We start from the raw sequence: 121,896 nt of genomic DNA, 5'->3' as shown, positions 1-121,896 counted from the left end.
ACTAACAGGAAAAGCAATATCTGGTCTAGAAATTGCTAAGTAATTCAGCTTATCCACCAGCCTTCTATACCTCTCAGGATCATCAAGAACATCTCCCTCTTCAGCAGTCAGCTTTACATTGTTATCTATAGGAGAGTCAATAGGCTTGGACCCAAGCATGCCTGTCTCAGTCAGCAAATCCAAAACATACTTCCTCTATGACAGAAACACTCCCTTTTGAGACTGAGCTCTACTTCAATTCCCAAAAAATACTTTAACTTCCCCAAATCCTTCGTCTGGAACTTCTGTTGAAGATAAGCCTTCAAATCCACAATACCTACTGAATCATCACCAGTGATAATAATATCATCAATATATATAATAAGAAAAATCCTCCCTGCACTTAAGTGTCTATATAAGGAGTGGTCACCACCACACCTAGACAGACTAAACTCAAGGACCACCTCAGTAAAATGACCAAACCACGCACAAGGGGACTGTTTTAGCCCATACAAAGACTTTCTTAATCGACAAACCTTATCAAACTCCCCTTGAGCAACAAACCCGAGAGGTTGCTTCATATATACCTCCTCTTGCAACATACCACGCAAAAAGGCATTCTTGACATCTAGCTGAAACAAAGACCAATGATGGGAGGCAGCAAGAGATGTCAAAATACGAACGAAAGCAAGCTTACCAACAGGAGAGAAAGCGTCTAAATAATCAACACTATACACCTGAGCATAACCCTTTACCTCAAGTCTCGCTTTCAAACGAGCAAGAGAACCCTCAGGATTAACTTTCACTGCATACACCCATCTACAACCAATAGCCGTCTTACCCTGTGGCCGCGGAACTAGTTCCCAAGTCTGATTCACATCTAAATCCGATAATTCTTCCTCCGTAACTGTCCTCCAGCCAGGACTAGATAATGCCTCTGCCACAGACTTGGGAAGGGGATGAGACTCAACAGTAGATAAAAAGGAACGATATGGGGAAGACAACCTAGAGTAAGAAACATAGTCAGAAATAGAATGTTGGGTACAAATACGAGTACCTTTTCGTTGAGCAATCGGAATATCAAGATCAGAAAACATAGGGACAGCTAGAGAAGAACTATCATCAGGATCTGCAGTGGAAGGAGTCATGGCAGTGTCCGTGAGCACAAGGGGGGGGGGCAGCAGCTACCTTCGGGTGTCGACTGTAAACATTGATAATAGGAGGACAACGAACAAGAGCAGTTGGAGTAGAACCCTGAGGCAAAGAAGACTGAAAAACATAGATAGGAAAACCATCTCCCAACTCAGAACCATTTACTGGTTTTGTATGATAAGGAGTGGACCCAAAAAATGACGCATCATCCGTAACAAAATATTTACGCAAAACAGGTAAATAGCAGCGATATCCCATTTGGATTCGAGAATAGCCAAGAAAAATACATTTTATGTATTTTGGATCCTGCTTGGATAAACCTGGCCGATGGTTACGAATAAAACATATGCACCCAAAAATACGAGGAGGCAACGAAAACAATGTCTTTGTAGGAAATAGCAAGGAATGAGGAATCCCCCCTTTCAAGATGGAGGAGGGCATGCGATTGATAAGATAATTGGCAGTCATAACAGCATCAGCCTAAAAGGTTTTAGGGACTTGCATCTCAAATAACATAGAATGGGTAACTTCCAACAAATGGTGATTTTTCCTTTCTGCCACACCATTTTGTTGAGGTGTGTTAAAACAGGAGGATTGATGAATCATACCATGTTGAACCATAAATGCAGAAAAGGGGGCAGAAAAATATGCTTACTACGCAAAACTTTCACACACACCCAAATTGAGTGCGAATTTCAGAGACAAAAGCACAAAAAATAGAAAACAACTCAAAACGATTCTTCATTAAATATGACCAAGTGACCCTTGAATGGTCATCAACAAAAGTAACAAGATATTTGATCCCAACTTACAAGTAATAGGACACGGACCCCATACACCAGAATGAACCAAAGAAAACAGCAAAGCTGAACGCTTATGGATTTTAGGGGGATAACTCACACGGTGAAGTTTCCCAAACTGACACAACTCACATTTAAGACTAGAAATAGAAACAAAACGAGGATCCAATCTTTTAAGACTCTCCAATGAGGGATGACCAAGCCGACAATGAATCTGATGAGGGGAAGCAGTACCGGAGCAAGCAACTGAACCAGGACCGTCAAGTAAGTACAGCCCCCTGTCTCCCGTCCTTTATCAATTGTCCGCTTCGTAGTAAGATCCTGAAAGACACAAGATTTAGGGTAAAATGTCACAGAACAGTTTAAAGCTTTAGTTAATTTGCTAACAGACATAAAATTAAACGGAAAGTTGGGAAGATAAAGAACAGAAGGCAAGGATAGAGACGAACTAGGAACAACAGTACCAGTGCCTTTAACCTTGGCTAAAGATCCATCAACTAAAGTAACACTGAAAGACGAAGGAGACAAAGAAGAAAAGATACTTGACACACCAAACATGTGATCAGATGCCCCTAAATCAATAATCCAGGGACGAGATGTACCTGAGAGACAAGCAGTGGCATTACCTATCTGAACCAAAGTAGCAGTGGAAGAAGTGGGCTGTGATACCTGGAACTGATTGTACCGGGCAAACTCCTCATCTGTCATGACAACTACCTTACCCTCAAATGGTTGAGACTAAGGGACTGATTCCATAGTAGTAACTGAGTTAGTAAACTGCTGCTGCTGGGCTGGTTTCCTATGGAGCTTCCAACAAAATTTCTGAATATGTCCAAACTGACCACAATAATGACAGGTCTAACCTTATTGGTTTTGACCCCTTCCTGTGCCACGGCCACGCCTCCTCCATGACCAATACTACCAGCCCCTATTTGTGAGACCAGGGCTGAACTCTCAATAACAGGGGCAGTATCATGAGAGCTATCTCTAGATATCCAAAGCACACGAAGAAAAGTATCAGTGAGGGATGGAACAGTCTCACCCCCAAGAATTTGTGATCTAATCGAATCATATTCCTATCTAAGGCCTCCCAAAAAACCCATAACTGCCAATTGCTCCCTTTGGGTCTACATCTATTTCACATCAGAGGAGATAGGAAGGAGAGAATTCAACTCCTCATACATTCTCTTAAAATCAGCAAAGTACTGTGTAATAGATCTCCCCTTCCTCTCTATCCGATAGAAGACTTAAAGAGCTCATAAATGTGAGATAGGTTATTCCGACCAAAGTATAAGACTCCTAGATACTCCCAATGTTCCTTCACAGTGTCGATGTGAGTAACCAAATCAACTATGTGGTTCTCCATCAAATTCAACATCTGGCCAAGAATTCGAGCATCAATAGTCTCCCAAGTTGTATCATCAGCAGGTTTATTTCTTGTCAGATGTGCCTGTTGATCACGACCCGTCAACACAAGGTGCACAATTTTTCTCCACTGTTGAAAATTTGAGACCCCTTCCAGTTTCTTTTCCGTGATTCGACTGGAAGACGAGGAAACAACTTCTGTAACGATATTCTTCTTATTTTCATCACCTATAGTTCCCCTTCTTAAAATTTCCACTAAAACACTCCAAAAAACTTCACAGATATTTAATCAAACACCTAATAGGCAACTTGTTGCTACTCAACATGATTCAAGAAAACAAGACTCACCAATCGAATCACCACACAAAGATCACACCAGTACCCCAAACTTCAAAAAACAGCAAGCAAATCTACCATAAAAGCAAAGTAACACCTTACCGCAAGCAACACTGCATGCAGAACTGCAGAACCAACAAGCATCATTCAATCAAACTCCACAGAAAAAGGTTAGTCAATCGAACTTCGCAGAAGAATAGCATCCCAGTGTCGCCATTAAATCCTTCAAGACATCACCAAACATAGCCTTCCAAAGTCTGCTTTGTTAATATGTAAAAGCAGATTTACTCCATAATAGCAATCCCCAAAACTGCAACCAACAAACCAGCAAAGAGAAGGGGTGAAAACACCCCTGTTCTTAGAATCGCAAACCTCTAGTTGGGAGAACCAGAAATTGCAGAAACGAGAAAGGAAAAAGGAGAAGAAAAGAAGAGAAAAGGAGAAGTTTACACGGCTGTGTACCCGTCCTAATAGACCTGCTTTGATACCATGGTAACAATGAAGGTAAGGAAGAGAAGAGAAGAAAAGAAGAAGAGAATGGAACAGCAGCCGCAATCTTCTGTTGTCACTATAATGAATGAGATACAAAGTATATACTAGGGATAGGGGCAAATAAGGAAAGAACCAAAAAGTAAATAGGGGCTCTTGGGATTAGCGCCTGCACTAATCCCGGCGCTAATCCCGAGACCCACTAATCGGACCCACACGATACTTCTAACACATAGAAATTTTCCGCATTAGATAAAGAGTAATGGTGGAACATGATTTGTGAAGCCAAGCCCATATAGCTGGAAAAAGGCTTAATGAGTTCAAAGGATTTTTTTTTTTTTGGAGGGGGAAGTTTACTGTATTTAGCTGCATTTAGTACACAATGCAGCAGATGTATTTCATATTCTTGTGCCAAAAAAAATAAAGTTATTTTAATGGCATAAAGGAATCACAACAGCAGTGGAGATGGAGAAGGCAACTCAAATAGAAAATGGGAAATCTATGCATTTCAATAACTGGTACTCAGTGTAGAATGAATCACAAAAGCTATGCCAAATGGGTCAATCCAAACCGTTGAAGGGTCAAATGTCAACTTTCAGGCCCTAACTCAATTGGATGTTCCACCATGTATCATAATTTCTCAAAGAGTTCCTTTTAACCACCTTTCTTTCCTTGTTCTGTACTTGACAAATGGCAGAATTCATTTGGACCCAAATTCAACACATGAGCAGGGTCGGGTGGACCGTATTTCCCAGATGAATTTGGGGCCTAACTAACCGTGCACATAGCAAAAATCATGCCTTTTGTATGATGGAAGGCAACACAGCCGAGCTGCATCCAACTTCCCTATATTAATTTATCGTGAAAACTGTTTAGTGTATATAAATAAATTAAGCTGAAAAATCTCTCAAAATTCTTAGCATCTACTATGTACTGTTTCTTAATTTTCACCCAAAAAACAAAAAAACTATAAAAAATTCTTTTAGGGGAAGATACTAACTGCTAATGGGTGAGCCTTGGCTCAACAGTTAAGTTGCGCTATTGCAACTTGTTGGTTGCGGGTTCAACACTTGGAAACAGCCTCTCCTGCAAGGCAGAGGGGTAAGACCTATAGTTGCGAGAGCCTCGTCCACTGGGATGCTCTTTGTACTAACTGCTAATTGGTGTTTTAAATTACAAGATAATTTAATTTTATGCTTAAAAATAGATTTTTGTTTGGGACTTTTGTGTTGAGGCAAAGGATGCCATGAGTACAATCTTTGCATATTATTGGTTTTCATGTTTTGGTGATTACATTCTATTTGTTTATGAAAAGGCTATAATGCTCTTCCTAGTGCTTTAATGAGTATACAGGTTTCAGGCATTGAGAAGTGAGTCCTTCAGCCCAAGCATCAAACTGGAAAATTTCAAGATGCTCAAGAAACTGTGTCATGGATTGGTAGAAGCTCAAATTGGAAGATCAAGTCAAACCATTCATGAGGATTCAAGCAACTCAAGCCAGAAATGGAAGATTTATTTTAGATTGCTTGAATGTATCCTAGCCGTTTTATTTCATTTTGTAATAACTAGATGATTCTAGGATGTAATGATCCAAAGTGCTCAAGTTCAGCTAATCACCTATGGCCTTAATTTGGAAAACCTAAGATAGGTGGCTCATAGTGTAGACTAACTAAGTCAAACTGGACCTAAATGGTTAACATCTATCATGATCATAGGGAGACCTAAATGGATCTTATTTTGGTTCACTTGGCAAGGTATAAAAACCTACAGAAAAATATATGTCAAAGTGAAGTGCTTAAAAAAGGTGAAAAGGCCATTTACTGCACTAGTGACCAACCAACTCTGAATTGAGTGGATGATCGGTGTGCTTAAGAGCGGACGACCGGTACATGATCCATTGGTTATCGAGAGCACCTTATGCAGACGGACGCAAGGTCGATTGACCAGCAGATCGTCCAGACAATGTCTGAAAGGTGTTCTTCACAGTCTACATGGTGGCGGCCGACCAGCTCTAGAAAGCGGTCGACCAGAGCTCAAAAAATAGATCCGTCTGACACAATAATGGCTAGTTTTTTTACTGTTGGAATACTATCTATAAATAGTGGAAAGGCTTGAGTTTCAATGGAAAAACTTTGGGCAAATACATGGAAACTGTCTGGCCAACATTGTGAAATATTTCACTACCCATGTGCTAGAACTTGAAAATCTAATGAGCTATTAAGCAAAGAGAGTGAGATTCAAAGAGCTTCAAACTTGCAAATCTGAACAGACATTGAGCATATGCGATTGAGAAAAGGGGAGCAAACACATCTGCTTAAACTTTCATATGCACCTGCAAAGAGGTAACTTGTGTTTTGAGCTTTGAGCCATTATAAATCACTTTTTAGTGATTATGTTGGTGAAGGATATGATGCCCTGATCCTTGGTTGAGGGTTTCTCCTACCTTGCAAGGAGATTGCTTAGTGGATTTCTAAGCCGACGAGGACTTTGGGAGTGGTCGTAGGACAGTATTGAGGCCGTACCGATCCATTATAATCTTGTTTGTGTTGTCTCTGTTTTATTCTTTATCTCCATTGTCTATTTTATTGCGATTTACTAATAACGTTTGGAGATTTGAGATAGAAAACAACAAAGGGTTTCAAAAGAAATTTTGAAGTTGGGATTTTATTCTGCACTTCCTAATTCACCCCACCCCCTATTGGGTTGCCCATACGGTCCTAAGTTTTGGATAGATAAAATAAGGATCGCCAACTTTTAAGCCATCACATGTCAAACATTGGGTGGTGGGTCCATCTTATCAAGAACACCTCACCATCTTATTGGTCAAATTCCAACAAAAATGAGTATACTATATAGGTTAGAAGTGAAGGTTGTGGAAAATTACGAAGTAGCCACCAACCTCCAATATTACATATTAGAGGTTGATTGCATTAAAAAACCTGGTAGAACTTTTATGCCATAATTTGACACCCTATAACATACACTTATCACACTGAAACTTGATAAATGGGATAGGAAAAGTATATTACCTACCATGCTGAAATCCAAGACAAATTTGCTCCAATGTTTCAGCAGATTGAACTAAAAGAACAGAAAGAGAAAGGTTCTACCATGTTCAATACTAACCATCTAAACTTCCCAAAGGAGGAACGCCATGCCCACCAGCACCCATACGAAGAACAATTGTAACAGCAGGATTAATGAATGCATGTTGACTCCTCTTTATCTGTGTACATAACAATCCAAGATGTTAACAAATTAAGGCAGATGTAACTGGTCTCACTAAAACCAAATCATAACAAGGGTCCAAGACAAAATACAAGGGTGGGAGTAACAGCATTACCTCATCTATATCTTCAAAGGGAATAATTACCTACCACATGGAAGTATAAACACTCTTAGAACATACAATTTGTACAAACGATTCAACAGGACCAAACCAGAACTCAACAAAGAAGCATTAGGTTATATACTTGAAATCAACCTAGAAGATAAACAAAACATAAAGTTAAGGAGATGGTTGAAGCAAGGTTCGCTCTGGTTAGAAATTAACCCTTCAAAACTGAATGATAAAGCAAAAGAATCCACAGGTACATGTCATCAGAGAGATGAATTGTTAGTTCAATCAGCCTATAAGACAATAAGTATATGGTTATAACAAAATAAGCACCTTCTGGATACCAAATGGAAGGTTTTAATGATAGATTTGCTTAGCACATACTAGCGGTAGTGCAGTATTCCCATAGTAACCCATATAGAATCCAGGCCTTCCTTCTCTGCAGGAATTGATGCAATTACTTGGTCCTGTAGGGGCATATTGTTATGTTTTAGAGTAGAAGAAGAAGAGAGAAAAGCTCCAAGAGAGCAAACACGATTTTGGGTTGTTGAGTTATGTCTCAAACTAGAGACAAACTAGTTTATATTGAAAAGAATAGATAATTACACAGAGGTCCCTGACCTTATACAAATAACATAAAGAACATATATGAGATGTGGTTATATACAAATATACCCCTGACTGCTATTCTTAACACTCCCCCTCAAGCTGGGTGGTATATGTCATACATACCCAGCTTGTCCAACAAACAACCCAAGTGATAAGAGCTAAGTCCTTTGGTGAAGATGTCAGCCACTTGTTCATTTGTCTTCACAAAAGGAGTGCAGATAGTCTTTGATTCTATCTTCTCCTTGATAAAATGTCTATCAACCTCAACATGCTTTGTCCTGTCATGTTGAACTGGGTTGTGGCCAAAACTTATGGCTGCCTTGTTATCACAATATAAGCTCATAGATTTAACAGTCTCAAATCCCAATTCTTGAACAAGTTTCATCAACCACAAGATTTCACACACTCCGTGAGCCATGGCTCTAAACTCTGCCTCTGCACTCGACCTAGCAACCACATGTTGCTTCTTACTCCTCCAGGTGACCAAATTTCGACCAACAAAGGTGCAGTGTCCAGAGGTAGATCTTCTATCAGAAATAGATCCAGCCCAGTTAGCATCAGTGTATGCTTCAATCCTCAAGTGACCATTTCTAGAGAAGAGAAGACCTTTTCCAGGGCATTACTTCAAATATCTGAGGATCTTGTAAACTGCATCAAGATGTCCCATCTTGGGTGTATGCATAAACTGACTTACCACTCCAATAGCATAGGCTATGTCAGGTCGGGTAAGGGAAAGATAGATTAGCTTGTCTACTAATCTCCGATATTTTTCAGCATCCACAAGAGGTCCACCACAATCTTCCCCTAGTTTGTGATTCTGATCAATAAGGGAGGAGATTGGTTTGCACCCTAAGTAGCTTGTCTCTGTAAGCAGATCAAGGACAAACTTCCTTTGGAAAACATTGATCCCTTGCTTAGATCTTGAAACTTCAATCCCCAGAAAATTTTTCAATGGACTGAGATCTTTGATCTCAAACTGTCAAGCCAAGTAGAGTTTAAGCTTTGAGATTTCAGCCTCATTGTTTCCTGTGACCATAATGTCATCAACATATACAATGAGAGCTGTAATAGTGTTGTCCCTCCTTTGTACAAACAAGGTGTGATCGGCTTGACTTTGAGTGTATCCATTCTATAAGATAGCTTGTCTAAACCTCTCAAACCACGCCTTAGGAGACTGTTTGAGTCCATAAAGAGCCTTCCTAAGACGACACACTTTTCCATTGCCATCAGGATGCTTGAACCCAGGAGGAGAGTGCATATAGACCTCTTCTTCTAAGTACCCATGTAAGAATGCATTCCTTACATCAAGCTGGTACAATGACCAATCAAGATTTGCAGCAACTGAGAGAAGTACACGAATGGAATTATGTTTGGCCACTGGAGCAAAGGTCTCCTGATAATCAATGCCATACACCTGTGTATAACCCTTGGCAATAGGTCTTGCCTTATACCTCTCCACAGTACAATCAGATTTGACTGTGAATACCCATGTGCATCCAACAGGAATTATCCCCTTTGGGAGTTCAACAAGATCCCAAGTGTGATTCTTCTCAAGAGCCACCATCTTTGTATTCATTGCTTCTCTCTATTTTGGATCAGCCATAGCCTCTGTTACATTCTTAGGAATAGATATGGAGGAGATAGCCACAGTGAAGGCAACACCTGTAGGTGAGATAGAATCATAGGAAACAAACTTGCCAATAGGATTAGTACATGCCCATGTTCCCTTACGAAGAGCAATGGGAAGATCTAAGTCTGAGGATGGGGAAGTAGAGGAAGGTATACCTGTCTCAATGGATGGAGACGAAGGAGGATTTTGGTAGGTCTCCCTTATGGGAAGCCATGAAGAAGGATTTTGGCTGATCTTCTTTGTATACACCAGCAGCTCCCCCTGTTCTCCAATCACCTGTGCACTAGGAGACTCCCCCTCGACAACAGTATCCACAGAACTTGTCTTTCCCTTTTCAGAGGAATAGGAACAAGAGAGGAGGAAGGAAATGGAACAAACTCAGGAACCTCTTCAACCTCACCACCAAGGGATGAACACTTCCCCTGAAGAGGTGACTGAAAATACGGTATTGTTTTAAAAAAATGGACATCTTTTGAGAGAAGTCACCGACGGGTAGGAGGATGATAACATTTGTATCCTTTGGAGGTAGAGGAATACCCAAGAAAGAGGCACTTCAGGGCCTTAGGATCTAATTTAGTGCGGGCAGATTTGCTAATATGTACATAGCAAATCCAACCAAACACCCTTGGTAGAAGAGAGAAAGAAGAAGACAGTGAGGGTAAGACATCAAGAGGAACCTTGAAGTTCAAGACACTAGAGGGCATATGATTAATAAGAAATACAGCAGTGAGTAAGGCATCAGACCAAAAAGTTTTTGGAACATGCATTGTAAACCAAAGAGACCGAGCCACTTCCAAAAGGTGGTGGTTTTTTCTTTCAGCAACCCCGTTTTGTTATGGGGTATCAACACAGGCCACCTGATGGATAATGCCATGCTTAGAAAAAAAAGGTTTCCAAACCACCATACATATACTCCCCACCTTTATCAGAATGGACAATTTGAATACGAGTTTGAAATTGGGTGTATACCAACTCATAAAAAATTTTAAAAGCGGCATAGACATCACTCTTTTGTTTCAATAGGTAAACCCAAGTAACTCGAGAGAAGTCATCAATGAAAGAGACAAAGTAGCGGAAGCCACGCAAAGAAGTAACGGGGAAAGGTCCCCAAACATCAATGTGAACAATGTGAAAAGGTGAAATAGATCTATTACCAGTAGATGGATAAACTGTCTTACAACTTTTTACAAAAAGACAAGGTTCACAATGAAAAACATGATTGCCAGGAAAAGAGGTAAATAAATGTGGCAACAGTTTCCTCATAACAGAAAAGGAAGGGTGTCCCAAACGACGATGCCAAAGCAAAATATCCTCCCATGTACGTCGCCATCTTGCCCACACACATAAGATTGAGCTTTCGCAACAGGGGAGACACAAGTGTCCAAAACATATAAGCCATCTGCCTCACGTCCACTGCCAATCACCCTCTTCATCAACAAATCCTGAAAGAGACAATGGGTAGGAAAGAAAGTGATAAAGCAGTTCAAAGATTTAGTCAATTGGCTAACTGAAAGGAGATTAGTAGCAAAGTTTGGAACATGAAAGATAGACTTCAAAGGTATAAATGGAGTAACCTAGACATCTCCCTTACCAGAAATGGAAGAAAGGGAACCATCAGCAATTTTTACCTTATCTTTCCTAGAACAAACACGATAGGAATCATAAAGCTAAGACCTACCAGTCATATGATCAATGGCACCTGAGTCAATGACCCAGGGAGTGGTGCCAGAGGAGGTAGAGACCTGTAGAGCAGCAGAAGTAGTGGTAGTAGTAAAGGAGGAACCATCCATATGAGCTACAATTCTTCGAAATGCAGCTATGTCCTCCTTGCAAAGAGAGGATGGATCAGACTCATGAACTCCAACATGGGCTCTCGGCCCATTCTTCTTCTGTCCTTTCTGTCCCCCAGATGAAACACAGGATGGCTTCCCGTGAAGATCCCAACAAAAATCCTTCTTGTGCCCAGGCTTGCCACAATAGTCACAGGAGAATCTGCCCTTACCAGCTCCCTTAGTGGAGGGAGTACGGTCCTGAGGAATGGAAGAAACAAGAGCAGAGTGGTCTCCATAGCACCCCCTACGGATCTCCTCACTTTGTAGATAACCACACATCTCCTCCAGTGAGGGAAGACTAGGTCGGCCAAGGATCTGCACCCTTAAAGGTTCAAAGGTTAAGACCTCCAAGAAGGGACAAGACCCTCTCCTTCTCAAACTATTATCGTGATTTGTAGGTCTTGGTATTAGCGCCAATAGCTAATACCGAGAGGGCAGATAGGTCTTTTTATTTGGTTTATTTTATTTGTATGTTTCCTGTTTTAACCTTAAGTTAATATATATTGAAGTTTAGAGGGAGATTACACATATCGTGTAATTCCCAAGTTGCATATTTCCTCTCCTCTTCTCCCTCTCGATCTCTCTTCTTCTTCTTCTCTTTATTTTATTATTCACATGGTATCAGAGCATCATTAGGCACTGCGACAGCCTTCGTGAGTCTCTTTGTCTCCTTCCTACAGCCTACAATTGAAGATTGACAAGTACTTGAAGATTTGAAGGGCTCTCGGCTTCTCTTATTTTCTGTTTGAAGGGGTGCAACACCCTATGCTGTATTTTGGGACTGTTTGAAGACTAGTTCATGGCATAAATTAAGAACTAGGTCTCTTTTTCTATTTGTGGATGTGTTTGAAGGAATTGGATGGAGTGAAGATTGTGTTGAAGACTCAAGCATCAAATCAGCGACACTTACAGGGTTTTAGATCGATTTTTTTTTTTTAGGAGAAAAAAATCAATTTTTTCAGTAGGGCTTTGAGATCGTGTGTATTGCCTGGATTTTTGGGAGAATTTTTCAAAAGAAAAATTCTGGTTATCTTCTCTGTGGAATTGATCTTTGTCAAGGTCCCTACCAAAGTCGACTTTTATCAGGGATTTTTTGGAGAATCGATTTCTGCCCCTTTTTCAGCACTCTTTGGGTTTCTCTCTTCACTTCATCAATCCAACAATACATAATGGGTGATGCACCCAAATCTGGTGATGGTTCGAAGTTTGTAACAACTACAGAAATTTTTTCTTCCTCCTCCAATCGTATTACTGAGAAGAAATTGGAGGGGATTACAAACTTTCTCCAATGGAAGAAGATTGTTAAGTTAGTGTTGACTGGACGTGATCAGTAGCATCACCTCTTCGAACCTAAGCCCGAGGATGATCCCTCGTGGGACACAGTTGATGCTCGAATCTTGGGACAGATGTTGAATTCTATGGATAACCGAATCGTGGATTTGGTAACACACATTGATACAGTGAAAGAGTTGTGGGAGTATCTCAATGTTTTGTATTCTGGACAAAACAACCTCTCCCGTATTTATGACTTGTCCCAAGAGTTCTACAAGGCTGATAGAAAGGGGCGTACTTTAACCCAATATTTTGTTGATTTTAAGAGGATGTATGAGGAGCTTAATTCCTTACTTCCTATCACTTCTAATGTGGAACAGATGCAAAGTCAGCGGGAGCAACTTGCTGTAATGGGGTTTTTAGGAGGACTTGGGAAGGAGTTTGACTCCATTCATTCCCAAATTCTTGGTGGTGACAAGATAGCCACTTTATCTGAAACTTTTTCTAGAGTTCTTCGTGTCTCTCATGAGAGCACTACTGATGTTGACACTTCGGCTTTGGCTTCCTTTCCATCAAACCGTGGGCCAAACAGTGGGGCTGGTAGTGGTGGTAATGTTAATTCTGGTGGTGGCCGTGGCCGTGGTAGTGGGGCTGGTTCTGGTAAATCACCTAATTCGGGTACTTAAAGTAATTCTAATGGTTCTGGTGGTTTGGTGAGAACTTGTCATCATTGTGGTCGTCCAGGACATATCCAACGTTTCTGTTGGAAAGTTCATGGCAAACCAAATCAACAACAGTTTGCCAACTCTGCTACGACTGAGTCTCATGTACCTCCACAGCCTAAAGGTAAGACTGTGAAGATGTCTGATGATGAATATGCCCATTTTACACAGTTCCAGATTTCTCAGTCAGCCCAGCCTCCAACTACCACCTTTGTTCAAACAGGTAATGCCACTGCATGCCTTTCGACTGCCTCTTCTCGTCCCTGGATCATTGATTCAAGGGCCTCCGAACATATGACTGGCGTTTCAGGTATACTTTCTTCTTTTCAGAAATCTTCTTCGAGTGTCACTTTAGCTAATGGTTCCTTGGCTAAGGTGACTGGTACTGGTACTGCTCATGTTACACCTTCTCTATCTTTGTCTTCCGTTCTTTATGTGCATGATTTTCCTTTTAACTTTTTATCTGTTAGTCGGTTTATCAAAACTCATAATTGTTCTGTAAACTGTTCTTCAGATTCTTGTGTATTTCAGGATCTTTCGTCGAAGAGGATGATTGGTAGAGGTCGTGAATCGGGGGGACTTTATATACTTGAGGATACTTCATCTATGGCGTGTACCGGTGTGGCATCACCCCACCAGATTCATTGTCGTTTGGGTCATCCTTCGTTGGAGAGTATGAAGCTTCTTGATAGTCGCTTTCGGTCACTTTTTAGTTTAAATTGTGAGTCGTGTCAGTTTGGGAAACTCCATCGTGTGAGTTATCCTCTTAGAGTCAATAAACGGTCTAGCCAACCTTTTGCTTTAGTTCATCCAGATGTCTGGGGTCCGTGTCTTGTCATTTCTACTTTGGGTTTTCATTACTTTGTAACTTTTATTGATGATTATTCCAGGGTTACCAGGATCTACTTAATGAAAAATCGTTCTGAGTTATTTTCTGTCTTTTGTGCTTTTATGAATGAGGTAAATAATCAATTTTCGCATCCTTTGCGTGTTCTTCGTAGTGATAACGCTAAGGAATATTTTTCTGCCCCTTTTGCTGAATTTATGACTCAACGTGGTATTATTCATCAATCCTCTTGTGCTTACATCCCTCAACAAAATGGTGTAGCTGAGAGGAAGAATAGACATTTGATGGAGGTTACTCGTTCTCTTTTATTTGAAATGAAAGTATCTAAATCCTTTTGGGCTGATGCTGTTTTAACTTCATGTTAGCTCATTAATCGCATGCCTTCCTCTGTTTTACGTGGTGGTATTCCCTTTTCTTTATTATTTCCTTCTGTGCCATTGTTTGGTTTGCTACCACGTGTGTTTGGTAGTGTTTGTTTTATTCGTGATTGTCGTCCTGGTGTTTCCAAGTTGGATCCAAAGGCTCTCAAGTGTCTATTTATTGCCTATTCTCGTACCCAAAAGGGTTATCATTGTTATTCTTTTGAGTTGCAGAAATACTTTGTTACAGCTGATGTCTCTTTCTTTGAGTCTACACCATATGATAGTTCGTCTTTCTCTTTTTTTTTTTTTTTTTTTGGTGACTGTCATTTTGTTCGAGAGAAACTACAAAGAGGATTGATTTCTCCTAATCATGCCCATACAGGAGAACAACTTGCAGATATGTTCACAAAATCTTTGGGGCGTACAAGAGTGGATTATATTTGTAACAAGCTGGGCATGATTAACATCTATGCTCCAGCTTAAGGGGGAGTGTTATCGTGATTTGTAGGTCTTGGTATTAGCGCCAATAGCTAATACCGAGAGGGCAGATAGGTCTTTTTATTTGGTTTATTTTATTTGTATGTTTCCTGTTTTACCCTTAAGTTAAGATATATTGAAGTTTAGAGGGAGATTACACATATCATGTAATCCCTAAGTTGCATATTTCCTCTCTTCTTCTCCCTCTCGATCTCTCTTCTTCTTCTCTTTATTTTATTATTCACACAAATAACTGATGCACTTTGGACTCATCATCAGGACACAACTAGAGAACTCTCTAGTGATCATACTCCTCCCAAAGTCCCACAACAAGACTATAGTATTCAGAGATACTTTTATCACCCTGTCGCAAGCTAACAATCTGTTAGAGGAGTTGATAAACCTTTGTAGAGTCTCCCACCCTATCAAAAATACGAGCAACACTATCCCAAATGTCTTTGGCAGTCTCCTTGCTCATAAACCTTCTTCCAATCTCTGGCTTGATCGAAAAAATAAGCCAAGTCAACACAATGGAGTTTTCGGTTTCCCATTTGGAGTACTCTGGATCAGTAGAGAGGGAAGTCTTAATGCTCCCAGATATGTACCCCAACTACCCTTGACTCCAAAGAATCAGCTTCATAGATCGTGACCAATCCAAGTAATTTTGATTGTCAAGCTTGATAATGGGAAGTTGAACATTGGGGGTATCATATGACAGCATAGTTCGAAAACTCATTTCATTTCGTTTCGGTGTTTCGGGCTGACCGAAATTTCGGATATTTCAGTTGAAATTTTGCATTTTTCTGTTATGTTTCAGTAGGTCATTTTGGTGGGTTTTAGGCCAAGTTAAGGCCTGAAACTTTATGGAAACCCTATTTTAGGCTATATAAACACATTTAAAGGTTCGAATTACAAAAATATTCACCCAAAATGGTGTTTTGGATTTGTACCATTGATTGGCAATATACGGTTGAATCCTAATGTATAACTTAATTTATTACACTTACACATTGTTTAAGACTTTAAGTACTAGAGGACATAATAAATTAATGATTAATAAGCAATTTAAACAAGTAAATTGACTTGGAAGTTGGAAACATAAAGTGAATGACTCATAAGTCATAATATTAAGTACAATAAGTAAATAAAAAGTTAAGATGAAATCAATATGACAATATCCCCAATAGTCCAATACAAGTCAAGTAGTTATCTAGTGACTCAAATGTTTACAGATCTTCTAATAATAATTATTCCGACGTCTAGGATCGACCCCACTCATAGTCCGATGGAGCCGACGTGCATTGTTCTTCAACTGTAGGACAAATGAATGCCACGTCATAGTATGGGAGAAGAAACGAGTGTAGTCATCCACAGTGGCCATGTAAATTGCATCATCAACATGCTGAAGGTAACCTATCCTAGGATATGGGTCACCAAACTATGAAGAAGTACTACCCATTGATCCACTATGATATGTCGCCTTTGGGAGCATGTACAGATACGGCTGGTGGGTTGGGTAGGAAAAGACGTCATCTACAAAAGATGATGTACTACGTTCCTGTGAGTGGGCGTCGTACTCAAAACTGGGAATAGATGGAAAAGATATTTAATTGATCACCATACAATGTACATAACCCTTATTTTTTTTTACTTTCTTGTTGTAAGAAAATCAAAATCTTGAAGCAGAAAAATAAAAAAATAATATATATATAGAAAAATAATTTCGACACTGTGAGGTTGTAGATCGGCCTCCAATGTCTAACATATATTAATTTCATCACAAACAAACAAGTATTGATCATGATTCTTTCAAAAAAAACAATTTTGGAGAAATTGGTTTTATCTGAAATAGTGGAAAAGCTTCACAAATGTGCTAATGGTGTGTACTCCAACGTAGATGCGGCGAAGATTCGAAGGCCAGTGCAAGAATCAGCAAGGAGAAGTGAAAGGATGAAGAACAAGGAGAAAAAAACCCAAAAAACCACAGCTTGTTAAGTCTCTGTCGAAATTTTGACCGAGACTAACGAGTTTTGGTATTTATAAAGCTACTTTTGAAAAAGGAATCTTTATATCTCGCGAGATTTAGATTTGGACTCGAGATATCGCGAGATGGTCGAAATTTCGACCGAGGTTTTGCATTTGTTTGATTCGAGCTGCTGTTTCGTTTCGGTCAGGTCTAGATACAAGAAATATTCGAGATCTCGACTGAGATTTCGCAAGATTTAGTACTATGGACTCATAACAAAGATGGAGGCAAGGCTTGTTGAGGCAAGGCTGTTTCAACATTTTTTTCACCCATCTTGACCTTAAATCAAACACTTGGAAGACACAAACAATAGCACCTCAAGAAAAACAACTTCTCAAAAAACAGCAGTCAAAAATAGGAATAAATAGTGACAAAAAACTTGAAAAAAGCTTGTAGAACCTCACACGATCATCAAACAGCAGCGGAGTAAAAAGAAGAAACCTTCCTTACCCAAAAACGATACTGAGTAGCCCAAAAAATCCCCCAAAAAAAGCTCTATTGAAGAGCTTTTTTCAATCAAGTACCCTGGCTGGCGGAAAAAACAGGCACAACAGCCTGGCCGAAATGTAGTTCGGGACCTTTGATGCTTCCAAGAGACTTGAGAGGATACAATAGGGAGAAAGAGGACATCCAAACGAAACTAGAGCACTTGGTTTCTCTCCATTTAGATTCCAAACAAGGGAGAAACAGATCTTTGAAGATACCCTAGGGTTTTCTTCAAACAGCAACAAGAACCAAGAGAAGAAACTAACTCTTAGTCTTCCAAACAACCTGCTATCACCTTCAAACTCCCTTTTTTTTTTTCTTTTTTTTTTTTTTTAACCCGTACTTCTCTGGGACCCGGGCCAACCCCTAAACTTTATTAAGACAAGAAAGAATAAAGAATACTGGGGGGGACATCCCGCCTTACCCCAGCCCAAAGCAAACCAGCTCACAAGAAACAAACCAAGCCCTAAGCTCTGAGGACCGGCAGGCCCTCTCTATCCTCCCTCACTATACATCGAAAGGCACCAAGCGGCAAGTTATCCGGCTGAAAGGTTAGGGAGCACTGCGAAGCACAAGCCTGCTTGGCCAGCCAGTCAGCAGCCCTGTTGCTCTCCCTGTATGCAAAGGCCACAGTCGCCCTAGTCGCTTCAATCAGATGTAGGATCTCATCGAACCAGTACCATCCCTGCCACAGGTTACACCTCTTATGATTTATCTGTCTAACTATGGTCTCCAAGTCCGAGTGAACAATCACATCCATGTACCTCAGATCATGGCATAAGCGAAGGCTGTCCCTCAAAGCTCTCAGCTCTGCAATAGCATTAGTGCACCTCCCATAGCTACTGGAAAAAGCTGCCAGGACTGCTCCCTCATTATTCCAGATGACCCCCCCTCCCCCTCCATCCCCTGGATTGCCCCGACAGGCTCCATCAACATTTAGCTTGACCGCGACAGAAGGGGGACACCAAAAGACCGAGAAAGGGCGAGTGGCCTTGGCCGGAGCAACCACTAGCTCAAACCACTGTTGAACATATAAACAACAATTGAACATATAAGAGATGTGGTTATATAAAAATATACCCCTAACTACTATTCTTAACACACATAGGGAATATTTCTGTAATTTGAAATTTATTTTTATTACGCTTGTTAGCAAGGGTCGTAGGAGAGTTCAACTAGCTTTGAATTTATTTTCTGTTTCAGATTTCTATAGTCTGAATCAATTTCCTAGTCTAGATTGAATTGTTAGCAGAGATATATATATTGTTAGCTTTGAATTCATTTACTTAAAGTATTATTCATATATAAGCAAATACCCCCCTATTTGAATCCAATAAAAATAGTTAAAAAATCAAATTCCAAAAGGAAAAAAAATCAACCCCCCAGTTCAAGAACAAAAATTGGATTTTCGGTGGTTGGTGCAATTTTCAACTTTCTAATGCTGGGGTTTTTCTCAAATCTAAAAATTCCATAAATCTTATTATGGTAGAACATTGCTAAAAACCAAAAGTGCGGTAAAATATTCATTTGTTTTGATGTCCAAAAAAATATTTTCATACAGATAGATTTTGACAGCATTCGCGCACACCAAATTAAGTTTGACCGGTGCATAACTCCTTCAATATAAATCAGATTTAAGCAATCATGGACTTGCTGGAAAGCTTTCAAAACAAAGGTTTTATCCATATTTTCCTTTTGGAATTTGAATTTTTTAACTATTTTTATTGGATTCAAATAGGGGGTATTTGATTATTTATGAATAATATCTTAAGTAAATGATATTAGACATAAATAAGAGTGTTTGTCCGGTGTCTGTCCTAGTTTATGGCATAAGTAACCGTCTGTCTTGCTTTCCCACTAAGTGAAACTCCCATTTGAACTTTGTTTTTGCACATTCTGATAGTATCATTGTGTTTAAATGGCCTAAAATAGGCTGAATACCAATTTTCAGACCCAAACTAGGTCTAAAACCCACCGAGTTGAGGCTTCGAGTCAGAAAAAAAAATGCACCAACTCCGAGATCTCGCCTCGAATCTGTTTTTCCAAGGGTCGAGTTGGTATTGAGTTCTGAGTTTTAGTACCTTGATAGCAGATGGAAGCAAAGCTTGAGTCCAGATTTTAGGAGCATTCAACAACCATAGTAGCTCATTTCCAAAGTGGATTTTCATATTCCCAGGGTGACACTGAGAGTGGAGTAAATCAGTGTCTTCAAAAAGTTTTGCTACACACAGATAATTCCACACAACATTGACGTAGCAGTCTTCATGCAAAACCTGATTGGCCGGGGCAGTGCCGAGTTTACCAATCCCACACACAAGCGTATGCACATCTACCTCGCTACCACACAGTGGCCAGGTCTACCAGACAATGCACACCCACTCTAAAAAGCACACACACTCCAATACCCAATATAATAATGCAATCCACATATAGAACACCAGATATACGTGGTTCAGCCAAGATGCCAACGTCCACGGAGCAATGCCCTAGAGGGGCTTCATATATTGTTCAATACGCTACTCAAGTTTCAGTCGCTACAACGACTTAGGAACTACAATCACTGCTTTAGTTTGTGCACCCAAACAAACGAGGACAACCCCAAACCCTAGACAAGCCCAACTTTCCAGGTTTACAATATAAAATTCAAAAATCAAATCCCCACCCAATGTTCTATGGTTTCTCAACATTAAACAACCCTAGAAAAACAAAAAAGGAAATTTGCAATTGCAGATTACCTCAGCCTGTGTAATCCCACTGATGACTGCTTGTTTGAGGCGCACTTGAAGATACAAACACGTAGGATCAATATTGCCAACAAGGCAATCAATTAGAGTGTACAAGAGTATGCCTCAGAATTTTCTAGACCCTTGGTCCATGATGTATGGTCTATTGGACAGTTGAAACCAGTGTTGCAAGGGAAGTGGTGCAAGATGTATAGGACCTTGTTAACAAAACAGGAATTTCGTGAATGGCTTGAATGATCAATGAGATCAGTTAAGCTCTTTATTTATAATAATAATAATAAAAGATATTACAAAGGGAAACACGGTTCACGACACTATCACAGCCCAAATTACAATCCTACCCTTGTTCAAAAGTACATAAATAAAGCATAAATAAAAAACCACAAATACCCTTATAATATCGGGTAACACATCTCAACACTCCCCCTCAAGTTGGGGTATAAATATCACACATGCCCAACTTGACTAGACTAGGATAAAACAGCTTCCCACTCAACCCTTTGGTGAAGACATCAGCCAGTTAATCTCCAGACTTCACAAAAGGAATACAAATCTACACACTCTCTAACTTCTCCTTGATGAAGTGTCTGTCAATCTCCACATGTTTGGTACGGTCATGCTGCACTGGATTGTGGGCAATGCTAATTGCTGCTTTGTTGTCACAGTACAACATCATTGGAAGATGAACAGAACCACGGATATCAAGGAGTAAACTCTGAAGCCACAGTAACTCACATATGCCCTAGGACATAGCACGGAATTCAGCTTTAGCACTAGATCTTGCCACAACATTTTGCTTTTTACTCCGCCATGTGACTAGATTTCCTCCAACAAAAGTACAATAGCCGGAGGTAGATTTCCTGTCAGGGTTACCACCCCAGTCAACATCTGTGTAAGCCTCAATGCGAAGATGGTCATGAGGAGACAAAAGGATCCCCTTTCCTGGAGCTGACTTCAAGTAGTGGAGAATACGAAGAACAGCAGCCATGTGAGTGGAATAAGGATCATGCATGAACTGGCTCACAAGACTCACAACAATGGCAATATCTGGTCTGGTGTGGGAGAGATAAATCAGCTTGCCCACCAATCGTTGATATCTGCCCTTATCAACAGGTTCACCATCCTTCTCTTGCAAACGGGTAGTAGCTTCCAAGGGAGTGTCATAAGGATGACAACCAAGCAAACCAGTCTCTAATAGTAAATCTAGAACATACTTTCTCTGGGAGAGAAAGATGCCTTTTGGAGAACGGGCAACTTCAATCCCAAGAAAATATCTTGGCTGTCCTAGATCTTTTATGTCAAATTCCCATCCCAAGAAAGCCTTCAGGTGAGAAACTTCATCTGTATCATTACCAGTCAAAACTATGTCATCAACATAAACTATGAGAAGAGTGACCTTTTCTCCCTTTCGCTTGATGAACAGAGTGTGATCAGCATGACTCTGTTTGTATCCACAGGAGACCATGGCTTTATGAAACCTACCCAACCATGCCCGTGGAGATTGCTTCAACCCATAGAGTGCCCTTTTGAGCCTACAAACTTTCCCATGGGTCTTGTTAGAGGAAAAACCCGGAGGAACATCCATATAAACCTCCTCTTCCAACTCCCCATGAAGAAATGCATTTTTTACATCCAACTGCTGTAGGTCCCAGCCAAAGTTGACAGCACAAGACAGTAAGACCTGGACAGTGTTCAACTTCGCAACAGGGGCAAATGTCTCCTGGTAATCAATCCCATATGTCTGAGTAAAGCCTCTAGCCACAAGCCTGGCTTTATATCTATCCACTGTTCCATCTGGCTTCTGCTTGACAACAAATACCGGTTTGCACCCAACTGGTTTCTTACCCGAAGGAATAACAACTAGCTCCCATGTCTCATTTTTAAGTAAGGCCGTCATTTCTTCCATCATGGCTACTTTCCACTTTGGATCTGCAATCGCCTCCTGCCATTTCTGAGGAATAGAAACAGAGGAAAGAGAAGAAACAAATGCACGATAGTAAGGAGATAAAGCATCATAGGAAACAACATTGGAGATGGGGTGTTGGGTGCATGACCTAACGCCTTTACGAACAGCGATAGGTAAGTCAAGGGAAGGATCCTTACCAGAGATGATGTAGTAGGTCCGGATCTCGGATCAAGTGCAGCGATTGTGGAGGTGGTATGGTGGTGGTGGTAGTCTCAACTTGTCCTGTGCGCTCCCGGGTATATACCTTATCAACAGGGATTTAACCGACTGGTCTACGCTCCCCCTGAATAGGAGCCACTATAGGAGCTAAAGTTACAGAGGGCTCCCACTGAACAGAAGCAGGAAGAACAGCAGATACATCCTCAAAACCCTGATCCTACTCCCCCTGAAGAGGTGTCTGGGAATAATATGACAAGGACTCATGGAAGACAATATCCATAGAGACAAAAGTACGACGAGAAGGTGAATGGTAACACTTGTATCCTTTCTGGGTCGCAGAATAGCCCAGAAAAATACACCGAATGCTCCGTGGATCAAATTTCCCATGAGGATGATGATTGCGGACATAGCAAACACAACCAAAAACTTTGGGGGGAACCACAAAGGAGGAGGAACCTTGGAGGAGTTCAACAGGGGAACGACCATCAAGGACACAGGTAGGCACACAGTTGATGAGATAAGTAACGGTAAGAATGGCATCACCCCAATAGTGAGAAGGAACCTGCCGTGCAAACATAATGGCCCAGGCTACCTCAAGGAGATGTCTATTTTTCCTTTCAGCAACCCCATTCTGGGCAGGTGTGTCAACACAACTAGTCTGATGGACAATACCATGTGCAGCCAAATAAAGTTGGAACTGACCCTCCATGTACTCTCTACCATTATCACTGCGTAAAATGCGCAAGGTGGCATTGAATTGGGTCTGAACCATACGATGAAATAACTGAAAACAACGGAAGACCTCACTTTTATGGCTCATCATATACACCCAAGTGGCACGAGTATAACAATCAATAAACGAGACAAACCATCGAAGACCAGAAAGGGGAGTACAACGGGCAAGGCCCCATACATCAGAATTAACTAAAGCAAAAGGAAACTCACTTTTATTTAATGAAGAATAAGCGAACGAGTCTGTTTCGCCAAAACACAAGCCTCACATAAAAACTCATTCCTATTACAATGCTTAATCAAGCTCGAAACAAAATAGACAAAGTACTAAGGGATGGATGACCAAGTCGGCATGCAGAGAGATGAAGGTCGGGGACGAGGTGGATCAAATGATGAGTTGTGGAGGAAGCCGGATGCAAAGTAGAAGGCTGACCCGGGTCAAGTAAGTAGAGACCACCCTGCATCTTACCACCCCCAATCGTGCGCCCCGTCTCCAGATCCTGTATGACACAATGAGAAGGGAAAAAAGTCCGTTTCCAGTTCAGATCTCTAGTTAGACTACTAATAAAGAGAAGATTGGTAGAAAATGACAGAACATTCAAAACAGATTTTAATGAAAGGGTAGGTGAGCAGCATATGGAACCCTTCCCATTAATAGGAGAAAGAGAACCATTAGCTACTCGAACACTGTCTTTGCCAGAAGATGTAGAATAAAGATGAAATACATGGGAGGAGCCAGTCATGTGGTTAGTGGCACCGGAATCTATAATCCAAGGACTGGATACAGCGGATGCACACAGACTACTGACTGGAGTACCTAAGGCAAAATTAGAACTAGGAGGGGCAGCAGGTGTAGATGCCGTAGTAGAGGCAGCGGAAGAGGCCTGTAGCATGGGACAGAAAGCTAGGAGCTCATCCTGAGTAAGCCCAATGTCAGATGAAGGGGCAGCAACAGCAGTAGTAGGAGAATCAGCCATATGAGCCTTGGGCTTAAGCTTCCAACGGGCTTTCTTTTCCTCAAAATCAGCAGGCTTCCCATGGAGCTTCCAGCATTAAGCCTTAGTATGATAGAGGCTGTTGCAGTGTTCACACTTGACAGGACCTTTAGGGACAGCAGTACCACCATCAGTAATGGTAAGAGAAGGAGTACTGGAAGCAACTTGCAAGGCGGAGCGATCAACAGTAGAGGAATGCAGCATAGCAGCCTGACGAGATTCCTCATTATGGACCAAGGCAAAGGCCTACTCTAGGGATGGAAAAGGGGACTGCCCAAGTACTTGCACCCGAATAGAATCAAACTCCATATTTAGTCCAGCCAAAAAATCATAGACACGTATTTTGTCAACGTGTTTGCGATAGGCAGCCAGGTCGATGCAGTGAGAGGGCTGATAGTCGGAGTAATGATCCAATTGCTGCCACATGTTCTTGAGGGCAGCATAGTATTTGGAGACAGAGAGCTCCTGTTGGGTAGTGGCATTAGCCTTCTTTCTAATCTCATAGACCTGTGCATCATTCCCCGTGCGACCATAAGTCTCTTTGGCACCATTCCAGATAGTATGGGCAGTGTTCAGTAGAAGAAAATTGTCTGAGATATCCCCTTGCATAGAATGGATCAAGTAGGACATCACCATCGCATCATTCGATAACCACTTGTTGAGCTGAGAATCCTCTTCCACTGGTTTAGTTGTTGTCCCAAGAAGATGGCCAGTGAGGCCACGGCCAGCCATCAAAATAGGTAGACCGAGACCACTTCGTAGTTAGAGCCATCAAGTTTGATTGGGGCAGCAAGGGGAAGAAAATCAGTCCGGGGCTGGCCATCAATGCCAGAAGAGGCCGAAGAAGAATCTGAACCAGTCATTGCAGCAGGTAACCAATCTTCAATGAAGCAGCAAACAGCCAAAAAATATCCAAAAAAATTCTGGAATTGACCCCCAATAGAAAAGGGCTGTATTGGAGCAAAAAATCTCAGATATGTAGGCTGGGAATGATGTCGAATGAAGGCAGCAAGGGTGACAATTAGATGCAGCAGGAACCAGCAGCCCAACCCCAAGATCGATTAATGTCAGGGTTTTGAAAAAAACCCTTAGAAGAGAGATCGATAAGGGGCTGGGGTCTTCAACCAATCTGATGAAGTGAATAGGGGCTGAGAACAATATCAAATAAAGATCCCAGAATAGAAGATGCAGCCGAAACAGATGTAGAGGCCTGATCTCCAAAAAAAATAGGAATCTTCAAATCGCAGACAGTACTTCAGCTCCACTCGATCAAAAAAAGAGGCATAAAAAAGGAGGTATATTGGGGCAGCAGCTAAATCATTACGATCACCTCAGTAGTGCTGCCCTAATGGGAGAAGAAGAACCAAAAGAAAGGAAGAAAGAAGAAGGGAAGAAGCTCGATGGAGGGAAGGAGAAAAAAATCAAAGGGAGGGAGGTGGGTTTTGAAAACCTAGATCAGAGTGTATTTGGCTCTGATGCCATGTTAACAAAACAGGAATTTCGTGAATGGCTTGAATGATCAATGAGATCAGTCAAGCTCTCTATTTATAATAATAATAATAAAAATGGTTACAAAGGGAAACACTGTTCACGACACTATTCATATTACAATCCAAATTACAATATCGGGTAACACATCTCAACAGACCTGAATGAAGCTATTTGATTAGCCACACCAGCACAAATCAGGTAGACCAATTCCTCTACAAAGGCCAAACAACTGGGAGGATTTATGTGGTAGAGTCTTCAAGGTCTGATATGGGCTAAGGCACAGGAAAAGAAACGGGTTGACCTGAAATCAACACACACAAACTGTCACATTGAATGAGTTTGTAATGCCCAAGATGGTGACCAGGTCATTGGATCACAGGTTGACCCGGCCCATCAAAGGAGGTCGCTAACCATCGATCTAAACACAAGCAGCCAGAATGAATCCAACTGGTGACAGATAGCATATGCTAGCACATATATAATAGTGTATAACTTCTCTCTAGAAAAGTAGGATCTTACATTATCTACATACAGTTACTTTTTAACGTGCAAACTTTTGCCTTCTGAAAAGCTAAGTTTATATTGTTGAAATTTTGCAGCTTTCAAGTTTTGTAACTTATCTTCATCAATTGCTTCGAGAAGACAGCACATCCAAACAATGACTATAATAAACAATCACTAAAAGGAAAAATAAAATAAAATAAAAGAGAACAAGAACCTAACCTTCATTTGCTTAGAAAATACATTAGAATGGAAGCAAATGTGCCAAGTAGAGACATACATTCGGCCATGGTACAAGAATGACCTCTCTAGTGCACATGAAAAACTACGTTCAACGACCTGAAATAACAAGTTTAATCATTAGGCCTCATATTGCAGTGGCTGGAAATATTCTTACACAGATTGTAAGGGTGGGAAGACCATTTACAAATTCCAACAGGTAGTTTAAAATAAATAAATAAATGAAGTGTTGTATCACTTGCCTCATCAGGAGGGAGATCAAATATAGTTTGCAGAGGGCCAGGTTTCTGATGAACCACTGTGGGGCCTTGCTTATCTAATGTGATTCTTCTCTGAGCATTATCTCCAGCATAACCATTAAAAACCCTATCCATAAATTTGAAGGTTATAAACAAGCAATAACTAGGAAAGACCGAAAGAGTGGTAATCAACGAACAAAAACATTTGAATATACTTTTTGCTGGTACAGCATAAGTCCTAGTAATTAATCAGGACAAGCTTATCATATGAGCTTCTTTTTTTTTTTTTTGTTTTTTTTTGCTAACAAGGGTATCCAGGCCTTCACCTGACTATTCCCCCAGGTCCATGCGAGCCCCACAGTCACAGGACCGGGTCATTCAATGAAAGCCAAATTAAATCCAAGGTGAGTGGCCCCAAGCAGCTAAGAGGAGTCGAACACAGGTCGCCTGTCAATTTAGACCAGCGCCCATGCCAACTCCCTTACTCCTTGGGGTTAGCTTACCATATGAGCTTGACATCAAGGAGAATAGCATAAAAATTTGAAAATAGAAAAGATTTTGCCAGAGTGCATGCCACAAGATGAAGCCCAAAATGAGAAAAAATGATACACACAAACAACATAAAATGGGAGTAGAAGAGTAGAATGTGTAACATACTTTCTGCCAGTGGCATCACCAAGCTATTAATTCCATTTTACCTTACCATTATATTTCTTGAGACTAAGATTAGGAAAACAATTAGAAGTATCCAACCCAAATAACAATGCATTCTTAAGAGTAATGATTAGGAAAACAATTGGCAGTACCTGAAGGAGCAAGGTTTTGAGAATCAGGTTGGGACCAGAACAGTCTCATGTGATTTATACCCATATCCTAATTGGAAAGTCCAATCCACGGACGATCAATCCAATTGTTCCAATGGATGGGATGATCAATTGCTGATCAATCTTGGATCTGTCTTAGCAAATCCCTGAATCTTCTTGATGAGGATATCACTCAAGGATTTATGCAGCCACATGTCACTTCATTATGGATAAATGACCAGCATTATGTGTAGTTCTTTTAATTATTTTGTTGTATTTTTATTTGGGGACAGAATTGTTGTGTACTAATGTTGCAAGGGAGTTATTGCTGGAGAAGTAGTTATTAGGGAGTAATTATTGCTTGAAAAGTAGTTATTAGGGTTTTTTTTTTTTTTTTTTTGGGGGGGGGGGGGTTAAAAATACTGTATTTGGAGATGGAAGATAAGCAAGCAAGGAAGGAATGAATGCATGAGTGATCTAATGCAATTCAAAATGGTGTGAAGCCAAGATGGAGCAACTCCAAGATGGTGCGAAGCCAAGATGGAGTGACTCCAAGATGATGATCTTTTTTCTTCTCTACCTACTCCTCCTTCTTCTTCTTCTTCCTCTTCTTCTTCTTCTTCTTCTATCCACTCCACTTTTTCAAATTCTATACCTACAGCAGACTATTCCTATTTAATTATCATGTTTCTCCCAACCCCATTTTCATTTCTCAAGTCCCTTCCATTATTTCTTTCAACTACAGCAACCTGTAAACCCCAATAAATCACACTTGTTTGGCTAAAATAGGACTGATTCTGATGAAAGATGTGGTTTCCCAAACTTGTCCTACATAACTTCTAGAACAACCTCATTGTTGATGTAAAATTGAATTGTGGAGACAGTTAAAAACCTCGGCGAAATTTCGCCGAGATTTTGGAAATTTTGGTGATTTTGATGGAACTGAAACAAAATCATAGTCAAAATAGAGAATTCACACAATTTCGGTAAATCGCAGAAATTTCGGCCCTATTACATATTGTTTCGGTGAAATGGTACAAACCACTTGCTCTAAAAGCAATATTTTGTTTGTTTCTGGTCAAAATTCCGACCAGAAGCTCCATGTTTCGGTCATTTCGCCTGGGAGAAGGAGAAAAACCTCGTTTTCTTGGATTTTTCCCACATCAATGATTGAAAACTGCTAGAATACGCTGCTGCGGATTGCCACATTACTCCAAAGACATCGGTTGCTGCTCACTGGGAAGATTTGGCACATTCAACAAATCCCGGTAAACTTTTTCCCAAAAATTTTTTTTTGCAAAAAATATGATAAATAGCGGTTGGTTGGTGATGAAGTTTTTAAATATCAGACAGAAGCCGATCTACAACCTCACGATGTCAGTATTTTTTTGTCTATATATAATTTTGTTTTTTGGTTAAAACATTAGATTTTATTAGAAGAAAAATGGGAAAAATTAGTGTTAATATAAACTAGATGGGACTCAATTATATATATATATATATATATATATATATTGATATATATATATATCAATGGCCTTATATATATATATATATGTTTTATGAAAAATACTTTTACTTTCTTCAGCAAATAATTATTTTTTATTTTCAAAATTATGAAAAATAGTTGAAAATTCCAAAAAAATAAGGAAAAATATTCTCGTTTGGTTTGCAAAATAAAGGAAAATTATGAAAGTACTTTCAGCGTGTTTTGTAGTGTATGAGGCTTATTATGTTGTACCATATTTGCTTTTCTTGTACTAGTCCATTATTTTATTGAACAAAATTAAGATAATTATTTTTAATTAAGAGAAAAATATAGGGGTTAGAGGAAAAATAATAAGTAGACATAGTTGTTTCAATGGTCTCAGTTTGATGTTTTTCGTCTAATAATGGATTTTTTTCTTTATGCAACAGTAAGGTGGTGAGATCAAGGTTCAAGATCTCGTCTCGTCTCGCCATTTCGGGCAAGTCAGTGGGTTTTTGGCCATATTAAGGCCTGATACTTCATGTACACCCTTATTTAAGCTAAATAAACACATTTAAACCTTCATATTGCAAAAAAGTGAACTCAAAGTGGTATTTTGGGTTTGCACCCTTGATTGACAGTATACTATTGGACCCTGATGTATAAATAGTTAAATACACATTGTATAAGTACTAAAAGATATAATAACAAATTTAAACAAAGTAATGAAACAAAAATAAAGTAAAATGTAGCATTTAGTTTAAACTTTAAACTCATAAAGTCATAAGTGCATCAGTTCATAAGTCATAACTCATAAAGTCCATAAAAGAAACTCCATAAAAGTCATTAGTTCAATACTCAATACTCAATACACAAAGTCACAACTCACAACTCACAAGACTCACAATTGTCATAAAACAAACCCTAGTAATAATTGCTATGCCTTCCTGGATCGACCCCACTCATGCTCCGCTGGAGTCGACGTCCATTGCTCTCTGTCTGAAGGACATATGTGGACCACGGTATAGTTTCAGAGAAGAAACGAGTGTAGTCATCCACAATTGCCATGTAAAATCCCGAAATATCCCAAAATTTTGCCGAAATTTGTACTTTTATCATTTCGTATGGCCATTTCGTCTCGGTAGTGTCAAGATTTCCGAAATATGCCGATATATCGGCGATATTTCGTGAAATCTTGAACCATGGGTGAGATAATGGCTGCAGGGGAGGCAATAGAAGAAGAGACAAGGAAGGTGATAGGAGACGAGGCAGGGGGAGGCAATAAGGAAAGTGACAGGGGAGACATAGCATGGAAGCATGGATTGTTGATTGATGATGACAAAAAAAAACACAATGTAACTATTATCACAACAAGATTATGGGAGGTAGAAGACCGAAACAACATTTGGTTGGGAACATAGTTGTCAAGGCGTCGCCTAGGCGGGAGGCATAGGCGGGAGCCTTGGATGCCTTGGTAGCCTAGTCGGTATCGCCTTGATTTTGGACCCTCTCTAATGCCTTGGGTCACCTAGACACCGTGACAACTATGGTTGGGAATGGGAAAGATGTGGCTACATGCTGCATTGTATCTATAGAGATTTCTAAGGCTATAGCTGCACACATGAGGGGAGGGAATCGGCGGAAGGTAGAAAAGGAGAAGGAGAGGATAGTATTTGAGGAGGTAGTTCATGCGACCTAGGCAGGGCGGGGGGATGATGATAGTGATTATGACAGTGATGACCTTGTGTATGTGCTTGATAATGTGCAGACAGAGGCAGAGGATAGAGATTTTCGGTGAGCCCAGCCGAGGAGCAGAGCCACCTTTCATGAGGAGCAGGATAGACATAGAGCCTTTATGGGAGGAGCTGGTTCATCTAGAGTAGTTGGTAGTTGGTACTGGTAGTAGATCTGCACAGCAACAAGGGAGGAGGCAGCCTGTATTTCCCTTCAAGAGATCACAGACTACTAGGACAGCTCCACCTCCAGTGGTCCCACCATGACAGGACCCTGTACGAGAGAAGGATCCCGACATCTACATGAAAAAAGGCAGCAAGCAACATAAACTGAAGGGGATGTAGGGTAATGTGAGGGGGATGGTTGGGCAGGCTATGTCTAAGCGGTTGTTAAACCATGGGTTTGCTGAATATGAATAGGGAAGAAAGATCTCTATAACAATCTGAACACTAAGGAAGGGGAAAAGGCTATACATAAGATAGTTAGAATGAGGGAAAGGATGAGTAGAGACTTTGACCATCTTAGACGTATTAAAAGTGAAGATGGCTGAGTCCTAGTAAGGGATGAGGACATCGAGGAGAGATGGAAAGGTTGATTCTTCATCCTACTTAATGAAACCATTCCGAGTCATAGTGGACCGGAAGAAGGCATTACGCATCAAGCCGCCTGTCGAAGGTATATACGGAAAATTAGGGTTTCTGAAGTAAAAAGAGGCAATAAGAAAAATGAAAATAGCCAAGGCTCCAGGCATAGTACTAAAACTCGCGAAATTTCGGTCGAGATATCGAATATTTCGAGTATCTTGACCTGTCCGAAACGAAATGCAAGTCCGAAATGAAAAAATGCAATATTTCGAATATTTCGGAAATTTCGATGAAATTTCGACGAAATTTCGGAAATTTCGGTCATCTCGTTTCGGAAATTTCGGAAATCTCGGACATTTTTGGCATTTTACACCCACAGAAAAATACCATATTTCGACCGAGATTTCGACGAAATTTCGGTATCTCGGAAATTTCGGTCAGACCGAAACACCGAAACGAAACGAGATTTAGTACCATGGCTCCAGGTCCAAATGGGGTCCCAATAGAAGTGTGGAAGAGCTTAGGAATGTATGGCTTATCCTGGCTAACGAAGTTGTTTAATAAGATTATGTGCACTACGAAAATGCCAGATGAATGGAGGAGAAGCATTGTGGTCCCAATTTACAAAAATAAGGCGATATCCAGAGTTGCAATAACTATCGAGGCATAAAACTAACGAGTTATGGTATGAAATTATGGGAGAGGTTATTGTATCACACCTGAGAAAAGAGATCACTTTCTCGGGGAACCAATTTGATTTTTGCCAGGAAGATCTACAATAGAATCTATCCAACTACTTAGGAGACTCATGGAAAGATTTAAAGAGAGTAATAAGGATCTCCATATGGTCTTTATTAACCTAGAAAAAGCTTATGACAGAGTAGCTAAAGATTTAATCTGGCATGTCTTAGGGATGAGAAGTGTTTCAAGTAAATCTGTGGACATAATTAAAGATATGTATGATAGTGTGGTGACTAGCGTAAAAATCATGGGGGTCAAGGGAGTGAATTCCCAATTACAATTGGGTAATTGGGTTACATCAAGGATCAGCTTTAAGGCCTTATTCCTTTGCATTTATCATGGATGAGTAACCAGAGACATCCAAAATGAGGTTCCTTAGTGCATGCTTTTTGCGGTTAATATTGTTTTGATGGATGAGACAAAAGTAGGAATTAACACCAAGCTGGAGTTATGGAGATCAACCTCGGAATCAAAAGGTTTTAAGATAAGTAGAACGAAGACAGAGTATATGGTAAGTGTAAACAGCGTTGAACATGAATGCTTGAGTGATCTAAACCGATCACCCAGGCCCTTTATTTATAATAAATTGAATTACAACCAATCAAAGTAAGAATAGGAATAACTCCTCAGTCCTAATCCTACTAGGAATTCCTAATATAACTAGGAATACCAAAATAGAACTCGGCTGAGGAAAAAACAATAAAAAAGAGAAAAATAAAAGAAAGACAAACATAATATGACTAGGACTAGTTACCCCAATCGAGTAAGTAGCCTAGTTCAACACTCCCCCTCAAGTTGGAGCATAAATATCAACCATGCCCAACTTGACCAGAATAGGATGAAAAACCTTTCCACTAAAACTTTTAGTGAACACATCAGCAAGCTGGCCAGCAGATTGCACAACAGAAACACACACCAGCCCTCCTTCCAACTTTTCTTTAATAAAATGCCTGTCAACCTCCACATGCTTGGTACGATCATGCTGAACAGGGTTGTGAGCAATGCTAATAGCAGTCTTGTTGTCACAATATAACACCAGCAGATTGTACCAATATCTTGCAATAAACCTTTGAGCCATAACATCTCACAAATACCTTGTGCCATCGCACGAAACTCTGCTTCAGCACTAGACCTTGCCACGACGTTCTGCTTTTTACTATGCCACATAACAAGATTACCACCAACAAATGAACAATAGCCAGAAATGGACTTTCTGTCAGAGGAACCAGCCCAATCTGCATCAGTATATGCTTCGACACGAAGATGACCGTTCGGAGACAAAAGAATACCTTTACCCGGTGCTGATTTTAAATACCGAAGGATCCAGATAACAGCATCCATGTGAGAGGAATGTGGATCATGCATGAACTGACTAACCATACTCACAGATACTGCTATGTCAGGTCTTGTATGAGACAAATAAATGAGCTTACCAACCAATCTTTGATAACGACCTTTGTCGACAGGAGTTCCCTCCTTTTCTTTAAGTCTGGTAGTACCATCCATAGGTGTATCAGAAGGATGACACCCTAGCATCCCAGTCTCGGTCAATAAATCTAGGATGTACTTTCTTTGAGAAAGAAAGATGCCTTTAGAAGACCGAGCAACTTCTATCCCTAGAAAGTACTTTAGGTTTCCCAGATGTTTTATTTCAAATTCTCGCCCAAGATAAGTTTTCAACTGGGTGATTTCATGATTGTCATTCCCGGTCACCACAATATCATCCACATAAACTATTAGGAGAGGTACCTTTTCACCATTTTTCTTAATAAACAAGGTATGATCAGCGTTGCTCTGCTTATAACTTATAGAGACCATTGCCGTATGAAATCGTCCAAACCAAGCACGGGGGGACTGTTTCAGCCCATATAAAGCACGCTTCAATTTACAAACTTTCCCTCTGGTCTTATCACAAGAGAAACCAAGTGGAATGTCCATGTACACCTCCTCGTCAAGTTCTCCATGGAGGAAGGCATTCTTCACATCTAATTGTTGTAACTCCCAGCCAAGATTCACTGCACAAGAAAGTAGCACCCTGACGGTGTTTAGTTTCGCAACTGGTGCAAAAGTCTCCTGATAATCGATCCCATAAGTCTGAGTAAATCCCTTTGCAACCAAACGTGCTTTGTATCGATCCACAGTGCCATCTACCTTCTGTTTCACCACAAACACCCACTTACATCCAACTGGTTTCTTTCTGGCAGGAAGAACCACAAGTTCCCATGTATCATTCTTTTTTAAGGCTTGCATTTCTTCCATCATTGCTGCTTTCCACTTTCCATCTATAAAAGCTTCCTGCCAATTTTGGGGAATACGAATAGAAGAAAGAGAGGAGACAAATGTACGAAATGATGGGGAAAGGGAGTCATAAGAGACTACATGAGAAATGGGGTGCTGGGTACAAGCCCGAATACCTTTACGATGAGCAATAGGTAAATCAGGAGACGAAGGAGAAGATATGTTACCTGGAGATTGATCTGCTTGTATTTGGAATGGCCCCTGTGATAGGTTTTGAGATTAGAGTCGTTAATTTTCTTCTGAAATTCCCTAATGGTTTGTTGGACTAGAGTCATCTCCCCCTGAAGGGAATTGTCACCAATAGGATTTTCAACATCTTCTAAGTTCTCCCCCTGGGGAAAATCCGGTGGGGAACCATCAGAGGGAAGAGGGGAGGAAACAACAGTCGGTTGAGGGGTGGGAGAAACAGGTGGTTGGACCCGAGTCTGGGTCTGTATGGGAAGGTCAACCATCACATCTTCATTGAAAGTCTCCCCTTGAAGAGGTGTAGATTGATAATAGGAGAGAGTTTCCTAAAAGACAACATCCATACTGGTGAAGGTACGACGTGCAGGAGGATGGTAATACTTATATCCCTTTTGGGAAGGAGAGTATCCCAAGAAAATACAACGGACCCCATGGGGTTCGAGCTTGGCAGGAGAGCGGGTATCCCTAACATAATAGACACAACCAAAAACCTTAGGGGGGATGACAAAGGAGGAAGAACCCTACAGTAGAGAGGCAGGGGTGGCAGAGTCAAGGACTCGGGTAGGGAGCCTATTGATGAGATAGGCAGCAGTCAGGACAGCATCTCCCCAATATTGAGAAGGGACAGAATGGGCAAACATAATAGTCCGAGTCACCTCAAGGAGGTGACAATTTTTCCTTTCAACCACACCATTTTAAGCTGGGGTATCGATACAACTGCTTTGGTGGAGTATACCATGGGCAGCAAGGTAGTGTTGGAACTGACCATCCATGTATTCCTTACCATTGTCACTTCTCAATATCTTGAGAGTGGCATTATATTGGGTTTGAATCATCTTATGAAAATTCTGAAAACAAAAAAAAACTTCACTTTTGTTGTGCATTAAATAGACCCACGTACTCCTAGAATAACAATCAATAAAAGAAACAAACCGATGGCCTTTGAGAGATGGCTTTTGGCTAGGTCCCCAAACATCAAAATGAATAAAATTAAAAGGAGAAGAACTTCTTTTATTATAAATGGAATAAGTTGAACGATGTTGTTTAGCCAAAACACAAGCTTCACAAAAAAAATCGTCCTAATGACATTCTTTAGCTAATGCTGGAAATAAAAGATATAATGTTCCCAAAGGGGGGTGACCTAGTCTGTTGTGCCAATGTTAAAGTTCAGAAGAAACCAACGCGCTTTGATGTATGGGAGAAGCCAAAGGTGGTGGTGAAATAGGACTCCCATTATCAAGCAGGTACAATCCACTATGCATCTTACCACATCCAATCGTCGCCCCCGTTGCCAGATCCTGAAACACACAGTGTGAAGCAAAAAAAGTTACTTTACAATTTAAATCATAGGTAAGACTACTGATGGAAAGAAGATTAGTGGTAAATTTGGGAATATGTAAAACAGATGATAACTGTAAGGAAGGAGTGCAACTGATAGAGCACATTCTAGAGATAGAAGAGAGAGAGCCATCAGCCACCCGCACTTTATCTTTACCAGATGTAGGAGAGTAACGAGTAAAGATACTGGAGGATCCAGTCATATGGTCAGTGGCACCGGAGTCTATGATCCAGGGAGAGGAGACTACCGATGTACAGTGACCAACAAAAGAAATACCTGAGTGGGCTAAATGTGAACCTAGAGGAGCGGAAGAACTTGCAGGTGTTGATGTAGTAGAAGCAGCGGAAGCCTGTAACATACGACGGAAAGCCTGAAGTTCATCCTTGGATAGTCCAGTGTTAGTAGGAGGGGCAGGAGTGACAGCCTTAGTATGATTAGCTTTGTTTTTCGATTTGCGAGCAGCACGTTTAGCCTCAAAGTCGGCTGGTTTGCCATGTATCTTCCAACAGGTGGCCTTGGTGTGCCACAACCTGCCACAATGCTCACATTTAACTGCTGGCTTCTCAGATTTAGAAGTATCGGCAACCGAAGGGGTAGAACCAGCCCCAGTATGAAAGGCTGATCGATCTGGAAGTGTAGTATTAAGCATAGCAGTTCTTCGAAGATCTTCACTATTAACCAAGGCATAGGACTGTTCCAATGTAGGGAAAGGATCTTTGCCTAGAATCTGAACCCTAATTGGGTCGTATTCCACATTAAGTCCAGCCAAGAAGTCATAAACCCTAATTTTGTCAATATGCTTTCTGTAGGCAGCAATGTCAGTGGCATTAGTGGGCTGATAATCAGAGTAATGATCAAGTTCTTGCCAACACTTGCGGAGTTCAGCATAGTATTGAGGGAAGGATAAATCATTCTGCTTGGTGTCATGGATTTTCTTCCTTAATTCATAGACCTGAGCATCATTCCCTACTGGTGAATAGGTGTCTCTGGCAGCCTTCCATATCTGGGCAGCAGTGTCGAGAAGGTAGCCTGGTGCAATTGAAGAATGCATAGAATGAATAAGATATGACATGACCATGGAGTCAGTAGATAACCATTTAGTCTTGGCAGCTCCTTCTCCAGTAGGGATAGGAGTAGTGCCTATAAGGTGTCCTGTGTAGCGACGGCCAGCAACTGTAAGGGAAGTAGATCTGGATCACATTAAATAATTTGTCCCATCTAGTTTGGTGGGAGAAGCAAAAGGAAGATACTCTGGTCGAGAAGATCCATCAGAGTCAGCTGAAGTGATGTCAGACATCATGTACGGGTTTGTAAATTCCCACAAATTTAGTGGTCAAAAATGGCTCAAACTAGGATCAAATTCCCTACAGGTGGTGGGGAATAAGCCTTCAAAAAATCAGAAACTTCTGATGATGGAATAAGAAACCCTAATAGGGCTGGTTACAAGATCAAGTAGAACCCTGGGTTTTGAAACTGTATGAGTTTCAGCCGTCAGAACAGGCTGAAACAAGGATCGAGTATCTCCCATGTAGTGGAGAAGGTACCCTCCAAAAATTGGCCCCTTTGGATGAGCCAATAAAAAGCCCTAAATTTAAGAAAATTTAGGAATATCTGAATGCAAAGTAATTGCAGGTTTGAATCTGATTTGGATTGGATTCAAATCTGCAATCTGAAATAAGTAAGGTGTAGATCAGCAAGTGCAGGGATCAATCTCCAAATAGAAAACAGAAATCCAGCTTTAATAAGGCAACAGCTCGATCTCCAAGGCTTGGAGGAAACCTGCGGCAGATTCAGATCACACCAGTATTTGTATAATCTTGAGTGAGGTGTCATTGAGGGCAGCCGCTAATTCTTCATTGAATCACCTCAAAGATGCTGACCTGAATGAAATAGAGAGTCCGAGAGAGTTGGAGAAGAAGGAAACCAGTAGCCGAGAGAGTTTGAGAAGAAAACCAGAAAAAAATCGAGGGGGGAGCTGTTCTTCAGATCAGAGGTGGCTCTGATACCATGTAAACAGCCTTGAACATGAATGCTTGAGTGATCTAAACCGATCACCCAGGCCCTTTATTTATAATAAAATGAATTACAACCAATCAAAGTAAGAATAGGAATAACTCCTCAGTCCTAATCCTACTAGGAATTCCTAATATAACTAGGAATACCAAAATAGAACTCGGCTGAAGAAAAAACAATAAAAAAGAGAAAAATAAAAGAAAGACAAACATAATATGACTAGGACTAGTTATCCCAATCGGGTAAGTTGCATAGTTAAACAGTAAGTAACTTTAGTAACTCCAGGACGGAGCATGAGGGGGTGAAAGTTGATGAGAGGAAGATTCCACATTTCAATATATTAGCTGCAAGTCAAACAATCCATCTATTTATGATTGATGGTACAAAGCCTTTTTTCAAAGCTCGAAGGCGGATAAAGAGAGGTCTCCATCCAATTCAGGAGAATATTACCCCCTCACTTCTTAGGAGCTCCATTGGGAAGCTGTCATTCAGATACTCAGATACTTGAAGGCAGCCCCAGGTAAAGGAGTCCTTTTCTCGCCTCATTCTCACCTTCGAATCGAGGCCTTTACCAATTCAGATTGGGCCAGTTCTCCTGATGACAGACGATCTACATCTGGTTATTGTTCATTGGTTGGAGGCAACTTGGTCACATGGCACAGCAAGAAGCAGGCTGTGGTTGCCCGATCAAGTGCTGAAGCCGAATTTCGTGCCATGTCTCACGGCATCTGCGAGCTGATGTGGATTAAAGGCCTATAGCAGGATTTGGCTATTGCTGTACCTTCGCCTTTGAAGTTATATTGCGACAACAAGTCATCCATTAGCATTGCCCATAATCCTATTCAGCATGGCCGCACAAAGCACATGGAGATCGACAAGCACTTTATCAAAGAGAAGTTAGAAGAAGGGCTGAGTTGTACTCCCTTTGTAAAATCTGAACAATTAGCTGATGTGTTTACAAAGGGGTTAAGTAGTAAACTTTTTAGTCCTTTAGTGTGCAAGTTGGGATGCATGATATCTATGCTCCAACTTGAGGGAGAGTGTTGAAAGGGTAGAATTGTCCTTAAGGGTATTTCTGTCCTGTAACCTATCTAGAATGTTCCACTCCACATTATAAATAAAGATCGACTGTGTCTAATATGACACAAGTCCTATTTTCACAACTAAAACAGTAACACCTGGCAGGAGGCATTAGCAAAATTGAGGTGGAAAGAAGCAATCAATGAAGAGATGAGTGCCCTAAAAAAGAATGACACCTGGGATTTAGTTCTTCTTCCTCCAGGAAAGAAACCTGTTGGCTACAAATAGGTCTTTGCTATAAAACAAAAGGCTGATAGATATGTGGAAAGATACAAGGTACGGTTAGTAGCTAGAGGTTTTACTCAAACCTATGGGATTGATTACCAGGAAACGTTTGCCCCAATTGCCAAGATGAACACTGTCAAGGTAATCATTTCCTGTGTTGTTAACCAAGCATGACATCTTCAACAACTTGATGTAAAGAATGCATTTTTTTCACAGGGAGCTAGAAGAAGAAGTCTACATGGATATTCCTCCTGGCTTTCTGCCAGGGAAACTCAGGGCAAGGTTTTCCGCCTCAAGAAAGCTTTATATGGCTTAAATCAGTCCCCAATGGCTTGGTTTGGTCGTTTCCATGGAGCCATGGTGTCGATAAGCTATAAACAAAGTAATGATGATCACACTTTGTTTATTAAGAAGAGAGGTCAGCATATCACAGTGGTGATAGTGTATGTTTATGACATTGTGATATCTGAATGTGATTCTAAAGAGAGAGGTAAATTGAAAACCTATTTGGGAACAGAGTTTGAGATCAACCATCTGGGAAGACTAAGAAATTTTCTTGGGATTGAGGTAGCTCATTCAGCTCAAGGTATCTTCCTCTCTCAACGGAAGTATACTCTTGATCTCTTATCTGAAACAGGAATGCTTGGATGTAAGCCTGCAGATACTCCTATGGAGCCTAATATTCATTTAAAAAGTAAGGATGGAGAACCAGTGGACAACGGCAGCTATCAAAGGTTGGTTGGTCAGTTAATATACTTGTCTCATACTCGGCCTGATATAGCATTTGCGGTCAGTATGATTAGCCAAAATATGCATGATCCTCATTCTACTCATCTTGAGGCAACATATAGAATTTTGAGATATTTGAAGTCTGCTCCCGGACTAGGTGTCCTTTTCTCTCCTCAGGTCACTTGCAAGTTGAGGCCTTCACTGATGCAAATTGGGCAGGATGTCGATGGCAGGAGATCTACTTCAGGATATTGCACTTTTGTTGGTGGGAACTTAGTAACTTGGAGGAGCAAGAAGCAATCTATTGTTGCTCGGTCCAGTGCAGAAGCTAAGTTTAGAGCTATGGCCCATGGTATTTGTGAGATCCTTTGGTTGCAAGGGCTTCTAAGTGACTTAGGTGTGCCAATGGAATTGCATGTGGTTTGTACTGTGATAATAAATCCACAATCAGCATTGCTCACAACTAGGACCAACATGATTGTACTAAACATGTTGACTTCGATCGTTACTTCATTAAGATGAAGCTGGAGCAAGGAGTAATATGTTTCCCATTTGTACAATCGTGTGATCAGTTAGCCGATATCTTTATTAAGGGAATTAATAGTAAAAGTCTTGTATCCATTGAAAGCAAGTTGGGCATGGTTGATATTTATGCAGTAACTTGAGGGGAAGTGTTGTAAGTTGGGGTACAAGGGTATTCTGGTATTTTTGTCTTTATTATTCCCTTAGGGGTATTCTTGTATTTGTTCCTATTCTGGAAAATTCTTTCATCTATTATAAATAAAGTGGGCTGTGGACATAGTTTACACAAGCCATTATTCCATTCTCAACACTAATTCCCCCCACCTCCTAGGGCCCTCTAGAAGATTTTTTATCAGGCCCTTATGATGCAATTTTCATCAATGCATAAAGAGAAAAGCAAGATCTTCATGAGGAAGGAGAAGGCTATTACCTAGAAGACTTTCCAGGAATTTTACTTGTTCTAACATTAAGGCAAACCTGAAATATATAAAAGAAATCTATCATTAATATTACCAGCAAAAGAAAAAAAAAATATGGTAGATGTCACAAACTAAATTACCTGCCCTGAAGGGCTATCCAAGATATACCAGACTGCTCTGGTATGTGCTTCACCTTCAATGGGAAGTGTCACAGATCCAAGAACAGTGCTTTTCCAAATTATATCCCAATCATATATTGTGACATTAATCTACAGGAATAAAAATATCAATGAACAAAAACCTAAACCAGAATTAACAGATTTTATGACAATCTAAACCTATAAATATTAGACACATTTTGTTACAACCGCTTATCCCAAAAAATTGAACTGTTAAGTAAGGGCCACAACAATGTATTTCAACATACAGCAACATATATATCTTATGTAACCAGAGACATCCAAGATGAGGTTCCTTGGTGCATGCTTTTTGCGGTATATATGTTTTGATTTCAGCCATGTATCTAGCTCAATCTCATGCTTGATCATGCATGCAACCCATAGATGATAAGCTAGGAGCATGGATCTCTGCATGCATGCTATGTTGAGCATGTTATGGCTTAGGATCATTGTTGTAATAGGTATTTATAACGGTTATTATATGAATTATGGAATTTGAGGGGCTGCATGTTCGATCTCAGCCTGGCATGCCTGTTGGTGTTTGAACCCAACCCATCAACCAATTAGTAAACCCTGTTTAGGAATCCATAAAACCATTGTATTAGCTTAATTATATGTGATGCTACCCCCTGAAATCATCCCAAATCGAAGATGGGAAGAAACCAGCAGCCAAAACCAGGTTTTGAACAAAGAAACCCGTGTTCAACAGGGACTGGATGATGCATTGGACATTTGACCCAAACGTCTAGTGAAACGTCCAGTGCTGCTGTTCAAGGTCTGAATTGATTCCAGCCTATTGGATCATCACCTAAAGGCCAAAAACAGTATGGGGGCATAAAAATCACCTTAAAACCCTACCCCACCATCCTTGCTGATATCCATACCTTGGGTGCATCAGTGGACCCAAAAAGGGGTCAAAAACCAACACTGTAACCTAAGCCAAACCTGGGAAAAGAACCTTGCTACTATTTCCCATGATTGTTGAACAATGAACAAGCAAACCTAGACCGATCCTGGAACCCTAACACCCTCTTTAAACAATGTTTGACATGTTCTAATGGTCCGGTTAACATAGGTTATAACCCCGAACACGAGTCCAATGTCAGACACCGACTAGGACGGAGCCGACTGAAGAACAAGCAGGATTTGCACAAGGTGAGTGGAATTACACCATGGGTGTAGGTGTAACATGACTGATGAGTCATGACAACAATAACAACAATATTTACTGTCTTTATTTATTAGAATTGCTTTATATTCCTATTTAATTCTGTTTCATATCTGATGGATATTGGAATTGAATGCTAATGTTATACATATGAAATGCTAGTTTAGATGCCATAGTCGGCTTGGAAATGAAGGGTACGGGGTGTCGTAGTATGGGATGCGGGAGCCCTGTACACTTCATACTATGCCATATAGAATGCATGTGGCTAGGATATCATCTCCCGTGCTACGAACCCTTGCCAACAGGGGTTAAGGTGTTGGATACCACAATTGTGTGAGGTCAATACCACGAAGGGGCATTGGTCATTCAGCAGACTCATCGGGTCATTAAGACTGGTGATGTTGGTTGTTCCATCAGTTAATAGGGCTGGTGGTAGCACAATGGTAACCTAGAGGGCTGGTTAGGCTGACCTTGGGAAGGGATGCTGGAGCCGACTGGTTTTCTCCGACAACTCAATGGATGTATCGTGGGAAGGGGTTAAAGGCCCGCACGCACCAGGATACATGTATCGGGGATTGTAGTGGCACTATACCTGCCTTAGTTTTGTCTGTTAGGTGGCTTAATAATAACAATGAATATCATTCATATAGGCTTATGGTTGTGCTTGCATGTGCACGCATGGTTTATATTTCATTCACGGGCTCGGTGGAGCTCACACTCTTGTATATTCTCTTTTAGGTGATTTTGCAGGTACTGTATTGCCAATGGACGATGAAGCTGTTGATGGAACTGTAGATTTTCCTCATGTTGTTGATCTACGGAAATTTTGTTATTATTTGAGTTTTTCCCTCTTTCAAGAAGTGTAATTACCATGATAATGTACTTTTTGAACATAAATGGATATGTATATGGTATAACATAGGTATTTGGGATTTTATTATAAATGATATAAATCATCTATGGATAATTCGATCTTCCGTTGCACTCTGATATTCATTTATTATCTTTTTGCCCTCATTGTGTGGTTTGTGACATGTAAGTACTGCTTCTGGATCCTTGGGGATTGGCGGATGTCGTAGGATATTCGGGTCACTTGCCTAAATCCTCCCGGGGGAGGTTTGGGGAGTGACACATAATCCCCATTCGATTAAGCGAGACTTTCGATTCAGTGGAAGAAAACCAGCAGAGCCAGAAGAAACCCTCTTCTTGTAATCGAGAGACAACGGGAAGACAAAAAGGGCACGGTGAACATAGTTTAAAATCTCACGTTATCTCACCATTTTGGGCTGGTCGCGATATCCGAAATTTCGCCGAAATATGGTATTTTTTCTGCCATATTTCACAAGACTCACAACTGTCATGAAACAAATCCTAATAATAATTGATATGCCTTCTTGGATCGACCCCACTCATGCTCCACTAGAGTCGACATCCATTGCTCTCTATCTGAAGGACATACGTGGACCACAGTATAGTTTCGGAGAAGAAACGAGTGGTCATCCACAATTACCATGTAAATGGAATCATTAACATACTGAAGGTAACCTATCCTAAGATATTGGTGACCAATCTGTGACTGTGAAGAAGAATTATGACTACCCACTGATCTAGTATGATGTGATGCCGACACTGGCAGCATGTATGGCTGATGAGTTGGGTAGCTAGGGTATGAAAAGATGTTGTCCACAAAAGATGATCCAGTACGTCCCCGGGGTTGGTACTGGAACTGGGAGTCATAGTCCCCAACAAACTGCCCATATTCATATGCATATCCACCTTGAGGTTGTGATGCACTATAATCCGATGATGATGGAGTGGTATGTGCGTCAAAAGATGGGGCACGCCAATGCCCACTCGATCCTCCCTCCCTATCACCCATACTCTATCCGTTAAAAGAGCTAGATAACTCATCAATATCCATATAATCAGCAACCTGTGTCTGCCGACCCCTACGCTTCCTGGTGTATGATAAGGGGGTACATGAGGGCGCAGGTGCGGGTGCGGGTGCGGTCTCATGTGTACAGTGGTCCATATCTTGTGTGGCATGATCAAATTGTGTTTCTCCGGTGAATCGGACTGGCTCTACAGGCGCCGTCTGCTCGTCTACCACATAATGCTCTCGCATTCCATCAAATGCTTCACCACCACCACCACCAGCATCATCATCATCACTGCAATCATCATTACCATCACCATCAGTTCCAGTCTGAGTCTGACTCCTACCAGTACCACCTGAGGACCTGGACCAGTGATCATCCTCATCAGCATTGCCACCTGTGGGCTGGAATGGTATGGGTGATGCTTCCCGTGTGTGTATCTAACCCTCGTCAGCCATATAGTCATCCACATCAGCACCCATCTCAAAAGCTATCACGAGAGAGTATTATGTGGTAGACAAGTAGACGACGCTAGAATGGTATGGGTGACGCTTCCCGTGCGCGTTTTCGGTGATAATCTATCGAAAAAGATGAAGAACAAGTTTGAAGATGCTTAGAATCCAAATTGGAAGAGTGGAAAACAAGAAAAAAACCCCCAAAAAGAGCCTCTACCTAGCTCTCGGTCGATATTTCAACCGTTAGCAGCGAAATATGGCTTTTATAGGGGGCCTTTAATGAGTCACGTGGGGGGGGGGGCTTGTAACATTTCGGCGATATTTTGATATATCGCCAAAATATGCCGAAATGCCCTGAAATTTCGACGAAATCTTATAATTTTTCATTTCACCTAGTCCTTTCGTCTCAGACATGTCGAAATTTCCAAAATTAACCAATTCATCGCCGAAATTTCGTGAAATCTTGAACCATGATGGTGAAGCAGTATATAGTCTTCTTCCTCCAGCAGTTGTACAGCGGAAATACTTCGACATGCAGGTAGAAATCAAGTAGAACCCCTTCTACTAGCGACATCAAATCAGAGAAACCCTTAAGGCAGCAACAACGATCAGCAGAACAAACTAGCACACGATATCCAAATAAATAAATAAACAAGGATGACACGAGAAGGAAATCCTAGTTCTTCTTTTCTTTCTATGAACTAGGGTTTCTCCATAAATAGGAGAACCTTGAAACGACTATCAAATCGGCAATCTTGGAGAGAAATCAGTCAATGGTTGCCTACTTCTGATAACATGTAGAAAACCTAGGACCTATAGCCAGTAACTTTAGAGAGGAGAAAAGAGAGAAGAGAAGATGGAAGAAGACTGTGCAATAGATTACCTTTACCACTCCAGCCAATGTTCCTTTATATAATAGCCTTCGGCAGATTACATACTTAAAATAGAACTTTAGTCTAACTAGGAAAGGAACTAAACGAGTAAACTAAATAACTATGTCACGTTTGACACACCCCAACTGACTCATATCTCAACAAAAATCATTCTGTTTTAAGGTTAAAATTCTGATTTTTTTCCGACGTTGAAAAAACTATTCTGTTTTAGAGGTTTGGGACTATACTTGGGACCCAAATTACAGGACCCAATGTAGGTCAGATTAGGATGAGGTTTTGGGGCTTTGTTGGCCTACCAATGGGTGAAACTCGATTCTGATTTGGGCTCATTCTGAGGTTGCTCGCTGTTACGATTGAGAAACTTCCCTATTTTTATTTTTGGTCTTCTATGTCAGATTCGAGTTCTTCCTCAATCACCTTAATTCTGTCCAAAGTTTGGGGGTATATGAGTACCACCTAGTGTAATTTTCGACCAAGGTTTCAGCCTATTTTGATTTGTTGACCTTATGTTGACTCTTGAGGGAGTAGGGTACTGCAATTATAAGGAACACCTTATAATTGCAGATAGTGAACTTTCGGAAACTTAAAACTCAGAGGGTGGGGATTGTTAGAGTTTATGTATTAGGGGTACTTTAGTCCATGTCTTTGTTATAAGTCACTAGATTTGTAATTTTAACTTTTATTTCTTTTTATCTTTTACCTCCCCAAGGAGGTCTTTGTAATTCCCTAAAGTGTTTTTTAGTAATATAAAGTAGATAGGTGTTAGGTGTTAGGAGAATTCTCTCCTAACACACACGATTCTCTCATCCTCTCTTCTTCTCTTCTTCTCTTCTTCTTCTCCTTCTTGCTGTAAAGCTCTCCTCCATTACTAGAATCTATTCACCTTTAAATCCTAACTTGGTATCAGAGCTAGGTTTGAGAGTCGACTAGGGTTCTAGCTGCCTTGTATCCTTCTTTGGAACCCTAGAAAATGTAGAGGGTTCCAATAGGAGGTTATACCATGTAAAGAAATACACAAAAGTAATCTAATGAAGTTCTCTCATCATCAAGAAGGTCATACACAAGAAGTTTGAGAAGTTTGAAGGAAGACATTGGGCAGTTTGCAGCTCAAATCAAAGAAAGACAGCCCAGATTACTGTTCCGTAACCCGAGAACTGAAAATGCTCTTCTTCTTCCTCGTCAAAGCTTTGTTGGAGGTGGTACTTGGCCCATTCAAGTTGTCTTAGGGTCCCCTTTCAAACTCCCAACAGCTTGGTTGCAGAGGAAGACATCCCAAGGTCTGCAACTCCTTTTTTTTTTTTTTTTTGGCTCCTGCTACAGTAATTCTGCCAGCTCTGTTTCTGCTTCTTATTTGACTTCTTTTTTGGAAACCAATGCATTGAGATGGTTATTAGTTGATAAGATTGGAAGGTCTACATCTTGTTACACATGTTGGGTATTATGCACTGAGGTTCTTTTGAAGTGTTTTGGCTGTTATGTGGTGTATGGCTGTTGTAAATGAAGTTGGGCAGCACATGAGGTGTTTGATTTAATTTTTATGAAGGATTTATCCTCCTTTTTTTACTGTTGTGACTACTTGGGCAGTGTATTGCCCCTTGTTTGCTGGATATCTTGCCTGTGTTTGGGTAGAGTTTACTCCCCATTTGTGCACAACACCTTTCTGATTTGGTGGGCAGTGTATTGCCCTTTGTTTGCTGGATATCTTGTCTGTGTTTGGGTAGAGTTTACTCCACACTTGTGCAAGACAACATTCTGATTTGTTTGGTTTTTTGGTACCATGCCTACTATTTCTGGGGCTGATTCTGAGGCCAGTGGACCACTTCCGGCTAGTGGTATCCCCACTATGGCTTCCTATGATAATCCCAACACCCAAATATCGGTTGTGAAGTTGGACACAACCAACTACTTGGACTGGTCTCGTTCTGTGAAGATGTCTCTGAGAAGTAGAGGAAAGTTGGGGTATATTACTGGCTCTATTAAGGAGCCCGCTACTATTGATCCAGGATACCTGAAATGGGAGACTGAGAACTCCACCGTTATGACTTGGCTGGTCTTCTCCATGAAACCTGAAATAAGTAAGAGATTTATGGACAAGGAGACTACAAAGGATATGTGGGATAGTATTACCAGGACCTTTGATCGAGTTGGTGACTATGCAAAGATCTACCAAATTCACCAAAAGGTTATCAATATGAAGCAGGGTGAGAGGAGCATCTCTAATTACTACAACACTGTTATTAGCCTGTGGCAGGAATATGATCACTACAGGTACCTTCGGCTGTCCAATTCTGAAGATGAAGTTAAGGTCTACAAGAACCAGGAAGTTAAAAGGATCTTCTCTCTACTTGGTGGACTCAATCCCGAGTATGAGCCCATTCGTCTACAGATCCTAGGGAGGTCTCCCCTTCCATCCTTGGATGAAGTATGTAGTTACTTACAAAGTGAGGAAACCAGGAGAGCAACCATGAAAACTGCACCATCAATGGAGAAATCTGCTCTTGTTTCTAGTTCCCACAGAGACTGGAAAACTGGAGGGAAAGGCTAAGGGCCAATTCGTGGAGATCACCGTGAGAGATTTAAATGTGATCATTGTGAAAAACTGGGACACACCAAGGACAGATGTTGGGACCTTCATGGGCAGCCCCCAGGTATGCGTGGTGGTTCATCTGGTGCTCGGGGTGGCAAGCGAGGGGGAGCTAGGGCTCACTCTGTGACATCTGAGACTGAGACATCTAGATCCCAGTCTGCTCTTGATTCTCTTTCACAGGATGATATTGTAGCCCTCTGCCGGCTGATGTCCCACATTGGTCATTCCTCTACTAGTTCTACCCCTGGAGGGTCCACTGCTTTTGTCTCAGCTCTGCAGGTCTCATCTACCGCTCCTACTGCTCCCACTTGGATCATTGACTCCGGAGCCTCTGACCACATGACTGGTATGTCACAGTATTATGATTCCTATTTCATTTGCTCTGGTCGAGACAAGGTAAGGGTTGCTGGTGGTTCCCTTTCTTCTGTCTCTGGTAAGGGTAATGTGAGGGTTACTCCCTCTCTTTCTCTTGAGTCTGTTCTTCATGTCCCTGATTTGGCTACTTACCTATTATCAGCAAGTCACCTAACCAAATCCCTAAATTGTTGTGTCACTTTCTTTCCTTCCTATTGTCTTTTTCAGGATTTGGAGACAAAGAGGGTTATTGGCAGTGGGACTGAGAAAGGAGGACTCTACCTTCTTGAACCACGGTTACCTGATTCATCTACTGCTGCAGCTTATGTTTGTGGTCGGAGTGACCGTAGTACTTTGGAGTCTGTAATGCTTTGGCATCAACGTTTGGGTCATCCATCTTTTGTTGTTATGAGGGGATAATTACCCCATTTGTTTACTTCTTTTCCTTCTTCTTATGTTTTTCAGTGTGAATCATGTATTTTTGCTAAACATTGTCGAACATCTTATCCTTATCATGGTAATAGATCAACAGTTCCTTTTTCTCTTGTTCATTCTGATGTTTGGGGACCTTCTCCCACTACTTCTTTATCTGGTTTTCGTTACTTTGTTTCATTTGTGGATGACTATTCTAGATCCACTTGGACTGTTTTGTTGAAACAAAATAGTGACGTTTGTGATGTCTTCAAGAGTTTTTATAACTTTATCAGTACTCAGTTTGGTACTCGAATTCAAATTGTTAGGTCTGATAAGGGGGGTGAGTACATTTATGGGGGGCTCCAACAGTTCTTTACTGATAATGGCATTATCCACCAACTGGCATGTGTTGACACCCCTCAACAAAATGGGGTAGCTGAGAGGAAAAACCGCCACTTGTTGGAAATCACCAGGAGTCTTCTATTTGGTATGCATGTGCCTAAGACTTTTTGGCCTGATGCACTTCTTACTGCTGCCTTCCTTATTAACCGGATGCCATCTCCACTCCTTGGCTCCAAATCTCCAATGGCACTCCTTTCTCCTCAATCCTCAGTCTTCTCCTTACCTCCAAAAGTCTTTGGTTGTGTTTGTTATGTTCATGTCAACAAATCAGCCCGCACAAAGCTTGACCCCAAAGCTCTCAAGTGCATCTTCTTGGGCTACTCTGATTCAACCAAAGGGTATAAGTGTTACCATCCTCCTTCCCGAAGGCGACTTCTCTCCAAAGATGTCACCTTCTTTGAGTCTATTCCTTACTTTTCTTCTCCTCAGGGGGAGAGTACTAGAAGTGAACAGGATGCTGATGTCATTCCTTTTCTATCTCCCTTACCTACCTCCATTTCCCCATTCCTATTTGATATTGGAAAATATAAAGAAGTAGAAGTTGTTGATGTTGATGGTGTTGTTGATATTGATGCTAGCAGTGGTGGTGATGCTAGCAGAAAAAAAAGAATACAAGGGAATAAGATTCAAAGATGTTGTATTCACAAGAGGTGAATGCTTGTTGAAGGGAAAAGGAAAGCAACCCTGGTATACATTGCAGGGAAAACAACACTGCCAAAACCCCTCTTTGGATCCACATCCTTAGTCTCATCCTCCTCAGTCAGGTAATACTTCTCCTTCTGAATTAGATCTTCCCATTGCTATGAGAAAGGGGAAGAGAGCCTGTACTAACCCCATAGCCCAGTTTGTTTCCTATGACTCTGTTTCTCCTACAAGTATTGCCTTTTCCACTGCCCTTGAGTCTTCTTCCATTCCCAAAAATGTCACAGAAGCCTTATCTGATCCAAAATGGATGCAAGCAATGTCTGAGGAAATGGTGGCCCTGGAGAAGAATAATACTTGGACACTGGTTGATCTTCCCAGGGGGAGAATTCCAGTTGGATGCAGATGGGTTTATACCATCAAGTATAGATCAGATGGTACAGTGGAAAGATATAAAGCTCGACTGGTTACAAAGGGGTACAATCAAGTGTGTGGTATTGACTACCAAGAGACCTTTGCCCCTGTAGCCAACCATAACTCAATCCGGGTTCTTCTGTCAGTAGCAGCCAATAAAGATTGGCCAATGTTCCAATTAGATGTGAAGAATGCATTTCTTCACGGACATTTAGCAGAAGAAGTATACATACAGCCCCCTCCTGGTTTTAAGTGTCCCTCAGCTGAAGGGAAAGTGTGTCTCTTGAAGAAAGCTCTCTATGGCCACAAGCAGTCTCCTAAGGCCTGGTTTGAGAGATTTAGACAAGCCATCCTAAAGAATGGATATTACCAGAGTCAAGCTGACCACACTTTGTTTATCAGGAGAGGAAATGGTACAGTCACAGCCCTCATTGTTTATGTTGATGACATTGTAGTAACTGGGAATGATGTTGCTAAGATAAACAGATTGAAGTCTTATCTGGCTAAACAGTTTGAGATCAAAGACCTGGGACTCTTGAAATATTTCTTGGGTATTGAGGTATCTAGATCAAGGAAAGGAATCAACATATGCCAGAGGAAATTTGTATTGGACCTTCTGAAAGAGACAGGAATGTTGGGGTGTAAACCAGCAACCTCTCCAATTGATCCGAATCACAAGCTTGGTGATGAATGTGGTTCTCCTCTCATAGATGCAGGCAAGTATCAAAGATTAGTTGGGAAACTAATCTATCTCTCCTTAACTCGACCAGACATCACTTATGCAGTAGGAGTGGTGAGTCAGTTTATGCATTCTCCCAGGAGTGGACATCTGGATGCAGTGTATCGCATCATTAGGTACTTGAAATCCTGCCCAAGAAAGGGTCTTCTATTTGCCAGACATGACCATTTGCAGATCGAAGGTTACACAGATGCTGATTGGGCTGGTTCAGTCTCTGACAGGAGATCTACTTCTGGATACTGCACTTCTGTGGGTGGTAATCTAGTTACCTGGAGGAGCAAGAAACAACCAGTTGTAGCTAGATCTAGTGCGGAGGCAGAGTTTAGAGCCATGGCTCATGGAGTGTGTGAACTTATATGGCTAAAGAGACTACTTCAAGACTTGAGTTTTGACACAGAATGACCAATGAGACTCTATTGTGACAACAAGGCTGCTATAAGTATTGCCCACAATCCGGTTCAACATGATCGAACCAAACATATTGAGGTTGATCGACATTTCATCAAAGAGAAGCTGGATTCTGGTTGCATTTGTACTCCTTTTGTGAAGACAGGTGATCAAGTAGCAGATATCTTCACCAAGGGTCTCATCCCTGGCCTATTTAGTACCTTATTGTGCAAGCTAGGAATGTATGACATTTATTCTCCAGCTTGAGGGGGAGTGTTAGAGTTTATGTATTAGGGGTACTTTAGTCCATGTCTTTGTTATAAGTCACTAGAGTTGTAATTTTAACTTTTATATTTTTTTATCTTTTACCTCCCCAAAGAGGTCTTTGTAATTCCCTAAAGTGTTTTTTAGTAATGTAAAGTAAATAGGTGTTAGGTGTTAGGAGAATTCTCTCCTAACACACGATTCCCTCATCCTCTCTTCTTCTCTTCTTCTGTTCTCTTCTCTTCTTCTTCTCCTTCTTGCTGTAAAGCTCTCCTCCATTACTAGAATCTATTCACCTTTAAATCCTAACTGGGATAACACATTTGCAGACTAAGGTAAGTGGATTATAGTGAGTGTACACCACGTGTGTGGATGTGTATAGTATGTATGACTTTGTGTTTCATATGGAATGTTTGTCAATGATGATATATATGCTGAATTATAGTAATTTAATTGTATTTGTTGTTGTATGAAGATTTAGTAATGATAAAGTGTGTCTTGTGCTCGTGTAAGTAAATCCTATTGATGATGAAATCTATGTGTGATGACAGTGTGAATGTAGTTTTGGGATCTTATCTGTGGATTTATAGCTGTGTTTTCACTTGGTGCAATTTTAAAGGTGTAATTGTTAACGAGAATGTTTTAAAAGAGTGGGTGTTAAAGAATGGTAAGTGATGTAAGAGTTTGAGGGTGAATAGACTACTCCGTGCCGGTGGAGAGTCATAGCCACCAGAGAGGTATTCCATGGAGCCGCGGAAATCATACCCACAGTATACAAATGAGTTGTTAGTGGTGTATAATTAGTCATAGAGTGGGTGACAACTGTAAGTGAACGTAAGTAATTGTAAGGGGGCCGTGTTGCTCTCTTATTATGGGCGGTGGCAGCATGTTTCCCTCAGTGCCGGCTAAAGTGATAAAAAGGGGGGATGTCAAATGACAGAGTTCTTTAAGTGTGGAGTTTTCAAGCAAGTGTTTTATCGAAGTTTTGAGAAATTTATAAGGTGTTTGAATTAATAGTTGTGAATGTTTGGCTGTTCTGTTTTGTTATGTTGTGCTCTTACTATTTTCTATCTTACCGGGCTGTTGAGCTCATCCCATTAAATTTTGTCATTACAGAAGAACAAAGTGGAGGTACTGGTTGCAGCGGAGTTCGAGGGCGACTCAAGTTTTCTTTTAATTTATTTTATTTCAGTAGATGGATGTTGTAGGGAGCTACTTCATGTAAACTCTGATAGAGTGATTTGAACTTTAAGTTAAGGACATACCTTAGATTGCCACCAGTAGGTACTTTTTAGGATTGAAGAGTCTGTGAGGGCTGTACCTTTACCTGTTTCCGGGTCTAGGTCGTTACATTAATCCCCTCCCCCTAAAAAAAATGCTGGAATACATCAGTGGTTAATACTTTCTTATTTCTCACCCTAGAGCTTTGCACTTGGATGAACAAGGGCTTCAAGATGGCCTTAGAAGGCCAAACCCATCTATTGTCTTTCCTCACCTATTCAACCTCAACCTCACAAAACAACAGTAATATTAAGCAACCATGGAGTGGAGTTGGATACCTCCCCTTCTACCTCCCAACCCTAAATTCTGCAACCATTCCTCTTTCAATCTGCTTCTCAGACAAGCTACTGAAGAAATCCACCACACTGAACAGGAGTCGTGACAATAGCTCATTGTCTTCCTCCTTTCTCTGCTTCAAAATATCCATGGGGTTTAAGGTTATATCACCAAAGCTGAGTAATTAACCGAGCCAACAGCCAAATCCTTCAAAATCCTTATTTTCCAAAACAGAATCTAAAAATTAGGAACCCATATTCAGTTAAGGAATAACAATGACCCCCAAGCACATTACCAAAAAAGAACTAAATATAAAATGTAACTACAGAAGGATAAGAGGGCTATACTCTAGAATTTTCAGTTTTCAACACCGATCTTTTTCTGCTGATATATCTGTGGATTGAACGTGGGATTGTATCGATAACTGAATATTTTTTTATTTGTGCTATGAATTGTACACTCAAACAAAAAGGGGCCAGGATATATCTAGGCCTGTGACAGCTGAAATACAATAAAAGATCCCAAACCTGTATCACTGGTCATGCTTCAACAAAAAACAGGCAGGAAAATACCTTGAAAGTGAGTTCAAACCTACAGAAAATAACAGAAAAAATAGCACCCTGAAATTTCATGAGCTCTGAACTCATTTTTTAACTAATTCCACTGTTCTGGGCTGAAATCTGACCGATGATAAGGGTGTGGGGTCCTCTATCACATGGACCACGACCAACCCTCCTCCATCCAAATCTGATAAGTGTAAAAAAACATGACTTCATGGCAAAAACCAAAAAACACTAATAGGTCATTAAATTTAGATTTTCTAAAAAAATAATCTATAAAATCAAGAAGACATTAAGAAAACCACCAATTAAAGTTAGAACTGAATAAGTTAATAAGAAATAAGCATTTTCATATTGTAGAGAAATTATGTTTCAACAATAGTATGTAAGAACTTAAGGTCTCAATGTTATTCCACACAATAAATGTTTACCATTTCCCAAATGGGTCCTGTTCATGCCAGCATAGGTAATGAGAACTAATAAATACCTGTACAGGAAGCTCGTCAACATAAAAGTTAAACTCTTCTCCCCACATTGGATTTCTTGACCCAGGAACCATGGAACTGCATCAGCAGCAAAACCAAATAAATAAATACCAATTACAAAAGGCACCAATCAGAAAAATATATTACAAAATGAGTAACCAAAATATCTTAGTAACAGTTGATGCAATCAAAAAATGAATTGTTGTGCTTTTTTACTTTTTATTTTTTGGTGGGGAAGAAGTTGTGAAATGCAAGCAAATGCAATAGGGATGCATCATATAGGATTACACATTGAAGGAATATGATAAAAATAGCTTGATGGAATTTTATAATTGGGAAAGAGTAGATAGATTAATAAAGCCTATTGTGCTAAAACCTTCCAACTTCCCTTCCATTTTAAATTTGATTGTCTCCTCCAAAATAATAGAAGCTGGACTGACGTCATAGGTGGTAATGATAATGTGAAGACTATCTGAAGTTCAAAGCACTCGATTGGATATCGTTCAAAAGTTGGTAGTACCAATGACATGTTGCGGAGGCAAAAGGGCTGGTGCCTCCTACATGCACACAGAGAGTGGGCACCAGTGAAGCTCTTTTTTTAACCCTTGATCGTCCTTTTGCGCTTACTGTTTCATTTCTTGTGGTATTTCATTTGGACCTAGGGTATTAGTTTGGCATCTCCTTCAGTGCTATTTTTTTTTTATTTTTTGTCACTGTGGAAACTCTTTAGGAGCATCGTATCTTGGCTAAGCATATCAATAGGAGAGCCTTTTGAGGTTAGTGCATGGGACAAGTTTATTTGATTTCTTTAATAGGATTGCAATGAGTAAGTAGTAGAGGGCGGACCTTGTGCAACAGTAAGGCTGCTTCATTGCAACTTACTGGTTGAGGGTTCAAGTCGGGAAACAGCCTCTCTATGAAGCAGGGGTCGCACATTATGACTCTCCCCAGACCCCGCAGTGGTTGGAGCCTCATGCACTGGGTACGTCCTTTGTTTTACAATGAGTACCTAGTACAGAGACTGGCACATGCTTGTTGAGAGCTTCCTTCAGGAAGAAGCAGGTGAGTTAGTAGGCCTGTTTTCCAGCTCAATAGGGAAGGATGATTCAAAAAGGGTAAAGCTCTTCACTCTGAGTCATGGGCTTCCATATTCTCTAGAAAGGAGTTTATGAAGGGTTCCAGTGGAGGGTGATTAGCATTGATTATTTACTATATGCCGTAGGGTGCAGATGGGTCATAGAAAGTTCTCACCTTATCAGGAGTATCCAGGCCATATTATATTTTTCACACAAGTCCAACCCCAAAAGCTTAAGCTATTAGGCAGAGAGGTCTAACAGGTATAAGAAGCCATTGAAGCTCGCAGACTTAACCAATATGCGATAATTATCAACACTCCCCCTTGTGTGAAGACGCAGTGAGAATGTACCATACACATGGAAATTCTCAACACTCCTCATGTGTAGGTGGAATGAGACAGCATTGTACATGCCAAGGGAAGACAACCGAGGGAGGAATAAAGGATCAATCTAATATCATGTTAGTCCAACCTAAAAGCTTAACCTATTAGGTGGAGAAGGCCAACAGGTATAAGAAGACCCTGAAGGTCAGAATTAAACAATGTGAGTTAATTCTCAACACTCCCCCTCATGTATAAACGGAGTGAGACTGTGCCATACACGTGGAAATTCTCAACAATCTTCAAATTTTGCTTCTTTGCAATGGACTCCTTGGTCATTGAAGAAGTTGGCTGGTGGCTTAACCAATTTTCTGATTAGTATAAGATTATATACCTATAAACTCCTAAACGTGCATAAATCACTAAAACTACAACCTGTCAGTATCTGCATCCACTCTCACCTCCTTAAAAACCCCAGGCACATGTTGGGAATTATCCCTTCACTTTAACGATAAAACCTTCTCACAAGTTTAACCTTATGGGCACCATTTCCAACCTCAGACATTCAGTATACGCATAGAACATCAACTAATGCAAGCCAGAGGTCAAAAATACCAGGACAGTTATCTACCATCGGTCTTTTAGCAAAGATATAGGCTGATAATCCCAGGTTGACACTGAGAGGAGGGTGAATCAGTGCCACCAAATTTTCTCCCCAAAATTCTAACCCTGACTAATCACCTCAGTGCTTTGCATTCCCTACTGTCACACTCGGACTGGCTGGGGCAATTCCAAGTTTACCAGTATCACACACAGTCATATGCATGTCCACCCCGCTACCATAAAGTGGCCAGGTCTACCAGACAATGCATACCCATCCTACACACATCCACAACACTCCAACATCCACAATTACTAGCACATCCACACAATACACAATATATGTAATTCGGCAAGTTGCCTACATCCACGGAGCAATACTCAACCCAGGGTCTCATATATTGCTCAATACTCAACTCTAATTTGACTGCTATAACAGTTCAGGTGCTACAACACCTGCTTCAATCCAAGCTACAACTCAGACAAGCGCTACAACCCCAATCCTGTCAAGCCCCAACTTGATAGTTTACAATATATGAAATTGAATATGAGTCTCAACCCCTTACAGCTCAAGACCTTAAGGTATACTTCAAATAACAACCTAGGTCATACAAAATGGACTTCAAAAATAAATGACTACCTATGCGGACTAATCACAATGGAAGACACTGTAATGTGGTCCCAAAAGTCGCACACTAGAATCTTCAATTGACCCCCGTAGTAGAGAGACTTGAATCTTTAAGTAGGCATGCACATGAGACCCTCTCTACCTTTCTCTTTCTTCCTTTGCTTGCAAAAGCTCCTATTGTCTTCAATGAAGCTTACCCACCATTCTCTCCTCTTCAATGGTCTTTAAATTTTAAAAAATTTAGAATTAGAGCAAGGCTTGGATGATTAATGATCACCCCAAGCTCTTTATTTATATCTTTGAGAATAGAGGACAGAAGTACAAATAAGCAATGTGGGACTAAAGCCCACATAATAGAAACATAAAAAACACAAGAAAAGGGTCTAAAATACCTCTACGGTTCTAACACTCCCCCTCAAGTTGGAGCAAATATGTCAATCATGCCCAACTTGACTAGATTAGGATGGAACAATTTTCCAGACAATCCCTTGGTGAAAATATCAGCAACCTGATCAGTAGACTTCACAAAGGGAACACAAATCAATCCGTCTTCCAACTTTTCCTTGATAAAATGTTTGTCCACTTCAACATGCTTGGTGCGATCATGTTGTACTCGATTGTGAGCAATGCTGATTGCTCATTGTTATCACAGCATCACAAGACAACCATAAGATTATATTCGCTATATCGCAGTATCTCGGCTCAAGACAATCCGAAATATCCGGGATATCGGAAGATGAAAATGCATTTTTCTACCAATATTTTGACGGTCCATCTCGGGGTTTTTGGGCCATATCTAGGCCTCGAAGCCTTTGGACAGCCATTTAAGTAAATAAAACACATTTAAACCATAAATTGTAAAATGTGAAATTCAATTGCTGTTTGGGGCTTGCACCCTTGATTGACATACGGTCGCCGATCCTAATGTATAAATAGTTAAATACACATAGATTAGGCAATAATATTTAATAATAGTATTTAACTTCATCACATATCAAGTTAAAGCCAATACACATTGATGAGTGCCATGATTCTCATAAACTCCATAATATTCAATAACTCGCTTAAAGCCTTAAAGGCAATACACTAAGTGTCAAAGTTAGTAAGTCACAAGACTCGCAATCGCAAGTCACAACTCACAAGTTCATAGATCAATGAAATCACAACTTAAGTTACAAATTACAAGTGCTAAACGCTAATAGTAGTTCTTGGCCTCCTCGGATCAATCCCACTCATGCCTCACTGGAGTCGACGTCCATTGCTCTCTTTGAAGGACATATGTGGACCACGGTATAGAATCGGAGAAGAAACGAGTGTAGTCATCCACAAGTGTCACGTAAATGGAATCATCAACATATCGTAGGTAACCTATCCTAGGATATAAACTAGGGTTACCAATCGATCCAAATCCGTGAAGAAGATGATCCACCGTGATATGATGTTGGCGTCGCGCAAGAGGCGATGGCATTGCTGCATGTATGGTCGGTGAGGTTGGTAGTTAGGTCCGCTAGGGTATGCAAAGATGTTATTTACAAAAGATGATCCAAGATGTCCTCGGGAGGGGTGTAGTCATAGTCCCTACCCCACTAACGCCCATATGATGATGATCCATATCTATATCCATCGTAAGGTGTGATGCACCATAATCCGATGCCAATGGAGTGGTATGTGCGAAAATTAAAATAATTATTTAAGAGCAGAAAATAAATCCGACACCGTGAAGCCGTAGATCGGCCATTGGTGTCTAACATATATTTAATTCATTACCATCTAAGTCATATTATCCCTAATTATTTCCTATTTTAATTGTAGGAAAATGAATTTTTAAAACCAGAAAAAAAAAAAAAATACATATGGAAAAAAAATTTGATAATGTGAGGCTCGGTGTCTAACATATATTAATATCATCACCATCCAACAAAATTTGTACATAGTCTTTTCAAAAAAATAGTTTTAGAGGAATAGAATTTACCTTAAATAGTGGAAAAAAGCTTGGATGATGAGCTTAGATGACCCTCCGATGAGTTTACCGCGAAAATCCGACAACAATGTGGCTTGAACAATGGCTAGTCTTGGATGAGCTGAAGAGTGGACGATAGGCAAAGACTAAATTCCTTAGCAAATAGGTTCACCCTCCTTTTAAAGCCTTACTGGGACTTAGATACCTATTTCGTCGATATCTCACGAGATAGCTCCATAGAAGTATCACGAATATCGCGATTCTACGTGACATCCTAACAAAGCCAAATATGAGATTTTGAACCATAAACACATAAAAGATACAGGACATACTTACAACCTTTGGGACAAAGTAACTCAAAATGCCTTTAGAAGACCCTACACAGGCCACCTCAATCCCTAGACAAGTTGCCCCTACGAAAGAACATACCCTAGATCTTTAATCAATCAAACTCCCGTAGCCCTTTTTTTTGGGGGGGAAGGGGGGGGGGCAGAAGAAAGCCTTCTACTACTCAAGTAGTTAAGATCTCATCACCATTGGCCGCTAATAACCACAATGTCATCCACATAGACTATAAGAACAGCTGATGGGTTTTCCAGCCCTCTTTATAAAGAGAGTGTGATCAGCATTACTCTATTTATAGCCCACGAAATCACGGCCTTGTGAAACCGACCAAACCAAGCTCTAGGTGATTGCTTCAGCCCATAAAGTGCTCGCTTCAACTTGCACACTTTACCTTGATTATTGTCACAAGAAAACCCTAGTGGAATATCCATGTACACCTCCTCACCAAGTTCTCCATTTAGGAAGGCATTCTTCACATCCAGCTGTTGTAGATCCCATCCAAGATTGACTGCACAAGATAGCAAAACCCGAACTGTATTCAATTTTGCAACAGGAGCAAAGGTCTCCTGGTAGTCAATCCCATATGTCTGAGTGAAGCCTTTTGCAACTAGACGTGCCTTATACTGATCCACAGTGCCATCAACCTTCTGTTTGACCACAAACACCCATTTCCATCCCACTGGTTTTTTCCCTGGAGGAAGATCTACAAGATCCCAAGTATTATTTTTTTTCAAGGCTTTCATTTCTTCCAACATAGCTGCCTTCCACTTTCCATTTGCATAAGCTTCCTGCCAATTTTTAGGAACAGAAACAGAAGAAAGAGAAGACACAAATGCACGAAAAGATGGAGAAAGAGAACTACAAGAAACAAAGAGAGAAATGGGATGCAAGGTGCAAGTCCTAGTACCTTTACGAAGAGCAATAGGTAGTTCGAAAGGAGAAGTCTCACCAGGAGGAGGAGGAGGACAAGGATCTGGATCCTGAGCCGGCAATTGGATAGGTATGGGAGCCATAGTGGATTGATGCTGCCCTCTTTTGGAGCATCTCTTTTGGTAGGTGATAACATTCGAGTCGTCAATTCTCTTCTGAAATTCACTGATGGTCTTCTAGATTGGAGTCAACTCCCCCTGACTAGGAACATGACCATCATTATTGTGGAAGAAGGGACAGCAGCCAAAGTAGCCTCCAAGGTAGGCTGGACAGCAACCAAAGGAGAAGGGGCAGCAGCCAATGTAGGCTCCAAAGCATACGGAGCCTCAAGGGGAGGAAGCACAGACACATCTTCACTAGAACCAGAATTCTCCCCCTGAAGATATGGAGATGGATAATAGGAAAGACGTTCGTGAAAAACAACATCCATACTGACCAGAGTACTACAGGAAGGGGGATGGTAACACTTATAACCTTTCTGGGTTGGAGAGTAACCCAAGAAAACACACCGCAACCCATAAGGGTCAAGTTTACCATGAGATTTCGTGTCTTTGGCATAGCACACACAACCAAACACCTTGGGAGGAACCACAAAGGTGGAGTTCCCATGTAAAAGTTCAGCCGGACTGCAGGAGTCAAGAACACAAGAAGGCAGCCGATTAATGAGGTAGGTTGTAGTGAGAATAGCATCCCCCCAATATTGGGAGGGGACATGGCGCACAAACATCAACGCCTTGGTCACTTCTAACAAATGTCGATTCTTCCTTTCAGCTACACCATTTTGGGCTGGGGTATCGACACAACTAGTCTGGTGAATAATCCCATTATCAGCCAAATACTTCTGAAATTGGTGTTCCTTATACTCGATGCCATTATCACTTCTCAAAACCTTGAGATTAGCCTGGAACTGAGTTTGGACCATTCTGTGGAAATGCTGAAAACAAGAAAAAACTTGACTCTTAGTGTGCATAAGATAAACCCATGTATGCCTAGAATGACAATTAATAAAAGAAACAAACCAACGATGGCCAGAAAGGGAAGTTTTATGACTAGGGCCCCAAACATCAGAATGCACCAATTGAAAAAGTGAAAACTCCTTTTATTTGAAACCGAATAAGTAGAACGTGTCTGTTTGGCCAAAACACAAGCCTCACAAAAAAAAATCAGTCTTATCACATGATTTGACCAAAGTAGGAAATAAAGATGCTAATATTCCTAATGGAGGGTGACCTAATCTAGAGTGGCACTGGTAAATTTCAGAAGAGACTAAGGAGTTCTGATGTGGAGATGGTAACGGGGGTGGAGTGAGACGACCATCATCAAGCCGGTACAAGCCACGATGCACTTTACCCAATCCAATCGTCTTCCCAGAGGCCAGACCCTGAAACACACAATGGGAAGGAAAAAAAATCACTTTACAGTTAAGATCACGAGTAAGACTACTAATAGAAAGAAGGTCAGTAGTAAAATTAGGAATATGCAAAACCGAAGACAAAGTAAGGAGGAAGTACAGTTGATGATTCCTTTTCCAGATATGGAGGAAAGGGAACCATCAGCTACATTGACCTTGTCTTTCCCAAAAGTTGGAGAATACCAATTGAACAAGCTAGAGGAACCAGTCATGTGATCCGTAGCCCCAGAATTTATGATCCAAGGATGGGAAGCTACAAAAGCACAATGACCACCAAATGGAATACTTGACCGGATAAAGTGTGAACTTGAAGGAGCAGAAGAGGTGGCAGGAGCTGATGTAGTAGAGGCAACAGCAGCGGAAGACCTTAGCAGTCGTAGGAAAGCCTGTAGATCATCCTGGGATAGGCTACTCAGTAGCCTAGGGCCGTAGGGGCAGATTCAGAGTGGTTTGCCTTATTTTTTGTCTTTTTCTTGGCAGCCCGTTTAGCCTCAATGTCAACTGGCTTCCCGTGAAGTTTCCAGCACTTCTCTTTGGTGTGGTAAGGCTTGTGACAATGCTCACAAGTAACAATCAACAGTCCATGTAGTAGAATCACCAAGAGAAACATGTCCGACAGGGGCAGGGGTAGCCTAGGCAGCAGACTGGAGGGCTGATCTGTCAGTAATAGGAGGGTGGAGCATAGCAGCCCGACGGTTCTCTTCAGAGGAGACCAAAGCATAGGATTGTTCAAGTGTGGGAAAAGGGGAATGACCCAATACCTGAACACGAATCAGGTCATACTCCATGTTCAAACCAGCCAAAAAATCATAGACCCTGGTTTTGTCCAGATGCTTCTTATGTGCAGTAATATCAGTAGCTATAGTGGGATGGTAAACAAAAAAATGGTCTAGCTGCTGCCAGAGACTGCGCAAAGTAGCATAGTATTTGGAGACAGATAACTCCCCCTGAGTAGTATTATTGGCCTTCTTCCGGAGTTCATACACCTGTGCATCATTACCGAGCTGTCCATATGTCTCCTTGCAAGCACACCAAATATGGGCTGTATCAAGGAGAAGAAAACCATTGGCAAGGTCTGAGTGCATTGAGCCAATCAAATAGGACATAAGTACACCATTGTTGGAGATCCACCTGGTCAGAGAAGGGCCAGCGTCAGCTGGCATGACAGTAGTGCCATCAATATGGCCAGTAAGCCCATGGCCAGCAATGGCAAAGTAGGCAGAGCGAGACCATATCAGGTAATTGCTCCCATCCAGTTTGATAGGATTAGGGAGAAGATCACGGGTGTTATTCCTACTGTACCCATTATTAGTAGAAGTACCAGTAGAAACTTCAGATTCAGCCATAAGTGCAGTAGAAAAACCAAATTGCAGAGAAGGGCTGTGGTAACAAGAAACACAAGAAATCCTCCAAATTAAAGGCTGAAAATTGGAGAAGAATCCCCTTTCAATGTCACAAGGTGTCTCCAAAAATCAGCAGCAGCAGACAAGTGTAGCCCCTAGATCAAGTTTTTCAGGGTTTTGAAAAAAACCCTGTTAGGCTGAAATCGATATAGGGAAGAATAGGCCCAAAAACTGAATTGTTGAGGCTCAAATTTGGGGCAGATATGTCTTATAAGTGGAGAACCAGCCTTCAAAAAATCAGCACCAACAAAGGCTCAAAACCCTGAGATCAATTTTTTCAGGGTTTCGAAAAAAAAACCCCGATTTTGTAGAGATCGATGTAGGGAGAGAAACCTGCAAAAAAAGCACTGGATTGAGCTGAAACTTGGCTCGAGTGTGGGTCTAGAAGAGACAAAGCACCCCTCCAAATATCAGCCCCAACAGAGGACAGCAGCCCCTAGATCGATATTTGTCCGCTTTTGGAGAAATCGATCTAAGGGGTCTTCAAGGCAGATCTGAGATAAAAAAAAAACCTTCAACAAGGAACCTGCTGCAGTTCTTGATCTTCAATAAGGGAGATTGGTTCCTTACAGTTGAGGTGGAACCAATCAAATATGGGAAGCTTCAAATATCGCAGCCAAGGTGTTGTTGATATCGAAAAACTTATTTAACCATGGAATGAGGTGAGAAAGGGCAGCAGCTGGATCTATGGATCACCTCATCAGTGCTGCCCTATTGAAGAATAGGAAACAAAAGAAGAAAAGAGAGAAGAAAAGAGAAAGAAGGAGCTGAAAATAGAAGGCCGAGGACCCTAATTCAAAACCTGCTTTGATACCATGTTAACAGATTTAGAATTAGAGTAAGGCTTGGATGATTAATGATCACCCCAAGCTCTTTATTTATATCTATGAGAATAGAGGACAGAAGTACAAATAAGCAATGTGGGACTAAAGCCCACATAATAGAAACATAAAAAACACCAGAAAAGGGTCTAAAATACCCCTACGGTTCTAACATTAAACAATCCAAAGAAGGTGGTTGAAGGAGATCAATTCAATCTAATGTACCCAACAAACCTCTTTTTTGTTTTTCTTGAAAAACTAGGGCTTGGGGGCTTCACAAACTTGTTTATTCTTGGGGTTGAATGGTGAATTCTACAACTTGAATCACCCAATTTGGAGTTTAAATGGCCATGATATGGCCAGTCAAAGTCAGCCCTTAGATTTGACCAGGGGAGGGCTGAGATACCCTCAAAAGGGAATCTTTAACTGGTCAGGGGCGACTTCATGACAACACGTGACGGCACGGCCTGGCTGGTGGAAGGAAAGTAGTTTGATCAGCTAATCAAAGGGAGGGTGGAAACTCAGCCGTAGGATCGCAGCGGAGTGCTTCACACAACTCACAACTCTCGCATGCAATCAGATTACGCCAAACGGAATCAATCGGCTGGCGTTTGTAGGCGCAAGAAGAACAAGAGCAAGTACCTGCTTTTGACATATCAACCACCTATTGGTCGATACAGGCATAAACGAATCAAGCTGTTGGAATGGCCATAGATGGCGGTGAGCACCTCAATCATTGGATAGGCACCCTTGCCGTCAGCCCTAGCGGAAGAGATCAGGGCATGGTAAATGGAATCTCAAGTGAGTGTACCGTGCAACCACACTATAGAGAGTAGAGGACCTCTTCAGTGTAGCGTCGCAAACCGAGGAACCTTGAGTCTCGGCCAATGGAACTCTATGCGAATGGATCTTCTCCGCCGTACCTTGTGCATAGTTGTCAAGGCGTCGCCAAGGTGTCCAGGCGGATTTCTAGGTGCCTAGGCGGCTGCCACCTTATTGTAGGGCGCCTTGCACTGGTTTAATTGGTATCGAACCAGGTTCTGACACTTATTTATGCCAAATATCATTTAAGTAAATGAAATAACATTTATTTAAGATATTGTTCATAGACAAGCGAATACCCCCTATTTGAATCCAATAAAAATAGTTTAAAAAATCAAATTCCAAAAGGATAAAAAGTCAACCCCCCAGTTTAGGAACAAAAACTCGATTTTTGGTGGTATGTGAAATTTTTAACTTTCGAATTCTGGGGTTTTTCTCAAATCTAAAAATTCCATAAATCGTAATATGGTAAAACATTTCTAAAAGCCAAAAGCGTGGTAAAATATTCATTTGTTTTGATATTTTAAAAAATATATATTTCATTCAGAGCGATTTTGACAGTATTCATGCACATCAAATAAGGTTTGACCGGAACACAACTCCTTCAATACAAATCAGATTTAAGCAATCTTGGATTTGTTGGAAAGTTGGTTTTGTGCTCTACCTAATACAAAAAGTCTCATGTAAAAATAAAATCATTTGATCAATCAAATTTCTTAGAGAACAAAAACATTTCTCTAAATCAAGAGCAGGTTAATTACTTATTGATAAGAACATATTTTCTAAGAATAATATAAACCAAATGTGAGACTAGGCATGCCTGAAAATGACCAATTCCAAGAACATATAAACCAAACGTATTGTTTCAAACTTCCAATAGCTTGCTTCTTCAGTTCTTCTGTCTTCTATTTCTATGTTGATTTTTTTTGGGTGACTAAATAACATTTTTTTTTTGGTGAATAAAAAATTATATTACCAAAGCCCAAGGGGGGCGAAAAGGAGAAGAGAACCTAAAAAAAGGGGGGGGGGAGAGAGAGCGTACAAGGGCACAAAGCCATAAAAAAATTACAAGGCCCACCTGGGAGGAGGGCCTGTAAAATCTAAAGCCCACACAAAACCCAGATATGTAAGCCCAAGAAACACAAAAGCCCACAAGAAAATACAAAAGCCCATAAGAGCTTAGAAGCCCAATAGAAAGACGAAAACAGAGCATCACCGGCAAACTCACATCCCTAAACTCACTATCTTAGCTTAGCTTGGACCAGCCACCAAGACGAAAACAGAGCATCACCGGCAAACAAACAGCCGTTGCAGAGGGGCGCTGGCCTTGCGGAGGACCACGGCCAAGCGAAGATGGCAGTCACATTGGAGAGGCGCCGGCGAGGCGGCTGCCGGCCGAGCACAGCTTGCAGAGGGCAGAATATGCAGCTGGCAGAAGCACAGCGTTAGCCAAGCGAGCCAGGCAGATCAGACAGAAGACTGACCGAGAAGAGCTTGCGGCCAAGCAGCTGCAGTCCAAGTGGGCTGGCGACGAGCGACAACTGAGAGCGCCGGCCATGAAAGACGTCTGGTGAGAGAGAAAGCGAGCAGGGCTGGAAGCGAAGAGATGAGTCATCAGACCAAGCGAAGAAAGCAACCGGCAAGGGAGGCAACTCAGCAAAGAGAGTAGTTCTCGGAGACGAAAGCCCACGGAGCATCGTGACCAGGATAGACCCCAAGGAGCCTCGAAACAGACCTAGCAGGAGGGCAACTTGCAAGGCAGCAACCCAGGCAAGACAGACGTCCACGAAACGGCAAACCAAGCGGTCTGTTGACAAGCAGGACTGCAGACAAGCAAGGGTGATGACTACTAGCACTGCGCAGGTCCGAATGTGGAGACCAAGCATCAAAACCCAAAGGAGAAGAGGAGAAAGAGAAGGAGGAAGAAAGAAATGGAGAGAAGTTAAAGAAGAAGGGGGAAGGAGGAGCCCAACTTCTCTGCCAGACTCAAGAAAAAAGAAAAAGGAGGATGAAGAAAGGTAAGGCAAGAGGGGGGAGAAAGAGAGGAGGAGAAGGGAGGAAGAAGGGGGACGAGCAGCCTGGCCGTGAGGCTGGGCTGCTCCCCAGCGGCGTCGCTGGGTTTTCCTCTTCTGTTGCTAGGTTTTCCTCAAAGCTCTGGCGGTCAATTTACACGACCATTCTATGTTGATTTTTTATGACTTGATGTGGCTTAATGTTGATTTTGATGATATAAGGTGCATATTGTAGCATGCTAAATAATGTTAGAAAAGAGGGGAAATAAAAAATAACACTTAGGCGCCTTGTCGCTTAAGGACCGGGAAAGATGTCTCATACGAACACTTGAGAGTGTTTGGTTGCAAAGCATTTGTTCATGTACGGAAAGAACCAAGCAACTCCATAGCGAACAAGCAACGGATCGCTTAGACATCTCTAAATCAAGAGCAGGTTAATTAATTACTTAGCAACTATCTCTAAGCTATGAAAATCCCCCAAGCAAGGACTATAAACTCCCAAAGATATGTCACCATGAAAGCTGGAAGAATCTTCTACAATCTTCTGCCACCAAAATTTGAAAAATATCTTCTCTTAAATCCAGCTGTTCAATGGCAACCGAAGCGCAGAATCTGGCTGAATATGGGCGTGATACATGGCCCAAATAAATCAATATATGAGTTCACAACAGTGTTTCATGAACAGTGTTCCGTGCACAGACTCCTTGATCTTCATCATTTTCCCTCTTTCAAGTGTGCCAAATATTATAGGCCCCACAGCAGGCAACCTATATCAAAGATAAGCCACTGATATTGTCTGTGCTATCATATTAGAATAACAGTGACAAGCATCATGGCCATAGGATATAATTCTAAAAAGGAAAATGAACAGTAAAGTGCAAGGAAAAGGAAATAATAAATGATATAAAAAATACATTGAATTGCTATGCACAACATAAATAGAAAAAAGAAATGGCAAAAGAAAAGGTCAAATGTTCTTAAAAAAAGGAAAGTTCAAAATAAAATCACCCAAAAAATTAGGAACAAGAAGAATGGAGAAGCAGAGTGCTTCACCTAAATCGCTTTTGTTCACCACATTTAATGATAGCATAAGGATCTGATGTTCCATTCAAGTTTGCACCAACAAGATTCTTGGCTGCCAATAGCTCCAACTGAGATGCAGAACAGAAAGAAGCTCCTTGTCAGCATCAAACCACCACTAGCCTGGTCTAAAAGTGAAGTTCAATCAGAAAAGAATAAAAAAAAAAAGAGCAAGCTTGGCTCTATAAATTAGCAGAATAAACAAATAACTTTCTTTTAACGATATAGCATAAGCAAGAAACAACTGATGCAATCCATTCTCAAGCAAGCAATAAAGTATATGCTCTACAGTATTCAAAGTACCTTGATTACATATGCAGAATTGGTTTGAGAATCTCCTTTCAACTGGCCCATCTGCAAAATAAGTGCACAACTGCACGTCAAACAAACAAAAATTACTCCATGGATTTGATTACAGCATGAATGAAGTGAAATATTCATGAATATGAAAAAGTAACCATATTATTTTTACTCGTGTAATAAAGCTTTAATATCCAAGAACAAAATAGGACCAGGAACAACAACATATGATACAAAATTTAAATAAAAAAGAAAAAGAAAAAGATAGACGCAGTAAATCCCAGTTCATAGAGGCCCCATTCAGCAGTTATCATTCATCACATTCCACTTTAATGCCGTCACCTCATGGCCTTTTTGTTCGAATATGGATTATGGTCCATGCAGACAGTCTTAAGATTTCTAAACTTGTAATGGAAACCCATGTCCAACCAAAAATTAAGACTCATGACACTGTCACAAATCCAACAATGGGATAACCCAAGAAAAAAGAGAATGCTGGGAAAAAAGGGACCTGTGTTGAGATTTGAATGAGATGCATAAAAGGAAGGAATTTGTAAGTGGACTACGATGGAGATGCTTTGAAGTGAATACATCAATTCAGCTAAAAAGAATGGTTAAAAGAGATGCACTGAATAATGTATAGGCAGGGATTTCCCAGTGAAATTTTCTTGTTCTTGACGGGACTTTGACGTGGTGGTTCTGAGTAATGGAAGTGCCGAGATAATAATCTTCAAGAAATTGGCATTGCTTCAGCTCCCATGCTTGACCTCCCTCAAGCTCACATCTGTGCTCGTTCAAGAAGAAAGCTTTTTCTAAAGCAAAAATCTTGTATCAAATGGTTTGAGCTTGGAGACTCCAACTCTGCCTTCTTCCACCGTTCTCTTAAAGCCAGGTCCAATGTGAACACTATCCATTCGCTCACCTCCAGAGATGGATCCATCCTCTCTAGTGTTGCCACCATCAAATCTGAAGCGGTCTCCTATTTCTCAGAAATCTTCTCCCCCCTCCCTTTCCTCTCCTCCCCCCCCCCCTCTTCCCTAATGAGCTCCTCAATAAGTTCATCCCTCCACACCTCCTTAACTCCCTCCAAGCCATCCTGTCTGATTCTGAGATTCATTCTGCCGTCCGCTCTCACCATCCTAATAAAGCCTTTGGGCCTGATGGTTTTAGCATGGGTTTCTTCCTTTCCTGCTGGGATATCGTCGGCTCCGACCTCACTCATTCCATCCATAGCTTCTTCTTCTCCCCTAACCAAATCCAAAGCATCAATCAAACCTTCCTTTGCCTCATCCCTAAAAAAGAAGGTGCCTCCGCCATGGCTGACTTCCGCCCCATTTCCCTTTGCAATCTCCTCTATAAGTTTGTTGCAAAAATCCTCGCCAACTGCCTCCAACTTGTGGTCGACTCCCTTTTTAGCCCAAACCAATCTGCCTTCATTACTGACCACAGCATTGCTGATAACATCATTCCTTATCAAGAGATTGTCCGTGGGTTCGACCGCAAATCTCACTCTCCTACCACCCTCTTGAAAATTGACATCCATAAATCTTTGACTCCGTCCAATGGCCCTTCATCCCCTAAACTCTCCTCAAAATTTCTTTCCCTCCCATCTTCGTCAAATGGATTCATTCCTGCATCTCCTCTCCTCATTTCTCTATGTTTGTTAATGGTAGCCCTGCGGGTTTTTCTCCTCCTCTGTTCGCATCCGCCAAGGTTGTCCCCTCTCCCCCTTCCTTTTTTACTTGGCTCTTGAAGTTCTCTCCCGTAGGATCCAATCCCAAACTGACCAACACCTCATCGCTCCCATTCCCAAGTGTAAGGCCTACAATCTAACCCACCTTGCTTTTGCTAACAACCTTATGATCTTCTCTAAGGCCGATCCCTTGTCCATCACTTCCATTATGTCCTCCCTTCATCTCTTCCATGAGCTCTATGGTTTGAGAATCAACCTCCTTAAATCCCATATCTTCCTTGTTGGAGTCCCCGAACCCCTTAAAGCCCATCTCTTGCTCCTCACTAGCTTCTCCCTTGGTTCCCTCCCCATTAAATACCTTGGCCTCCCCCACATCACAGCCAGACTATCCTCCCATCACTGCACCCCCATCCTTAACCTTTTGCGCAAAAGGCTTCAGTTATGGAAAGCAAAGCTATTATCTTATGCAGGTCGCCTTGTGCTCACCAGATCAGTTCACCAGTCCTTTACATTTACTGGTGTGGGGTGTTTGGCCTGCCCAAGGCCACCATTAGAGCTGTAGAATCCATCATGTGCTCCTTCCTTTGGAAAGGATCTGATTCTTCTAAATTTCTTTACCCCATCTCTTGGTCCACTATTTGTCTCCAAAATCAGAAGGGGGGTTGGGGTTGAGAAGGATCAAGGATTCTAACCTTGCCGGAACCTTAAAGCTCATCTAGAATATAGCCTCTAAGAAGAACAACATTTCGATTTCTTGGGTTTATGCAGGGCCGCTGCGCAATGGTAATATCTTATCCGTTTTCGCTTCTTCCGATGCTTCCTGGGTTTGGCGTAGGATCCTTCAGATCAAGCACTTGGCTATTGAAGCCATCTCCTCCAAAATTGATGATGGTCTCTCTACCTCCCTCTGGCATGATAAGTGGCACCCTTCTGGTGTGAGACCCACCTCTAACTTGAGCCTATTTGAACTTGTGTGATTTCAGGTTCTAGTTCAATATCCATGTATGCCTCAATGTTGTGGGCTGTATCGGTTGAGGATTCGGACCAATCCCTTGACTCATCTATGGAAGATTCCGAAGAGCCAACCCAGTTAGCCATTATTGAGTCTGAAGAACCCGGCGGGACCTCGCACATCCGTTTTGCGTGCGAGACATGTTGGGTGGAGCATATGCAAAACCTCTCAATCTCTTAGGCCGGGTTTTAGGTAAAAATCCATTATTACATATATGGAACTAAGGTCTTAATTGTGTATTATTGGCTGAAAACTAGTTTTCTTCTGTGGGACACACATCCCCATATGGACCGAGCTGCCCGTGTGCCATTATGACCGGGTTCTCAATTATGTCATGGGACATTAATCCCGGGACTTAACTATAAGTCCTTATGGGTTAATTGTCTTTAAATTAACTTAGAGAATCACATTTTCCAAATTAATTCTGTTTTGACCAAACCAATCACACCTTAGTGACCTAAGTATATAACCAATACTTAGTTTTAGGAATTCATTTCCTAGCTAAACAAGAACCGATTCTGCTCTAGAGAAAGAAGAGAAAAGGAAGAAGGAAAGGAGAAGAAGGGCTTGGAATACTTGGAGCTTTGAGGGAGAAGCTCTAGGAAAGGTTTGATTATTGGGCTGCTACCATCTTCTCTGTTTCCATATCCCTGGTAGGCTGTCAAACCACTCTGAAATTTCCCATTTCTCTCTTCTTTCTTTGGTTCAGCTGAGTTCTTGACTCATCTCAGCCCAAACTTAGGAAATTAGGCAAATGGTTGTAAAAACCCTAAATCCAACATGCATTTGGATAAGTTGACCAAATGCTATGTTCTCTGCCCCCTTCTAACCAATTTTGTATTTTTTTGGCTGTGCATGGTAAGATCTATGAAGGATCAACCCAAACCACCATACTGTTTCAGCCACCGGATGGAGGTGTAGCCCTCCAACCAGTCAACTGGTCCCAGGGGACAGCTTCCATCTGGTCCTCCCCTGCTATGTTGGTTTTGCCCTATTTGGTTTGGGCTCTATTGTGGTTTGTCTTATAACCTTCCACTGATATCATGTGTTATTAAATAGGTTGTAGTCTCTATTTTGGTTGACGTTTGTCAAGAGTTAGAAGCTACTTTAGTTTGGATAATCATCCAACTCAAGGTGAGTGGATTTGACCTTAATTTGAGAGTGTTTATTATTTTCTTTTCTATTTATGCTTGTTGCAACTGTTCATTCATCATATTAGAAGTTACGTTCATGTATGTTTATAGTTTTTCTTGTGGATTAGATGTATGCATGATGTTAGGTTACATTCCATATTGCATATGCATATTATTATTGTGATTTATGTATGATGTGCTTGAGAGATGATGATGGAACTGATATACTTTACTAATTACTATTGAATCATATGACATTCATGTTAGAAAGTCATATGGTTAGGCTTCCATAAACCCAATGCTACGACCCTTGCCAATAGGGGTGAGGTGTTGAATAACCCGTGGCAGGTCCGAAGGGATGATTCCGGAATGTCATTCACTGTCCTAGGTCTGAAGAGTACTTCCGGAATGGGATAAACAGTAGGGTTAACATTGGGGATTCGCTAGGGACCGATGTGTAATTCCGGTGCTGGCGAGTCTCCACCGTAACAGAGTGGTATTCTTAGGGTCCGATGCGTGATTCCGGAACTAAGGATATCATACCTGTTACAATAGCATTTAAACCTCATGAGACTTAGATCTGTTGCTAGTTACATACTTAGACTTAAGACATGCATCATAGACTATTTGCATCTATTTGCATGTTTTCCCTCGCTGGGCTCAGTGGAGCTCATCCTTGCCGATATATTTTTTTTTTTTTCAAATACTATGGCTGGTTGTGAGGAACCAAGTATGGATACTGTGGCTGCTTTGGATTTCCACACCGATGATGGTCGTGCGGGAGTTTGAAGTACATGATGTTTCCTACGTATGCGGTGCATGCGCATTTCTGTGATGTGGCCTAACAGACTAGGCTATGTTCTTTTGTGTTTATATATTATTTTTGTTATAGTAAAGTATATAGTGGATTTTGTAGACTTTGAGTTTGTATTTACTTCTAAGCAACTGTATAGTGTAAATGCAAGTCTTAAATTAATATATATATATCAGTTTATGTGTCACACCCCGGCCCGGTTAGTAAGGGTAAGGTGTGACCGGATGCCAGTTCAATCCCCCAGGATCAATTAGTGTAGTACTCCTATTCACAGTTTATAAAACACAGTAAATCATCGCAGCGGAAAAGAATAAGCAGTAATAATAATGACAATATTAAAGAAGTCGTGTGATAATTAAATATTTATATTAACTGAAACTTTGTGATACATTGTATATTTCTCAAAAGGCACCACAAGTACAAAAGTACAACAATATCTACATATTATACTTCACAAAAGAAATTTATAAGCATAAAAGGTATAGCCTGCTCCATCAGGCCAGATCAAGTGAACGCGCATCCACAGTAAGCTTCATGAACTTCAAACTTCTGCACTGTACGGTCCTCATCGGTATGGAAGTCAGAAGCAGTAATAACCACATCATCTGGTTTCTCAGAACCAACAGTACTATCTGAAAAAGAAGAGGGATCCACAAGGGTGAGCTCCACTGAGCCCAGTAAGGGAAACATGCAAACACAAGCATATAGTCCATGATGCATGACCTACATCTAAGAATGCTACTAGCATCAATTCTAAGTCTCATGAGGTATAAATACTACTGTAGTAGGTATGATATTATCAGTCACATAATGAACTCATCGGTCTTCCCAAGAATACCACTCTACTACGGTGGGGACCCGCCAATTCTGGAATATACACATCAGACCCCGACGAACCCCCAGTGATAACCCTACTGTTGTTCCCATTCTGGTATGTATTCATCAAACCTAGCACAGTGAATGACATTCCGGTATTAACCCATCAGACCTGCCACGGGTTATCCAACACCTTACCCCTGTTGGCAAAAGTCATAGCATTTGGGTTTATAATAGCCTAACTATATGCATTTCTAAACATGATGTCATATGAGGCAGCAATAGATAGTAATTTATCAGTCCAACATCATTTCTCAATACATCACAATAGATCATAGTAAAAGTATGCAAATGCAATATGAAAGGACACCTATAACATGCATTCATCTAATGCAAAATAAAAACTACAAAACTACATGATTATACTACTATGATGATGCATGTCAATGGCAGCCAGCATTAATAGTAATTAAAGAAGAAACACTCCAAAAGAAAAGTCAAAATTCCCTTACCTGTATTGGAGGATAATCCTAGTCAATTGAAGCTCCAATACACACAAATTATTACACCTCTTAATGTTACTATTGCCTATATAACCAATATACAACATTTGTTAAGTCTAACATAGCCTTGGGTAAAAGCCCAAAGTACACAAGAAGCAAAACCAAGCCTGTGGATAGAACCGGATTTAGAACCGGCTGAATCCGGTTGGATAACCAGTGGCTGTTTTGAGATCCAAAACTCATGGATCATTCATGTATGGGGTTATTTTCCCCAAATTGGTTTAGGGCTTTAATAAAGTACAGCAAAGGGAAAGTTTTGACCCATTTGCATCAAGATCAAATTAGGTTTCTAATTCAAATTAAATAAAATAGATATTCTTGTAATTTGGAAACATGGTTGAAACCAAATAAGAAAAGAAAGGGCTGATATTTCAGCATGGCTTTGGTGATCTACCAAGCTATGCCTATGTCCAATTTGGGATTCTATCACAAACAATCTAATCCCTTAGGTCTAGGTTAAATTGGGTTTTAATCCCTTAGAAGAAAACAACAAGAACATTAGAGAAGAAGTTGAGAAATTAGGGTTGAGGTTGGATGATGCCCTACAACAGTAGATTGGTCTAATTAGATTAGGTTTTAGAATCATTAACAACCCAACTTAGGGTTCATCATACTAGGATTGGTATGGGTCAAGAATTCAGCCATAATAGAAGAGAGAAGAAAGGAATTTGGGAAAATAGATCCAAGATTTAGATGTCCTACTTGAATTGAGAGTGAAATTGATGATGGCAGCCCCAACTCCCAAGCTCCAAGTGAATCTCTAAGTTAGAAAGGATCAACCCTAGCTTTTCTTCTTCTTTTTTTTCTCTTTTCCCTTAGTTTCTTCTAAGCTTCCAAGGCTGAAAACGATTCCTTGTTTAGATGTAAAATGAATCCTAAACTAAGGATTCCTTATATAAAAAGTCCTACTAGGAATGAAATTTCCAAATCTGTTTTTAAAGTAAATTAATTACTTAATTCAGGTTATTAAGTTATAGTTTAAGTCTTAAGAAGTCATGAAGGTGGGCCCGGGTATGTTGGCACCTAAGCAGTCTAGATTTACAAAGGGTGTGGGTCCCACTAGGTACAAATTACTATTATGCCCCTAATACAGTATTTAAGCAAATATATATATATATATATATATATATATATATACTTATAGAAAGGGATTCTTACCTAGAGACTGGCCTAGGAGATAGTGAGGTTCTGCATATGCTCGATCCAACATGTCTGGCATAAGAAATTGATATGCTGGGACCCGGCAGGATTCTCAGACTCAAGGATAGCTAGCTGTCCTGGCTCCTCAGAATCCTCCATAGGTGTGTCAATGGATTGCTCTGAATCTACTACTGATGCAGCCCACAACATAGAGGCAAACATAGACACAGACCCAGAACCTGTAATCACACAAGTTTGAAAAAGTTCAAATTAGAGGCAGGTTTCACATTATCACTTAGATACCTTTTATTACTGTTGTTATTATTATTTATTCTCTCTTCTGCTGCATTTTGATTACTGTATTGTGTTAAATCTGTGAATGGGAGTACAGTACTTGTGATCCTGGTGGTTGGTTAGGTGTCGGTTGGCATCCAGTCACACCATGCCCTCACTAACCAGGCCTGGGTGTGACATCTAGTGTCCTCTTTTCGTTAGTAAGCTCCAGGCTCATCTACTCGTCTAGCCTATCCAGAGATTCCCTAGTTGCCTTCATCATCTCCCGGGGCTCTTAGTCTGCCCCCCCCCCTCCCCTCCCCTCCCCTCCCCCCTAGATGATCTCTGGAGCTCCCTCCCTCCTATCCCCCCCTAGTCATCATAGTAGAGGTGACACCGTACTTTGGCTCCCCTCTTCCTCGGGTCTTTTCAGTTCCCAATCAGCATGGGATTTGATCAGACCTAGAGGCCCGGTTACTCCCTGGCACAAGATCGTTTGGTTGAAAGTCACATCCCCCTCCGGAGCTTCACAGCTTGGAGAGCCCTCTCCAACTGCCTCCCTACTTAGGCTTTTCTCATCCACCGGCAGATTCATGTTGCTTCATCTTGCTACCTTTGTTGGAATGGTTTTGAAGACGCTGACCAATTGTTCTTCTCTTTCCATTTTGCTGCTAACATTTGGAAGAGAGCTCTGCTTAGCTGCTGGCCAACCAGAAGAAGAGCTCTTCCCCTTTAGAGAGTGAATTTGGATTGATATGACTTTTGGTGGTAACTCCATTTGTGACACTGTCGGCAAGAGAGCTCTGCTCCATCTTGCTACCTTTGTTGGAATGGTTTTGAAGACGCTGACCAATTGTTATTCTCTTTCCCTTTTGCTGCTACCATTTGGAAGAGAGCTCTGCATAGCTGCTGGCCAACCAGAAGTAGAGCTCTTCCCCTTCAGAGAGTGAATTTGGATTGATATGATTTTTGGTGGTAACTCCATTTGTGACACTGTTGGCAAGCTTGTTTTTTGTGCCTCCATCTCACATTTGGATGGAACGTAATCTTAGAAGATGGACTTCAAACTCTCTCTCTTTTGATAAGATTTGGAATGCCATCTCCTTTGACGTCAAATCCAAGATTGCCTCACTCCCCCATCATCCAGTTCGTGATTCCCCAAGGAACAGGCTCATTGTTGTCTCCTGAGGCCTCCCCTCTTCTTTATTGCAACCGGCTTCCCCCCCCCTTCCTCGCTCCTTTCTTTTCTTTTCTTTTGCTGGCCCTAGGCCTTGTATATTTCTTCCTTGTTCTTTGCAATATAATTTTTTAATCATCAAAAAAAAAAATGTTAGGCAGAACAGGTTGAGGGAAAAAAAAGGCTCAATAATACCAATTCACAAATTAGTTTTTCCTTTTCTTTTATTTTTTCTTCCCCTTGCAAGAAGGGCAGGTATTTGTATTTGCATTCAAATCATATAAAAAAAAAGCTGCCTGTACAATGAGGATGCTGCACAGACATGATCAGTCCACATTTTTGGGAAACTACAAAAGAAAAAAATACTAATTGTAAATGAACAGGAAATAGATGGAAGAAGTGAGGAAGAAGGAAAGGGAGCCAAAGAGCAGCTCCCTCGTTGATTAGAGAGAGGCTCGATATTCTTTCATATAAAAAGGGTTTAGGGATTTACAAAAGTAGGGATAAAAAGGGGAAAAGACAACAAAATAAGAAAAGAGAGGAGATCTCTCGGGATTAGCGCCAAGAGCCTAATGCTAATCCGGAGAAGGAATATTCACCCTCTCAACACTCCCACTCAAGCTGGAGCATATCATGCCCAGCTTGTTACAAATATAATCAACCCTTTCACTTCCTAATGACTTAGTAAAAATGTCTACAAGTTGCTCTCCTGTCTTGCCATGCTTTGTAGAGATTACTCCCTGCTGAAGTTTTTCTCGAACAAAGTGACAGTCTACCTCAATATGTTTGGTCCTTTCATGAAACACTGGGTTTGAGGCAATATGTATTGCTGCCTGGTTATCACCATGGTTCAAAATTTCACGATATATCGCCGAGATTTCGGTAAATTTCGTAAATTTCGACACTACTGAGACGAAATGGGCTTCCGAAATGAAAAATGTTCAAATTTCGCCGAAATTTCGTGACATTTTGGTATATTTCGGAATGTCACCGAAATATCGCCGAAACTGTTACAGAACCATACACGTGACGTGACTCTTTAAACCATAGTATAAAAGCAACATCTCGCTGGTCTCGGTCGAAATTTTGACTGAGAACTTGCAGAGAGTGCTTTTTTTTCTTTTTTTTTTTTTTTTTTTTTGGTCTTCCAAGCCATTCTGTATGGGGGAAACATTTGTTCTTCATCATTTTTTGACAGATCGTCGCCGGAAACACGTCGGAAACACCTCCTAGCACATTTGTGAAGGCTTTTTCACTGTTCAATGTAATTTGTTTTCTCTAAAACTATTTTTTTTTTTTAAATACTATGTTCAATAATTGTTGGATGGTAATGATTTTATTATATGTTAGACCCCAGAGGCCGATCTATAACCTCACAGTGTCAAAAACAATTTCCCATATTATTTTTATTTTTTTAATTTTCTGATTTAAAAAAATTGATTTTCCTACAACAAAAATAGGAAAAAATTAGGGGTAATATAAATTGGATGGGGATCAATTAAATATGTTAGACACCAATGGCCGATCTACGGCTTCACGATGCCAAAAATATTTTCTGCCCTATTTAAAAATTAAAAAATAATATGAGGTTTTGGTTTGAAAAATCATGAAAAAATATGAAAGTAATTTCTACATTTTTTTAAATGATTAGATATATATTATGTTTAATCATTTCAGTTTTGTTGTGTTAGGTCAATATTTATATGAAAATTATTTATAAAAAATCGTTTTTAATTATGAGAAAAGTATAAGGGTTAGGGAAAAAATATTAAATAGCTATACAATTGTTTTAGTAGTCTCAAAGTCTTAATTGAAGTGCTTCTACATTAAGTTTTTAATTATTTATTTTACTTACATTACAGTAAACAAGTATTATTATGGCGGATCGTGAAAGACAACGTGCGAAAGGAAAGCAGAAGGTAGGGGAAAGTAGTCAACAGAGGGAGCAGAGGCTAGCCAGGTGGCCTAGGGGTGACATTGCATGTTTATATGGAGTGTCAGTTGCTGGGTATAAGAGAAAATAAAAATGTAACTATTGTCACATGCAGTTTTGGGAGGTGGGTCCAGTAGACTTGAACAACATCTGACTGGAGGATCTACAGATGTTATAGCTTGCCATATGGTCCCTACTAAAGTAGCTAGGGAAGTTGGTGAAAGTTTGAGGGGAAAGATGAAGAGGAAGGCTCACAAGCAGAGGACAAGGGAACAACTTGAAGAGGCAGTAAGGAGTTCAATGGGAGGAGGAAAAGGAGAATACCATGATAATGATGATGACTCTGATGATGATGGCAGTGATGACGTCATCTATGTGCTTGCTGATATACAGACACCACAGGAGGCTAGGGACTATCAACGGTCTATTTCGAGGAGTAAAGTTAGTTTTCAAGATGATCAGCAGAGACAGAGAGTAGGGGGTAGTGGAGGAGCTAGCACATCTGGAGGAGGTGGTAGTGGAGGTTCTAGAGCTGGTGGGTTGTTTAATCCTTTTAAAAGATCACAAAGTATGAAGGCAACTCCAACACCTCTAGCGGTACCAATACCACCACCATCATCAGATCCTAAACTACATAAGAAGAAAGGAAGCACTCAACCCAAAATTAAAGGAGCATGGAAGAATATGAAGGGGTTAGTGAAAGAGTCAATAGCTAAGTGGATGTTATACCATACCATCCCAGCAAACACCACATAAGGCCCCCATTATGAGACCATGATTGATACAGTTGCAGAGGCTTGCCCAGGGTTCAAGGGACCCACCCCATATGAGGTAACGAATATTTATTTACCTCAATGGAAGGCTGAGATTAAGGAGTACATTGATCAAATGAGGACTATGTGGGAGACATATGGGGTGACTATAATGGCAGATGGTTGGACTGGGCCTACAAGAAAGTCCATCACCAATTTCATGGTCTACCTAATGCACCACTATAACAAAGTAGATATATAGTAGATAAGAATATACAGAAGGGTACTTAATGCATTACAAGACACTCATACATTTTGGGGCGACATCTTTGTGCGTATGGTTTTTTGGTGACTTGACTTCCACTCTTTGTTCTTAACTCCTACTTTTTATTCCCCTTTTTTTACTTGAGTGGCTTTCTCGACTAGAACCCAACGTTGTCTTACTCACTTCACCCTCCAACATTTTTGAACCTTTTCACCAACAAACACACTTGTCCCTTTCCCCTTTTTTTCTCTCTTCTCTCCTTTCTCATTGGTGCCCAATCCTTTCTCGGGTTTCAATGGCTTCAAAAGGTAAAACTCCTGCTGGTGGGACTCCACCACGACCTTTACCCTCTTCTTCTACAAGATCAAAGTCACGATCAACTGGATTTGAAGACGTCAGAGGACCCATTCGGCAATCAGCATCCGCGTCTCTTCCTAAAACCTCATCCAAGACCTCAAAATCTGCGAGACACAAGCCTCCTTCCAACCTTCAGGCTCCGCTTTATGGAAGTGTTATTGGGAACTCTACTCCCTCGGAAGACCATTTGGGTAATTTTTTAGTGACTAAGTGGGGGAAATTGGGAGCTAAAGCTGTGTGGACTGAAGACCAAGGGCATTTCACCGTTGAATTTGGGTCTCCGGCTGTTAGGGACCGTATTGTTCAAGCTTCCCCTTGGTGGTATGAAGGCCGTCTGCTCCACCTAATCACTGTTAAGCCCACGTCACCCATTTTCTCTCGCCAATTTGAATATATTTCCATTTGGGTGCAAGTTCTGCGCATTCCACCCCCGGCTTCGCAGATCATCTCTGATGCTTTGGCACTAATTGGCTCCCCTTTAGAACTGGATTTGGCCTGGGAGAAACATCTGTTGCAACCTTACACTGCCCGGGTAAAGCTCTCCTTCCCGAAACACCAATCGGTTCAATCAGAAGTAACCCTACTGGACCCTTCCGGAAATTCCCTCCCGGCTAGCCTTTCCTTTGAAGCTTTCTTTTTTGTGCACTTGGTGTGGTCGTTTTACCCATAGAATATCTGATTGTTATGGTTGGAAAGCTTCCAAACACACAAACCCATCCAAAGAAGATCACCGGATTTTAGACCTCTTCCCTGCGAACCCTGCAGCGACACTGGATACAATTCTTACCAACCCTCTAAGAGTTAACCTACCCCCTCTCCCTGTTTCTACCACTGTGCCTTCCCTCCCCCTGGCTGCTAGCACATCTCCCACCCCAACGGAGTGTGTTCAACCTCCTCCCCTTGTTAGCTCTCCACCACCGAGGCCTGACATTTTTTCTGAACTCCCAAACCTCACCACATCTATCACCACCCCCCCTCCTGTTAGTCCACCAACTTCACGGTGTCAAACGGATTTTACCCATTTGGAATGGCCTAGCCCAGCCCCCCTTGACCCGTTTCTTGACAGTAACTCTCCTACAACTCTGTCCTCCCTCATTGCTGATCTATCACCACCCTCTTTATCTGACCTCTTTATTTCTAGCCCAGCCACCCAACACCAGGAAGCTAACCCCGACAACCTTGGCCCACTCACTCTTAACCCTAATCCTTCGGGTGATGACTCCAACCCCACCTGTCCCAACCATTTCTTAAATCCAAATTTTACCCCTTTTCCTTCTGTACCTACTCAAAACCCTATCCTGCTCTCCAACCCTTTCTCTTTTAGTAACCTTTTATATCATACCCACGACCACCTTCGCAATCTTGGCGCTTCTCCCACCCCCTCTTCCATCTCTGCTCCTGAATCTACTCCTTCCATTCCCCCTCTAGTCCCTAATCCTTTGGCCTCGCGAAACACTAATTCTTCTGTCCCTTCTATTAACCAGCCTGTGGTGGTGAAAATTTACAAATGTTGCTCAAGCTGTTGTAAGAAGTACAAGGCAAAACGTGTGAGGATTCCCAAGATCTCTGTGACTTTAACCCCCTCCACTCACAAAGCATCCACTATCTCGTCGGGTACTGTGTGTGATCCCTCCCCTGCCTTTCATTTTAAGGAGACACCTGAACCTGGGCAGATCACCTCATCCTCGAGCATGTCTAGCTCTACCTCCTCCAGTTCTTCTGCTTCAAGTCATAGCCATACCAAGAGGTCCAGAGCTAAAGCAAAAGGGAAGAAGCCTGCGGATGCCAAGAACTCAAACTGCAAAAGGAAAAGGCATGAAGCTGGTTTTGATTGCCTGGGTTCTGAAGATCAGGCTGAGTTGGATATTATTCAAAACTTCTCCTCTGATATCATGAAGATGGTAGACTCCCCTGATGAACTTTCCAAGAAACTTCGAAGTTGGCTCTGTGAACTCAAATCGGACAAGGAATTTCATGTCTCTGCTCAAAAGAAGAGATCTATTCTTATCTCAGAAGACATTGATGGGCGCCAGACAGTGCATAGCCAGTCCTGTGGAGATTTCGATATTCCTTCCACTTTGGTATTAGTCTACAACCCCTTTAAAGCTCTTTCTTCTTTCCTGTGTGTTTTTACTGCAATCACTTTCTACTGTTGTGTTTCTTTATTTACTTTGAATGCGAAGACTGTAGCAAAATGAAACTGGGTAGCTGGAATGTTCGGGGTTTAAGGTCTAAGTCTACTTGTAATTATCTAAAACATTTTGTTTCTAAGCATAAGCCCGATTTTGTGTTCCTTTGTGAAACCAAACTCTTGTCCTCTGATCACAAAGTCCTTCCCAGGTCATTACTTAACTTTAAAACCCTGGGTTTTCAATGTGGCTCCGGTTCACGGGGGCTTGGTGGGGGACTTTGGCTCTTGGGCAGGAGGGATCTGGTAGTCACACAGACCCTTACTTTTGATAGATTCTTTGCCACCTTTATTTCGGATGAACCCCTTGGGCTTCTGTGGTATTTGGTTACTGTCTATGCCCCACCCCAACCTCACCTGCGTCTACCTTTCTGGTCCACCTTGAGCTCTTTTCTCTGCACCCTTTCTTGCCCTTTTTTGTTTTTTTTTTGGATGAATGACAATTTAAATTACGAAGAAAGAAGAGGGAATGTACAAGCCCAAGGGCCAACAAAACTGAAGCTAGCGACTAGCTGGGACACAAAATGGAGGTAGGAAGACCCCAGGAGACAACAATCAGCCTGTTCCTTGGGGTATCTTTTACACTACCAAGGGGAAGCGAGCCTGCTTTAGATGACACATCAAATAAGATGGCCTTCCAAATCCTGTTAAAAGAGCGGGATTTGGAAGTCCATCTTCTAAGATTGCGTTCCATCCAAATGTGGGAGATAGTAGCACAAAAGGCGAGCTCGCCCACAATGTCAAAAATCGAGTTCCTCCCAAAAGTCATATCTATCCAAATCCATTCCCTAGAGAGGGGTAATGGTCTTCTTCGAGCCAGCCAGCAATGACGGAGAACCTGATTCCAAATGGAGGCTGCAAAAGGGCAAGTGAAGAACAAGTGGTCTGTGTCTTCATGCCCATTCCAACAGAGGCAGCAATTGGGAGAGACTTGCATGTGCCGACGGATGAGAAAGGCTTGGGTGGGGAGGCAATCAGCCAAGGCACGCCAAGCTGTGAAACTCTGGCGAGGGATGTGCTCTTTGAACCAAGTTACCTTATGCCAAGGACAGGGCGTCCCTCTATGTCTAACCATGTCCCAAGCGGAGTGGGAGCTGAAGATACCCAATGGGGATGGGAGCCATATAGTGGTGTCACCTCTGCCCCTGTGACACAGGAAACACGGGGGGGATAGGGGGGAGGGATCTCCAAAGATCAGCAAGCGGGGGGGGAGGGGGGAGGTGACCACGAGCCTCTGGAGATGATGGAGGCCACAGGGGCAAGTCTATCCAAGCCTGAGGCATATATGACGCGGGGGCTGACTATAGAGGCAAGGACACCTGAAGGGTGCCACTGATCAAGCCAAAGGAAAGTCTGCTGCCCATCATATATCCTGCATGATATAGCAACCCTGACAGTATGTCTTGCTCGAAGAATGCTGCGTCAGGTCCAAGAGGAGTCTGGGGTAGGGCTGACAGTCCAGATAGAGTCTCTGCACAGAGGCCCTGCATGCACCCAGGAAGTCCAGATATTGGTCTTGTTGGTGAGAAGCTTCCATAGCAGCTTGATTGAACCAGCCATGTTGACATCCTTGATCCTTCTGAGACCGAGACCCCCTTCGGCTTTGGGGAGGCAAGTGGATGACCAGCTCAAGGGATGAAGAAACCTGGTAGAGTCCACTCCTTTCCAAAGAAAAGTACACATAATAGACTCAGCAGCCTTTATGGTAGCTTTGGGGAGGCCAAAAACACCACTCCAATAGATGTAACAAGACTGGAGAACCGATCTTATGAGCTCGAGGCGGCCTGCGTAAGATAAGAGTTTGGCTTTCCAAAGCTGAAGTTTCTTTCGGAGGAGGTCAAGGATAAGGTTATAATGATGGGCTGAAAGTCTGGCTGGGATGAGGGGGAGGCCAAGGTAACAAACTAGGAGGGTGCCAGAAGAAAAGCCCGTGATGGCTAAAAGGGATGCTATGGTGTTTTCAGGGACCCCGGCTAAGAAGATTTTGGGATTTAAGGAGGTTAATGCGGAGACCAGGGAGCTCCTGGAAAAGGTGAAGGGAGGCCATAATGGACTGGAAAAGGTGAAGGGAGGCCATAATGGACTGGTGAAGGTTGGTCCCATCTAAAGCGAAAATCTAGTGAACCAGTGGATAAAGGGGGTTATCAGAGATTGGTTTGGAGATTGATTTATCTCTCCCACACTAGGCCAGATATTGCATTTGCTGTCAGCATGGTCAGTCAGTACATGCATAATCCATGCTCTGGACACTTGGAAGTTGTGTATCGGATCCTGGGATATTTAAAGTCTGCTCCTGGTCGAGGGGTTCTCTTTTTTCCTCACAATCATCTGCGTATTGAAGCCTACCCTGATGCTGATTAGGCCAGTTACCCTGACAGTAGGCAATCCACCTCCTGATATTGTACTTTGGTTGGTGGAAACCTAGTTACTCGGCGAAGCAAGAAGCAGGCAGTAGTTGTCCATTCTAGTGCAAAGGCTAAGTTTAGGGCTATGGCCCATGGCATTTGTGAACTTCTCTAGCTCCAAGGTCTTCTTCAAGACCTACATGTTCCTATTCAGCTTCCCATGCAACTCTTTTGTGATAGCAAATCCACCATTAGCATTGTGCACAACCCAGTTTAGCATGATCGGACGAAACATATTGAGATCAACCATCACTTCATCAAAGAGAAGTTAAAACAAGGCACCATTTGCACAGAGAAGGTGGCTGTATGTTTACCAAGGGATTATCTAATAAAGTTTTTCATCCAATTATTTCCAAGTTAGGCATGATTGATATCTATGCACCAACTTGAGGGGGAGTATTGTAATTTGAATACAGGGGTATATTTGTCTTATTTATCCCTTAGGAGTATTCTTGTACTTGTACCCAATCTAGAATGTTCTCTAGTCTGTAATAAATAAAGTAGGGTTGAGGACATAAAGTCACAAGCCACTATTCCTAATTTCATCATGATTCTCTTTCACCCTCGATACAATTGATAAATGGATTCGTGGGTGCATCAATACGTATCAAAATGTATCGAGATGTATCAGCCGATATGGCTCAATACATACCGACACAATCGACACAGTCGATACATTCCATAAAAAAGTCCTTTTTACTCATAGACTTGATACAGTTGTTGTTATGGCGGAAAAATGAAGGTAATCTCTCAACCGAGAGTCTAAAATCTTGCGTTTAATTTTGATTATTCACACTTTTGGACTAAAAAACAAATCAAGGAGTGCTACAACATCATCGTTTGCATCATTCAACACTCTTCATGGCTATAAACTATTACAACATGTAAGAAACCTCATCTTTTATAAAAATTTCAATTTAATACAATTGTTTGGTTATACATTATTCTCCATTTAGTGTTTGTACTTGATACTTGTTATATATTGCTTATTTATATTGTTTTTTGTTGCAAAATTGTATTTCCATGTGTATTTGTAGCGTTTGATACGTATCTCCAATACAATTCGATATGTCTCTTAAAATCACCTGACCAATACGATACACGATACCGATACTTTTTTAACCCGATTATTATCTGGGACCCGGGCCAGCCCCTGAAATATTATTAATATTCAAACATTGAATAAAGAATACAAGGGGGGGACATACCACCTTACCCCAACCCAAAGGAGCAAAACCTCTCGACTCAACTCAGGACCCAACCCATACAATCATGTAGGGACAAGCCTAAACAGTAAACACTACTTTCTTAGGACTGGCAAGCCAACACTGTCTTCCTGAAGAAAACATTGCAGCTCCCCTGGTGGCTGGCTTCCAACATGGTAAATGATGGAGGAACCCGAATCACAAGCACGATTAGCCATCCAGTCAGCCGCTCTATTACTTTCCCTATATGCAAAGGAAACCAGAGGCCTAGTAGAACACATTAGGTCCATGACTTCCTTAAACCAGTACCACCCTCTCCAGAGGTTACACTTCTTGAGCTTGACCATTCTAACAGTACTCCTTAAGGCCTAAATTGTGGCAAAGTTTCAAACCATCTCTCAAAGCTCTTAGCTCAGCAATCGAGTTTGTACAATCACCATAGAAATTAGAGAAAGCTCCAAAAACAACACCCTCCTTATCCTTGGGGACCCCTCCACCCCCACCAACTCCTGGATTACCTCTACATGCACCATCCACATTAAGCTTCACTGAGACGAAAGGCGGACACCAATAAACTGGAAAGGACGTTTCAGCCAGACAGGAGGCGCCAATAAGCCAAAGCACTGCAGAATTAAGACATCTCTTGGGGAAGTGGAGCGTTTGATCTTGGTAGGGTACAGAAGGACTTTCACCCAGATTTTAACGTTGTCAATAATAGAACCTTCAGTACGCCTACATTCCCCGTGTTTTCTGTTGTTTCTTTCCTTCCAAAGCTCCCAAACAACCAGTGAAGGTAAAAGCGCTGTAACGTAGGCACTTAGGCTGCTACAATTCACCGATTCATGCCAAAGAAAGATACGGCTTCTGACATCCTGTAATGGCAGCACCTCAATATCAAAGACATGCGAAAAAAATCTCCAAACCTTAGCCGCAGTGCCTCCTATAATCAAGCAATGACCTGTGGTCTCCCTCCTAGGACTTCCGCAACAATTGCATTTGGACGTCAGGGGAATACCCACAGACATTAAAGACTCATCTGTAGGAATTTTTCCATTAAGCATCTGCCAAGTAAAAAAGACTATCTTCGTAGGCAGAGATTGGTTCCAGATCCATCTAGCATAGGCAACCTCAGTCGACCTACACCGCACTTCATTCCAGGCTGATTTAGCGGTGAATCGACCATCACTAGAGACAGACCACATCAAAACATCTTCCTTATCTGACATAGAAAAATTACCAATACTTTAAACCTTGAACTCAAGGAATAAAATAAAGCAACTAATAAAAGAGCCAAGTCTTTTGAGTCATGCAACCATAGAAAACACATTCACATGATAGAATCATGGACCGAAGGACATGGGGGACATGTGACGTGAGACATGTAACATGGAAAACCAACTCATAAAACAAAACCCAATCTGAATTATAGGATGTCTTCCTCACACAACCAGCAAAACAAACCATGAAAACAGGGAAATCAAAGGGTTTCAATAACCAAGGTGGAACTCACAAGTCAAGACCAGCAAATCCGCAAGGTGGAAATACCAGTGGAACCAGCTAATTGCAACCTCAAGGGGGTTGGGGGGGGGGGGGGGCGCCGTAATCTCGCAAGGGGAAAACAAGGCAGAGCAACAATTGATGCAGTCAGCAATCGATTATAGCAGCAAAACCATAGCAGCAGATCAGCGATATTTCACAATCAACGATAAACTCTCGATTCTCGTTGGCGAAAGAGAAAGACACGACGACGTAGCTCCTTTAGAAGTTACCGACACCGAAGGAAGACGATCGAGGAATTTGATTGAGTTAACAAGATCAACAGATGGCCATAGTTCAAAAACTTGTCTCGTTTCGGTGTCTTGAATAGGTCGAGACAACAGAAACCTCAAAATTTTGCAAAATTTCACCAAAACATCGTATTTTTTCTATGAGTTTTGCTTGACCATTTTGGGGTGTAAAAGGCCAAAATGAGCGAAATACTGAAACGAAATGATGCATTTTTTAGACTGAAATAAGCGAGATTCCGAAACGAAAGGACCGAAATTTTTGAAATTTTGATCAAAACATTGTCTGTTTTGGGTTTCAATGTTTCATATGATGTTTCATCTCGGGAAGGTCATATTACCAAAATTTTCAAAATTTCATCGAAATTTTGCCGAGGTTTTGAACTATGCCAATAGCAACCACATCATAAAATCAAAGAAGGCCTTTCCATCTCTTTTGGATAACAACATCAACCGATAACAACCATCGAAGAACCAAGAATACAGCAGCAAATCAATAAAAAAAATAAATCGAAGCATCTTACCGATTCAGCAGCGAATAGCAGAACAGTAATTCAGTGGATCTTCTTCTTCTACTTTCGGCTTCAACCCAGCAATCAGCAATCAGAAATCGATAAGAGCAAATCGAAGACCCAATGAACACGAGCAATAAGCAGTAGCAGTAACAGAAAAAGATACCAGATAAGAAACCCTATTGTTATTTTTTTTTATTTTTTATCTTTAAGACTTGCAAAGACCTTCCCTCTTCTCAGACTTCTTCTTCACTGTGAGATACCATGTGACAAAACTCAAACTATCAACCAGAATCTGAAGAATACGAAGAGAACTGAGAGAGATAGAAAGAAAGAGATTGAGGGAGGAAGGCTTGTGCAATAGACCAGAATAGTCTACAGCCAGCAACCAACTAGTATTTATAATAACTCCAAATTGGTATCATAAAAGGAACCAATCTCTTACGTAGCAAATCCTAGCTAATCCTAACCACAATAGGAAACTACATTTAGTTACAATAGGAAAGTCTAACTAACAAAGATGGCTTGAAACAAATACCATCCCACGGTATAGAGGTCTATGGACACCCATAGTCTTCCAACCGACAAATACACTCTAACAAGTTGCTATCCTATAGAGTTGAAGATGGACTAGAATTCGAGAAGACTACCTTTCAGCCTGTGTACATTCAGACTAGAAAGGTGTATCAAGGATTAGTTCGACATACTTATACACATCAAGATTCAAACCAGAGCCTCATAGTAATAGTAATAATTGTCATAGCACCAAAACAAGGCTGAGGCACATAAGCGAGGTCAACAACCGTTATAAGCAAACGGTTTTTATTAATTATTAGGGGGGGTTGAGGTTTGAAAGTCACGACTTGGATTCCCCTTGGTACAAGCCAGGGGTATTCTTGTCAAGGGGTTTTACCAAGTAGGCTATTGTGGTTCTATGACTCAATAGATCTGATTAATATGAACATTTAATGCTATTTTCTTGTGGTTTTCATGCAAGGCAAAACATGATTGAGTAGCCAATGCAATTTTGTTGGATCAGGCTAAGTTGAGTGCTCAAACCCTTGCCCTGTTCTGAAGACAATTCAGAGCTCTTCTGTTAGATTCAAAAACAAAGATGTTTGTAGATTCATCTTAAGACTTGTACGCGCTATCTTCCTCTTGTTACATGCTTCCAGCTGCAATATTTGCTTCAGATGGTGGATCTGTATCCCTTTCCAGGAACTTCCTTACATCAGTCCATGTTGTAGCTGACCAAGTAAGTATTGGAATTGCCTCAAAATTATTGCAGTCTAGAGAAGAATTTTTCTGCACAAGTGTTAACAACAAATAGACCATATTCTTATCTTCTGTATGAGGGGAATGCTTTCACCAGCTACATACACTTTTTCTCTCGAATATGAATGGATTGGTTACTGATGGTGATGGCCATGATCAGCCAAAACTTTTTATGTTATAGAGGACATAATACTAATACATTTCCATTCCCAATCACAAAGATTTGGGGTTACAGCTTTGTTTAGATGAGTTATCCCTAACAGATTGTAACCTCGTGCAAGGGTCATCAACTTAATTCTAACTTGCGCATGGATGTCATAATATTTTTAATAATTGTTAGACTTTCAAGACCAAAAACTTATGCACAGATGAGGAGCAGAGTTCAAAATTATGCCAGCCCATCACTTCAACAGCTCCAAAATTCCCGTGTAGATGAGCACCAGTATTATTAACAGGAAAAACACTACACAAAATGAAAAATAAGAAACAGTATACATCTGCACCTCTCCATCTCTAAGAGACTACAAGTTAAAGTCGAATTTCAATATTAGAAAACAAATTCAACAAGCCATGCAAAAACAATTACAAACCCTTCAAGAAACCAATGAAACAAAGAAAATCTAATCTTCTATATCTCTCAAGCTCTCAAATACTACACCAAATTATAATTAAAATTGCAATATTAGAGAACAAATTCAAAGAGAAAATCAAGCAAAAGTATATCCAAACTCTTCAAGAACCCGGTGAAATGAAGAAAAACACATAATAAGACATATGCAGTTTACCTTATCTTTGTAACAGTAATAGATTATCATTTCATGCAAGAATTATGCAGTTCAATTCTAACTTGCAAGAGTGTCACTAACTCATAACATTTTAGTGAGTGTAAAAGTATGAAAACCTAGTCTTTATGTGTAGATAAGAAGAGTTTTCATCATTATAACAGTTAACTATTAAACTAGTATATGTCCAGTTCCACTAAAGATCAAACTGAAATTAAAGGAAAATACACAAAAATTCCCACGCAATTGACCTTGTCTGCGTCATCACCGAGTCCCTCAACTGAATCATTGCCGCCGACTGAACGATCACCACAATTTCCTCCACATCCGGAAGACAAAAGCTTATACGCAGCAATCAGAAAAATCGCTGAGGCTACAGTGATCACGATCTCCCACAACGAAGGGGCAAACATATCAAGAAGGAATTCGACCATCTTTAAGTGATTTCCTATGGAAGAAAGAGAGATCGAGAAATTCATAGTTTTGGTTACAGAATTTCTACTGTTTTGAAAGTTGTGAAGATCCATAAGAGGAGAAAACGAGGAAGTGACCGATCACGCATTATGGTGAAGAGGCAGAATAAAACGAGCGATTCGTCGAAGAGAGAAGATGTAAAGAAATTACACGGTTACATGTATTGACAGGGGAAGAGGCGTAGAGGCGTAGAGGCGGACAAGAGGTATGTATCATGTCCTTGTTGCCAATGTAACGTTGGCTTTAATGGTTCTTCATTCGACCAATTTTTGAATTCCTCGGTTTCAATGATTTTTTATGCGATATATGATTTGTAAATTAATTATCTGCTCTTTTTTCATTACTCCAGAGTCCAGATAATGGGTTCAATTTTTTTACTCTCTTTAGACGAGGAATTCATCGGAGCCCTTACATTTTTATTACTGTTATGGAATGTTTTTCCCCGTCTTCCCTAAGCATACAGAGACCTCAATCTCTTCAAAACATTAAAATAACTCGCCATGCTCTTTCGAGAGACTTAATCGAAGTGGATGTCTATCAATCCTAATTGTGCTGTGTGAAGCCCATGAGGAATCCATCTAGCATATCCTCATTACTTGTCCGGTGGCAAAACATACTTGGGCTAGCAGAATTTTGGGCCTCAGAACCGAATTTCTCACATTCCGTTCTTTTGAAGAGCTATGCGTCTCTTACACCTCTAGCCATTTTCTGGATTAAAGTCTCTCTTAGATGGTTTTTCTCGGTCTTTATTATAATTTGTTATTTTATTTGAAAATCCAGAAATAAAATGATTTTTTGAAAAGACAAATTTAACTCTTATCAAACCATGATTCTCATTAATAGGTGGATCAGCAACCTTAATATCTCCCCGCAAGAGAGCCGGTGTGGCTCCGGCCTGGGACTCTCCAACGCTCAAGTCAGGTCTCCAGTGCAACAGCGTAACAGCTAGTAAAAAGTGAGATGAGCGTTTGAGCTCTATACCTGAGTATTTATAGAATGAGGTGAGACGGTTGGAGGAGTCTTTGTATAGTAAGAGTCCTTTGTTAGTAGGGCTCTTCCGCACAGGGCGGAGTGGAGAGTTATTTTCGGGGTCGGACTCTCACTAAGGTAAGAGTCCTTATTGGAGTGTAACTCCGTATCGCAATGGGGATCGTAGCTCAATTCTTATCCCGTGATTGTCGAGGCATGCTGGCGTGGCTCCGTGATCCCCGGTAGGCCGTTATTATTGCTTCTGGGGAGGGCTCGACCTAGGACAGCCGTGTCCTCGGTGCTCGGCCTTGGGCAATTGAGTCTTCGGTGCTCGGCCTCGTGCTCGGCATAATTGGCGTGGGAGCTGCCTCCAGGCGTATATGTGCTCGACTTGGCCTATGGTTGAGCTGGGCGGGCTCAGCTCATGGCTCGGCAGGCCTAGTGCTCGGCCACCGTGGTGCTCGGCCTTGGGCGGTCGTGGCCTCGATGCTCATCCTCGAACTGCCGTGGCCTCGGTGTTTGGCCTTGGGCAACAGTGGCCTTAATGCTCGACCTTAGGTGGTCGTGGCCTCAATGCTCAGCCTCGGGAGACCGTGTCCTCAGGGCTTGGCCTCGGGAGACTGTGTCCTTAGGGCTCGACCTCGTGCTCTGCATATGTGGTGTGGGAGTTGCCCCCAGACACATGTGTGAGCTCGACTGAGCTCGGCTTAGGGCTCGACAGGCCTGATGCTCGGTTACGGAGCCCGACCAAGTTGGAGATGGGGGAGATTACCCTCTTTGTCGGTGCCCAATTTAGCACCGCGCACCTGGTGCTCGGCCAGGTTCTCGACGGGCTAAATGTTCGATCGTGGTGCTCGGCCAAGTGGGGGATTGAGGTGGTGCCCTTTCCCCGGGTGACCTGTTTGGTGCAGCACTAAACAGCTCGGCTCTCCTTAGGAGGTCCTCGGCCGTATGGCTGATTAGGGAGGGCTTGGCTTAGAGCTCGGTGGAGTGAGTGTTCGGCCATGGTGCTCCGCTCGGCACTCTCCTTAGGCGGTCCTTGGCTGTATGGCCGATTAGGGAGGGCTCGGCTCAGAGCTCGGTGGGCCTATTGCTCAGCTACAGTGCTCGGCCATGTTGGTGATCAGGGTGATGGACTTCTCCTTCAAGGGTTGGTTTGATGCCGCACCGTTTGGCTCGGCTCGATCCTCAAACTGGACTGGGGCTTGACTAGGCATTCGTGCTTAGCGACAATTTCCCTTTCGACCGTGCTTGGTGCGCTCGGCTCAGTGTTCGGCGACTGCGATGCTCGCCCCTGGTGATCGGTTTGGAGTCCCTTGGCTCGGTTCGGCCTGGTAGATTCGGTCCTCGAGTTTGGCTCAATTTGGCCGACTCTGTTTGGCACTGCACCATTTGTGCTCGGCTCGGCCCTGGGGTTCAGCCTCAAATCGTCCATGTGTCACTCTTTGTCGGATGGGGATTCTATGACTCATCATAGGCCCCCCACTCATCAAGGCTCAGCTTGTCCTTGATGAATATAGTCTTTCGGTGTGCTGACTATTCCATCCCGAGGTCGAGTCTGAGCTCTTTCTCTGTGGTGATTTAACGTTGTACGGATTGTGATAGTTGGGTTGTCAGTGCCACGTCATTAGGCGACATTATGGCATTTAGGAATTTGAATCGTCTCTCGATCTAGACCGTTGAATCTCACTGAGCACTTCTCGGCCGTCGGATCTTAGGGACTCGAAGGCTATAAATAGGTGACAATTCGCCTCTTATTACTTTGACGATGTTGTTCTTATCTTTGAGCACTGAGGCCGAGCACTCACTCTGAGTGTTCGGCCGAGCTTCGTGCCTTAGCAATTTTTACTTCGTTTGTTGGTTTGGCTAAGGCGTTTGGCTATGAAGCGAAAATGTCTGGTTGAGCCCAAGCTCTCGACCCTGCAGCTCGGTCATCGCGTTTATCCTTTGCCTTGTATTAAGGCACTGAGCCCGATCTCCCAACCGAGCCTACAGACTTGGTTCGTGTAAACAATCGCTGCTCGACTTGGTCGCTGTGTTTGGCATTTGGCGGAGGGTTATTGTACCGTGCTGTCCACTCTGCCAAGCTTTAGGCCTTAGGCAATTTTGGTTGTACTCAGTCGTCAGTCTGCTCGGTCGTCGCGCCCGGTGTTAAGGTAGTTAACTCACGAGGGTTAGTCTTGTGAGTGAGCCAGCCTGTGAGAGCTGTCCTTGTGACCTTGTTGCCGACCTATGAGGGTCGGTCTTTGGCGTCGGCCAATCTATGAGGATTGGTCTTATGACTTGGGTGCCAACCTATGAGGGTTGGTCTTCGGCGTCAGCCAATCTATGAGGATTGGTCTTATGACTCGGCATTTATGACTTGGGTGCCGACCTATGAGGGTCGATCTTTAACGTCAGCTAGTCTATGAGGACTGGTCTTATGACATGGCTGTCGATCTATGAGGATCGGTCTTTAAAGTCGGCCAATCTATAAGGATTGGTCTTACGACTCAGCATTTATGACTTGGGTGCCGACCTATGAGGGTCGGACTTTAACGTCACCCAGTCTATGAGGACTGGTCTTATGACACGGCTGCTGATCTATGAGGAGCGGTCTTTAACATCAGCCAGTCTATGAGGACTGGTCTTACGACTCGGCATGTTGTGGATTTGAGATAGACCCGGAAGTGGGGAAAATCTCATTTTATTGGATTTCAAACTTCAAATAAGCATCTGAGCCTAACTGAATCATAAAAGTGGAGGCCGAAGCCGAGTACATAAGTGCTTGTTCAAAGCCGAGCTGAACAAAATACTTTATTGAAAAAATTTCTTCAAAATTTTCGAGTTCCAAGGCCTCGGTACCTTCTTGCCCCTCGGAGTCTGCAAGCGATACGTCCCTGGGCAAATTTGCTTGGAGACTATGTATGGTCCTTCCCAATTGGGCACTAACTTTCCTTGCTTCCTTGGTTGAGACATGCTGAGTTTTCTGAGGACTAGGTCTCCTTAGCGAAAGTGTCGTTCCTTCACCCTTAAGTCGTAATACCTCGCTGTCTTCTGTTGGTATGTTGTATTCCGCAGTAGAGCGTTCTCTCTTCTTATAGGGATGGCTTTTCCAAAATCTCGATGTACACTGATCGGCTCAGATTTAGGAGGTCGGCCTCGACCAACCTTAACAGGGAATCAGCCACAGCATTCTCCTTTCTTGGTATTCGGGTCATCTCAAAGTGCTCGAGCTTGGCTATCAGTTCTTGTGCTTGGCTCAGATAAGCTACCATCCTTTCATCTTTCGCTTCATACTCCCCGCTGATCTGTTTCACCTCAAGTTGGGAGTTACTTCGTACCTTCTGTCGCCTGATTCCTATGGCTTTGCTTACTTAGAGTCCGGCTAGAAGCGCTTTGTACTCAGCCTCATTATTGGAGGCGGGAAACTTAAATCTCAAGGCATATTGGATGCGAAATCCCTCAAGGCTGACTAAGATCAGCCCAGCTCCACTACCAACAGAGTTGCTTGAGCCATCTACATTCATGGTCCATGATTGCTCGGCCTCGGCCTCGGCCCCGGCCCCTTCCGCTGCTCTCTCACCTCTGGCCTAGGGGTCGGGCAGGGTGCACTCGACGACAAAGGCGGCCAAGGCTTGTGCTTTTACCGTGGTCCTCGGGCGATAGCTTATATCGTATTCGCTCAGCTCTACCGCCTATGCAATCAGCCGACCCGACACATCGGGCTTGTGCAGTATCTTCTTAAGGGGCTGATCGGTTAACACCTTGATCGGATGAGCTTGAAAATAGGGCCTTAGCTTTCTTGCAGCCATGACAAGGGCGAATGCTACTTTCTCAAACTTGGAGTATCTTGTCTCAGCATCAACGAGGACTAATGTAGTATATGGGCTTTTGTGCTCAGCCTCCTCTCTAATCAGTACCGCATTGACCACTACCGGGGTTGAGACCAAATACACTTGGAGCTCTTCTTTGATCGCGGCTAGCTGGTTGAGGGCGTAGTTCCTTCTTTTCTGTTGGATCCGCTTTTAGCTCAGATCTAAATGGAGTTTATGCTCGGCTATGTGCCTTAGTATACCGGGTATGTCGATGGCCAACCAGACAAAGACGTCGTCATTCATCTTCAAGAAAATTTCAAGCCGATTTCTTTGTTCTTCACTCAGCAGTGACCCGAGCTGAACTGTCTTCGTTGGGTTTTCATCACTAAGGGAGAATGGGATGAGGTCTTCCACGGGCCTTTCGCACCTTTCGGGAGCTCATCCCGCTAGTCTTCAGGGAGGTGCTCAACGCACATAGCCATTCCTTAGACATTTGTTTTGTTTTGCTTGACGAAGGTGGCATAGCACTCTCGGACCTTCTTTTGGTCACCTCGGATCTCACCGATTTCGTTCTCCGTGGGGAACTTCATCTTCAAGTGTGTTGGCCAGATAATGGCTTGAAGGGCGGTCAGTGATGGGTGACCGAGTATGGCATTGAAAGCCACCACCGACCGTACCACCATGAATTTGACTTGGATCATCGCTTGACATGCAGCTTGTCCGAACGTGACTAGTAGGTCGATTGAGCCCTTGACTGTGGCGACGGCCCCCGAGAACCCATGAAGGAAAGTTCCTTTCGGCTTAAGTGCATCATCGCCGAAGCCGAATTGTTGGTACGCATCTAGCAACATAAGGTCCACGGATGCGCCCATGTCGACCACCAAAGCATCATCATGAGGCAAACTTATACCTTCAAGGTCGGCCTCAGTGAAGGTGATTATCATCTCAGACTTTGACTTTTTGCTTGGCATCTCTGCAACCCCCACGAACCGCGCATTCGCCTTGGCCTTCAGTGTGGATTCTTGTCCGAGCCCTCCAAGGATAGTGTATATAGGGGCTCCCATGTCATTGCTCGGCCCGGATCCATCATCTTTCTTTTCGATTCGGTCCTTGGGCTCGTAGTGTTCGGCCCTTCGACCATCCGTCTTCGGCTCAGCCTTTCTCCTGTCTCGATCCTCGGGTCAATGACCCCCTCGCTCTTCTCGGCTTCCTTTGACTTATCGCTTCAGGTGCCCTGCCTTGATCAGCTCCTCAATTTCTCTCTTCAGCTGATAACAATCCTCAATGTTGTGACCGGTGTCCTTGTGGAATTGGCTATACTTGTTGGGATTCTGGGATGACTTGGCTTGCATCAGCCGAGGTCAGCGGATGTATCTGTTGTCTTAAATTTGCATCAAGATCTCCTTCCACGACGTGTTCAAGGGGGTATACTCGGGACTCCGAGCTCGATCGGATCTCTTGGCTTGGCGGTCAATCCTGGCCCGCTTTTCATCTTTACGATCGTTAATTGTCGACCTCTTCTTCTCTGCCTTGCTTCAGTCATCTTCCACGCTTGGAGCACCTCCGCCGTGTTTGCGAACTCATTGCACCTCTCCAGGAGCTCGGCCATATTTTTGGTTTGCTTTCGGGCCAGGTCTCTGATCAGGTCCATGTCGGTGAGTCCGTTGCTCATGGCCGTATAAGCTATGGCCTCGTCCAAGTCCTTGCTGTCTAGGGATTCCTAGTTGAAGCGGGTGATGAATACTCGGATCAATTCGTCGGACCTTTGTTTCACGCTGAGGAGGTTGGCCGTCGTCTTCTTATGCTTTATGCTACTTTGGAAGCGTGTCACAAAGGCTCTGCTGAGCTGAGCATTGCTTGTTATGGAGTTCGGTGACAGCCACGAGAACCAAGAGGTTGCCACGCCCTTGAGAGATGAGGGGAAAACCCGACAAGAGATAATTTTTGTTCCCCCGTACATGGTCATCATCGCATTAAAGTAGTTGATGTGATTCGTCGGGTCGGTCGTCCCATCATACCGGTCCAAGGGAGGTGGCTTGAACCCTATCGAAAGTGGCGCAGTCATGATTTTGGGAGGATAAGGATGTCGCCCGACCAATGAGTAGGCGTCTAGGGTCACCTGCTTCTTCAATCCCTCAACCTGCTCGGCCAAGTCTCGTAGCCTCTTCTCTAGCTCAGTTTCAGGTGCTCAGCCGTTTAGCTCATCCTCCTGGTGCAAGTTGCCTTGTTCATTCGATCGAGGTCGGCCACTCTGTCCCTCGGCTCGAGACCGGCTTGCACGATCATCCCGTCGAAGTCGACCGTTGAGTTTGGCTCGGTCAGCCTCACTCCTCCTTGCTCTTCTCTCTACTGGGAAGTAGGACCCGCGAGGGCTTCTCTATTGCTTTTCTCGGAGAGGCGGGGTTCGATGTCGGGGGCTATGCCGATGTCTCTCTCCATTCGCTTAGATGCGCCTACCATTGGGCTCCTCCCGTGGTTCTTGGTGCCCTCCCGACTGTCCGTCCTCCCCGAGCCGGCCAGAAAACACTGACCTTCTAGCAGCCGATGCCGCTGGTTTAATCTCTCACCCTACCCTCAAGCTCCAACGATGCTCCAGCTCATCCCGTCGAGTGCTCCTATTGGGACCCGGGGGAGGAGTTTTTTGACGGGGCGGATGAGACAATGCTGCTCAACTCGGCTCGACTCGATGTCAGCCACCATTTTGCTATAAATTCCCCTCAATGTGTACCCGTGCCAAGGGGGGTGCCGTCGAGGGCTGGCCTAGCAGCCCGCCCTGGGCCATCTGTCCCATGAGAGTTTGCAACATCTCATTAGTGTGAAGCACTTGTAGCTGAAGGTCCATGACTTGCCGATTGTTCACCGAGGCTTCAGGGTCCAAGCTCTCGGGTAAGGGTGGTGGCGGCGGCAGGTTCAGCGCATCCAGGTTTAGCTTGGCCTGAGTCTAGTCCGCTGCTACCGTGTCCAGCACAGTTCCCCCATTTCCACCCTCCGACGGTGGAATCGGGTTAGCGGTGGATCCCCGCACTGCCCTAAGTTACTCCCCCTTGTGGGGGTCTTTCGGCTGCGCCTTACCGTGACATCTCAGGGGGTGGCGAGTGTCTCGCCTGTCGGTCAGGTTACTGCTCATCCCCACGGGAGGCTAAGCCGTGTTACCCTGATCTTGTTTGCACGACCATTGTCTTTGCTCTATAGATGGGTAGAAACGACAATGACTAGTTTAAGTCGTTCCCACAGACGGTGCCAAATCTGTTGCATGTGAAAACCTCTGTCGCTTGGTTCACCCACGGATGAGCCTGTAAAAACCGAGTGAGCACAAGAGAGCCGGTGTGGCTCTGGGCTAGGACTCTCCGACGCTTAAGTCAAGTCTCTAGTGCAATAGTGTAACAGCTAGTAAAAAGTGAGATGAGCGTTTGAGCTCCATACCTGAGTATTTATAGAATGAGGTGAGGCGGTTGGAGGAGTCCTTGTATGGTAAGAGTCCTCTGTTGGTAGGGCTCTTCTGCGCGGGGCAGAGTGGAGAGTTATTTTTGAGGTCGGACTCTCACTAAGGTAAGAGTCCTTATTGGGGTGTAACTCCGTATCGCAGTGGGGATCGTAGCTCGATTCATATCCCGTGATTGTCGGGGCATGTTGGCGTGGCTCCGTGATCCCCAGTGGGCCGTTATTATTGCTTCTGGGGAGGGCTCGGCCTCGGACAGCCGTGTCCTCGGTGCTTGGCCTCAGGCGATCGAGTCTTGGGTGCTCGGCCTCATGCTCGACACAATTGGCGTGGGAGTTGCCTCCAGGCATATATGTGCTCAGCCTAGTGCTCGGCCTATGGCTGACCTGGGTGGGCTCAGCTCATGGCTCGACAGGCCTAGTGCTCGGCCACCATGGTGCTTGGCCTCGGGCGGTCGTGACCTTGGTGCTCAACCTCGGATAGTCGTGGCCTCGACGTTTCGCCTTGGTCGATCGTAGCCTCAGTGCTCGGCCTTGGACGGCCGTGGCCTCAATGCTCGGCCTCGGGCGATCGTGTCCTCAGGGCTCGGCAGGCCTGATGCTCGGTCACGGAGCCCGACCAAGTTGGAGATGGGGGAGATTACCCTCTTTGTCGGTGCCCAGTTTAGCGTTGTGCGTCGGGTGCTCAACCAGAGTCTCAACGGGCTAAATGTTCGATCGCAGTACTTAGTCAAGTGGGGGATTGAGGTGGTGCCCTTTCCCCGGGTGACCGGTTTGGTGCGACACTAAACAGCTCGTCTCTCCTTAGGCAGTCCTCAACCGTATGGCCGATTAGGGAGGGCTTGGTTCGGCACTCTCATTAGGCAGTCCTTGGCCGTATGCCCTGGCCACAATGCTCGGCCATGTTGGTGATCAGGGTGATGGCCTTCTCCTTCAAGGGTTGGCTTGATGCTGCACCGTTTGGCTCGGCTCGGTCCTCGTACTGAACTGGGGCCTGACTAGGCATTCGTGCTTAGCGACAATTGCCCTTTTCGATTGTGCTTGGTGCTCTCGGCTCAGTGTTCGGCGACTGTGATGCTCGCCCCTGGTGCTCGGTTGGGAGTCCCTTGGCTCAGTTCGGTCCTCGAGTTTGGCTCGGTTTGGCTAACTCGGTTTGGCACTGCACCATTTGTGCTCGGCTCGGCCCTCAGGTTCAGCCTCAAATTATCCATGTGTCACTCTTTGTCGGATGGGGATTCTATGACTCTTCAAACACAACCTCTCAACCATTGTACTCAGTAGTGTCCCCTATGATTTTCTACTCTGATGATCTTATCTTATGCTGTGTAAGAACCTTCACCCCAGGTCTGGACAAGTCAGCATGGGCTTTTTGTGTCATTCTGTAAGGGAACATCATTTTGGTAGAAACAGGAAGAATGGTGGCGCACAACGATCTGGAGCCAGAACTCACTGCAATCAGGAAGGGCATGCAGAAGGCAAGAGAGTCACATTACCATCCTCAAGAAATTTGGACATCTAGCTAGGAATTACTTCATTTTGTTCCTCAGCCAAAAACTAAACCTTGGCCTTTGTTTTTAGTACCCCCCCCCTTATGCATATTTTGGATGATGTAAAGAATTGTAAGTTTTTTTTTTGGCAGGGGATACCCATATTTTTTTGGGGTTATCCCAAATGCTTCGCTCTAACTTTGCTGACGTGGACCCGGTTGTACCTATTACCCCTGTTAATTAATTAATATATTGTCTTTCTTCCTTAAAAAAAAAAAAAAAAAAACTCGACATGCTCTTGAAATCACCCATTTACTTTTTGGAGATGATATCTTCTTATTTTGTCCGTTCATCTCTCGAAGACATATTCACCCTCAAATCTATTCTCTCTCTATTTGAGGACCTCTTTGGCCAACAAATTGTTGACTTTCCAAAAAGTAGCATCTTCTTCAACAGCAACAACACCTTATTCGCCAATAAAAACAAATTCATTTAACTTTCCTGCCAAATATTCCACCATAAAAAAAAAATCCTGCCAGATAGAAACATCAACAATAGGGATTAGGATGGGGTTCCAATTTACAAACTTCCAGTTTGGTAGGCAGTGTAAGTCAGCCGATGGCTTGTTTAGTTTAAAATTTCAGCAAGGAAAATGTTGGACATGCCTTTTTTTTTTATCCAAAAGTTAACATTAGTTTATTGATTTTTTTTTGTTTATAAATCTTCTTTTTGCAAGCATGAACGATATTGAATTTATCGATTGATTTAGCTCCAAAAAGTATCATCTATAATAGAAAATTAATACACGATAAAACCTGATGCATATCCTAGGGTTTTTCTTTCACATTGGAACTTATCCCATTTGGATTCAAATTCATCAAAATACAAAGAAGCTATTTGGTGTGGTCTCCGTAGAGCCTATGCTACTGGTGGTCTTCGGATTCACGTTCGCTCGGATTCTCTTTGTGCCATTCAAATGATAAATGGTGGCTACCACACCCCGTGGCATTGCATGGATCTGGTAGAGGACATTCTGAGCCTAAAGGAGGTGTTTTCCTACTGCACATTTCTGCATATCATGAGAGAAGCTAATTTCTATGCGGATTTCCTGGCTAGCTTTGCGCATGAGGACCAAGAAATCCTTCTTAGTCCCACTAGCCTTCCTATGGCTCTTACCCACCTTGTTAGGGAGGACGCCAGAGGAAGAAGGTATCAAAGAATGTAATCTATTTAGCCTGATTCTTTATTTATAAAAGCTTCTATTCCCCAAAAAGAGAATAGACGTGGTACTTGCTCATAGAGCTGAGCCGAGCCGAGCCGAGTCGAGCTGAGCTTTTGAGAAGAGAATAAGGTAGCGATAGAGCTTTCGAGCAGAGAAAGATGAGCAAAGACAAAGACTGAGCTTCAAGCAGAAAAAGATGAGAAAACACAGCGACCGAGCTTTCGATCAGAGATAGATGAAATGCAGAGACCGAGCTTCGAGCAGACAAAGATGAGCAAAGCACCATGAGCTTTGAGCATAACGTAGTGACCGAACTTGTCTCACCGTCGGGTTTTGATTTTACTTCTGTTTTTGGTCGGGAAATAAAGTGAAATATATTTCCTTGGTAACCAAACACCTAAAACTATTTCCCGTGGGAAATAAATTTCACTTTACTTCAAAATATTACATTTCCCTTACAACCAAACAGAGCCTAAGGGAATTATTCTAAGTCGTGTGAAACACCTCAGAGAACACTCCCAAATTTTCTTGGGTTAAGAAAACCTTGAAGCATGTTGATCGGAAGTAGAACTATGAAAACGGTCTTCCATGGAGTGAGGACGGTCTTCCATATACTTGAAGAATCAAGGAGCTGAATGCTACATCAAGTGGAAGATTCCTTCAAGTCAAGCATTAGTATTGGATATAAATTGGAATATCTTCGTAATTCTAATGCAGATAATCAAGAAGATGTGAGAATCCCAAATAATAACATAAAAAATGACTCAAATGAAAAAACCAAGAAACTAAGAGGTTTTGTCACACCCCACTGCCTACATCTAGGGACGCATGAATGGAATACTCCTGGTATTCCACATTAACCCCAAGGATCTACACTTTATAGTACCATGATCACAGATCCCAAATAACAATCGAATCAGAGTGTGTGCAGAAGCTATATAACATTTATAAGTTATCAGAGTGTGGAAGCTACACAGGTGATGCAATTTAGTAAGTGGCATTTTATTCCAATATTTTAAGGTTTGTAATCATCAACTAGCAATACATATGAATGCAAGTAATTAAATTCCAAAAGTTTAAAATCGTATTTAATTACATCAACCTTCAATAATCATTCTAAAACTCATATGGGCCTCGAGCCTGCACTAAGCCACACCATAAGTACTGGCCTCACAAGTACACCCTGGTCCATGCTCATCTCCGCCAAGTACCTTAGTCATCAGAGTACTGATACGTCGGATCAGCATTAGCCGGTTCCACCAATCTTGCATCCATATCTAAAAAGAGTGGTCCCTCGAGGGATGAGCTTCCAACTAAGCCTAGTGAGTCATTAAACCATACAAGCAAACGCAGACAATCATGAATGCACAATCCACCAGGATACAAGGAATGTATAATGAGTTCATTTTATTATTATCCACCTAACAAACAAAATGCCCAAGTCTTTGGGATAAAGTGCTACTGCAATATCCCTTAGGTAGCATCCTTGGCCTTTAGGGTCCACATAGATAACTATCCGGCGATGGCACCCAAGTTGCGGTTAGAAACCTGCAAGACCAGACCCCCTCACCGGATTGTCCGCAAGCCCCCGAGATAACCCTAGCTCTCACCCAAATATCGGTGGTCTGTTGAGAATGGCACCCCAGTCCATCGGAGGTTACCATCGGTTACCCAACACCTTTCTCCCTGTTGGTAAGGGGTGTAGCACTATGGAGTATGATCCTAACCATATGCATCTAAATGGATAAAGGTGCATGTATACGTATAAGCCAAAGGTCGAGTCCATAGTGCCGAAATACTGGTTGACCCACCTATGCTCTCGTCCCCTCTAGCTTACACGTACACATACTAGTAGATTGAGTGTGATACAGAAAACACGGTCGGCCGATCACATCCCAACCCAAAGCCACATCACAATTCACCATTCTCGCATACAATTCACATTTCCATCTTATGGCAATCACTAGCCCAGCTTCACTCACGGCACTTGGATCCCATCAATAACATTCACCTCACATTCGCATAGTCATCTCATTCACTAATTAACATGAATCCAATTTCACCATAATCCATATCACATGATTCACAATATACTTTTCATAATCAATAGCATGTCCTAATTCTTTAGCATTCAACATGATACATGTAGCCCACCTTTACCAAGCTACATGTTCATCATGGTACTCAAACTCATCACCACATATTTTTGCATATTCATAAGCATATAATAATTAGCATTGCACCTGCATGAATGGTATCCTACGCAATCCACAAAAAAACATTCTATAAATTAAAGTCAAGTGTCTAATCCACTCACAATAGTCAAAGCATAGGTAAACTTGGTTTTCGTGTAGTGTACACTCCTTCCATATGCGTACGCTAGCCTAACATGTCATCGTACAAGTGTACAATAGGTAAGAGAGTGCCTGAGTTTAAAGTTTAGAGTCAAAACTCTAAAATAGTACCAAAATAGCTTAGGCGGATGATACATCGTCCGCCTGCTTATAGTTCGCCCAAGCAAAAAATGTTACAGTTTGGCCTGAACTCGAACTCTCCTTTGGCCAATGACCAAGGGGCCTACAGGAGGTCTATGGGGGATGTCATTAGCCTGCAAGGAAGCTACCAATCATGGGGGTTTGATCCAATTAGGATCCTCAAGGCAAGGATTTGGTTTCTTACACCAAAATCCCAAAAAATGGAGGTCTACAATAGGGTTTTATGGTAGTTTGGTCATGGGTTGGGGAATCAGTATATTGGGGTTACAAATTGGCATTAATAACACCTAATAAAAGGTCTAACTATAGTAAAGCAAGAAGCCCTATAGTTTGTTTAAAGATTGGATAGATTCCAACATCAAGAATCCTCAAATTGGAGGTTCTTCAAGAGGGTTTAATGGTATTTGGGTCATGGAACTGAGAATCCATCGATTGAGGCCATTCATGGGTGTCATTAACACCCAATAGAAGGTCTAAATACAGTAGGGCTAGAAGCCCTAAGATTTGGTTGAGGTTTAGATAGGATTTCAATCAAACCCAAATGAAAATAACCTAGAACTAGCATAGTTTAGCTTACTTACAATGGGGTTAGTTTAGAACAACATTAAGCAAGCTTTTAGGCTGGGATTGAGCTGCAAATACTCGTTCCCACAAGTTTTAAGGTGCAAGGGTAGCTTCTAGGTTGACTGAAGTGAAGATTGAAGCTCAAAGATGGCTCCAATGGAAGTTGGGGCTTCTCCTACATGTCCTCCTTCCTTGCTCCTTCTTCTTCCTTCTTTCTCCCTCTAGCTTAGCTCTCCATATTTCTCCCTCTTCTTTAGGGTTAGGATGTGAGGAAAATGAGGGAAAGGCTGGGTTCCTTCCTTGTTTAGCTAAGGATCCTAGGCCTAGTTTGGTTGGGGTTGGTTTTAAGGTCCAAAATGGGTTTAAGACATGTTATTGGCCAAATAGGTCTTAGGGTTTTGTGAGGGAAATGAGGGAAAGGCTGGGTTCTTTCCTTGTTTAGCTAAGGATCTTAGGCCTAGTTTGGTTGGGTTGGTTTTAAGGTCCAAAATGGGTTTAAGACATGTTATTGGCCAAATAGGTCTTAGGGTTTTGTGAGGCCAAATGAGTCACAAATGGTCTAAAATAACCAAGGGCTAAGCCCTGGGCTGAGGCAATATGGAACCAATTCGAAATAACATTCACAGGGTAGGTTTTACCCTTGGTGGATGATGCAGTAGGCGGATGAGCATCTTCCACTAGCTTCCAGGGTGTATCATCCGTAGGGTTATCAGGGTTTGACCTCAGCACACTGGTTCGGCCATAACTCGGTCAATACATAACGAAATGATATGATTCAAAATGAGTTGTAAACTAGACTTAAAGGGCTACATTTTGCATGAAGAAACCTCAGACTAAATCAGAAGGCCCTCGAAATTAGGTTTGAAGCTGGCTGTTATGCAATGACAGCAAATTAGAATCGAATTAACTCTGGATAGCACGCGGTTTTCCTCCGGGATGTTTGTACATGAAAGGAGGGCATGCAAGAGTATAATTAATGTACATAGAAACTGAGAAAATGATCAAGAACCAATCATGCAAGATTTAGTTACAAAGTCTAGTCTAAAACTTACCTAGTCAAAGTCTTCCTCTAGGTCTCCGAAGGTTGCCCAAGCTACACTACGACATGCACACAAGTACAACAAGTACAGATTAGGGTACAAGTATACCAGGTTTGACTTAAAAGAGTGTCTAAGTCTACTTCTATAGTCTTTCGCAAACAGTGACGAATGATCGAGCTATATTGGCATATCTAAAAAGTCTAATTTTAGACACAGAGAACCAATCTTTTATTAAGTGTCCACGCATGACTACTGCAGTCTTCTATGCGATCTTCCATAAATATCCGAGAGTTTAAGAGATTAAGTCATCTTAGATAGACGATGCCACGATCTTCCATGACCATCTTTTGTGCATGTCCGAGAGTGACCATCTCAAGTCCCTACAACCGCTGTGTTCTATAACTGTTGAACGTCTTCCATGCGATACTAATTAATGCTGTGTGGTCAAGAAGTTAATACATCATCGTTGCACTCACAACAAGGAGACACTACTCCTTGTTGTGAGTGAAAATGATGATGTATTATGATGGATGCACTTTGAGCTCCTTGGTACACTCCTCTTGATGTAGAGTGTGGAGACTTAATTGCTTGAGTTCACATGATGAAATATTGAAACAATATTCTTGTACTCAAAGACAAATTGTACTTTGTAAGAGATTGATTCTTTAATAATAAATTTCTAGTTTGGACGGTAGTTGATATGCAAAGGTGATGCAGCCTCAACTAAGCTACTTGAACAACGGATCGGGAGAGTGAGTTACAGAAGTTCAAACACAAATATAAGACGTGTAGAAATTTTCTATTCTGCGCGGCCTTAGTAAAATGAGTATAAATTTTTACTCACAACACTTTCTGAAGTGATTCAAACGGGAGATTCGAGATAAGAGAAAGATCTAAAAATTTTATGAATAAATCATCTTTAAAAAATAAATATAAGCTGCTCGAAATTTCTTATGCATATAGTGCACGAATTTTGGAAAATAAAATTAAAACAACAAAAAGAAATGAATATAGATAGATGTGGGGCTATAATGAAACTCTTCTAGGATGATTGCAGCTCCAACAAGGTCTTTCAACTCTTCTAGGATGCAAGTGCAGTAGAAAATTTCAACTCTTCTAGGATGGAATGAAACTTCTTCAATGTTTCAATGTTGAACTCTTCTAGGTTCAAGGGGAAGAACACATCTTGGTTCAAGAGAAGTGCTTGAAGCAACCATCAATAAAATATCATTTTATAGCTACCATTACAATGAGAATAGGTTGTCCTTTTATAGGAAAACAAAGAAAATCCTAAAAACTACTGCAACATCTCAACCCTTGATTTTTTCTATGATTGAGATTGATTACAAGCATAAAGAAAACTTAGTCAAAATTCTTCTTGCATTGAAGCATGTTTCAAGAGAGACCTTGTAGTCTTCAAGAGGGACTTTGTAATCTTCAAGAGATATTTTGTAACCCTTAAGAAGGGTCATGGAAGTGTAGTTGAAGTTGTATAGACCAAGAGAAACTTTGAATGATGAGCTGCCACATCATCTTGCACTATCAAATTGAAGAGCCACTTTAAGGAGATGAAGAATCACCCAATCAAAAGAGGCCAACTAGGAAAGATGCTTAGAAAATGGTTAGGTTCATATGTAGGCTCTCTATGGGGATTGAGCTAGGCCCAAGGTGAGACTTAGTCCAAGAAATGAACTACAACCTGGGTAGGTGGACTGGGCAGCACATGCTTGGTATAAAATTCATAACTCCTTCGATACAGCTCCGTTTGATGTAATTCAAAATCCATTTTAAAACAGACTCAAAGGGATACATCTTTCATTCTTTGGGTTTTCTCTTAACCTCAATTTAGATAACCCAAAAATTCCCTTCAGGTTGATACAGGTGCATAGATAATATTCTGGTGACAACTTTGGACTGCCACTGTGTTGGCCTTGGTCTTTGGTTCCTTTTAGGCCAAAAGTTGGTGTTGAAACTTGAGTTGGATCTCGGGCATGATTTTAATTGGGGCCTTCATGATGCGGGTTGGGCCTACATCAAAAGGGCTGTGTAAAGTTTAACTTTATAGACTCACTGTATTGCCCAAAAGTTGGAGAAAAAGTAGGCACCAATGGATATAAAATGACTCTACTTTTTGCTTTGATGGTCGACCAACCTGTTGGATAAAAAATAGCTATCGGAGTTTGTCAATCATTGTTTGGTCAACGAACAGATCAATCGACAAGTTCCGGTCGACTGACACATTTCTTGGTTGCTACCATCAACTCTCTGTTGGTGACGGATTCATGTTCCTATTTTAACGGTCAACCATCAGAGGTGACTGTCAGACTTTTTGGCTTGTTTTTGACCATCTGACTTTGGATTTCTCTTCTTCAACCTATTCCCATTATGTTAGGGTCATTTTATTGGGATATTGGCCACCACCTAGGGTCTCTACAAGTCATGAAATGTATGTGGATGAATGCAATTACAATCATGCATAAATTGTGTGCTATCCTATACTAACTGCACACGAGCATCTTTATCGCTTCAATTCTTGAGCTTGTCCTTTTCTGGCTTTAGCTTCAATAGTTGAGATACTTCCAATTGCTCTTGGTTGCTTCTCTTCTATGTTATTGGTTCTTCAAACTTGAATGCTACAAATGCACTAAAAGCTTTGAAGATGGTTGTTAGACAATCTCAATTGTTTGTTATCATCAAAACCTACTTGAGGCTTGCTAAGGAGAGTGGGATTCCATTTCCCTAAAGCTTCCAATCACTTGATCTGAAGTTTCTTCCCACTAGGTGAAGTTCCCTTTTCTCTATTCCTTCTTCACTTTAGTTTTCACATCTCACTTCCTTTTGTATTGCATCTTTAAGGGAGGTGTGCGATCCCATCTCTTTAGATGGTGATCACGCACATACAATCCCCTTGTTGTACTGTTTAGCATGTCCCTCCTTAGGGTAGGTTTCCTTCATGCATGTCCTATACTCCTTTATCTTATCATTCTTTAGATACTTTTACATGGTTTGATATTTGCATGTTTTATTTTGATGTCTTATCTTCTTTGCAATATCTAACATTTTCATCATCATTCATGATTCCCAAACCCCATAATCATCCATGCATCATCATATTGACATCTCTATCTTGCTCATTCACACATGACGTTATGAGAGCCAACGGTTTCCCATGTAAAATATATTTTAAGTTTCTCATATATATATTTTACTGTCTTATATACTAACCGTTCCCTTGCAGTCGAATCTCTAGGTATATCTCCTATGCTCCCTTGTATTGTACCTGTTTTTCTCTCTTTTATACTCTACTTACTTTCCCAAAACATGTTATACTTTGTTTAGTCAAGTAATAAAAAGACCAGTTTGAATGGGTGGATCGATATGCTTAATACCTTCCCCGAACCGTAACATGACATGTACCTAAACTGATAGACCAATCAGTCCCCAGTGGGCATTTCAGGAGTTAACTTTACTTCACGGGTCCTAGACCCTCATTTTAAGTGGTGACTACAACATTAAATACACCTCTCTCTCTCTCTCTTTTCCCCAAGGAGGGATGAAGTGGAGGACACGTGGCGATCCCCTGCCATGACATTCATTGTCCTCAAAGACACCTCTACCCTCTTATTATATATTATAATATATATATATATATATAAATATATATGTGTGTGTGTGTGTGTGTGTGTCCGAGAATGTAGCCTTTGCTAGCACTCCCATGAGTAGCTCTCTCCTCTCCATATGAAAAGATACCTCTACCCCCTTCTTTTGAAGAGAGAGGTAGACACATGGGAGTACGCCACACTCCTAGACAAAAAACTACTTCCATATATATATATGGAGAAAAGTTCTCTATGGGGGAGTATACCGCTCACGCTTAGACACAGTGGATGGGGGAACGAAATGACCATCCTGCCCCTATGAAAGGTGGAAATCCCACCCCAAAGCTGCTTCGGTGCTCTACTTTCATTAGCCCCTGTGCACATGCAGGGACCACACTCCCCCACAGAGAATGCTCTCCCTATATATGTAAGCCTTCTCTACCTTCTTGTTATGATGAATCCAAGTTATTTCTTTATCATTGCACCCAAAAAAAAAAAAGAAGGTATTTCTTTATCATGGATTACAAAACAGCTAATTGATGACAACATCACAATAACGATGCACAAATTTTTCACCCCAAAATCATTATCTGATAATCCAAATTAAATGAAATTTCACTTTCAATCTAAAAGTAGGAGCAATTTAATTCAAATAGTTATAAGGAACAATTATCTTTATCATTAAAAGAACTAAAAATAAAGTACTCTTGAAAGTATTTTTGGCTTTTTCCCCCCCCTAATGGTTGAAAATGATTGTGGCCTTAATCATCAATGAGACTGTTCTTGGATTGAGATGTACATCTATCATGCCATTTCTTTCTCCTCTAAACAATCTTTTTCATTTTCTTCAGTCGTTATCTCCTTGTTTTTCCCCCACAAGACAAAATAAAGGCCTCCAATCAATAGAATCCCACCTAAAATACTGCAAACAATGAGAATAATCACATTAGATGTTCTCTTTTGACACTGTAAGCTTGCAATTAATTTGAACAAGAAGTACACCTTTAAGTTTAAAAAATAAAAACAAATTTAAGTAATATACCTCCCCAAACTAATTAAATCGCCCAAGAAAACAGCCGAAAAAAAGACTGTGATCATAAGAGACAATGGGGTAGACATGGCTAAGAACACAGGCCCCTTTTTCTCTATACACCAGGCTTGTAAATAGAATGTGACACCGGTGACCACTACTCCCTGTTACAAGGCACAATTATTATTTTCTGAAAATGTTGGTCCCAAATGCTGTAAATATCTTTATGGGTCGGGGTTCTCTATGGGGAGCGAGGTCCTTGTACGTGTACGGGGTCAATGAGAGCGCACCCATTAGCATCATGGAGGATGGGATTTCAATCTTTCATGGGGGCAGGATGGTCATTTTTCTTCCTTTGTGTCTGGTCGTGGATGGTACACTCCCCCTTAGAGAACTTTTCTCCTTTTTATTACATGGGGAGAGTTTTCGTACATGGCCGTGTATGGTGCATAATCGTGCTTTCAACCGTTTGATGAACATGATCATATATAGTGCACGGCCCCTCATCCCCATTCAATGGTTGCAAGCACGGTCATGCATCATACACGGCCGTGCACAAACCTTTTGCCTTATTATATCTTCCAAGGGCAAGAGTTCTTTATGAGGGAGCATGGCCCCTGCGCATGGAGGGCCAGTGGGAACTCGTGCCACAGCATCAACAGGGCGGTCATTACTGCCTTTCATGGGGTCAATGAGTTCATTTCGCCCCCATGTGTTTGGGAGTAGGAGGTACACTCCCCACCCCCACAGAGAATATTTCTCCATATTCTAGTTAGTGTAGATACCAATATGCCATAGAGCTAAATAAGAAAAGGAAAAAGAGAGTTGGAAAGGATTTCTCAAATTCATTTACACAATAAACAACAGCAAGAAGTCCCATGTCCCATTGTAGCTTCCACTGAGAAAGGTTTCTCTCAATAGCAATGGCAATAACAAATGATTGAAGAGTGCTTAGTAAGCATGTAAGAGTTGTGAAAAGAAGCTTTGATGGGTAGCTTATCAATATACGGCCCTGTAAAATTCGAATCTTCATCAGAACATCAAACTTAAAAATACATATGAACAAATTAATTAATTCAATGTGTATATCTTAAAACTGTGTTTGGTAAGCATTCTTGGAATGCATTCTCGGTCGATTTCATATTTTCGGATGATAAAAGTAGTTGTTTTTATCGTCCGAGAATAGGAAATCGGCCTAGAATGCATACCAAACACAACCTTATCTATACTATATAATCACTAAGAAATGTTGATATTATTTGAGAAATTATTGTATGTATAGAAGAAGATGAGAGTACAAGTGAGATGAGAAGAGATCATACTTGGAATACAAGCCACAAACCCCATAAGATGTTAGATGTCAGCATTAAGAAGACACCTTTTATCCATGACTTATTTGTACTTGAAAGAAGTAGATCTTCTTGAACATGAGGTTTTGAAAAACCATTATGAATCAAAAGTTTCAGATGTGGGCCCTTATAGAAGGCTAAAGTTACCGCACCAACCATGCAAAGAGTAACACCTATAAGTTTCACATTCCCTGAAAGAGTCCTCAAGTTTACAGTTTCTACCCTGTAACAAAAATATAGACGAATGTAAACGAGACATGAAGTGAATTATAAAATCTTCATGAGATTTAATTTATTACTGGTGGTTAGATTTCTTGGTGGGATTAATTAATTATATCCTACCTATTGGTGTAGATCCATGGGCATAAATCTAGTTTGGGATCACTTTAAGGTTAATGAGGGTATTATAGTCATTTCCATTGTGGGGGGTGGACAAGGATTAGGGTTTTGTAATATGAATATACTGTTACGGTCCCTACAATCTCTTTGGTCTCATTCTTTGTTATTTCCATCAAGAAAGAGAGGTGATGGCTGGTGGGCGAAGAAGACTGTGGAAGATCCAAACCAAGGGTTTGATCGTGTTCATCATAAAGAAGGTCTACAAGGTCTTCTTCAACATATTTAGGTGCAAGGTACACACTAATCTCGTTATATTAATTGATTCATCGTGTTCTAGGTTTCGTATGGTTTTTTTCTAGGGTTCATGTCGAACCCAAAAGAGATTTATTCCAACACTAAAAACTTAAGAGGGAATTATTCTTTAATTTTGTGAATTTTTTACTTTCTTGTGAATTTTCGAAACGAATTTAGTTGCAGGACTATTAGGTTTATGAATTGAATATGTTTTCTCTCTTATTGATTTGATTATTCTTTTCTTAATAACTCATATGTTTCACATACAGGAAAAGAAATTCTCTTATCTATGATTTCCATTACTTTGCTATTAGCACTTAGAAGTATGGATTGACTGTCAAAACTTGGTTAACTGGATAAATCATTAGGATGATCATCCTTGGCCATCGGAATTATTCTCTCTTCTATTTGATATTGATGTTACACTTAAAACTTTTGGTTCTTTAACTATTATAAAGCAGGAAGGTAAATGGATTCTCTCTCTCTCTCACTCTCTCTATGAATGCAACCAGTAAATTAGACAAGCAAAACAGTACCTGAGAAGAACAGCCAGGAAGAAGGTGATGACAGGAAGGGTGTTGGTAGTTGCAGCTGCCAATGTTGCAGATGTATAAATGAGTGCAACACAATTTATATTGAGGCTGAGGGTAACACTGAAATCACAAGAACAACCCAAACTCAAAATATTTTCAAACACCAAGCCAATAACACAGAACCAAATCACAACCTTTTTTTTAAAAAAAATTGTAGAAATCCAATTGGAGATAACTAAACATACCCACTTAAGGAAAGCATGAAGATCTTGCAGAAGAGTTTGAATGACAGTGGTGGAGCTCTTTTTCTAGTTACCACAAGAAACTCATCACAATCATTTTATTGTACAACTCATCAAACATAAGCTATAGAACTAGATCTTGGAAGAAGCTATTTTAATTTTTTTTTTCTTTTACCTTTCAAAGACAATAGCAATTGGAAGTAAGAAGAGGGTGGCTGCAGCTTGTCTGTAGAAGACAAAGACAAAGTTGTTCATCCCTCCATTAAATGCAGCCTTAGAGAGCAAGAACATACCAGCATATATCAACTGTATGAAAGTCACAGTCAAGTAAGGTTTTTTCTCTTCCATCTTGTCAAACGAACAAGCTTCTATTTCCTGACAACTTCTCAGTTTTGAATGTTCAGCTAGAAGGGTTTATATAGAGCATTCATTATTGAACTGAAAAAACACTTCTTACTTTTTTTTCTTTTTTTGTATAAGTTTCTAATGAAGTTGCTTACCCAAAAAAAAATAAAAGTTTCTGATGAAGTTGCACTTTATAACATGGATGGGAGTGGTGACATTGACAAAGGAAAAGTAGTATTGGGTGTTTTTTTGCACCACGCAACCAAAAAATAGGGTAATTTACGCGGACCACCCTTGGACATTGCCTAATACTTATGACACCCCCTCTAAGTTTAAAGATCACTGGACTTCCCCTACTTAAATGGGTTTATTACAAGATGGCCCAATCCGTTATTTGTCTACGGTAAAGTAATGATGTAAGCAAGTTAATTTTATTTAAATGTTCAAACTACCCTTGGATAAGGGTAAATTTACTGTTTTACCCTTGGATAAAAAAGCCCCTAAATCGACCTAACCTTCAATCTCCGCATGACCTGCAACTCAAGAAGGATTCATCGGCGAAGAATCATAGCAATATCCGATCGGATTGCTGCTGCAGTTATCGGCGAAGAATCCTATACCCTTGTCAACCCTTTTGCAATGAATCAAACTACCGTGATTCAACCTTTTACAAACCCTTGATTTCAACCTTCTTCTTCAAACACCGATTCAACAATGATTAAACCTACAATTTTGATCATCGGCGAAGCACCTTGGCCATCTACGGAAGGAGGAGGTAAATTTTTCCCCTTCCTTTTGTTCCCCATTATCTATAATTTCAACTGATTTCTCATATATAGGGTTTTCTTGTTACGAAAACCAAAACCCTACCTTGCAACCAATTTCTCAGACGGCGCCTACAATACAAGGTAACCATCAATTAATTTGTATGTGAACATCTATTCCATTCCTCAAATTAATTTGTGTTACACCTTAATGTTATCTACGGCACTCTGCTCTCCGTTTACAATAACTGAGTTGATCTGGTATTGATAATAGGAATCTACTCATCCCAAAATACTTTTACATTTTCTTTTCCTGATAAGCATCAATTTCTCAGTTTTTTCTTTATGCCAAATTGATACATGGTGATGAGAGATGAATTTCTCTCCAACTCGGATGGATTCCTTATTTATAGCCAACCAAGACTTGTGTAGCCAACCTCAATTAGTGGTTGAAAAATACCCATTAGCTCAGTTGCTTTCAATTTTTCCCCCTTCAATTGGTTGCTGAGTTGAATATTTACTACTCTTTTTATGAGGTAATTGCAAAATAGTGATGGCATATACAACTTTTATTCCCTATCTATCCAAAATAATTTGTTATGCAAAATTTCACAGGTTTTCATATCTTGATGGTTCTCACTAAGGGTGGGGGTGGGGGGCGGTGAATAGGAAAGTTATCTTCTCCAATACCTTAAAGTGTGGCAGTGCGGTAGTGCTAGGTGGAGATGCCAACACCTGACAGCTGCTGTATTCAATGGTCCATATCAATGAGATCGGATCGTTGGATGCGGTAGCTGCTAGGTGTCGACATCTCCACCTAGCACTGCCGCACTGTCACACTTTAGGAATTGGAGAGCATAATAATCCGCAGTGAATATGCAGAGGGTTATAGAGGGTGGGTTAGGAGGAAGAAAGATTGAATGGGGCGGTGATGCAGAGGATTGTAAAGGGTGGGTTAAGCAGAAGAAAGATTGATTGGGGCAGATGCATTGTGCGGGTTGAGTTCTTCATCTCAACTGCGATCGAATAGAAAGAAGAGGTAGAGAAGAAGAGGTTGAACTGTAGCAGAAAAGGTCATTGGGGTTAACGTCAGAGGCTTGGAATAGAAGACCCTTGCAGCTCGAGTTGCAGGTCTTCAACATCAAAACTTAAGGAGATGGATTATACAAAGAAATGGGTTGAGGTTAAATTGTCTTTCTAATTTTTTGAATTGTTTTAAGTTAACACTGTTACTCTAAAGGGGGACGGATATGATCTTTAAACTTAATGGGGGTGTTGTGCAGGGGTGGTCCGTGTAAATTACCAAAAAAAAAAAAGGTTTCTGATGAAGTTGCACATTATAACATGGACGGGAGTGGTGACATTGACAGGGAAAAGTAGTATTGTGTGATTTTATGCACCACGCAATTAACAATACTAAATATCCATATGATTCTTGAGCGGATAATTGGGAGTGAGTATGCTCCTTTGCTTATTTGTTGATTTTTATGGTGCTTCTTTTTGTGGTCTTGTAAGAATCTAGGCACCGCATGCTTGATTAGATGGGTAAATTCGCTTTCCATTGGTTTATAGCAACTTTTTCATAAGATTATTATTTGCTTAATCAAAATCAAATAAAGGAAGAAAAAGAGGCTTTATGCCTTTATTATTTTTAAAGTGAAGATTAGAATTCTTTATTCCCTGGTCATGTGCCCATGCCCCTTTTTGTTGGTGATTGCACCAACTAAGGAACGCTTTAAAATTTGTTTGGAAAGCAATCCAAGCTCATCAAATTTTTTGGTATGATATGGCCAATGTGGATACTCTTTTTATTCTCTAGTTAATATATTATTATTTTCATAAAAAAAAAAAAAGAATTAGAGTCATTGAATCTAAACCATTAAAATCCTAGTGATTTCTTTTCTTTTTTCTTTTTGGTAAACAAGACTTTATTTAGAATAAAACATGCAAATCTCATGGCGGCAGTGAGAAACACAACTCACGCAACCATGGAGTGGAAAGGGGCCATTCAGTTGCGCATGGTAACGACAAAGCCCTCCTAGCCAAGGAGTCAGCCACGCTGTTAATCTCCCGTGGAATAAAAAAGAAACAAGAAGATACAAAAGAAGAAGAGAGGTGAATGACATCGTCCACCAGAGCCCGAATGTGCAAAGGAGAAGTTCCTCCACCATCCTTAATATAGGAAATCAGGTTCATATTGTCAGACTCTATCATAATCCGCTCAAATCCTTTTGTGATCATCTCCATCATCGCCAACCGAACTGCAATAGCCTCACCAACTAAAATATCTGAAAAGGAAGAGGGGCTTGAGATAGCAAGCAAAGGCAGAGCATTGTGATCTCTACAAATACATCCAACGCCTGACTTGTTTAAATTTGCGAATAACTAGCATCACATACAGTTGCACTTCACATAATCTGTTGTAGGTGCAATCCATTTTTGAGGCATAGCAACCATTGATGGAGGATAAGAAATAACATAAGATGGAATAGCATCAAATTCGTGGAAAGCCTAAACCGCTGCCGAAATCACTTCTGTAGGCTGCCATACCTTGCGTCCAAAAACAAGATCATTCCTTGATAACCATAAGTGCCAACAAACAAAGCTACATAAAGTTATCAATGATCTGGTTTCCTTCTTTCCCAAATTGGAGAATAATTTCCAGGCTGAAATCCAATCTAAAAAATGCTGAATATCAATCAACGAAAAGACAGAGCCAAGTGGACTACCAAACCACATCGCTCTAGCATATGAGCAACCCAAGAGAATATGTGAAGTTGTTTCACATTCACCACATCGAACACACAGCGGATCAGCATGAACATTACGTCGTGTTAGAGCATCACCAGTCGCTAGGCCAGAGGCACAAGCACGCCATAAAAAGCGTTGAATCTTGGGTATTGTTCTACAACTCCAGATTGATTTCCAAACATCCATAGGTATAGAACTCCAATCATGTAATCTAGAAGAAGAAGCCAGAGACATTCGGCAAGCATGTTCCTTATTAGATAGGAGATGATAGGCACTACGGACCGAGGAAACTCCATTCTTACTCCCCATCCACACCAACTTGTCACAAAAATTGACAAATTTATCTTCATTATTTCTTTGATATTAGCAGCATTAAAATAGATTGAAAGCAAATCACTGCGCCAAGTATGTGCAACCTGATCAATAAGGTCCGAAACCTTCCTTAACCAAGGAATGTTTGGATTAGGTGTGGTGATTTTATAAGCTGTGGAAGTAGGAATCCAGGCATCAGACCAAATATCAACACTAACACCATTTCCAATACTCCGACATAAACCATCATTCAAGACCCGCTTCCCCTCCATAAGGCTTCTCCATCCCCAACTAGGTCGCTGCCCACATGATGCCTCCAAAAAATCAGTATTTGGGAACTAAATAGCCTTTAAGAAACGAAATAGTAAGCTATTGGGATCAAACCATAACCGCCATGCTGCCTTAGATAGTAAGGCACTGTTATGAAGAGAAGGATTACGAAATCCCAACCCACCATTCTCCTTTGATAAACATAGTCGCTCCCAAGAAATCCAATGCAACTTTGGTCGTCCATCAGTCTCACCCCAATAACATTTGTCGCAAGGATTTATGATATGAGGTTAGTAATTTAAAATGCATACATGCATAGTTTGACATTGAAAAAATCATAGATTTTAATAACACCTCCTTACTAGCATGTGTTAGAAGCTTAGACTTTCAACCCTCCACCTTTTGACGCACCTTATTGGAGATATCTTGGAATAAGGTTGCCTTTGAAACACCAAAATCTGTTGGAAGCCCCAAATACTTCTTTGGTCCAGAGCCATATGGAACCTTCATAATCCTTGAAAACCATCTCTTTATTCTAGGATGTGTATTTGGTGAAAAGGTCATACAAGATTTCTTCAAATTAATCTCCTGACCAGAAGCTTCACAATAAGTTGATAAAATAGTCCTCAGAGCATATAATTCTTCCAACTTGCCCTCAGCAAATAAGAGACTATCATCAGCAAATAAAAGGTGTGTAATCGGTGGAGCACGATTACGTACCCTTATACCTTCAATATCCCCTTCAATTTCAACATTTTGAAGCAAACAACTCAAGGCATGAGAACAAAGAATAAACAAGACTGGTGATAAAGGATCTCCTTGCCGAATCCCTCTCGAAGGAATAACAGTACCCCTTGGTGCTCCATTAATAAGAATTTGATAGGAAACAGATGATAAACATGCCATAACCATTTTAACCCAATGTGAAGAAAAACCCAACTTCAGGAGCATATGTTCAATAAAAGGCCATTCCAACCTGTCATATGCCTTCTTCATATCCAGCTTTAAAGCCACTAATTTCTTCTTCCCCTTCTTCATTTTGTTAATATAGTGGAAAAGCTCACGAGCAATCAAAATATTATCTGAATTTGCTCTCTTAGGAATGAAAGCAGATTGATAAGGGGATGCAATGTCATCCAGGATAGACTTCAATCTTGAGGCAATTATTTTTGTAACAACTTTACATACAACAATGCATAATGCAATTGGTCTAAGTTGATCAGTAGTCTCAGATTGTAAAACCTTTGGTATAAGACACACCAAGGTTTCACTCAACCTGGAAGACATAACACCAGTCTCAAAGAAATTTGTTACAAACAAATAGAGATCATGTTACACCCGCACCCGAAATATACCCTAATACTCCGGGGCAATTTAGACCTTACCTAAAGGGTAATGCCATGGTGGCAATGGTCAACATTAATGACCTTGAACCTAATATTTTATTATAAGTGTCCCCTCGAAGTTCTGGAAGTACGGGTCAAAGCCCCATAGCTTTCCTTGAAGTTTGGGACCTGATAGCAGCACTGGAGTCACGATCGAATCCACTGCTGGTGAATCCGATTGATAATCCGCCCGTGCTGTTACCTATCCTTTTGATTTATTTTCCTATGGGACCCACATTCCCGTGTCCCGGACACTACAATTAGACCTTTGGACCATGTGAACCCCTGCCCTTGCCATTAAATGGTTAGTTGGACCATGGAAATGGGCCCACCAGGCTTAACTTAGGTGAATAATAGGTTTTATATACCCTAACCTAAAACCAAACAGACCTTAGTGGACAATTAAGTCCTATGGACTTAAGGTGCACCCCAAACATGACCTAATGGACCTAATGGTCTAAGACTTGGACCAAACATGACCTAAGACCTAATTAGAACCTATTAAGAGACTAAGGGTTAAATGTGTTTTGAGGGCACCTAACCAAACAGGCCCTAAGGCCCATTTTAGTTATTTAGGGGTATGAGCTCTTTAGCTCATTCCCATTTCTCCCAAATGCTGAAACCGTAGAAGAGAGAAAGGAGAAGAAGAAAGGTGGAAGAAGAAGAAGAAGAAGAGAAGGGAAGGGAGAAGAGAGCAAGCTGATGTCTTCCTCCCCTCTTACACCTCATCTCATCCCTCCCCTCTTGCTATCCGGATAAAGAAAGAAGAAAAGGAAAGAAAAGGAAGGAAAAGAAGGGAGAAGGAGAAGAAGAAAAGGACAGAAAAGAACAGGAGAAGAAGAAGAAGGAGAAAGGGGGCTCACCTAGCCCTAGATCTTTGTTCTCCTTTAGAGGTGAGTGATTTCCAACTCTCCCTCTCTATTTCTCTAATTTTTAGTTTAGGTTTTGGATTTTGGAGATTGGGAGTAGCTTGGGTTCCACTTGGGACCCAATGTTCTTGTGTTGGGGCTTGTTCTTGGTCCCTTTGGGTGCCATTGCACACCTTTAATCCTCCCAATGGTGTGCCATTCAACCCAAGCCATGAACACTTAGGGATTTCACCCAAAAACCCAAGTTTGGGTTTAGGAATTGGATATAGACCATAGATGGCTTAATGCATTGTGCCATTAGGACATTTGGGACCCTAATGAACCTTGGAAGTCATCCCTACAAGCCCTTGAAGCCATTGGGGGCATTGGGGATCAATTTGGATGAAGTTCGGACTTAAAAAACCCATTCCGACTGCGAGCGGACTAAGGACCGGACTCACCATCGTGCATCCTTCCATGGATCCGCTCCCTCGGGTGTGTCTCAGGGTTCGACCGGATGCACGGGCGGACTCACACAACATAATCCGTTCGTGGATCCGCCCGCAGTTTTATAGCATGACCACTGTTCAGTATTTTGGCCATAACTTCGTCTATACATATCATATCGACGTGATTCAAGTTGCGTTGTAAAATATACTCGAAGGACTAAGTTTTATATGAAGGAACTGTGGACCCAATCCAAACAAAAGATCCTCAAAAATGGGCCCAAACCTAGCTGATGTATTTTGACAGCAACTTAGGAACATAATTGTAATCCGGTGACCTCGCCCACATTGTGGCCGCTTGTGTAAGATTTAATAAATTTTATTGGGGGTTAATTACCACCTAAAGTTCCCCCTAAATGTATTAATTAATTGATCTATCGGGGTGCCAAGGTCTACCCTTGATGCCATCAAACCTCCTTGCTGTCCTAAGGGAATTGTGACCTCAACCTAGAAATGGAAAATCCTAAGGAGAGACCAATCTATGGGATCTCCCAAGACCAATGAATGATATGAGACATTATGCCTATAGGAAGGTTTAGGACACCCTCCCCTAGCTCTTGAGGCTGTTGGATCTCAAGAAGATGGTTGGGAATCAGATTGACTTAAGGATTTCATGTTTAGAGTTACTCATCTATAACACTTGGGGGTTCTCTTGGAAACCCAACAAACCCTATTGAATGCTCTCTTTAAAACCTATATTTCCCTTCCCTTAATGCCTTCATGGTTTTGACAACCTGAGTGTTGTTAAAGCATTGAAAACCTAGTTTAGGTTTGGGAAGAAACCTTGGAGATGGATCCAATCTCTTGTCTCCCCTAAATTCCTTAAAGGACTATGTGTTTTGGACCTCCAACGAAGCATTGGACTCACCTCCCCAACCCTAAGACCTCTATGGTTCCATGGATGAAGGGTTGGAGGTGAGGATCTTCACAGACTTCAAAAGAATGGTGGTGGGAGAACGATCGGACTCACCTGGTGGACTCTGTTCCTTCATCCGCCCTTGCTGTCTTCACCCAGACTTTAATTAAATTGTTGAGACCCTTCATGGGACCCACCTATACACTTCTAACAATATTCTCATACATCCTTAGACTTTAGAATCTGTACGGGAGTACGTGCATCAAATCAAATCTTATCAAACACACCGAACGACAAGCAAACGAACTGTGAGTGGGTTTTGTGTGATGTTTGGGCTTGTTATATATATATATATATATATATATTATATAGATCATATAATTGTGTTTATGTTGCATCCATTCTTAACATGTTGCATTCTTGTATATAAACTATGTTGGATATGACTTGATGAAATGTGGACATGATGCTTTACATTGTTATATTGGGTTATGGTGCCGGGCACGCCGGTGCCAAAACCCCGAGATTATCATTATTATTATATTCATTGCTTGCCATTCTGATCTATATGCGCCGTGCCGTGCTGGTACCTGGGTACTAGATGGAATGGGACGTTGATGCACCCGGAATACCTCTCGGGATGATAGGATTTGCATGTAGTATATCTGTGGCTAAGTTTTATGCTCCCTTATGCTACGACCCTTGCCAACAGGGGTTTATGTGTTGGATAGTCTGAGCACCTGATGGTTGTGGAGGTGGGAGAGGCCAGGTCAAGGGTAGTGATGGCTATCGGGGTCTGCCACTGGGTGGTCATGATTGCTTCTACCGGCGTAGGTCCCCTCATGATAATTGAGGTTTCACTAGGGCGACAGGATAAGTGACCCTCAGTGTCTC

The 121,896-nt window shown here is 41.7% G+C and overlaps 2 protein-coding genes across 3 annotated transcripts; both read right to left on the bottom strand.

The window, feature by feature from the left end:
* Positions 1-7,242: 7,242 nt before the first annotated feature.
* Positions 7,243-90,554, bottom strand: LOC122656033 (BAG-associated GRAM protein 1-like). 2 transcript variants are annotated; one of them, XM_043850458.1, is made up of 10 exons: positions 90,345-90,554; positions 68,018-68,068; positions 67,688-67,785; positions 54,309-54,384; positions 41,070-41,198; positions 40,941-40,987; positions 26,792-26,915; positions 26,532-26,648; positions 7,465-7,494; positions 7,243-7,347 (listed from the first exon to the last, which is right to left on the bottom strand). In XM_043850458.1, exons 1-10 carry the CDS (start codon positions 90,525-90,527, stop codon positions 7,243-7,245), a joined length of 960 nt encoding a protein of 319 aa, XP_043706393.1. In that variant the 5' UTR covers positions 90,528-90,554. The 2 variants fall into 2 exon arrangements, with proteins under 2 accessions (XP_043706393.1, XP_043706394.1); XM_043850459.1 differs by having other exon boundaries at positions 68,018-68,087; positions 90,345-90,515.
* Positions 90,555-109,964: 19,410 nt separating this feature from the next.
* On the bottom strand, positions 109,965-113,334 carry LOC122656530 (WAT1-related protein At5g64700-like). The gene is made up of 7 exons (XM_043851089.1): positions 113,141-113,334; positions 112,969-113,031; positions 112,727-112,843; positions 111,531-111,780; positions 111,062-111,220; positions 110,221-110,372; positions 109,965-110,100 (listed from the first exon to the last, which is right to left on the bottom strand). Exons 1-7 carry the CDS (start codon positions 113,311-113,313, stop codon positions 109,983-109,985), a joined length of 1,032 nt encoding a protein of 343 aa, XP_043707024.1. The 5' UTR covers positions 113,314-113,334; the 3' UTR covers positions 109,965-109,982.
* Between the last annotated feature and the right edge of the window lie 8,562 nt (positions 113,335-121,896).

This window comes from Telopea speciosissima, chromosome 3 (genome assembly GCF_018873765.1).
Source record: "Telopea speciosissima isolate NSW1024214 ecotype Mountain lineage chromosome 3, Tspe_v1, whole genome shotgun sequence".
Taxonomy (NCBI): domain Eukaryota; kingdom Viridiplantae; phylum Streptophyta; class Magnoliopsida; order Proteales; family Proteaceae; genus Telopea; species Telopea speciosissima.
The sequence above is the reverse complement of the archived record's forward strand: the minus strand, read 5'-3'. Positions and strand labels throughout refer to the sequence as shown.

What these genes read in the sequence shown, in the direction of transcription:
- LOC122656033 (XM_043850458.1), bottom strand. Translation starts at nt 90,527, where the DNA reads ATGGTCGAATTCCTTCTTGATATGTTTGCCCCTTCGTTGTGGGAGATC. An exon ending in TGGATAGCCCTTCAGGGCAG is followed by an intron (nt 40,988 to 41,069) that starts GTAATTTAGTTT and finishes TATATATTTCAG; the next exon opens with GTTTGCCTTAATGTTAGAAC. An exon ending in TATTTTCTAAGCAAATGAAG is followed by an intron (nt 7,495 to 26,531) that starts GTTAGGTTCTTG and finishes TCCATGTGGTAG; the next exon opens with GTAATTATTCCCTTTGAAGA.
- LOC122656530 (XM_043851089.1), bottom strand. Translation starts at nt 113,313, where the DNA reads ATGGAAGAGAAAAAACCTTACTTGACTGTGACTTTCATACAGTTGATA. An exon ending in TTCTTGCTGTTGTTTATTGT is followed by an intron (nt 110,373 to 111,061) that starts GTAAATGAATTT and finishes GCCTTGTAACAG; the next exon opens with GGAGTAGTGGTCACCGGTGT. An exon ending in GATTTAATTAGTTTGGGGAG is followed by an intron (nt 110,101 to 110,220) that starts GTATATTACTTA and finishes CATTGTTTGCAG; the next exon opens with TATTTTAGGTGGGATTCTAT.